This window comes from Callithrix jacchus, chromosome 12 (assembly GCF_049354715.1).
Source record: "Callithrix jacchus isolate 240 chromosome 12, calJac240_pri, whole genome shotgun sequence".
NCBI classification, from domain to species: Eukaryota; Metazoa; Chordata; class Mammalia; order Primates; family Cebidae; genus Callithrix; species Callithrix jacchus.
In genome coordinates this window covers 61,454,460-61,597,474 of record NC_133513.1, presented here as the reverse complement: position 1 = coordinate 61,597,474, position 143,015 = coordinate 61,454,460, and the positions used below count along the sequence as shown (strand labels likewise).

The 143,015-nt window shown below is 42.9% G+C and overlaps 3 protein-coding genes, 2 long non-coding RNA genes, 1 other non-coding gene and 2 pseudogenes across 13 annotated transcripts; 3 read left to right on the top strand and 5 right to left on the bottom strand.

Moving 5' to 3' along the window:
- The first annotated feature begins 2,381 nt into the window (after positions 1-2,381).
- On the top strand, positions 2,382-49,926 carry STOX1 (storkhead box 1). Of its 4 annotated transcripts, none has more exons than XM_002756301.7 (4): positions 2,382-2,781; positions 38,120-38,272; positions 41,138-43,487; positions 49,426-49,926. In XM_002756301.7, exons 1-4 carry the CDS (start codon positions 2,472-2,474, stop codon positions 49,571-49,573), a joined length of 2,961 nt encoding a protein of 986 aa, XP_002756347.3. In that variant the 5' UTR covers positions 2,382-2,471; the 3' UTR covers positions 49,574-49,926. The 4 variants fall into 4 exon arrangements, with proteins under 4 accessions (XP_002756347.3, XP_035124090.2, XP_009008068.3 ...); XM_009009820.5 differs by lacking the exon at positions 2,382-2,781 and adding an exon at positions 24,609-24,784; XM_035268199.3 differs by lacking the exon at positions 38,120-38,272.
- LOC118146557 (U7 small nuclear RNA) lies at positions 30,225-30,282 on the bottom strand (annotated as a pseudogene).
- A 3,870-nt stretch (positions 49,927-53,796) lies between the features above and the next one.
- LOC144578683 (uncharacterized) lies at positions 53,797-54,761 on the bottom strand. The gene is made up of 2 exons (XM_078345759.1): positions 54,463-54,761; positions 53,797-54,231 (listed from the first exon to the last, which is right to left on the bottom strand). The coding sequence occupies exons 1-2, from the start codon at positions 54,609-54,611 to the stop codon at positions 53,937-53,939; spliced, it is 444 nt and encodes a 147-aa protein (XP_078201885.1). The 5' UTR covers positions 54,612-54,761; the 3' UTR covers positions 53,797-53,936.
- A 2,948-nt stretch (positions 54,762-57,709) lies between these two features.
- Positions 57,710-58,588, top strand: LOC144578682 (putative coiled-coil domain-containing protein 144C; annotated as a pseudogene).
- Positions 58,589-62,750: 4,162 nt separating this feature from the next.
- Positions 62,751-106,178, top strand: DDX50 (DExD-box helicase 50). Of its 5 annotated transcripts, none has more exons than XM_078345757.1 (16): positions 62,751-62,953; positions 67,432-67,485; positions 67,853-68,149; positions 72,515-72,590; positions 73,016-73,194; positions 75,378-75,495; positions 75,607-75,792; positions 76,341-76,486; positions 77,879-78,028; positions 91,843-92,004; positions 92,539-92,658; positions 93,726-93,799; positions 94,316-94,475; positions 98,719-98,853; positions 101,065-101,109; positions 105,677-106,178. In XM_078345757.1, the coding sequence occupies exons 3-16, from the start codon at positions 67,961-67,963 to the stop codon at positions 105,953-105,955; spliced, it is 2,019 nt and encodes a 672-aa protein (XP_078201883.1). In that variant the 5' UTR covers positions 62,751-62,953; positions 67,432-67,485; positions 67,853-67,960; the 3' UTR covers positions 105,956-106,178. The 5 variants fall into 5 exon arrangements, with proteins under 5 accessions (XP_078201883.1, XP_078201882.1, XP_002756344.1 ...); XM_078345756.1 differs by having other exon boundaries at positions 67,374-67,485; XM_002756298.7 differs by lacking the exon at positions 67,432-67,485.
- Positions 73,902-74,005, bottom strand: LOC118146527 (U6 spliceosomal RNA). Its single transcript, XR_004732388.1, has one exon. It is a non-coding gene; the product is annotated as a U6 spliceosomal RNA (small nuclear RNA).
- Positions 106,179-108,697: 2,519 nt separating the features above from the next.
- Positions 108,698-111,077, bottom strand: LOC108590448 (uncharacterized). Its single transcript, XR_013524939.1, has 3 exons — positions 110,938-111,077; positions 110,112-110,229; positions 108,698-108,834 (listed from the first exon to the last, which is right to left on the bottom strand). It is a non-coding gene; the product is annotated as an uncharacterized LOC108590448 (long non-coding RNA).
- Positions 111,078-114,577: 3,500 nt separating this feature from the next.
- Positions 114,578-132,665, bottom strand: LOC144578684 (uncharacterized). Its single transcript, XR_013524938.1, has 3 exons — positions 132,533-132,665; positions 131,858-131,939; positions 114,578-114,715 (listed from the first exon to the last, which is right to left on the bottom strand). It is a non-coding gene; the product is annotated as an uncharacterized LOC144578684 (long non-coding RNA).
- Positions 132,666-143,015: the final 10,350 nt, after the last annotated feature.

The window sequence follows — 143,015 nt, the reverse complement described above, 5'->3', positions numbered from 1 at the left end:
CACCCACCTCAGCCTCCCAAATTGCTGGGGTTACAGGCATGAGCCACCGAGTCTGGCCAGGGAAACACTTCTTAATCCAACTAGCTGCAATTTCCTCAACTGTAAAAACAAAACAAAACAACCAGGGATAATAATAATAGTAAACACAGTCAGCAGGCATGGTGGCTCATGCCTGTAATTCCAGCACTTTAGGAGGCCAAGGTGGGCAGATTGTGTGAGCCCGGGAGTTAGAGACCAGCCTGGGCAACATGGTGAAACTTCATCTCTACCAAAAATACAAATATTAGCCAAGTGTGGTGGCGCGCACCTGTGGTCCCTGCTACTCAGGAGGCTGAGGTGGTAGGGTCACTTGAGCCCAGAGGACCATGCTGCAGAGAGCTTCGCCACTGTACTCCAGCGTAGGTGACACAATGAGACCTTGCCTCAAAAAAAAAAGTAGACAGAGTTGTGAAATTAATGCAGCCAACATATAGTGTTCAATAAATGTTATCTATTGTTATTATCTCTTATTTTGAGCTTACTGGGGGCAGGGTATAAATTATCTCCATTATTATGGTTGTTATTGAGGACTGATGAGCTGAGGGAGTGGGAAGCCTGGAATGACTCCTAGATTTTGAAGCATCTCTGCTCCTTCACAGTACTGTGTTCTGGTACCAAGCACAATGCTCTTCCTCCTCTTCTTCTTCTTTTCCTTTTTTCACAGACGGAGTCTTGCTCTGTCACCTAGGCTGGAGTGCAGTGGCACCATCTTGGCTCACAGCAACCTCCGTCTCCTGGGTTCAAGCAATTCTCCTGCCTCAGCCTCCTGAGTAGCTGGGGTCACAGGCGTGAGCCACCACACTTGGCTAATTTTTGTATTTTTAATAGAGATGGGATTTCACCATGTTGGTCAGGCTGGTCTCTTACTCCTGACCTCGTGATCCGCCTGTCTCAGCCTCCCAAAGTGCTGGGATTACAGGTGTGAGCCACCGCACCTGGCCCCTTTTTTTTCTTTTACCATGACGTATTTTCTTTTCTTTTCTTTCTTTTTTTTTTTTTTTTTTTTGAGATGGAGTCTCGCTCTGTCACCCAGTGCAATGCCACAGTCTCGGCTCACTACAACCTCTGCCTCCCAGGTTCAAGAGAGTATCTTGCCTCAGCGTCCAGAGTAGCTGGGACTACAGGCACCTGCCAGCATGCCCGGCTAATTTTTGTATTTTTAGTAGAGACAGGGTTTCACCATGTTAGCCAGGTTGGCCTCGAACTCCTGACCTCGTGATCCGCCTGCTTCGACCTCCCAAAGTGCTAGAGGTGTGAGCCACTGCTCCTGCTCCCAGGATGTATTTTCAAATGTGTTTTTTTTTCTCAAGGAGCCCTCCTGCTGGGCCTCAGTCTGGGTCCCTTAGCACCTGAATTGGCCCTCACTGCTTTGAGGCACCGACCACACTCTGCCGCTACAGATCACAAGATCTCCCTCTGCCCCTGGGTGCTTCTGGGGCAGGAGAGTGTCTCTTTTCAGAATGTCCACATCTAACCCAGGGCAATATTACCTGCAATATTACCAACGCGTCCCACCAATCAGGGTGGCACCTCTCTAACACTGCTTTCCTCGGCGCTTGAGAGTATGGGCTATCCCCTGGATGGGACCAGATCCTAGAACTTCATAAAGTCATGGATGAATGGGTCCTCAGTTTATTATCCTGTAAAATAGTAGCTGGGACATTTCTGAGGCTCAGGGTAGGGAAATAACTTGCACAAACAGGTTAAGAGCAGGCCAGGTGCTGTGGGGGGTACCTGTAGTCCCAACTCAGGAGGCTGAGACGAGAGGATCACTCGAGCCCAGAACGCGTTGAATAGCCACTGCACTCCAGTCTGAGCAATACAGCGAGACCCCGCCTCAAAAAGCAAAAATATTAACAAACATATAGCTTAGGCGCAGAACTGAGACTCAAACCTGGGTTTCCTGCTCGTCCCCCACACCTCCCAGGCCTCCGCTGACACCCTCAGGCTGTCTCTCGTGGCCGCTCACTTGGAACTGCCCAAAGCCAGGACGAAGACGTCTCCCAGCCCTGGGGACTTCTGGCCCTGCAGTTTGCACGGCGGATGGAGGCAGCCAGGCTCTCCAGGGAGCTGCGGGGCGTCCCGGGACTTGGAAAAGCCCCAGAGCGCGCCCCTGTGGGAAGGGGAACTCGGGACCTCGAGGCGGCTGGAAGTCGAGGGAGTCGCCAGGGTCAGGGGCCAGTTGCGGCTCGAGTGAGGAGCACAAAGCCGAACGCTGGGCGCTGGAAACCCCTCCAGTGCGCTCGGCCGGACAGAGCGGGGCCGCCCATCCCCCGGCCTGCCAGGCTCAGTCGGCCCCGCCCCCTGGAGCTCCGTTCCCCCGGCAGCCGGCGCCGCTCGCAGTCGGCCGATCCTCCCGCCTGGCGAGCGGCGTCCCTGCTGCTGCATTCGCCCAGGCTCTGGGCTGCGGGCTCCCGGCCGCCCGCGAAAGCATGGCCCGGCGTGTGCAGCTGGCGCCGGACTCGCTGGCTCTGGTGCTGTGCCGGCTGGAGGCGCAGAAGACCGCAGGGGCCGCGGAGGAGCCCGGCGGGCGTGCGGTGTTTCGCGCCTTCCGTCGTGCCAACGCGCGCTGCTTCTGGAACGCGCGACTGGCGCGCGCCGCCTCGCGGCTGGCCTTCCAGGGCTGGCTGCGGCGCGGGGTGCTGCTGGTGTGCGCGCCACCCTCCTGCCTGCAGGTGCTGCGCGACGCCTGGCGGCGCCGGGGGCTGCGGCCTCCGCGGGGCTTCAGCATCAGGGCGGTGGGTGAGTTCGGGGCCCGGAGGGGTGGGGCGTCCCGTGCCAGCTGTGGGCTCCGAGCTCCTCGCTACAGGGGCGAGCGCGGCCCCGGCTTCTGCCACAGAGGCGAGGCGCCGCTCTAAAGCGCGGGGGCTGGGATTGGGGGTTCGGTCTGGGAGCCAAGACTTCCCGGAGCCGTTCCCTCCCGCTAGGACACTGCCGCTCGAGTTCCCAAGGTGTGTCTGGCCGTTGCTAGGGCTGGCCCCGGGCTGCAACTCTTAAAGCCGGTGGAGTGCACAGAAGGAACTTTCTGCTTAGAAAAGTGATGCTCTAGATAGAGAGGCTTTGGGCTAGGGGCCACTGTGTAGGCTCCATGGGGGCGCTTAGGAAGGAAGGGTACCCCAGGGGAATGGCCAGAGTTTACCAAATCATCTGGCTGCTGTTTTGTTTTTTTTTTTAAATTACAGATCCGCAGCTGATGGCATTCAGGTTTTCACGTCCTGTAGTACTGGATGGCGTGCTGGTCTTGGGTCGGGACATAGCAGCTTTGGCTCGTTAACTTATTGGGGAAAACACATTTAAGTAGCGTCTCATCCCTTTAGCTGAATAGAGAGGATTCCACCTTCCCAGTCTTTTCAGACTCAGCCCTTTGTTAGGTTTGTTAGATAGCAGCAGCTTTTTGCCTGCATAAAATAGATTCTCATTAGAGAAACGAAACCACTGCACCCGTGAGTGGTCTCTGACTCTGGCCACTAAACCCAGGCAGGCGTGTCAGCTCCCTGTAACAGCCTGGTTCTTGTCTGCATTTATGTGAGACAACTGCAGGGCCCTTTGATGCTGTGTTGACAAGTCACCAGTTGTTCCAGCGCCTAATTTTCATACCTACCAAGGAACCCCTCTGGGTTAGTCCATAAATCATCCTCCTCTTCCATCCGAGGCGAAGGAGAAGCAAATAAAAAACATTGGTTTGGCCGGGCGCAGTGACTCACGCTTGTAATCCCAGCACTTTGAGAGTCTGAGGTGAGTGGATCACCTGAGGTCAGGAGTTAAGAGACCAGTCTGGCTAACATGGTGAAATCCCGTCTTTATTAAAAATACAAAAATTAGCTGGGCTACTTGGGAGGCTGAGGCAGGAGAATTGCTTGAACCCAGGAGGCAGAGGTTGCAGTGAGCTGAGATGGTGCCATTGTAGTCCGGCCTGGGTGAAGAGTGAAACTCAGTGTCAAAAAGGAAAAAAAAAGAAGAAGAAAGAAAAGAAAAAAGCACATGTTTAATTCCCAAGAATTAGGAAACAGGGCAGCAAGAAGCACCTGACCGGTACTGTGTATCATCTATTCACAGATGGCGTTACCACATCCCAGCAGCCAGTGCTTTAAACCTTTACCTCTCACCTCCATGCTATCTGTTCCCTAGCCTCCCACCCCACCCCGCTTTTTCTTAAAAACAAGAAAAGAGCTCATTGCAAAACCACATATATACATTTCATCTCCTTTTACTTGCAGGAGTGAAGAAAATAGGTTTCTGGCTCAGAGAGCAGTGAGCCATGTAGCCAAGCCAAAATCCTGATGAGGGAAGAGGTCTTTCAGACAGGCTCAATGAAAAACTCTTTTCAATTCTGTATCCTCAGTTTTTCTGGTTTGAATTAGTGGTTACATCTCAGGTCCCCCCTGCCTTTCAAAGGGTAAGCATAGAATATATTGCAGAGAGGGAGTGGGATGTGAGGGGTGTCTAGACCTGGGGATGAAATAAGAGAGGGCTTGTGCTAAGTCACAGGCAGCCACTAATGCCCCAGCAACCAGTGATAAATGCTGGCGTCTGTGTTGGTGCTGTTGAAATACGCAGCACACAACACCTGTTGCTCCGTATTCTCTTCTGCACAGTAAGTAATGCTGTCTCGCCTCCACCTCCTGGGTTCAAGCGCTTCTCCTGTCTCAGTCTCTGGAGTAGCTGGGATTATGGGCGCCCGCCACCACACCCAGCTAAATTTTGTATTTTTGGTAGAGACAGGGTTTCACCATGTTGGCCAGGCTGGTCTCCTAAAGTGCTGGGATTACAGGTGTGAGCCAGCGCCCCCAGCGATTTTTGTTTTTTTTATATTTTCATTCATTTTTTTAAGCCCTGACCACGGCAAGGACAGATTTTGAAGTTTTTAACAAGTCCTGATAAGTATTTGAACATTAGCTGGGATTTGGACAAAGCCACCCTTTAGGACATTTTGAGGAGCAAAATGGAGAAAGATTTTATTTGATGCTGAGTGATGGATGCACATGGGGGACAAAGGGGTTGCTTTTCCTTTGAATAGTGTTACTAATTGCTGATTTCTGGTCTAACTTGGGGTCCCTGGGTTCATATCAAAAGAGAAGAGGCAGCTCTTGGGCTACCTTGGAGTCCTGGAGGGTGGCAAAGGCGGGAGAAGCTGCTTTCCCCAAAAGGAATTGAAAATTTGAGTCTGCTTGCTCTCTTGTCTCTGGCAGCACTGGCTTCCAGGAGGGCAGGGAAAGAGCTGCTGGGGACTATAGCAGGTTCTTGTTTTATTTTCACTGTGGGAAAAAGCAACATGCTTTTGTGCAGAGGAAAGGTGAGGTAGAGAGAGTGAAGAGGGAGAGAAAAGGCACAAAACTGGGAAGAAACATAAACCTCTGCATGACTTAAGTTCAGCTCTGGACCTGGGGCTTTGGTCACTTCTGTTTGCTTAACTAGGGCACTCCCTCACTGTACCTTATGAGTTGGAGGTCCCTAAGTCCAGAAGGACCCAAGGCAGCACAGCTGGACTTACAAAGCTGACCACCATCCCTCTCCCCCTGCATTTTCTATGCTAGAAAAGGCCATAGAGTCAGTCTGGTCTCCTTGCTTTAGATTTTTTTTAAAGGCTAATTTACTGCTGCATGAAAGTGTTAGGGCATAGGAAGTATTCCTGGCCAGCTCAGGTAGAAAATGCAGGGGGAGAGGGATGGTGGTCAGCTTTGTAAGTCCAGCTGTGCTGCCTTGGGTCCTTCTGGACTTAGGGACCTCCAACTCATAAGGTACAGTGAGGGAGTGCCCTAGTTAAGCAAACAGAAGTGACCAAAGCCCCAGGTCCAGAGCTGAACTTAAGTCATGCAGAGGTTTGTTTCTTCCAAGTTTTGTGCCTTTTCTCTCCCTCTTCACACTCTCTACCTCACCTTTCCTCTGGTAAGAAAAATAGTTCCCGGGCAGAGAATATTTCTCTAAAAAGAGAGACAATGGATCTTTAGCTTGATTAACAAGGGGCTGACTGCTTTTGTGCTCCAGTCCTTAATTTTTTATTTTTTTTAGTAGAGACGAGACCTTGCTCTGATTCCCAGGCTGGTCTCTAACTGCTGGGTTCAAGGGATCCCCCCACCTCATCCTCCCAAAGTGCTGGGATTAACGGCACTGGCCCAAATGTTTTGTTTTTTGTTTTTCATTAGCCAGTGACATTAACAAATGAAAGAGTGAGTTCTGAAAGCTGGAGGGAGACCTTGCTTCACCATCTGAGCAACTGGGGAAGGAGGTACTGCAGGGAGGTGGGGCACTTGTATTTGTTTGGAAGAATCTGTTGCTACTCAGAGAATACACCTAATGGGACAGGAAAGATTAACGGTGGGAGGCCACTTGGCCAAACAAGCTTCTTCCCTTCTCCTGAAATTTATAGCTGGGTTATCTCCACCCTGTCACCCCCAGCAGGGCCTTTCATCTTTTCTCACTGAATAAAAATGCCCCAGGCTGGGCCTGGTGACTCTTGACTGTAATGCCAGCTCAGGAGTTCGAGACCAGCCTGGCCAACATGGTGAAACCCTGTCTCTATTAAAAATAGAAAAATCGGTCAGTCGTGGTGGCTCACGCCTGTAATCCAAGCACTTTGGAGGCCAAGGTGGGAGGATCACTTGAGGTTGGGAGTTCAAGACCGGCCTGACCAACATGGTGAAACCCCCGTCTTGAAAAAAAAAAAAAAAAATATATATATATATATATATAGAAAAATTAGCCAGGTGTGGTGGCATGTGCCTGTAATCCCAGCTACTTGGTAGGCTAAGGTAGGAGAACCTAGGAGGCAGAGATCGCAGTGAGTTGAGATTGTCCCACTGCATTTCAGCCTGGGCAACAGAATGAGACTATCTCAAAAAAAAAAAAAGCACCAAGTGCTTTTTTAAAATACTTGATCATGAATTCATTCATGTACCAGGTACTGTTCTAGGTGCTTCTGTGTGTTTTGTTTTGTTCTGAGACAGAGTCCTACTCTCTCACTCAGGCTAGAGTGCAGTGGTATCATCATAGGTCACTGCAGCCTCGACCTCCTGAGTGCAAATGATCATCCTACCTCAGTCTCCTGAGTAGCTGGGACCACAGATACATGCCACCATGCCTAGCTAATTAAAAAAAAATTCAGTAGAGGCAGGTCTTGTTTGCTGTGTTGCCCAGGTTGGTCTCAGAGTCCTGGGCTCAAGCAATTCTGCCTCTGTAGGCATGAGCCATTGCGCCCAGCCGCTTCTGTGTTTTAATGCATCTTTCATTCAGACTTGCTTCTGCTCAAGGGAAATAGAGTCAGCCTGTTTCCTCCCATCCAGTTCATGAGGGGATAGCCGAGTAGGAGGCCATGTTCTAGAAGCTGGCTGGTTTACACAGTCTTCTCCAGCCCACAATGACTCCTCTGGGCACTGCAGGTTCTACCTTTAGTTAGGCAAGAGTTCTTTGTGCTTTGGGAGGTACTGAAGATCAGGCACATCAGATTGACCAAAGGGAAGCGATGGGAGCATCTTCTTACCTCTCCTCGTACTCCTCCTACCTAATCCCCCAAACCCCTCTGAGCATGGCCTTCCAATCACAGAGAGATATTGAGGCAAAATTGCAAGTACTCCAGGAGTGTAGAGTGTCATGTCTGCACTAATGCTAGATGTTGGCCACTGTGGTTAGTGAAGAAAATTTGAGTTCAATTTTTTTGCACTGCCACTTATTACCTTGAGCTGGTTACTTAACCCTTCTCAGCTCCATTATCTTCATGGGTACAAATGAGGACACAATAGCTCCTTTGCAGGTTGTTTTGAAGATAAGGTACCTGGGAGCCTTCAGCATGTGCCTGGTTCAGAGTCAGCATCAGGAAAACAACAAACACAAAGCAATTTCTAGCATGGAGGGAGAAGAGAACGGGTCTCTGCATTCTTGTTCTCTAGACAAGCCTGTCACTGTTGAGGCCTGTGCGAATCATTGCTTGCCTGGCACATACTTATGTTTAAGACCTCTGTCTGTCCTTCTGTCCTGTCTTTCCTGCTTAGTGCTGGTCAGGTCCACAGCTGAGTGTTGTCCTGTGCCTCAGCCCACCCAGGTCCCAAAGGGTGCCTGGGGCTGGAGAAGCTGCCTGCACTGGGATTCCGATGCCTGAGTTCGTAACCAACCCTGCTGCTAAGTTGCTGGGAGCCCCTCAACCTATCCTCTCACTTTTCTGGGCCTCTAGTTCTATAGCTCTGAATGGCTTCCTGCTCACTTTTGCTCTGTTGACTGGCTAAGCCTTCCCAACTCCTAGCTTGATCCTAGCCTACGCTGGGTCAGCCTTCCCAGTGTCAGGAGGCCCTGGGAAGAACAGACAGAAGCTCACACTGAAGTTGCTTAAGATATTTTCCACAAACAGGGGAAGTGTACCTTCCTCTTAGCACTGCCCAGACATCTTGGTTCTCTAATATCATTTCCCCTTCACCAAGCATCTGAAGCTACACAGTTGTTGAAGCACCCACACCATGCTGGGCCTCCCTTGTGCTCACAGTCATTTGTTAGGTATGCAGTGAGGATTTACCCTGTGCCCAGCCTGATCAGTCGGTCCATACAGAAGGGCAAAGGCTCATGCCCTGACCTTAAGGAGCCCATAGTCTAGGGACCAGATGGATGAATAAGTGATACACAGTTGTAGGGAGCAATAAAAGGATAGTTGATCAAGAATCCCATGCATATGTGTGTGTGTATTCAAGGAAGACTTCCTGGAGGAAGTGATGCCTAAACTAAGATATGCAGAATAAGCAGATGTTAGTGTAGTGAGAGGCACATTTTAAGTTTAGAGGGAGGGCATGTGTCCCAGTTGTGTGACCCATATGGGGAACTGCAAGTAGCTGGAGCATGGAGTGGTAGGTGGGCATTGGCACAAAGGGCTTGCAGAGGTGCTGGCATGGAATGGGCCCTGACTGCTCTACTGATAGGTCTGGGTTTGAGCCTGAGGCCACTGAGGAGTATTATGCAACAAAGTGCATGTATGTAATTCTATTTATAATCCTGTTTATATGATATACATGGTAGATGCTACCCAGCCTTAATTATGCATTATCTTCCATCAGTGGTTGCCTGGAATGGTGGCACCTCTGAAAGATGACATAAGCCCCCATGGGCCTACCAGAGTGCCCATGGGACTTGTTCAGTGGCAGATCTGACATCTGAGAAAGACCTCAAGAGCCATGCAGGACATCTAGGATCTAATCCCTTGTCACTAAGCAGCTGAGAAACCAGCTTCTCATTCAGTCCTCTTGGGGCCATGGTTGGCTCATGTGTTGGCGAGTGTTCCACCTGCCCTTTCTACTGCACAGATTTGGCATCAGACTCCAATAAGATACCATCTATGCAAGCACTTTGAAAAGTGCACAGTACGAGTACCAGCGTGTCTTTCATCTATTTGTGCCTTCTTTAATTTCTTTCATCAGTGTTGTATATAGTTTTCAGTACGCCTGTCTTTCACCTCCTTGGTTAAGTTTATTCCTAAGTATCTTATTCCCTTTGGTGCTGTTGTCAATGGAATTTTTTTCTTTTTTTGAGATAGGGTTTGGCTCTGTCACCCACGCTGAAGTGCAATGGTGTGATCATGGCTCCCTGCAGCCTTGACCTCCCAGGCTTATGTGATCCTCCCATCTCAGCCTTTCCAATAGCTGCGACTACAGGCAGGTGCCACCACACGTGGCTAATTTTTATAGTTTTAGTAGAGATAGGGTTTCACTATGTTGCCTAGGCTAGTCTTGAACTCCTGGGCTCAAGCAATCCTTCCCCCATGGCCTCCCAAAGTGATGCGATTACAGGCGTGAACTAGGATTGTTTTCTTAATTCCTTTTTGGATAGTTTATTGTTAATGTGTAGAAATGCAATCAGTTTTATGTATGTTCAATGCCCAGTTAATTTTTGTATGTTTAGTATAAATGGTATTTCACCATATTGGCCAGGCTGGTCTTGAACTCCTGACCTCATGATCCATCTGCCTCAGCTTCCCAAAGTGCTGTGATTACAGGCGTAAGCCACCGCTCCTGACTGTTTTTGCTTTTAAAATCTGCATTACTTTTAGTATCTTTTATTTTAATTTGAGTTTCGCTTGACGGGTTGCCTAGGTGACATAGTCACATAGTATGCAAGGGTATACAGGAAAAAGTCTCTCATTTTTCTACTCCAGCCACTGATTGCCTTTCTCTGGAAATGGCTGCAGTGACCAGTATTCTAATCCTTTCATAGACAGTTTATAAATCTACAAGTAATATAGATAGACATTTCTGCCTCCATTTTTACATAAATGTTAGCATATTACATATATTATTTTTCTTGGAAACAACTTTTCTTAAAAAGTAATTTAAAAAATAAACGTATAAGTCCAAGGAAGTTATTAATAGCATTGTTTTAGGGTGCAGAAACACTAGTTCTGTAGGATGTAAGTAGGGATTACATGAAAGAGAATTTCCTAGTTGAGTGTGTTTGGAAACCACGTTTAAACAGGTTTCATAAGTGCAAAGGCTTTGGGAGACCTTGGTATGCTGACGGTCTACACCCAAGAGGCAGGAGAATAATCTTAATTTTCCAGTCTCATTCTACCACTGAAGCCCCTTTTTGCCGAGCAACTTGTGGATAGATGTTGGAGACGTTCTTGGGAAACTTTGGGTCCCTTTGGAGTATCTTCCTGTGGAAGGAGCTGATTATCTTGTCCCATGAGTCCAGGGCCCACCTTACAGAGGGCCATGTCTCAGAGCCCCTTTGTGGAGTGGACAGAGATCAAAGTAAAAACTGCCCACAACCTCTCCCCCAGGGAGGTGTGTGTGTTGGAGGATCATGGAAAGAACACTAGACATGGAGTCTGGACCATCGATAAGGGTCTGAAGAGTATTAATCATGTGACCTGGGGCAGTGCAGTCCTCCCCTTATAAATGGCAGCCACCATGCTTGCCTTGCTCTAAAGTTGTGGCATTGGGATGCAAAAATACCCTATTTGAAGATGTTATTCCCTGACCCTCAACCCCACAATGGAGGTTTCAGGAAGGAGCAGAGTTTGGACATCCCATGGGTTTCATGGATCAGAGGGCTTTTAGAGGCCGCCCTGGAGGTTTAGCTAAATTCCATGCTAGTAGAAAGTCACTTCAAGATTTTACAATGTAGAGAAATCTCTAGAACAGCTAGCTTTTTAAATAGATGAGGAGACAGAAACTGTGGGTCAAGATCATTTGCGATATTAAGCTTATTCCATGATAATGTGCATTTTTAAAATAATGGACTTTTTTTTTTAATTTTAATTTATCTTTTGAGGAAAAAGTGTGCAAAGTGATCCTTTTTTTCTTGTTGATGCAAGGTGCCGCTCCATTGCCTCTGTACCATTTATTTATTTAGAGATGGAGTCTCGCTCTGTTGCCCAGGCTAGAGTACAGTGGCGCAATCTCGGCTCACTGCAAGCTCCGTCTCCCAGGTTCAAGCAATTCTTTGCCTCAGCCTGCCAAGTAGCTAGGATTACAGGTGCCTACCACCACACACGGCTCATTTAATAGAGACAGGATTTCACCATTTTGGCCGGGCTGGTCTTGAATTCCTGACCTCATGATCCACCCGCCTCGGCCTCCCAAAGTGCTAGCATTACAGGCATGAGCCACAGTGCCTGACCAGCTCTGTACCATTTCTTTAGCAGTTAATTAAGGATCAGGATTTCCCTTGTGAAATTCTAAACTAAAGCAGGCTTTGACTCCCCAAGTCTTAAGCCATCAACTGTGGCTGTATTCATTTAATGGAAGGGAGGAATGGAGTCTGGCAACACATGGCTGACTGGTACTACATATTGGTAATTACTTATAAATTATATTTTTATATTTTATATTTTTATTTTTTCGAACAGAGTCTTGCTCTGTCACCCATGCTGCAGTGCAGTGTTGCAATCATAGCTCACTGCAGCCTCAAACTCCTGGACTCAAGCCATCCTCCCACCTCAGCCTCCTGAGAAGCTGGGACTGTAGGCATGGGCTACCATACCTGGCTATTTATTTTTGGTAGTGATGGGGTCTTACTATGTTGCTCAGGCTGGTCTCGAACTCCTGGTCTCAAGCAATCCTCCCACCTTGGCCTCCCAAAGTGCTGGGATTATAGGTGTGAGCCACTGTACCTGACTGAAATTTTGGTGATTATGAATAGAACTATAATAACATTCATTGACAGGTCCGTGGACATGTTTTCAATTCTCTTGGGTAAATACCCAGGTGTGGATTAGAGGGCTGCTTTTCGAAACGATTATACCACCTTGTATTTGTGCCATCAATGTATGAGAATTCCAGTCCAGCATTTGATATTGTCAGTATGTTATTATTTTTGTTATCGATTGATTGATTGGAGACAGTTTTGCTCTTGTTGCCCAGGCTGGAGTACAATGGCATGACCTTGGTTCACTGCAACCTCTGCCTCCGAGGTTCAAGCAGTTCTCTTCCTCAGCTTCCCAAGTAGCTGGGATTACAGGTGCCCACCACCACACCTGGCTAATTTAGTGGAGACAGAATTTCACCATGTTGGCCAGGCTGGTCTTGAACTCCTGACTTCAAGTGATCCACCCTACTCGGCCTCCAAAAATGCTGGGATTATGGGTGTGAGCTCCCAGCCTATTATTTTTGACTGGACTAATTGTTGGATAGTGGTAGTTCATTGTGACTTTAATTTGTATTTCCCTAATGACTAGTGAGTTGAGCATCATTTCATGTAAGCTTATTTGCCATTTCTGGATTTTTTTTTTTAGATGGAGTGTCACCCTTGTTGCCCAGGCTAGAGTGCAATGGTGTGATCTTGAGTCACTGCAACCACCGCCTCCTGGGTTTAAGCAGTCTTCCTGCCTCAGCCTCCTGAGTAGCTGGGATTACAGGTGCCTGCTACCACACCCAGCTAATTTTTGTATTTTTAGTAGAGACGGGGGTTCACCATGTTGGCCAGGCTGGTCTTGAACTCCTGACCATGGGTGATCCACTGGCCTCAGCTTCCCATAGCACTGGGAATATAGGCATGAGCCACCATGCCCGGCCTGTATCTAATAAGTGTTTGTCAAAATGTTTTGCCCATGAAAAAAATTTTTTGCCTTATTAAATTGTAGGAATTCTTCATATATTTTCGATATAAGTCCTTTATCAGATATGTGTTTTGCAAATGTTTTCTCCCAGACTATTGTCTTTTTATTTTTCTTTTCTTTACTTTTTTAAAAATTTTGAGATGGAGTCTTGCTTTGTCGCCAGGCTGGATTGCAGTGGTGCAGTCTCAGCTCACTGCAACCTGACTCCCTTATTCAAGCCATTCTCCTGCCTCAGCCTCCCGAGTAATTGGGATTACAGGCATGCGCCACCACGCCCAACTAGTTTTTGTATTTTTAGTAGAGACAGGGTTTCACCATGTTGACCAGGCTGGTCTGAAATTCCTGAACTTGTGATCCGCCTGCCTTGGCCTCCCAAAGTGCTGGGATTATAGGTGTGAGCCACCACACTTGGCAGGAGAATCGCCTGAACGCAGGAGGCAGAGGTTGCGAGCTGAGATTGTGCCATTGCACTCCAGCCTAGGTGACAGAGCGAGACTCCATCTCAAAAAAAAAAAAAAAAGGAAAATGCTGGTGTCTTGCTTCTCCTGGTAAGATGTGTTAAACATTGGGGGCTGAGGGAAAAGCAGCCCTTACTTTTTTTTTTCCCCCTGAGACAGGGTCTCATTCTGTCATCCAGGCTGGAGTCCAGTGACTCTATTACAGCTCAGATAATGACTCAATATAGCCTTGACCTCCTGGGCTCAGGTGATCCTCCAACCTCAGCCTGTTAAGTAGCTGGGCGTACAGGTGTATGCCACCACACCTAGCTAATTTTTGCTAATTTTTTTGTAGCAACAGAATTTCTCCACATTGCCCAGGCTGGTCTCCAACTCCTGGGCTCAAGCAGTCCTTCTGCCTCAGCCTCCCAAACTGCTGGGATTACAGGTGTGAGCTACCATGCCCAGCCTGGCCCTGACTTTCTGACCATACTCCGTATGGAGTAGAATTTCTGTTAAGCTGAGCTAGAATTGGGAGGTAAGTGAGGGAGGGAGTGAGGCATGGCTTCAGTTGCCAAAGACTCTCACTATTCTTACTGGTTTTATTAGATTTTCTTGAAAGTTTGGTATATGCCCACAGAAAAATTTCCAGAGACTTTAAATGGCTTTTTGTTTTTTGTTTTCATTTGATTTTTTTTAAAGTTATGTGTTTTTTGAGACACAGTCTTGCTCTGTCGTCCAGGCTGGAGTGTAGTGTGATCTCAGCTCACTGCAACCTCCACCTCCCAGGTTTAAGTGATTCTCCTGCATCAGCCTCCTGAGTGGCTGGGATTACAGGCTTGCGCCACTACATTCAGCTAATTTTTATATTTTTTAGTAGAGATGGGGTTTTGTCATGTTGGCCAAGCTGGTCTTCAACTCCTGGCCTCAAGTAATCCACCTCAAGTGATCTGCCCGCCTTGGCCTCCAAAAGTACTAGGATTATAGGTGTGAGCTACCGCATCTGGCTGGTAAATCTATCTTGAATTCTCTGTCTCTACAGTTACAAATTAATTTTCCAAGGCTTGTTATTTGCCGAGGATCCCACGTTTTCAGCAAAATTTATTTAGAAATATAAAACTTGGGGCCGGGTGCGGTGGCTCAATGCTGTAATCCCGGCACTTCGAGAGGCTGAGGTGGGTGGATCATGAGGTCAAGAGATCGAGATCATCCTGGTCAACATGGTGAAACCCTGTCTCTACTAAAAATATAGAAATTAGCTGGGCATGGTGGCGTGTGCCTGTAATCCCAGCTACTTGGAAGGCTGAGGCAGGAGAATTGCTTGAACCCAGGAGGTGGAGGCTGCGGTGAGCCGAGATCGTGCCATTGCACTCCAGCCTGGGTAACAAGAGTGAAACTCTGTCTCAAAAAAAAAAAAGAAATATAAAACTTGGCCAATCTGGCCAGGTGCAGTGGCTCACACCTGTAATCCTAGCACTTCGGGAGGCCAAGGTGGGTGGATCACTTGAGGTCAGGAGTTCAAGACCAGCCTGACCGATGTGGTGAAATCCTATCTCTACTTTTTCTTTTTTTTTGAGACAGAGTCTCACTCTGTCACCCAGGCTAGAGTGTAATGGCACGATCTTGGCTCACTGCAGCCTCCACCTCCTGAGTTCAAGCAATTCTCCTGCCTTAGCCTCCTGAGTAGCAGGGATTACAGGTGCCTGCCACCACACTCATCTAATCTTTTAATTTTTAGTACAGACAGGGTCTCTCCATGTTGGTCAGGCTAGTCTTGAACTCCTGACCTCAAGTGATCCACCTGCCCTCGGCCTCCCAAAGTCCTGGGATTATAGGCATGAACCACTGTGCCCAGCCATCCTGTCTTTACTAAAAATACAAAAATTAGCTGGGCTTGATGGCATGTGCCTGTAATACCAACTACTTGAGAAGCTGAGGCAGGAGAATCGCTTGAACCCAGGAGGCAGAGGTTGCAGTAAGCCGAGATAGTGTGCCACTGCACTCCAGCCTGGACAACAGAGCAAGACTCTCTGTTGAAAAACAAAAATAAAACAAAATAAATAAAAATAATAAAAATCCCCAACTATGCAGAAACATAATACTGTTTTCTCTGTACCCCACAATTCCACCCCTTCTGTTTCTCCATATTTGGCTACTGGTAAATTTTCCATAATTATGTTACTTTATGGCCATTTTTTAACTCTTGACTTCACGTGATCCAGCCGCCTCAACCTCCCACAGTTCTGGAATTACAGGCATGAGTCACCATGCCCAGCAGTCTTTTTTTTTTATTTGAGATAGAGTCTTGCTCTGTTGTCCAGGCTGGAGTGCAGTGATATGATCTCGGTTCACTGCAACCTCCATCTTCTGTGCTCAAGCAATTCTTCTGCCTTAGCCTCCTGTATAGCTGGGATTACAGACATGTGTCCACCACACTCGGCTAATTTTTATGTTTTTAGTAGGGATGGGATTTCACCATGTTGGCCAGGGTGGTCTCAAACTCTTGACCTCAGACAATCCACCTGCCTTGGCCTCCCAAAGTGCTGTGATTACAGGTGTGAGCCACCATGCCCAGCCTGGTCATTTTGTTTTAATGTGATCAGCAGGTGCTAGGACCAAGTCTGTTGGGTTCGCCTTAAGCAGCACTTATTAAGCTATTGCCTGCAGAACTCACAAGGGTAGGATGAGGTCAGTTCCACTGTGTGGTCTTAGCTCACCTTTCAAGGCTTCTGGTTTTAGTCGAACAAATCTCTTTTACCATAAAGGTTTACCTTACAAAGCCTGGTGACTTTCTCAAGTTTTTGAATTAACCTGGTTCATGTCATATAGCTGAGCATACTATTAATTTGGTCAGATTTTGTCATGGCCTATAAGGAAGAAATTGGTAGCAAATCTGTCTTCTGTATTTGAAGATGATTTGAAGTGATTTGAAGCTGACCTGAATGCCAAAACTTTTCAAGTTGAGTCAGGGTCATGAGTCACTTCAGCTAAAGTATAGAACAAATGTCATACCACCTTTCATTTCTTTTCTTTCGAAACAGAGTCTTGCTGTGTTACCCAGGCTGGAGTGCCAGTGGCATGGTCTCGGCTCACTGCAACCTCTGCCTCATGGATTCAAGCGATTCTCTTGCCTCAGCCTCCCAAGTAGCTGGGATTATAGGCGAGCACCACCACACCCAGCTAATTTTTGTATTTTTAGTAGAGATGGGGTTTCACTGTGTTGGCCAGGCTGGTCTCAAACTCCTGATCTCATGATCCTCCTGCCTCGGCCTCCCAAAGTCCTGGGATTACAGGCGTAAGCCACCATGCCCAGCCACAGAAAAGACTCTTAATGTGTCCTCTTGTCTCCCATCAGCTGATAAACCTGGGGCCCCCCCAACTTCAGCCCAAATAAATCAGGTCAGTTCTTGTTTTTGGAGGGACTGCCTGGAGGCAATTTTAAGTAGTCCTGCCTGCACCAATTCATCTGTCCTGCTGTGTGGATGACATCTGGAGGTGTTGTGTAAGATATTATGCATGGACCGTATAGGAGCTGGGACCATCCACTACTGTCTGTGACCAGAGCTATCAGTCAGAAATGGTGTACTCAGCAGTCAGTTTGAATTCAGAATGCTCACTGCAGTGAGAAGAGCAGTCAGAAAGAGGGCACAGGGTAGCAGTTTGGGAGAGCAGGGTGGAATGCTCTCCTGGTGTTGAAGGACTTCCTCAGTTCAGCTAAAGATGGGGGCCATGTGCTGATATTACAGATGTGAACCACCATACCTGGTCCTAAACTCCTCTTTTTTTCCATTCAAAGTTTTGCACAAACCCTAACAGTTAAATTCAGCATTTACAGGGATAAAATTGCAGCTGCAGGGAGAAGCTATGTCCTCTCTGCTGGAGGAAATGCAAGAAGGGAGGCACAATGCAGGCCACAATGTGGCATATAAGAACTCTCCTTCTTCTTCCTGTTTGGCTCCTGGGAGAGTCTCCAGGACTGTTTCTACTGCTCACAGAGGTTTCCCTCTACATTCCTCAGCATCTGTCTCCCATGTGGGCACGAGGGTGCTAGTACTTGACACAACTATCAACATTTGAATCTCTCCCCTAAGTTCCCCTTTCCCCTGTGTGGGGAACTAGGGCAGTACCTCCTGAGACAGGAAGATCAGCTGGGGTAGGAAGGGAACTAAGGATCAGAGGAGAACAAAAAAGTGTCTCCAAGGCAGTAAGCCAGACATCCTTCTTGCCACAACGTGGCCCTGCAGCCCTCATAGACCCGCTCTGGCTGTGGGAGCTCAAGAACCCTCTCCCTCTCGCTGCAAGGAGACAGTGACAGTAACTTCTCTCATCCCAGGTAAAGGCCATCTCTAAGAATTTCCAGATCCCTTCTCCTCCTACTTAGAGAGGGCAGCAAAATCCAAAGGTGCCATTCTGGCATCATTTTCCAAGCCTGTCTCCTGATCTTTGGCTAACACACTTCCCAGTCCTTTCAGTAGGTCTGTGCTAGTTCTCGTGGATACTGCTCCAATCCTCCTAACCAGCTACAGGCCTCTTGTCTGTCTCTTCCAGTAAACCAGGTGACAAATAGGACCCTATCATCCTTGCTGCCACAATTGTTGGGCTTTTAATAGTCATCTTTATTAATCTTAGTTTGGATGCACACATGATGTCTTCTGCATAAGAGGCATTTGTTATTTACAGAGTAAGAGAAAATAAGATTATGTAAATAATTATAACTGCATAGGCACTCCCTGCCCCAGGGCTTACCCCAGGGTGGCATGATGAAGGCCAGATGGAAAAATCTCCAGCCCTAGTGGTCAGACATTCCATAGGTGAGGGACAGAGAAAAATGGAATTTCTTGGTTTATGTGAAGGAGAAAGAGGCAACTGCTTCCCTCTTCTCCTAAACGGATGGAGGAAGCATCTTTGCTGCCTGGAGACAGAATGGGAAGGATCCTGGGTTCTCCTAACCTTCTGGAATATAAATACATCTTTCCAGGAGTCACATCAGCTCTGGTGGCTCCAATTTTTATGACCTGGGCATGTCTCCAAGGTCCTGGGCCTCATTTCCCTTTGAAATGTAAACAAACTCTCAGAGTTAGGTAAATCTTTCTGGAGTCTCTCACTATACAGTTGTAAAATAGCTGAGGATCCCAAGTTTGCAGTGACATTTATCCTGAACTCAAACCTTAAAAGACAAAGATTCTGCTTCTCTTGCTACTGACTGCTCCTTTGGGCCACATTAGAAGCAGAATGGGTGTAGAGTGGTGACCCAGCAGTCCGTGCTGCTCCAGGCTCATGAGAATTGGCTTTGCCCCCTAAGTTAGAGCTGAGGCACCGAGCACTGGGCTGCCAGGCTGGAGCCTGAGGTGGCAGTGGGAAGGGGAGGAGGCAGCCTGGGCACGAGGGTTGGTGAAGGGAGCTGCAGGTGAGAAAGCCTCCGTGGTCGGAGCAGGAGAGCTGGCTGTGAGGCACTTGGGAGAGTGGATGTTTCATGGATAAATGGAGGATGTCAGTCTTAGGTGCCTAAAAAGGAGGAAGAAGGGGCTAGAAAGCAATAAGGTGGGAAGCTAGTGTATTTAAAAGAGATATTGGAGCTCCTTTTCTAGACTGAAACTTGAGAGAGAATATGAGTGGTTGTCTAGAATGGGGTTAGGAAGTTGTCCGTGTGCAAGGCCCCAGGAGAGGCCAAATAGCCCGCGCAGATGGACCTTGCTTGCTTTGCCTGGTCATACACACTCTGAGAAAACCTCCAGGATGTCATGGGTCAATGGTGCAGTAATGGATAGCTTAGTGTGAAGAAGGTGGCTGGCTCCTAGAAGCACCAATCAGGTGACCCTCCCATGTAGAAATCAGAGCCACTGACCTACAGCCTCAGTTAAGATTTTTCAGGGATTGTGAACTTTACATTTGGTTTCTAAGGCAATGGCCTTGTGAACATATGCTGCAGTCCTGCTGAGGAGTGGTCACCTCCAGCCAGATGTAACCTGAAACCTTCCTTCTGTGCTGAAGAAAAGGGATTTCGCAGTCTTAAAGTTGAATGGTTTGTGTCTTTAAAATTTTAAGGCCGGGTGCGGTGGCTCACGCCTGTAATCCCAGCACTTTGGGAGGCCGAGGCAGGTGGATCACGAGGTCAAGAGATCGAGACCATCCTGGTCAACATGGTGAAACCCCGTCTCTACTAAAAATACAAAAAATTAGCTGGGCGTGGTGGCGCGTGCCTGTAATCCCAGCTACTCAGGATGCTGAGGCAGGAGAATTGCCTGAACCCAGGAGGCAGAGGTTGCAGTGAGCCGAGATCTTGCCATTGCCTGGGTAACAAGAACGAAACTCCGTCTCAAAATAAATAAATAAATATAAAAAAATAAAATTTCTAACAGCCTAGAAATGCTTCTTAGTAAAATTACATTTGTATGAATTGTACCCCTGAAGTGGCTTTTTTTTTTTTGAGGTGGAGTTTCGCTTTTGTTACCCAGGCTGGAGTGCAATGGCGCGATCTCGGCTCACCGCAACCTCTGCCTCCTGGGTTCAGGCAATTCTCCTGCCTCAGCCTCCTGAGTAGCTGGGGTTACTGGTACGCGCCACCGTGCCCAGCTAATTTTTTGTATTTTTAGTAGAGACAGGGTTTCACGATGTTGACCAGGATGGTCTCGATCTCTTGACCTCATGATCTACCCGCCTTGGCCTCCCAAAGTGCTGGGATTACAGTGAAGTGGCTTTTATCTTTTAAAAGGTAACATTTCAGAGGCCACAGAATCTGTAATCAACTTGAAAGCAGTTGGAGCATACAGACAGTCTGGGAGACCTGAAAGAGACCATTGATGCAGAAACTCTGCTGCTTTCCAGATTGGGGCATGGGCAGTTCAGAAGTTGGGAGACAGTGTAGGCGATGGGGCAGAGTGGCCCAGGGGGTCAGGAGAGCACCTGAGGCTGTAGACAGTCCTCCCTGGATTCTAGCCCAGGCCCTATTTATTATTCTGGGCTACCTGGGCCCCACCTCCATCAGTAGGAGAGAAGCAGGCAAGGCTACAGTTTCTATGATGCTTTTGGTAAAGAGTATGTGTATGTGTATAGTCTGGGCTAAATGGTAGCACTACACATGTTTTAGCTCATAATGCAAAGTGGAGCCCTATCCCAGCTCCTGTCACTACAAAGCCTGGGCGTCTTGGAGTGGGAGGCCTCTGCTGGGCTTTGTCACCTCCAGGCAGACCCTGCCACAGAGAACTGGACCTGGGTGGATCCAAGTTCTTTGGGGACCTATGACAACTTTCTTCAGCAAATGGAAGGGATTGCCTACTTCTGAAATATACATGTGTGAGTCACTATTTGCCCCTTTAAGTCCTGAGCTAATCCTATATTGATGTTAACAGTGATATGGGCTTATTATCTCCATTTCACAAGTCTTCCTATCAGAAGCGATTGAAAGACATCCCTTTCTCAGGGCTGTAATGTAGATACCCATTTTGAGAGCAACCTGTTCTTTGAACGGCTGTGACAGTTCTTATCTTCCCCTCTGTGATTTCTACATGCTGTAAGGAAATCCTTCCTCATCCAGAAAGAGTGCCTATCACTATCTTTTCAGTATGAATTAAAAACGGAATCCTGGTTGAAGCTTCTGCATCTCATCTCAAAGCTTCTGCATCCCAGACTTGATGTGATGCAGGTAAAGCAGCAGCAGTCTTGACACTTTTTCTGTAAATATTTATCGTGTGGCCAGCTCATGGCAGTTACTGTGCTGAAAATAACTATTTAGTGTGAAGGTTTAATCAAGCCCTTAGCAAGATAAATGTTTTGCTCACAGCAGAAAAAAAGAAGGAATAATGTCTAATGTCTTTAGCTAGGTATTTTGGTTAGAGAGGTATTTTGTTGCAGTTTGTGGAAAGTCTTCTAAAAATGACTTGAACAAATGAAGGATAGATTTGTCTCACACAACAAGAAGCTTGGAAGTAGGTAGCTTGGGGTGAGCTTGGCTCAGCAAGGCTGTCTGAGATCTGGGCTCTTGATTTCTGCTTCATCTTCCTAGTAAATGACCTTTTAACATCATGCTTGTCACCTCATGGTCACAAGATGGCTGCATCCTCTGCAAGATCCAAGTAGGAAGAAAGAATCATAGATGAAGGAAGGGCCTTTAAAAAAGTTTCACTGGGGGCCAGGCGTGGTGGCTCATGCCTATAATCCCAGCACTTCAGGAGGCTGAGGTGGGCAGGTCACGAGGTCAGGAGTTCGAGACCAGCCTAGCCAACATAGTGAAACCACTGTCTCTACTAAAAAGCAAAAATTACCCAGGCATGGTGGCAGGCGCCTGTAATCCCAGATACTTGGGAGGCTGAGGTAGGAGAATCGCTTAAACCCAGGAGGCAAAGGTTGCAGTGAGCCCAGATTGTACCACTGTACTCCAGCCTGGGCTATAGAGCAAGACTCCATCTCAAAAAAAAAAAAGGCTAATTGGGCCAGGCACGGTGGGTCACGCCTATAGTCCCAGCACTCTGGGTGGCTGAGGCAGGTGGATCACCTAAAGTCAGGAGTTTGGGACCAGTTTAACCAATATGGTGAAACCCTGTCTCTACTAAAAATATAAAAAATTAGCAGGGCATGGTGGCGGGTGCCTAGAATCCCAGCTACTCCGAAGGTTGAAGCAGGAGAATAGCTTGAACTGGGGAGGCAGAGGTTACAGTGAGCTGAGTTCATCCCGCTGCACTCCTGCCTGGGCAACAGAGTGAGACTGTCTCAAAAAAACAAAAAAATAAAAAGTCTCATTGGTCTCTCCTATGTCACGTGTCTGCTAGTTATGAGACTGGGAAATTGAGCAGGATGCTTTCCTGCCTCCATGCTAGAGGCAGGTGAGGGAAAATTTGCGCATGTGTATTGAATGGGCCAACTTGTGTTGTCTGCCACCAGGGGTCACAATAAAATATCACTGAATAGGATGGGCTGCTGAGGTGTGCCTCTCAGAAATGAAGTAGGGTTAGCAGTAGGCTTTGGCAGTGTATATTGCTTCTTTCCAGGTGAGGAGCAGGTCATGGTGACTGATGGCTGGTCAAATAAGCTATGAGAGTTGGGAAAAGAAAAGTCAGGATGTGCCAGGCATGGTGGCTCACCCCTGTAATCCCAGCACTTTGGGAGGCCGAGGTGGATGGATCACCTGAGGTCAGGAGTTCGAGACCAGCCTGACCAATAGGGAGAAAACCCATCTCTAATAAAAGCACAAAATTAGCTAGGTGTGGTGTGGGCACCTGTAATCCCAGCTATTTGGGAGGCTGAGGGAGGAGAATCACTTGAACCCGGGAAGCAGAGGTGGTGGTGAGCTGAGATCAAACCATTGCACTCCAGCCTGGGCAACAAGAGTGACACTCTGTCTCAAAAAAAAAAAAAAAAAAAAAAAAAGGGGGAAATGAAAAAAGTCAGGATTTGTTAAGAAATTCATCCATGTGCCTAACTGGTGCCCTACAGGAGAAACTTGAAGTCCTAGTAATGACATGGAACAAGGGCTGATGAAGTTAATATCCTTAATTTGGGAAGAAAATTTAAAAAGTGCTCATATCAGTAGAAGAACTGACGTGTGTCAAATCTTATTCCAGATATGTTCAGATTGTTTTCCTGCAGTAACCTCTGAGCCAGGTACTATTATTCATCTTGAACAGTTGAGGTCACTAATTAATACTCAAAGAAGGCACACTGACAGTAAGTGGAAGTAGAAAAGGTGAGCCCAGGTCTACCTGACCAATTCCACAGTTCCTTTATTTATCCTGTGATGCCTTAGTGGCCCAAGGCTCCACAAGGAATGGTCTGGCTCTTCTTCGTGATGGTCCTGGCCCAGGCAGCCCCAGACTTCTGGGAATAGCTTTGAGGCTTGAGCCCCAGGAATACTGAGTCCTAGTCCTTCCAGTTACAGCCTCATGTTAGGTTAAGATTGCCTCCAACTACAGCTCTTCCATGACAGTCAAAGCCCATTGAGGGTAAGAGCTGTGTCCTGTTTGCTGTTGTAACCTTTGTAACTGGTATATAGTAGATAAATATGTTGTACTGGCCTGAGCATAGAAAGTCAACACCAAAAGTATGCCAAATTGCAGGGTCTTTATTGCCGGCGGCCACGGAGGACTCGAGTCTCTCCAACCCGTGGCCCCGAAAGGAGGGTGTCAAGACCTTTTATACCCATAAAACCACCTTGGGAGTGAGGGGGAGGGGGAGGGGGAGGGGTGGGGATGAGGGGCTTCAGATGATCTGAGGGCTATTGGATTCTGTAAATCACCTCCTGGGCGGAGATGAGAGTGAGCGCCCCAGACATTCCAAGGGCCAGGGGACTTTTGACATTCTGATTGTTACTTAAGTGGTTCACAAAAGTCAAGATTAGCATTTCTTTACACATTGTCTGGGTAGGGTGGAAGTTGCAGTCCTTAATTACTTATTACAAGTCGCAGTGGCCAAGATGGCATGGGTTTGGATTGCTTGCCTGTCACATTAGGGTTACAGAGAGCAGTTTCAACAGAAAGCCGAGGTATGGTTGAGGTATGCAGTTTTATGGGGCTTTTACCATGTCACAGATATATGCTGGATAAGGAATAACTGAGGGACTGTGCTGTTATAATATCAATGTGCTGTGAGTGCCTAATGCTAAGCCATGGTAGCCACTAATTAAATGTTTATTAAACAGTATATATGAAGAAGGAGAATATATTTCCAGCTAATGGGATCAGAGAACTATTCATCATGATAGAGTCACTCAGCATTTGAGTCAGTCTTAAATGACAGGGAGGATTTTGAAACACTGAGGTATGGGGAAGAGTGCTGTAGGTGGAGGAGACAGGGACAGGATGTGGGGAGGTACCGACTGTAAGGTTTGAATGAGGCAACTGAGGTTCGAATGAGGCAACTGAGGCCAGTTATTGAAATAAAGAAATTTAATCGGCTCCTGGGTGAGGTTCTATGGTCCGGGGAAAGGGGGCCAGAGAAGTTTCGCTGACTTCGGGGGCATGGGGTTTTAATGGCTATGAGGAACGAGCAACAGCTGGGTGCTCTGATTGGCTCCAGGGGAGTGGGATTGGGACTGGGCGGGCCGCTATTGGTTGGCGGGCTGTTGGGCGGGTTTTCTGGTGCAAGAGCCGACCAGGGTTGCATCAGCCGGAGCCTTCCAGGGGAGCCATGCAGCAGGGCTAGGTGCCCAGTGCAGAGCCTGGTGCTGGGTGCAGAGTCAGGTGCTGAGTGCAGAGGTGGGTGTGTCCGGCCCCCTGGCGAGGCAACCGGCGTTACACCGACTATTCAGGGAGAGGCCAATCTGAATGGAGGGAAATCACAGCTGAAGGTATAGTATTTAACTGAAGGATAGTTCAGTACTTAGAGAAACGGAGTCTGTTGTCAAATATGATCAGGGAACATTGGGTTAAATAAACTAGGTAGTTGTTTGTTATAGTTTTCAGAGCCTTTAATAATACCACTCTGACTCCAAAGAGCATTTCTCAGACATTTGACATGGGGACCGTTTTTCTTGTAGAGAGCATTTCATGGAATGAATGTTCCACAGAACACTTTTTGCGAACTGCCGATCTAGTTCAGTCCCCTGTGTAAGTGCAAGGGAACTGAGACCCAAAGAAGAGAGCGACTTACTCAGGGCCACATAGCAGACTTTGGATTAGAACCCTGATACCCTGATCAGATTGCTTGGTCCCCGGTATAGGACTTGTTTGTAATGTGAGGACCATGAAAATAGAAAGGACAGCTTTAAAACAAAATATCTAGGGAAAATGTTTAATCTTTTATCCAAATAACTACCTTGGTGTTGGAATTTTAAATTTTTATTTATTTTATATTTTTCTTTCTCTCTTAATTCCCCCAACTTGTTAAGTGCCAAACTTTTTAGCCCAGTTTTGTACAGTGGTATTTTCTGTTAATCACTGTTGGCTAGACCTGTTAGTCCCTGTCATTGCCATTGTGGGCTCCAGAATTTTGGGAAGAAGATTGAATCATAATCTGTCCCAGTTTTCCTGGAGGTCAAAGGAAGCGTTCTCCTGCATGACCATTTTTAGGGACATATAGGGACTATAGCAGTTTACAACCTGTACCATTCTTGCTATTTATATAGCTAGACCTTGCCCCCAGCCCTTGTACCTGGTATGGTAAGTAGAATGGTCTACCAAAGATGCCCACGACCTAATACCTGGAAGCTGTGAATATGTTACCTTATGTAGCAAAAGGGACTTTGCAAGGTGTAATTAGGTTATGGACATTAACTTAGGGAGATTATTCTGGATTATCTGGGTGGACCTTGTCTAATCACAGGTACTCTTAAAAGCAGATAAATTTTCTCTGGCAAAAAGCAGAAGCAACGCAACAGAAGCACACGTCAGAAAAAGTGTGGGCAGATTTAATTCTGTGTTTGAATATGATGGGAACAACATGGCAGGAAATACAGGTGGCTTTAAGTTGCTGAGAGAGGCTCCCATCTGATAGTCATCAAGGAAATAGTGACCATGACCTCCATCCTCAGTCCTACAACTGTAAGGAACTGAATTCTACCAAAAACCTAAATGAGAGTGAAAACATTCTACCCCTAGAGTCTCCTGATGAAACCTAGGCTGGCCAGCACTTTGATTTTGGCTCTGACACCCAGAACTTCTGACCTATATACTGTGAGATAATAAATTTGTGTTTTAAGCCACTAAGTTTGCTGTAATTGATTTTGACAGCCATTGAAAACTAACATGACTGAGTAAAGTCATGAACATATCCAGGGTGGAAGCCTTGCAGAGAAAAAGGGTAGGAAAAGGCATCTCAGAGCCTAAGGGTTTGCGGCTGAGTGTGGATTTAATATTTTTCAAAAGCCAGCTGCTTTGAGTCATTTAGCTGATTTCAGTTGGTCATTCCTGAACAAGGCTCCTTGTATCTCTCTGCAGTGAGGGTGGTGGCCATGGGGGAAGGGAGCTAGAGGCTCAAAGGGCACTTCCAGGTGGGGCCACCTGTCTTCTCTGTGTATCAGTGTGCTATCTGGCAACCAAACTGTGGGATCTCCAGGCCCTCTGAGACTCAACTGATAGTCAATATTAGTGAATATATCACTTTTAAAGGAGGCCGATAATTTACTAAATTCTGACAGGTTGAAGTGTGATAAGTAAAGAAGACATTACTAAGGACTCCTGCTGTTGAACAGCTCATCCTTCCAAGAGAAGCCTTTAGCTTTCCAGCAGAGGGCATTTCCCAGAAGGGAGCTGTTTGTCTAGGAGTCAAAAATAAACATCACCATGCTTGAGAAAGAATTCCAGCTTCCATGGCAGATACCCAATTACCCTTAGATCTGCAGCCAGCTTCTGTCTTGGTACTCTTTTGTTTCTAAATGTGGAGGAAAGCGTTTGCATTATTTTACTTTACTAAAATAGAAGGGAAACATGGAGAGGGGCTTGGTTTTGCTGGCCTGGAACCTTTCTTTTTGTTTCCATTTCATTTGATTTTCTGAACCTATTTGAAGTTGTAAGACAATAGATCTAATTGTTTAAAGCCATCAGAGTTTTGCACCGCATCTTATCTCTGATGAGGGGCATGTTGTTACGAAATGCTTCCATTTTTTAAAGTTCAGAATTAATTTTAATGTTAAAAACATTTGGTAGAAATTCTGTACTGGATAAAAGAGCAGTTTAAAATCAAGGAAGCTTCTTTGATTACTTTGAACAAAACATCCTTTCTTTATTAAACTTGAGGGTATCTGCAGGCTGTTTTATATGCCCTCTGTTGTCATCTCTAATGCACATAGAGGATACCTTTCCCACAGTGTGATTCAATACAAGGAACCAAAAAGATGGTCTCAGATTTCATGTGTCTGGGTAATTAGCTGAGTTAGAGCAGCTCTGTTAAACCACTTGAAGGTCAATAATGCATGAATTTCTGGCAGACTGCCTAACTCTGAGTCCATAAGCACTTGTACAGGAACTAAATGTTATATTAGAGTAAAACTTGTCTTCTAAATATGAAATTAATTAATACTAGGATTCGGTTTTTCTTTTTTTTTTTGAGACAGAGTTTCACTCCTGTTACCCAGGCTGTAGTGCAATGGTGCGATCTCGGCTCACCGCAACCTCCACCTCCTGGATTCAGGCAATTCTCCTGCCTCAGCCTCCTGAGTAGCTGGGATTACAGGCACATGCCACCACGCCCAGCTAATTTTTTGTTATTTTTAGTAGAGCCGGGGTTTCACCACGTTGATCAGGATGGTCTCGATCTCTTGACCTCGTGATCCACCCGCCTCGGCCTCCCAAAGTGCTGGGATTACAGGTGTGAGCCACCGTGCCCGGCCTTGTTTTGGGTTTTTAAAAGCATAAGATTAATGTAAAATAAGCCTAATTGTTATTTTTTTTCCCTTAATGGTGCAGTTTTTATTAAAACTTTAATTTTCTCCCTGAGATTTAACTGGATTGCTCAGATACCAAAATAAACACAGTTTTTTTTTTCTTTTTCTTTTTTAGAGACAGGGTCTTGCTCTGTCACCCAGGCCTCAGTACAGTGTTGTCATAGATCACTGCAACCTTGAACTCCTAGGCTCAAGCCATCCTTCCGCCTTGACTGCCAAACGTTGGGATTGCAGGTGTAAGCCCCTGTGCCCAACTACGCTCAGATTTGATAAGGATGCTTTTACTTCTGAGACAGAGCAGGGATCCTCTTCTTAGGGGCCTGTGCCCAAACAAGAACATATATATTTTTTTTAATCCCAAGTTTCTTTAAGAAAAATACCAGAGAGCTAGCTAGTCTTTTTTTCTTAAACCCACCATGGAAAAGGTGCCATCTTGTCTTTTTTCTTTTGTGTACCTAGTCCTAAAAAGTAAATAAGTAACTTATTAAAAAAGCCATAATAGCCTAAAACAATGCCAGAAAAGTTAGAATCCAGAGGTGTTTGGTTCCCCTATAAAAACTAAAGATAACATCATAACATATGTCCCTGAGTTGTCTTTCAGAAACTTGGACCCTCCACTGAAGACCCTCACTGAAGAGATTCACTGACACATAAATTTCAGATGAGAAAAAATTAAGTACTAAACTCTGACCTGTGTTCTTTGTTCTAAATTTCTTCCTAAATGAGTTGGAGGAATAATACCCTTGAGCCAGTTAACATTTTTCTTTACTGACCCCAAATTTTTAAACAAAGCTTCTCTTCCTTAACCAATTACAAATAGAAACTATTTAAATGTACCTATGATCTGTAATTCCCTTCAAGAAATTCTTTTTCAATTGAAATAATGTGTAACCTCCATATATTAATTTATAATTTTGCCTGTAACTTCTCTCCTAAAATTTACCCCTGCCTTTAAAAACCCTTGCTTATAAGCCATTGGGAGGTCAGGATTTAAACAATGACTGCCTAGTCCTCCTTCCTTGGCACCCTACAAATAAATGCCCTCCTTTCTAAAGCTATTAAAAAAAACCCTTGATGTAGATAGATATCTGGATTTACTGCGCCAGTTGAGTGGACCAGTTCAGTTCTATAACACTTCAAGGGTGTTCTCAGTGGACAAGGCAAACACAGAATTGGGCCAAGTGGATTGTAATGATTTTGTAATGATCCTCATTGTGGTGTGATTATTCACCTCCTGAATTGGCCAGGAAATGGATTTTTTAGTCACTTGATGACCAGGGTCACAAGTTTTCTTTGTGTCTGGCTGGGTTTCCACTAAAATGCTCATGATACCAAACCTCACCTTTGACTAATTTTTAATTACCTTCAAGATGTGGAGTGAATGTGCTATCTGAAGCCTGGCATTGCTGCCCTGTGTCAGACCTCTCAGGGCACAGGCCTTGTCAAGGTCCGTATCCCTTGGCCTGTGCTCCTGACGCCCCCCAACTTGGAGGAAAATGACTTCACTGGGTAGGCCTGTGTGCTGACGCCAACTCTCCTATTTACAAGAGTGCAAAGTTTAGGCTTATTATCATTTTGTTAATGCTTCCCGGTGATCATCTGTAACTGGAACATGTTAGGAGTCCACAGGGCCCCTGGTTGAAGATTTTTCAGGTGTCACAGTTCTTGGGAGGGTTCACTGATTCCACCACAGCTACCCTGCTGGGTCTGGCGAGAAGGCAAACTTGACATGTTTCTATTCGTCATGGGTGCACCTCTTGATATTCTACATTGGGGTACAAGTATTCACACCTCTTGAATTGGCCAAGAAGTGGCTCTTTGAGCCACTTGTTTTTCTGATAGAAAACAGGCAGGATAGGGTATTCTAGAGGCCTTCTTGAGGCTTATGGAAGGGGCCTTTGTGTCCTCACATAAAGAAACCAGCTTTTTCCTCAGAACTTTGATGAGGTCTTGGGTTGCATTGGAACAATATTGTTGAGCTATTGTCACCAACTCCAGGAGCAAGTCACACTTCCCTGGGGACCTACTCCTATTGGCCAGGGGCTGTCTAGGCCACTGTCATTAGGGACCAGGGATCAGGGACTGATTGCCTGGGGTTATATGAATCCATATCCATCCCACAGGAGGCTGATTCTAGCATTGACTGCTACAAGGGCCTGCCCTGGACTTTACTGGATGAAAAGCTTTTGATAGTGAAGAGCTCAATATTTTCATTTGTGAATTGGACATCTACATGCTACATTTAATTTCCTTTGCACTTTTTCTCCCCCAAACAAATGGACTTGTAAAAGAATAACTTTTAAACTCCTCATACTTTGCTTTCATCATCACTTGGACTTTTTTTTTTTTAACTTTTTGTCTCTTTTTTTTTTTTCTTTTTCTTTTTTGTGGAGGCGGGGGGTGGGGGTTGCTTTCTAGTCTTTACCAGAATTTGCTAGACAAATTCTGAAAGAGTTGTAACACTGTAACTTGGAAATTAATAAAACAATTTTTTTTTGAGATGGAGTTTTGTTCTTGTTGCTCAGGCTGGAGTACAATGGCGCAATCTCAGCTCACCACAACTTCTGCCTCCTGGGTTCAAGCGATTCTCCTGCCTCTGCCTCCCAAGTAGCTGTGATTACAGGCATGTACTACCACGCCCAGCTAATTTTGTATTTTTAGTAGAGATGGGATTTCTCCATTTTGGTCAGGCTGGTCTCAAACTCCCGACCTCAATTGATCCACCCACCTTGGCCTCCCAAAGTGCTGGAATTACAGGCGTGAATTACAAAGTGGCTGGAATTACCACTCCTAGCCAACAAAAAAATTTTATGCAGCAACTAAATTTTTTGTAGTCAGCAAGGAATCAGCAAATTAACAACAAAAATCCTTTGCAGAAAATGTTGCAGGCACAAATAACCTCACCTCTATCGTGCTACTTTGTTGGTGTTTTTTTTGTGAAACCAGTCTTTCAGCCTAAACACTTTTTCCATTTCTGAGGCACCAAAGAGTACAAGACTGTGTAAACAGAGAGAACACCATTGTCAACTGTTTACTCTCTGGGCTCAAAGTCTCTCCTTAGCTCAAAAGGCCTGCTCAGCTCAAGGGTCAAAGACCCATAGCAGGCCTAGACTGAAGAGTGTTCTATAGTTTACTCCCTCATAGTGGAGGACAGACCCAAAGTGCTGGCCTTCTCTTACTGTGGAATCTGGTTACATCTATAAGTGGGATCTTCTGCAGAGAAAGTTTTGGTGAAAAACTGAAGAGTCATGCATTCCAAAAAGCAAAGGAGTGTAAAAGTCAGTGAAACAGACCATGGCTGAAGCTTGAAAGTGATCCCCATGTCTGTCATAAATGTTCCCATGTCAGGGTGTACTCTGCTTTCCTGCACAAAGGAAACTCGATGATTTATGCACCTGAAGGACATATCTTAGCAACAACTGTGCAGGAAATGTACTGAGAAACTTTCTCTAGGCTTTGTCTAGAGGAGCTCCACAGCAGAGGTGAATAGCAATTTAACATGTCCTCTAAAGTGAAGTTTACCTTTAGTTGTATTAATTTTAAGTGTATGAGGGGGAAGTTAACTAGTCTTCCTAGTTGATGGTAATTTATTTACTCTTTTAAAATACCCATTTCTATATCATAGTAGGAATTATGAATAAATTTTCTAAGAGTATCTTTCGATTTGGCAAACAGTGTTAGTGTTCTTTTAAAAAGTTGGGGTTTGAAAAATGTAAGAGAAAATTTCTGTCTCCTTGCTAATTAAAACTACTACTTTCTGAAAAATCAGTTTTTCACTCTTTCTGAAATAATTTCAGATTCACAGGAGGTTGCAAACAAATGTATAGGAAGCCCTATGTACCTCTCCCCCAGCCCCATGAAAATCTATTTTGACTATTAGTTTTACTATGAAAAAAGGAAACAAACCTAAGGATTGAATTAGAAAATGGGTTGCTTCAGTTCTAGCCCAAAGGCATAGTGGAGACAGCAGTACCGTTTTTTCCAGTGCACAGAAATGGGCAGCCATCTGCAGGCGGGCCCAGCAGGGAAGCCAGACAGCATGCTGATTTTCTCTCTTTCAGTGTTCTCCCCATCTCCATCTCCAAGTTCACAGTGACTGGGTTTAAGGAAAGGTGAGGTAAGGCTCAAATGGGTATTGTGTGGCTGAAGAAAGCCTTTAGGCTTTGCCCTCTATGTCTAGCCCTTGTCTTTTAAGGAAGGGAAACTTCCCCGCTCTTTTAAAATTAAGGCCCCTGGTCCTCTAGGTTTTATGGCTGGCTTTGGAGAAAGGAGGTTCTGGTTTCTATGACCTGCCTTGGGGAAGAGGGATTCTTGTTTCTAGGATGGATAGGATAGAAGGATAGGAAAAGGCCAAAGAAAATCTTTTGCTTCTGAGGCCTTCATTATGGAGTATGGCTTTCTGAGTTCCAGTGTGCAGTAGGGATGGGTAATCATGACCACAGGAAAAGATGTTTATAGGGAGGTGGGGAAAAGAGATATAAAAGATTAAAACCACTTATTTTAACTAAACATATGAAGTTATATCAAAGAAGCATAAAGATATTTAAAATTGTACTTTAATTTCACATTTTGTCTGGTTGAAAGTAGGGGGATGAAAATGAAGAAAGTAAAACTCAGATGAGGAAGGAAAAAAGAAAAAGAGGGAGTGAGGATAGAGGCTTGTTACCTTCAGTTCAGAAGTTGAGTTTCAAGGAAGATTTTGAGTTTCAGGTAAATTAATGCCCTGCTTGGACAGATTTTCAGGGCATCATCTATCGCCACTCTTTGTTTTTGTTTTTGTTCTTTTTTGAGACGGAGTTTCGCGCTTGTTACCCAGGCTGGAGTGCAATGGCGTGATCTCGGCTCACCGCAACTTCCGCCTCCTGGGTTCAGGCAATTCTCCTGCCTCAGCCTCCTGAGTAGCTGGGATTACAGGCACGCGCCACCATGCCCAGCTAATTTTTTGTATATTTTTTAGTAGAGACGGGGTTTCACCATGTTGACCAGGATGGTCTCGATCTCTTGACCTTGTGATCCACCCGCCTCGGCCTCCCAAAGTGCTGGGATTACAGGCTTGAGCCACCGTGCCTGGCCTGTCGCCACTCTTTGAAATAGCAATTGATAAGCCATTCATCCTAGCTTTTCAGCATGGTATAGGCCTCTGACCATTACCCAATGGGATATCCACAGCCACACCTAGAGGATATCCTTCCCAGGCTGCAGAAGCAGACAGCAATTCTACCTTATGATGTGACCTTCCAAGGTCAGATACAGAAGCTTAAGTAAACAAGGGAACAATGGAAAGTATAACGGCAAACTGCTTATGATTTCCTTATTGAAGTCCTTTATCTTCATGCAGATACAATAAGAATACAATATTGGCCACTTACCAGCTCTGGGCTTCAACACTTCATACCTGGCCAGTCCATTCCCTTCCTTCCTCCCTCAAGGGAGAGTTTAACTGAAGGGCATAATCAAGTTTTCTTAATTCTTTAGCTTCCTTCTGGCTACACTTGACTCCCCACTAAGCCCCAGGACCATGTTTGTCACATGGTTAGCTACTTTAACATTGCTGTCATTAACACCCTAACCTTCTACCAGTCCAAAGATTAGTACTCAGAGCTGCAGTATGAACATCCCCAGGTGGTTGTTAGAAGCACAGAATCAGGGCCTCTGAATCAGAATCTGCACATTAGCAAGATCTGCTTGTGATCCTCATATGCACATTAAAGTTTTAGAGGCATGGGTTGGCCTCCCCCAGCTCTCGCCCTTTTTTTCCGTTACAAAATGCCACCCCTCTGCCAAAAACTATGCATAAATCACCTGGAGACTCAGGGCTCCTTCACAATCTTCTTACTCATTTTTTATTTCCTAGTACTTTGAGAATAGTTCATCAAACCCCCTTTCCACCTGCCATCCTCTTATTCCCATTTTTTTCCTCCTTCCATTCCTATTTTCTTCCTAACTTGACAGGAGTCAGATGACTGTGCTGTGCTAATATTTTTATTCCCCCCTTCTCTGTCTCAACATATTTCTGGTCTTCTGCCACCCTCAATTATTTTCTCAAGTCTCAGATGGAGTAGCATCTTCCTCATTTGTAAGCCAGCCTCTCTACCTGTGTCCTCGATACACTTTCCCTTTCCCCTTCTCTGGGATCTTCTCTTACTGATCTCCGCTCTCCCAGAATCATGTCCATCATCTCCACTAAGCCATTCCCATTTGCATCCAAAGGGACACAGATCTTATTTTAAGAAAACCACAGCATACACACACATCCAGTCATATTCACTTGATCCTACTCCTTTCTGGTTTATGATCTGTTTCTCCTTGTTCACTATCAGATTTCGCATACAAATGGTCTAGAGCAGTGGTTTCCAACTGGGATGACTTTGCCATTGAGAGGACATTTAGCAGTGTCTGGAGACATTTTTGGTTGCTGCAACTGTGGGAAATGCTACTGGCATCTAGTGGGTAGGGGCCATAATGCTATTAAATATCCCACAATGCACAGGGCAGCCTCCTACCACAAAATTACCTGACTAGGGTGGCTACCTATCCCAGTTGGCTGGTAACTTTCCTGGCTATGGGCTTATAGCACTGAATATCCTGTGTCCCAGGAAACACCTCAGTCCTGGCCATACTGGGACCATTGGTTATCATATATATATCTTGCCTGAAATGTCAAAAGTGCCAAAGTTGAGAAACGCTGCTCTACAAGGAACACCCATTAACTTTACATTTTTCTCATGAACTTCCTTTTCTTCAATTGGAACTTTTAATTTATGTCTTCTTTTCTACTGAAATAGTTTTCTTTTTTTTTTTTTTTTTTTTTTTTTTTCGAGACAGGGTCTCACTCTTACAGAGGCTGGAGTGCAATGGTGCAGTCACAGCTCTTTTCAGCCTCTAACTCCTGGGCTCAAGTAATCCTCCCACCTTTAGCCCCCTAGCAGCTAGAACAGGCACATCACCACCCTGGCTAATTTTTTAAATGTTTATCTTTGTAGAGATGGGATCTCAGTATATTGCTCAGGCCAGTCTCTAATTCCTGGCCTCAAGTGATCTCCCCAAAGTGTTGGGATTACAGGCGTAAGCCACCATGCCCAGGCTGAAATTGTTTTCTTAAAAGTCACCACTGGCACCTTCCAATGGAGAAATCCAATGGTTTTTCTCCTTCCTCTACCCTTTAGATTTCTGCCTAAGCATTTGACACGGTTGACCATTATTTATTTTAAGTCTCTTTTTTAAAATTTTTTTTTTTTTTACTTTTTAAATTTTTTTCTATTTTCTCCCCCAAAATTGGATGTCATGAAGTTCTTTTTTCTCATACTCTTGTTATGTGCCTTCTCTTTTTTGTTATTCCTACTGTGTCTTTTTTTTTTTTTTTGTGAGACAGAGTCTTGCTTTGTCACCCAGGCTGGAGTACAGTGGCGCCATCTCAGCTCACTGCAACCTCCGCCTCCTGGATTTTTTTTTCTGAGACGGAGTCTTGCCCTGTCACCCAGACTAGAGTCCAGTGATGCAATCTCAGCTCAACAACCTCCGCCTCCCAGGTTCAAGCAATTCTCCTCACTCAGCCTTCTGTGTAGCTGGGATTACAGGCGCCTGCCACCCACCCAGCTAATTTTTGTATTTTTTTTTTTAAGACATTTATTCAGCATCATGATCAGACTATTACATTTAGCAATCAACAGCATAGGTGCAAAAAAGAAAAAGAAAAAGAAAAAAAATCTACATTAAAACCCTTTGTTGGAATGCAAACTTTCCACAGAACAGAAACTAAAATAACCTGTTATACAATTAGTCACAAATACAGTCCTCGAGTTTTTTGCCCATATACATGAGTATTTGTTCAAATCATGTCTTCTTTGTAGCAGCTAGGCCCTGCCACCACTGTGCTTGGCTGAGTTCACAAATCTGTTGTAACCTGTAGCTTCCCTGTCACTTCTCTGGCTCTCCTCTCCTGCTAAGCTTTGTTTCCTAATTAAAATCTTCTGCCACTGCCATAGCTACTGCTGCTACTGGAACCGCCATAGCCCCCTTGGTTTCGTGGTTTGGCAAAGTATTGGCCACCACCACCATAGGGGCCAGAGGTTCTGCCTCCAAAGTTTCCTCCCTTCATGGGTCCAAAATTTGAAGACTGGTTGTTGTAACTGCCAAAATCATTGTAGCTTCCACAACCTCCAAAATTGCCTCCATCATTACCAAACCCATTATAGCCATCCCCACTGCCACCATATCTACCACCACCATGGCTGCCACCAAAGCCACCATGACCACTGAAGTTTCCTCCACGACCAAAGTTGTCATTCCCACTGAAACCACCTCCACGACCACCACCAAAGTTTCCAGAACCACTTTGACCTCTTTGGCTGGATGAAGCTCTTGCTTTGACAGGACTTCACAGTTGTGGCCATTCACAGTATGGGATTTCTGAATGACAATCTTATCCACAGAGTCATGGTCGTCCAAGGTTACAAAGGCAAAGCCCCTTTTCTTGCCACTGCCTCTGTCCGTCATGATTTCAGTCACTTCAATTTTTCCATACTGTTCAAAATAATCTCTTAGGTGATGTTCTTCAGTGTCTTCTTTAATGCCACCAACGAATATTTTTTTCACAGTTAAGTGGGCACCTGGTCTTTGAGAATCTTCTCTTGAGACAGCTCTCTTTGGTTCCACAACTCTTCCATCCACTTTGTGTGGCCTTGCATTCATGGCTGCATCCACCTCCTCCACAGTTGCATACCTGATGAACCCAAAGCCCCTGGAGCGCTTGGTGTTTAGATCTCTCATTACCTCAGTCTGTGAGCGTTCCCCATTGCTCAAAATGGCTCCTAAGGCTCTCATCAGTTGTTTCAAAGCTCAACCCTCCAATGAAGAGCTTCCTCAGCTGTTCCGGCTCTTTAGGAGACTCTGACTTAGACATGATCACAGGGAGAAGAGAGACTTTAACGATGCTGCTTTGGCGGTGACCACGGGCAGAAAGGAGCAAACTCTAATTTTTGTATTTTTTAGTAGAGATGGGGTTTCACCATCTTGGCCAGGCTGATCTCAACTCTTGACCTTGTGATCCACCTGCCTTGGCCTCCCAAAGTGCTGGGATTACAGGCGTGAGCCACCGCTCCTAGCCCCATCTCCTGTATTTAAGCAATTCTCCTGCCTCCGCCTCCTGAGTAGTTGGGATTACAGGTGTCTGCCACCACTCCCGGCTAATTTTTGTGCTTTTTTAGTAGAGATGGAGTTTCACCATGTTGGCCAGAGTGGTCTCAAACTCCCGACCTCAGGTGATCCGCCTGCCTCGGCCTCCCAAAGTTCTGGGATTACAGGCTTGAGCTACCGCCCCCAGCCCCTACTATGTCTTAAATACAGATTGTTTCTGAGGTGTTTCTTGGTGCTTTTCTTTATTCTCCTATTAAATAATTTATTCCACTCTTTAACTTCACATCTCATCTCTATTAATTGATTCCTAAATCTCTTTCCTGAGTCTTACTTAGTCTTTCATTTACAGTTGATTGAGTGGTTCCCATGAATATCCAGCAGAATCCAATACTCAAGTAATAACAGGTTATTCCAATACTGAATAATCCAATCCAATACTGAGTAATAACAGGTTAGGAAGAACATTTAGTACACTGGTTAGGAGGAAAGATACAATCTAGCTTACATTTCCAGCCTTGTGTTCCACTTTGGTCCTGTGTAAGCCTTAAGTTCTATTGAACCAGAATAGCTCTATCCATGCTCTTACATATGCTTTCCATGGTTTAGGTTCATGTCTTCTTACTAATTGGAAAACACTTCTGCCTTTCTTCACATCTTCCCGTTCATCCCAATGAGGAAAGTGTAGAATGGTGAAAATACTGAATCAGGAGTCAGAGGACCTGTTTCTGTCACTTTACTTGCTTTTAGACTTGGGACAATTACTTGAGCTTTCTATAACTTTATATATTTTAAGTAAAGAAATAATAATCCCATGTCTGCCTTTCACAAGATAGGTAATATGGAAAAATATTTTGAAAGATGGTAAACTACTGGTGTGTAAGCATTGTGTGACCTTCTGAACTCTGATAATACTTTGATTCTGATGGAATCTTGCCATCTCTTGTAGAGACAGTTAAAACACATTTCTTAAAAGTAGAGACCATAAGGTAAATCTTTTTCTTTCATTCATTCATTTCTTTCATTTCTATCATTGTACATGTCATGTTAACAGATTCTGAGTAAAGACTGATGAAAGAATTGCAATTCCACCTGTTTTTATTCTTGTTTCACTAATTCCAAACACTTTATCAAATTTATCACCCCCCTTTTTTTGAATCTCCAATTTAGGTGATGTCTTTCCAGTGCAGATGAATCCAATAACTCAATCTCAGTTTGTACCTTTGGGTGAAGTTCTTTGCTGTGCTATATCTGATATGAATACAGCTCAGATTGTAGTAACACAGGAATCACTTTTGGAGCATTTGATGAAACATTACCCAGGTAGAGTAATAAGTTTTTCTCCATTTGTACTTCACTGCATGTGTTTGGTTTCTATAATTAGTCTTAAACACATAAGTAAACTGGGTGATATTCGTTTTTTCCCTTCTTCTGTAGAACTTTATATCAGAACCCTGCCAGAAGAAGTCCTGCATCAACAAATTTGATAAGGGTATTTCTTTTACTTCCCAGATAACCTTTTCCAAAAATAATTGCTTATGGCAATAAATAAATCACACTCTGTGAAAAGGAGTACAAAATGAGAAAGAAAAGTTTATTTCCCCCACTTTCCATTTTTCCATTCTCACTTCCCAGAGATAACTATTATCATTTCTTATATATGATAATATAACAAATTTTGTATAACATAAATTGGATCATTCTATACATTCCCTCAACACGTTCCCTTATTAACTTAAAAACATATCTTGGAGATCTTTCCATGTTAACATATATTGACATGTCTCATTCTTTCACTTATTTATTTTGAGACAAGGCCTCACTCTGTTGCCCAGGTTAAAGTGCAGAGGTACCTTCATAGTTGCTGCAGCCTCAAACCCATATGTTGAAGCAATCCTCCTGCCTTAGCCTCCTGAGTACCTGGGACCACAGTCACGCACCACTTGTTCTTTTATTTTCTTCCTTTTCAAGAATGGCATCTGAGCCAGGTACAATGGCTTACCCCTGTAATCCCAGCACTTTGGGAGACCAAGGTGGGTGGATCACGAGGTCAGAAGATCAAGACTATCCTAGCCCACTTCGTGAAACCCCATCTCTACTAAAAATAGAAAAGTTAGCTGGGCGTGGTGGTGGGCACCAATAGTCCCAGCTACTCAGGAGGCTGAGGCAAGAGAATTGCTTGTACCCGGGAGGCGGATATTGCAGTGAGCTGAGATTGCACCACTGCACTCCAGCCTGGTGACAGAGTGAGACTTCATCTCAAACAACAACAACAATGACAAAGAATGGCATCTAGCTTCAGCAAACTTAGATATTTTATTCTTTTAATAGCGGTATGATATCCAATGCATCATTGTAAAAGGATTTTTTTTTTAATTTTTCCCATTATACAAATAATATAGGAAAATTCAGAAAATGCAAAAAAGTGACCACTCACAGTACTACCACTCAAAGGAAACCAATGTTAACACACTGATATATTTTCTTATATTATTTTTCTTATACAAACATTCTTATCATTACTTTCATGACATAATTTCAAACCCTGCTATTTAGTAAACGGAATTTCTTTTAAAATTATTTTGTCCCTTTGATAGCTCAGCTAGTAGAGCAGAGGACTGTAGCTACTTCCTCAGCAGGAGACATCCTTAGGTTGATGGTTTGATTCCGGCTCGAAGGAGACAAGCTTAGGTTATGCCGGGCGCAGTGGTGCATGCCTGTAGTCCCAGCTACTTGGGAGGCTGAGGTGGAAAGATTGCTTGAGCCCAGGAGTTCTGGGGTATAGTGTGCTATGCCAATCAGGTGTCCGCACTAAGTTCGGCATCAATATGGTGATGTCCCGGGAGCAGGGGACCACCAGGTTGCCTAAGGAGGGGTGAACCGGCCCAGGTCGGAAATGGAGCAGGTCAAAACTCCTATGCTGATCAGTAGTGGGATCGCGCCTGTGAATAGCCACTGCACTCCAGCCTGGGCAACATAGTGAGACCCCATCTCTTAAAAAATAATAAATAAATAAATAAAATTGTTACCTTTTGCTTTGAAAAACTATTAATACCATATCCTGAACCTAAGTAGTTTGCCCTCATCCAAGAACCAGACTAGTTTTCATTTTCTCTTATAAATATTTAAGCCATGAGACTGTGGTTTTTAAAAACTCCCATTTTCTTATCAAGAATGCCTTCTACAGCCTAATGGGGTGACCCACACCTCTAGTCCCAGCTACTTAGGAGGCTGAAGCTAGAGCATCACATGAGGCCAGGAGTTCAAGGCTAGCCTGAGCAACATAGGGACACCTCATCTCTAAAAAATATAAGTAAAAATAAAAAAAGAATACTTTCCTCAGTTTAAAATTGTAATAGGTTTGTATTTGGGTGAATTCAGATTTTTTTAAATTTACTCATTAACCTACGCAGATGACTTTGTGTGGACCAAATTATTTTCCTGTTATTTTTATTTTTATTTTTGAGACAAGGTCTCACTCTGTTGCCCAGGTTGAAGTGCAGTGGTGCGATTATGGCTCATTGTAACCTTTGCCTCTGGGCTCAAGCGATCCTCTCACCTCAGCCTCCAGAACATCTGGGATTACAGGCACCTGTCACCATGCCCTGCTAATTGTTGTACTTGTAGTAGAGGCATGATGTCACCATGTTACCCAGCCTGGTCTTGAACTCCTGAGCTCAAGTAATCTGCCTGCCTTGGCCTCTCAACATGCTGGGATTACAGGCATGAGCCACCGTGCCCAGCCTATTCCTATTAAGTTATAAATATTATTTATGCTTCTTTACCTTTTTTTTTTTTTTGAAACAGGGTCTTTGTCTGTTGCCCAGGCTGGAGTACAGTGGCACAATCATAGCTCACTGCATCCTTGAACTCCTGGACTCAAATGATCCTCCCATACCTGGCTAATGTTTAAAAAACGTTTTGTAGAGACAAAGTCTTGCAGTGCTGCCCAGCCTGGTCTTGAACTCTGAGCTCAAGTGATTCTCCTGCCTTAGCTTCCCAAAGCTCTGGGATTACAGGCATGAGCCGTCACACCCAGCCCTGGCATTTTAATCACATGTATTAATCATGTTACAATCAGCTCTGGATTTATCAAGCCAATGTGTAGTTATTTCAGAGTTACTGATTTCACTTATTAAAATTTTTAATATTCAGAATCTATCAGTTTAAAATGCTTGTCTGTTTTAGGTATTGCAATTCCATCTCAAGATACTCTCTATACCACTCTGGGAATGCTGATTAAAGAAAGGAAGATTTATCACACTGGAGAAGGATACTTCATAGTTACTCCTCAGACTTACTTCATTACAAATACAACCACCCAGGAAAATAAGAAAGTCCTGCCATCAGGTGAAAGTTGCCCAATGCCAGCTTCCATGATGTATCTGGTGAGCATTGAGAGCTGTGCAGAGTCAACCCAAGAGAATGCTGCCCCCATATCCCACTGTCAGTCTTGCCAGTGTTTCCGGGACGTGCACACTCAGGATGTTCAGGAACCACCAGTTGCTGCAGAAGTGACTAGGAATAGTCACAGAGGTCTTGGGGAATCCGTACCTTGTGTACAGAATGGGGCAGTTTCAGTGTCCGAGGAGCACATGTGTGAGAGCACCAAACCTTTACAATACACAAGAGATAAAGAAAAAGGCAAGAAGTTTGGTTTTAGTCTCTTATGGCGCAGCATATCTAGAAAGGAGAAGCCCAAAACAGAACACAGAAGTTTCTCTGCTCAGTTCCCACCTGAAGAATGGCCTGTCCGAGATGAAGATGACTTGGACAATATCCCTCGAGGTGTTGAACATGAGATAATCAAACAAATTAATCCTATTTTGACTGTTGACAATTTAATCAAACACACTGTCCTAATGCAAAAATATGAATTACAGAAAAAATATAATAGCCAGGGCACTTCCACTGACGTGCTGACAATTGGGCATAAATATCCTTCAAAAGAGAGGGTTAAGAAAAGGCAGGATCTGTCTGCAAAACCTCAAGGGTGGGGCCATTCTCGTAGGGATAGACACAAAGCCAGGAGTCTGGGAAGTGAGCTTCAGCCAGAAAGCATTAGACTGGAGAAACACCTCAAGCTCTCTGCTACACAGCCCACCCCCAGAATTAAAAGCCCAGATAAAATGGTAGGTCAGAAACCATTTAGTGAGATTACAACAGTGCTAGGTTCCCATTTGATTTACAAAAAGCAAATCAGTAATCCTTTTCAGGGTTTGTCTCACCGAGGAAGCACAATATGCAAAGGGTACAAAATTCAGAAGACCAGTGATCTGAAACCCAGCCAGAATGGACCAAAGGAAAAGTCTTTCCAAAGGCCTAGGTCCTTGGATTCCTCAAGAATCTTTCATGGTAAAGCCAAACAGCCATATGCTGAATGGCCTAATAAACTGGAAGCAGAATCCATTTACATAAATGACCCTACTGTCAAACTCATCAATCATGACTTCAGAGGTCACCTCTTAGATCACCCTCAACATACCATCTTGCAAAATGATGGTAAATGCTGTCCCTTTACAGAAAGCATGTTGAGATATGATGGGTACGGTGGAGAAAATGAGGTAAATCCTGAAGTCTTGAGGGAAAGTCATTCCCACTTTGACAAATTAGGGGAAACCAAAGAGACTCTGCTTAGCCAGCCATCACAAGGTGCCTTCTCTTCAGACCGAACACCCTCTGCTTGTAGATTAGTGGATAACACAATACACCAGTTTCAAAATCTTGGCCTTTTGGATTACCCAGTTGGTGTGAACCCTTTAAGACAATCTGAGAGAAATGACAGAGACTCAGAAGAATTCTTGAGAAAAGTATTTGTCCAGGATGCAGAGACTATGAGTCTAGAAAATGAAGGGCTTTCTGATGATGACCAGGCTGTGTATCAGAATGAGGTGGAAGATGGTGATGGTGCCTGTAGTTCATTATATTTAGAGGAGGATGACATTTCTGAGAATGATGACTTATGCCAAATGCTGCCTGGCCACATTCAGTATTCTTTCACAGGTGGAAGCCAGGGAAATTTAGGAAAACAAAAAGTGACTGAGGGATCTCTGACCGAGTACAACAGCGCAATGGAGAGGGTAGAGCCTCAGGTGCTTAAAAGAAATGAATGCTACAGACCCACTGGGCTGCATGCTACCACAGATGAAAGCCAAAAAGCTAACTTCTCTGCTGAAAGTTGTGGCCTAAATTCAGAGGCCCAGTTTGGTTTTAACTACAACGAAGAATCCAGTGTTACTAAATATGTACAGGCCTCAGCACCTGCTGATGAAAGAATCTTTGATAACTATAGCACAAGAAAAGCCAGTTCTGAAGCTGAAGTCAAGCAAGACTCTATTGGTGACACAGGAAAGAAGCCAGCTAGCTGGAGTCAGAGTCCTCAGAATCAGGAAATGAGAAAACATTTCCCACAAAAGTTCCAACTTTTCAACACTTCATATATGCCAGTGTTGGCTCAGGATAGCCAACATGAACACAATCGCTTGGAAGGGACGGAAAATCACAGCATGGCAGGAGACAGTGGAATAGATTCTCCACGGTGAGTCCACACAAAAGTGTCTGATTAGCCACTGTCCTACAGGAATTATAAAAATCAAGGGCATATTGAGTTACCTAGTCAGATACTCCTGAATATCACACTTTTATAATGATAAAATTCTCCCAGCTTTTATATCTTTACTGAATAAATTGTATAAAGTTACAATGAAATCTCTTATATAGTAGGATGCAGTTTATTTTTAATGTGAATGAAATTTGTTCCACTATTCATAAAAATCTTCAATTATTTTTTCCTTTTTTTGAGATGGAGTTGCACTCTGTCACCAAGGTTGGAGTGCAGTGGCACGATCTCGGCCCAGTGAAACCTCCACCTCCTGGGTTCAAGTAATTCTCCTGCCTCAGCCTACTGAATAGCTGGGATTACAGGCACGTGCCACTATGCCCAGCTAATTTTTGTAATTTTAGTAGAGATGGGGGTTTCACCATGTTGGTCAGGCTGGTCTCGAACTTCTGACCTCATGATCCATCCTCCTTGGCCTTTCATAGTGCTGGGATTACAGGCATGAGCCACTGCGCCTGGCAAAAATCTGCAGTTATTTCAAAAAATAGAAATAAATTTATATAAACCAAGCACTTTCTGAACTAAGGTTTGGAAGTTTTCTCTTATATTCTTGGCTCTGCATAGGTTCTCTGCATAGAGAAAGGGATATGGCTACTATCCGCTCATCTTTTCTTTTTTTTTTTTTTTTTTTTTGATACAGAGTTTTGTTCTGTTGCCCAGGCTAGAGTGCAGTGGCACGATCTCCACTGTATTTTCTTCTTTCTTTTTTTTTGAGACAGTGTTTTGCTCTGTTGCCCAGGCTGGAGTACAGTGGCATGATCTCTGCTTACTGCAACCTCTGCCTCCTGGGTTCAAGCGATTCTCCCACCTCAGCCTCCTGAGTAGCTGGGATCACAGGCATGCACCACCATGCCCAGCTAATTTTTGTATTTTTTAGTAGATACAGGGTTTTGCCATGTTGGCCAGGCTGTTCTTGAACTCCTGACCTCAAGTGGTCCACCCACATCAACCTCCCAAGGTGCTGCGATTACAGGCATGAGCTACCATGCCTGGCCTCCACTAATATTTTCCATGCCAATTTGTTTAAACACATTTTGGATTATAAAAGTAGTATAGCCATGAACACTTAAGAAGTACTGAAAAGTATTTTTTTCTTATAAAATAACTAACAATCTTTCTGGGTGAAAAATATTTTTTAAAACACCTATACTTATTTTGACATCTATGTGGTGTGTGTGTGTGTGTGTGTGTGTGTGTACTTTTCTTTTTTGAGACACAGTTTTGCTCTTGTTGCCCAGGCTGGAGTGCAATGGTATGGCCTTGGCTCACTGCAACCTCTACCTCCTGGATTCAAGCAATTCTCCTACCTCAGCCTCCTAAGTAGCTGGAATTACAGGCACCCGCCACCATGCCTGGCTAATTTTTGTATTTTCAATAGAGATGGGGTTTCACCATGTTGGCCAAGTTGGTCTCAAACTCCTGACCTCTGGTGATCAGCCCACCTCACTCTCCTAAACTGTTAGGATTACAGGCGTGAGCCACCACACCTAGCCTAACATCTAGATATTTTTTAAGAATCATTTTATATTTGGTGTATTTCTCTATAACACTTCAGTCTGAATGTTTAGATCCATAGATTTTGTCTACTGGGCTCATACTGAGTTACTGTTTTGCATGTTGCTTTTTTAAAATTAATAGTCTATCATGAACATTTTCTTTATGTTATTTAATAGTTTCTCAAAGGTCATTCTAAAAATTTGGTGCATATTTTTGCTAGTTTTTTGTTTTGTTTTGTTTTGTTTTTGCTTTGAGACAGTGATTCACTCTGTTGCCCAGGCTGGAGTGCAGTGGTACAATCACAGTTCACTGCAGCTTCAACCTCCCTGGGCTCAAGTGATCCTCCTACCTCAGTCTCCCGAGTACCTGGAACTACAGGCACACACCACCATGCCCAGCTAATTTTTTTTTTTTTTGTAGAGATGGGGTTTCATCACGTTGCTCAGCTGGTTGGTTTCAAACACCTGGGCTTAAGTGATCCATCCTCTTCGGCCCCCCAAAGGCTGGGATTACAGGTGTGAGCCACTGAGCCTGGCTGGCCCTATACTTTTTTCTATGTATTTGTAAGCTGTTGGTTTTTTTTCTTTGAGATAGCGTTGCACTTTGTCACCTAGGCTGGAGTGCAATGACACAATCATAGCTCACTGCAGCCTAGACTTCCTGGGCTCAAGCCATTCCCCCACCTCAGCCTCTGGAGCAGCTTGGACTATAGGTACCTGCTACTATGCCCAGCTAATTTTTTGGTAGAGATGAGGTTTTACAATGTTACCCAGAGTAGTCTTGAACTTCTGGGCTCAAGGGATTCTCCCAAAGTGCTGGGATTTAAGGCATGACCCACTGCACCAGGCATCAGGCTAATTAGAAAAGTTTTTTTTTTTTTTTTTTTTTTTTGAGACGGAGTTTCGCTCTTGTTACCCAGGCTGGAGTACAATGGCGCGATCTCGGCTCACCGCAACCTCCGCCTCCTGGGTTCAGGCAATTCTCCTGCCTCAGCCTCCTGAGTAGCTGGGATTACAGGCACGCACCACCGTGCCCAGCTAATTTTTTGTAATTTTTAGTAGAGACGGGGTTTCACCATGTTGACCAGGATGGTCTCGATCTGTTGACCTCGTGATCCACCCGCCTCGGCCTCCCAAAGTGCTGGGATTACAGGCTTGAGCCACCGCGCCCGGCCTAGAAAAGTTTTTTTAAGAGACAATATATTGCTGTGTTGCTGAGGCTGGCCTCGAACCCCTGGACTCAAGCAATCCTCTTGCCTTGGCCTCCCAATTTTGCGATTATAGGCATGAACCACTGCACCAGGGCTTAAAGTATTTTTAACAACAAATCATACACAGCCATGGCTTTCTTTTTTCATGTAACTTACATATATCCTGTGATCGATACATGTAGCTCAAGCTTTTTCTTTTTTTTGAGACGTAGTCTTCCTCTGTCACCCAGGCTAGAGTGCAGTGGCGTGATCTCAGCTCACTGCAATCTCTGCCTCCCAGGTTCAAGTGATTCTCCTGCCTTAGCCTCCCGAGTAGCTAGGATTACAGGCACAAAACACCATGCCCAGCTAATTTTTGCATTTTTCTTAGAGACAGGGTTTCATCATATTGTCCAGGCTGGTCTCGAACTCCTGACCTCAGGTGATCCACCACCTTAGCCTCTAAAGTGCTGGGATTACAGGCATGAGCCACTGCACCTGGCCTCAAGCTGCTTTTTTTTATTCTTGCCTCAGCCTCCTGAGCAGCTGGACTACCGGCGTGAGCCAGCACGCCAAGCCGTGTGTGTGTGTGTGTGTGTGTGTGTGTGTGTGTGTTTAGTAGAGATGGGGTTTCACCATGTTAGCCAGGCTGGTCTCAAACTCCTGGCCTCAAGTGTTTCACCTTCCTTGTGTAGGGATTACAGGTGTGAGCCACAATGTGTAGGGATTACAGGTGTGAGCCACAAGGTTGTTTTTAATGGTGGTTTAGCATTCCATCATGTGGACCCCTATTTATATATATAGCTATTATTTTCCTTGTTTTTTTTTCTCTTTTTTTAGAGGCAGGGATTACAGGTGTGCGCCACAAGGTTGTTTTTAATGGTGGTTTAGCATTCCATCATGTGGACCCCTATTTTTATATATAGCTATTATTTTCCTTTTTTTTTTCTCTTTTTTTAGAGGCAGGGTCTCATACTGTTGCGCGGGATAGAGTACAGTGGTTCAATCAGGGCTCACTATAGCCTTCACCTCCTGGTCTCAAGCAATCTTCTCCAATCAGCCCCCTGAGTAGCTGAGACCACAGGCATGCACCACCACACCCAGCTACTGCTGCTCCTTATTATTTTTTAAGAATGAGGTCTCACTATGTTTTCCAGGCTGGTCTCAAACTCCTGGGTTCAAGCAATTCTCCCGTCTTGGCCTCTCAAAGTGCTAGGGTTATAGGCATGAGCCCCTGTGCCCAGCAGCCTATTTTCCTTTCTTTGACATTTAGATCATTCCCAATTTTCTACTACTAATAAATCAACCTGCAGTGAGTTATTTTTGCATAAAAATGTTTGTGGGTATTTCTGAGTATTTTCTTAGGATATATTCCTAAAAATCTACATTTTAAAAACATATCATTACTTCTTTATTGGGGAACAAGATCTTTTCTGCTTGAAACTATAGTTTGTTTCAATTAAACAAAGATTATTATTAAGTCTTTTTTTTGTGATGGAGTCCCACTCTGTCTTTCAGGCTAGTGTGCAGTGGCATGATCTTGGCTCACTGCAACCTCTACCTCCCGGGTTCAAGTGATTCCCCTGCCTCAGCCTCTCTAGCAGCTGAGATTATAGGCTTCTGCCACCATGCCCAGCTAATTTTTGTATTTTTAGTAGAGATGGGGTTTCACCATGTTGGCCAGGCTGGTCTTGAACCCCTGACCTCAAGTGATCACCCACCTTGGCCTCCCAAAGTGCTGGGATTACAGGCATGAGCCACTGCACCAGCTATTAAGTCTTTTAAGAGAATCAAAACATATCTTCAAACATCAGCAATGGTGATGTAAACCAACAAGCCATGGGTTCTTTTTCTTTGTCTGTGGCAAAACCAAAATCATACAAAAGCAGATGAAAGACATTACTCCTTGATAGGTGACTGGGAATTTTGATTTGAAAAATTTTGAGAAATTTAATTTCTTAAGAATTACCTATTTTTAAGCAACATGCTTTTCTTAAAAGGCTTATAACTAAAATTGACAGACATTTATAGGAAAGGGAAGTGAAATTTGAACATCAACTGTGTGCCATAATGGTTATAAGGATTAGGAGGATAGAGATGAACTCGACATTGTTTCTACTTACAGGAAGCATTCAATTTAGTTGAGGAGACAAACAATAAACAGACCAGTTGAACTTAAGAACAAAGCATAAAGTCATGACAGAATTATAGAACTGAGTAAACTGAGTGATAGGCTGTTTAGAAGAAGACTTATTGGAGGACACATTTTTGAGATATATTTTAATGTAATGGACAGTTGATGGAAAGTAACAAAGTGGGAAAGTGAAAAGCAAAAATAACCAAATAGTTTTTAGGTTTTTGTTTGTTTTGTTGTTTTTGAGACAGTCTCACTCTGTTGCCCAGGCTGGAGTGTAGTTGTGTGATCTTGGCTCCCTGCAACCTCTGCCTCATGAGTTCAAGGAATTCTCATGCCTCAGTCTCATGAGTAGCTGAGATTACAGGTGTGTACCACCATGCTTGGCTAATTTTTGTATTGAAACCCATGGTGAGAAAGGATTTCACCATGTTGGCTGGACTGGCCTCAAACTCCTGGCCTCAAGTTGATATCCACCCGCCTTGGCCTCCCAAAGTCCTGGGATTACAGGGGTGAGCCACTGTGTCCAGGCTACCAAACAGTATTGTGAGTTGGCTGAAGCAAGGCATCTGTGTTAGATTAGGGACTAATATAGCTTATACCTCCTGGAAAAGGGCATTGTAATGTTAAAAATACAATAGTTTGCTTTTCTCTTCCGTATGATTTCTCATAAAAGTAATAAATTTCACAGGAAGATATTGGCCACTTAAGATGTATAGAAGTTGTTCAGGAAACTTACTGTTTCTGACTAGAATATACTTGATATTGGATCTGAGAACAGATGTTGTTCAGAAAACATAAACAGCACAGTAGCACCTCAATTATTTGACAGCGAACTGTCAAATAATTGAGGTGCTATTGTGAAGCCGTTAAAATGTAAAGAGCACTTCATATTTTTAAAGGTTAACTTAATTGATAAGTGTACCTTAGTATTAGTAAACATACTACTTCAAAGTAACAAATGAAAGTATAATGCCTTGGTTAGAAATCCAAGTTCCCTTTGAAGCCAATAATTCTGTTATTTTTAATACCTTTAGGACACAGAGTCTGGCATCTAATAATTCAGTCATTTTGGATGGACTAAAAAGAAGACAGAATTTTCTGCAAAACTTTGAAGGCACAAAGAGTAGTCAACCACTCACATCTAATTCCTTACTACACCTAACTCCAGTCATAAATGTTTGATTTTCTTTTGGAAATTTTTTTTTTTTTGTAAAAAGGTACAGCATTACTACAGAATCTTTTTTTTTTTTTTTTTCCAGAATCTTTCAATCATATAAGAATTGAGTATATAAGCATTGTCTAAAGGCAAGCATATCTATGCTATTAACTACCTTATGTATTTTGTATTAATTACTGGATTTTTTTCCTTTTTTTGGCATCTTAAGTCTTTTTGAAGCTTATTTTACTGTGAATTTATTGGGAGTATGTAGACTATTTTCAATTAAAAAGTGGAATTATTGGTCCCCTTCCAAGTAAATTGTAATTAACTTGCAATTTTATACATTAGTTTCTCAAATACATAGAGTGCCAATTTACTTCCTGTAGTGAGTTGTTTCTTGTAACCTACACTAGTATTGAGTTTTCAGGTATGTGGATCTCGCCAGATTTCAACACAAAATTCAGAAATAGTGTGTGCTTCAAGTAAGCAGTGTCTGTTGCAAGAAAACAGTTTCTGCTGCATGGTATCTATGCAACCCTAAGTCTTTGTCATTATCAAGAAAGAATTCACATAAATGTGTTGGCTACTTTGCAGTAAGAATTCATTTAATCTAATCATTGCTGCCCAGGTCTTCTCTTTGACCAGCTTGGACATGAACAAATTGTTCCAAATGTGACTGACAATGTCTAAAATTCCCGTGGCTGTACTACTGGTTCTTCCCTACATTTCAGGCCTTCTTTATAGATGGCAGGGAGAAGTCAGAGTTGGAGATGGAAGGGAAGCAGAATGGTTACCAAATGACTTGGGAGTAAAAGGGAGGTTCTGAATGAGAGGTTTAGAGAAAGATGGAAGGAGTCTGGTAGACATTTAGCAATTCATTCTACATTTTGGTCCATTCCCACTCATGGTAAGACCTAGACTTTTTTCTGGCAAGCCTTTTCAGACCAAGTAGTGGAATGGTCAGTTCTTGGGTTTGGGGAACATGGAGCAGTCAAGACTGGTTTCAGCCTATCGAGTAGATGATGGTGCTGATTTATGGTTGAGGGAATGTTTTTTTGTTTTTTGAGATGGGAGTCTTATACTGTTCCTGGGCTGGAGTGTAATGGTGCAATCTCAGCTCACTGCAACCTCTGCCTCCCAAGTTCAAGCGATTTTCTTGCCTTAGCCTCCAGAGTAGCTGGGATTACAGGTGTGCACCACCATGCCGGCTTTTTTTTTTTTTTTTGTATTTTTAGTAGAGATGGGGTTTCACTGTGTTGGACAGGCTGGTCTCGGACTTCTGACCTCATGATCCACCTGCCCTAGCCTCCGAAAGTGCTGGGATTACAGGGGTGAGCCAGCACACCTGGCCAGAGGGAATGTTTTTTTCTAAGAGGTTTCTAAGGATTGTCAAGGCCCTAGATCTCAAAAATGATTGAATAATTGGAGAGTTCTGACTCTCACCATACTGACAGCAATAAAGTCCAGAGAGAAGCCCAACACTGGAGACTTCATGCAGTCTCTGCGGAAGTGCAAATCACATTCACTGCTCCAATTGCAGTGGTCAGAACACTCACTCTTGACTGTTTTCAGTGGATCCCAACTGACGTACCACTGCATTCTGAGAAGATTGTTGTCACAAAGACAGTGTAAACCCTGCTCCAAGTACCAAGAAAGGTGGGTCATCTGGTACAGAAAAGACTTGTAGTTTTAGGTGGTCTTACAGCATGGAATCAGCACCATTGAATGGAAATTAAGGGAAAGATTTTAACAATGAAAAAAAAATTTTTTTTTTGAGATGGGGTCTCTCCAGGCTGGAATGCAGTGTGGTGATCACAGCATACTGCAGCCTCGACCTCCTGGACTCAAGTGATCCTCCCACCTTAGCCTCCTGAGTAGCTGGGACTATAGGTGTAAGCCACCAGGCTTGGCTAATTTTATTTTTTGTAGAGACAGGATCTCATTCTGTTGCCCAGGCTGATCTTGAACTCCTGTCCTCAAGCAATCATCTTGCCTGGGCCTCCCAAGGTGCTGGGATTACAGATGTGAGCCACTGTGCCTGGCAGAATTTTCTTTTTTTTGAGACACTCTCGCTGTTGCCAGGCTGGAGTGCAGTGGCGTGATCTCAGTTTACTGCAACCTCCGCACCCACCCCCCCCGCCCCGGGTTCAAGAGATTCTCCTGCCTCAGCCTCCCAAGTAGCTGGGACTACAGGCGCACACCACCATGCCCGGCTAATTTTTGTATTTTTAGTAGAGATAGGGTTTTGTCATGTTGACCAGGCTGGTCTCAAACTCCTGACCTCAGGTGATCCACTGCCTTGGCCTCCCAAAGTGCTGGGATTACAGGCATTGCCACCATGCCCAGCCCATCTTTGATTTTTGGATGGAACAAGTTTCTTAGTAGAGTCAGGAATCCAAAGTCTTTTTTGGCTTTAGCCACATCTAGACACTAATGAAATCCATCTGATTTTGCCACTGGATGCATTAGGACACTCTCCATGTATTAAATAAATCAAGCTCATTATGAAACCAGTAAACTTTTCTCCTATGAAACTCATGATATAACAGACATTAAAGATGGGAATATATGTGATTAAATTGTTGTTTGGAAGATAATTCTTTAAAATAGGTGACCTGCATTTTTATCCCCAATAATAACTGCTTTTTGTGGCAACTTTAGTTCTTGATTTCTCTTTCCTAATGCAGTCTATTCTCTAATGAGAAAACTGTTTTCTTGAGGCAGCTTAATGACTTGAGCTTAGGATTCAGACACAAGTTTGAATTCCAAATACTTGGTAGCTGTGTGATGGAGCAAGTCACCAAATCCTCTGAATTGGTTTTTCTCATTTGCAAAAGGGAGATAGGAATGATGTTTCCCTTACAAGATTGTTGTGAGGCTTGGAGATAATCTATCAAAAGTGCCCAATGTAGGCCTGAGCAACTCCACTTGCAGGCGTGGCTGTGGAATGGCTTCAGGTCTTTTTTTTTTTTTTTTGAGACGAAGTCTTGCTCTGTTGTCTAGGCTAGAGTGCAGTGGCATGATCTCAGCTCACTGCAACCTCTGCCTCCTGGGTTCAAGTGATTCTTCTGTCTCAGCCTCCCGAGTGGTGGGATTACAGGCACCTGCTACTGTGCCTGGCTAATTTTTGGGGATTTAAAAAAAATTTTTAGTAGAGATGGTGTTTCACTATCTTGGCCAGGCTGGTCTCAAACTCCTGACCTCGTGATCTACCTGCCTTGGCCTCCCAAAGTGCTGGGATTACAGGCATGAGCCACCATGCTCAGCCTTGGCTTCAGGTTTTTAAAAAAATATGTCCAACGTAGGAGGTACCTAATGTTATTATACATATATATGTATGTATTTTAATATATTTTATAGTCACAAAACTTGCCTGATAAGTTTTTCTCAGGTTGTCTCAATTTCTCCATTACAGATTTAGTCCTTTGGGTAGGTTATAGAATGTATCTGCCATCAATATCCAGGTGTGTCCTGGGGAGGTATTTCGCCTTTAAGAAGTTTTCAGTTGCTAGCTTATTTTATAAGTAGGAATAATATATGCAAAGTATGGGCTTATTGTAGACATTCATATAACATTCATCCTTCCTCACATGAGTTTTCAGATTCCTAGGAATCCCTGGAGTAGCTAGGTTTTTTGCAAACTATTTTCATTATTTCAGAAATCCTAATCAAAATTGTACTCATTTCCTTTGCCTTACTCTATCTCTTTGCTAGCTAAAAGATCGTTTCTTTGCACATAGTTGAAATTACACCCCCTCAGTAATGCAAAATTATCCCATGCTGGTGTGGCCCTGTTAAACTGCATTTGTATCTTATTTATAAATTAGAATAATGACCATAGATCACTTATCCCTAGATATAATTTATCAGACAAAATGTTACAAAATTTCAAATCCTTTTTTTTTTTTTTTTTTTTGAGATGGAGTCTCACTGTGTTGCCCAGGCTGGAGTACAATGGCAAAATCTCAGCTCACTGTAACCTCCACCTCCAAGGTTCAAGTGATTCCCCTGCCTCAGCCTCCTGAATAGCTGGGATTATAGGCGCCTGCCACCATGCCTGACTAATTTTTGTACTTTTAATAGAGATGGGGTTTTGCCATGTTGGCCAGGCTGGTCTTGAACTCCTGACCTCAGGTGATCCGCCAACCTCGGCCTCCCAAAGTGCTCACAGGTGTGAGCCACTGCGCCTGGCCCCAAATATTTTTTCATGTAGTGATGCACATGCAAACACATACACACACATACACACACACACCCTAAACCAAAATGTCAAGTCTATGAGGAAGAGCAATGGAAGAGCCTGTAAAAGTGAAAAGATTGGGAACCATGGCATTTTGAGAACGTATCTACAGCTGCCTAAAGCTTTTTGGGTGTTGGGAAAACAGGCTATTGCTTAACAGGGGTGGAGAAGAGAGACAAGAGAGTCATGAAATAAGAATGGGGACATCGATTTAGAGGTGGGATCCTGGAGGACCATTGGCCCTCGGGCTCCCTCACCAGCTGGCGGCACGACAGCTCGGGCAGCAGAAGCGAGCATGAAGAGGACGCCTTTGCCCGCCTTGGTACTGCATCCTCCCCCTGCCTCAGTACTGTGTCCACCTGGAAGATCTTGACGAGCTCCACAGAGCTGCCTGGCGGGGCAACTTCCCCGGGGTGGAGCGCGTCCTGGTTCCTGGAGGCTCTGGCGTGGATGAGAGGGACAATAAGAATAACATTCAGCAGATAATTTCCAAATATAAGGAAAAACAGACACCTGAAAATCTTCCTCAAAATAACAATCCAGAATAAGACTTGGAGCTGCCATCGGAGGAAGAGGAAGAAAGACTTAAAGGATGTGAAAATAAGCAGCCACAGGTAGAAGAAGAAATGAAGCAGCACACAAGTAATAACATGGAATTATCTGGAAGCCTACCTGATGGTGCTGCTGCTGGCAGTGATGATGATGGACTTAATCAGCAGTTTCCTGGGAAGGGCAATGAAGTGCATGACAGGGCTGAAAATAAAACATCTATTGAAAAGAACAAGGTCGGGGAATGATCCAAGATGGCTGATCGCTAACATCTCGGGACTGCAGCTCCCAGTGAAAGCGCAGAGAATGAGAGGACACCACACTTTCAGACAAATTTTTGTCACTCACGGAGCAGAAGATTCCCAGTGGAGGAGCCACACGGGTCGCCAGCGTGACTCTTATGGCCGGTGCAGCGGTTTTGCCAGCACCTCGGTGCGGCAGCTTTTGGTGCAGAATAAGCGGGACTGGGTCCCCTTCTGACTGAGGTTTGGAGCTCCGGGAAGGCAGAGTCGCCTATTACAGAGTCAAGAAGGAAGCCAGACTGGAGATTCCCGGGCAGAAAAGCACCATCAGTCTTAACACCACTGTTTTGGCCGGTGCAGTGGGTTGCTCATATTTCGGCCCTGGGAATTAACAACTTGGATGTCCACTCAGAGACCTAATTTGAAAGTTGGTAATTACAAAGACGACAGGTGGATAAATTTACAATGATGGGAAGAAACCAGCGTAAAAAGGCTGAGAATACTCAAAATCAGAATGCCTCTCCCTCTAAAGAGGATCACAGTTCCTCATTAACAAGGGAACAAGGCTTGATAGAGAACGAGTGCATCCCAATAACAGAATCAGGCTTCAGAAGATGGATAATAAGAAACTTCTGTGAGTTAAAAGAACATGCTGTAGCCCAATGTAAAGAAACTAAGAACTTTGAAAAAAGGTTTGACGAAATCCTAATGAGAATAGACAATTTAGAGAGGAATATAAGCGAATTAATGGAACTGAAGAATACAATACAGGAACTCCGAGAAGTATGCGCAGGTTTAAACACTTGAATTGATCAAGCAGAAGAAAGGTTATCAGAGGTCAAATTTCAACTTAATGAAATAAAACGAGAAGACAATATTAGAGAAAAAAGGATAAAAAGGAATGAGCAAAGTCTCCAAGAAATGTGGGACTATGTGAAAAGACTAAATTTACGTTTGATAGGTATACCTGAATGTGACGGAGAGAATGAATCCAAACTGGAAAATATTATTCAGGAAAATTTTCCTAAACTAGCAAAGCAGGACAATATTCAACCCCAGGTAATACAGAGAACACCACAAAGATATTCCTCAAGAAGAGCAACCCCAAGGCACATAATTGTTGGATTCACCAGGGTTGAAATGAAAGAGAAAATAGTAAGGGCAGCCAGAGAGAAAGGTCAGGTTACCCACAAAGGGAAGCCTATCAGACTTACAGCAGATCTCTCAGCAGAAACTCTACAAGCCAGAAGAGAGTGGAGGCCAATATTCAACATCCTTAAAGAACAGAACTTTCAGCCCAGAATTTTATATCCAGCCAAACTAAGCTTCACAACTGAAGGAAAAATAAAATCTTTTATGAACAAGCAAGTACTCAGAGATTTTATTACCAGCAGGCCTACTTTACAAGAGCTTCTGAAAGAAGCATTACACACAGAAAGAAACAACCAGTATTAGCCTTTCTAAAAATATACCAAAAAGTAAAGAGCATCAACATAAAGAAGAATTGACATCGACGAATGGATAAAACAGCCAGTTAACATCAAGTGGCAGTAATTCTAAATTTAAATCGACTAAATCCCCCAATCAAAAGATACAGCCAAAAGCCTGTATGGATGTATGCTACATCCAGACCCATTTCACATGCAAGGATACACAAAGACTCAAAACAAAGGGATGGAGAAAGATTTACCAACCAAATGGAGAACAAAAATAAATAAATAAAAAGCAGGAATTGCAATTCTCGTATCTGATAAAATAGATTTTAAAGCAACAAAAATATAGTGGTAAAAGGATCAATGCAACAATAAGAGCTAACGATCCTAACACCCACATACATAGAGACTTAGACTCAATGAGACAGAAAATTAATAAGCATATCCAGGACTCAAACTCAGATCTGGAACAAGTAAACTTAATAAATATTTACAGAGTTCTCCACTTTAAATATACAAAATATACATTCTTGTCAATACCACATCACACCTACTCATAGGTTTAAATGAAATATTGATGGGCCATTATTAATACCCATTTTTTTAGAATAAAGCAACATTTCCATTCTCCCTCTTTTTCTTCCTCTTTCTTCCTCTCCTTCACTCCTTTTTTGTTTCTTTCCTTCTCTCAAAAAAAAAAAAAAAATCAACTTGTAGACCTCTAGATCCAGGTCGGCAATGTCTCTCTCACTGCCTGATTTCCTTCCTTCCCTTCTCCCCCTCCCTCCCTTCCTTCCTCCCTCCCTCCCTTCCTTCCTCCCTCCCTCCCTTCCTCCTTTCCTCCCTTCCTGCCTTCCTCCCTTCCTGCCTTCCTCCATTCCTGCCTTCCTAAAAAAAAAAGAAAAGAAAAGAACAAGGTCAAAAACCAAATACATTCTGGGGCTGACTTTGCTGACTCAATGCAACCATCTGAAACAGACTCAGGATGCGAGTTGTCTCACTTATGAGAATATTTTGTTGCTGATTGAACTTAAAATGTGTAAAGATTCTGTTAGCCTATCAAGAATTGAGGATGCATTTCATTTATATGAACACTTACTGGAATTTAAGAATAATGACTGTGGCCGGGCGCGGTTGCTCAAGCCTATAATCCCAGCACTTTGGGAGGCCGAGGTGGGTGGATCACGAGGTCAGGAGAACGAGACCATTCTGGTCAACATGGTGAAACCCCGTCTCTACTAAAAATACAAAAAAAATTAGCTGGGCATGGTGGCGCGTGCCTGTAGTCCCAGCTACTCAGGAGGCTGAGGCAGGAGAATTGCCTGAACCCAGGAGGCAGAGGTTGCGGTGAACCAAGATCACACCATTGCACTCCAACCTGGGGAACAAGAGCAAAACTCTGTCTCAAAAAAAAAAGAATAATGACTTCGAATGACTTACAGCAGAAATTAAACAAATGGGAAATATGGTTAGTGTACTACAAAAAAAGCTATCTGAAACAAAAGAGACAAAATTACAGTTAGAGCATCAGAAGATCGATGCTAGAGCTAGAACTGTCTAGCTCTAACTAGAGCTGCACAGTTTGAGACTTGCCTTAATACAAGAAAAAGAGAAGAAAATGCCGAAATGTTGTGTAATAAATATAGTGAATAGTTAAGAATAAAAGAAGAGGAATGTAGGGAAAAGGCTGACATGACACAACTACTTAAATGGACTCTGAGAAAACTCATTATGGAATTGAGATTGGTCAAGCAGCAGTGAAAGGATGCCCAGCAGCAACTTTCCGAAGAACAAAATGCCAGAATATTACAAGATCAGATTCTGACTAAAGAAAAGGAGCTAGAAATGGCTCAAAAGAAAATGAATTCTGAGGACAAAATGAAGGCTATGTCTGACCTACAAACTAGGAATGAGATTCTTTCTGAAAAAGTTTCTAACGCTGAAAATGAAATCAACAGCCTACAAATTCAGCTCCATAATGCAAGAGATGCTGTTGGAGAACAGATTTTGATTTTGGAATGTGTGCAAAGAGACCTCGGCCAAACACAGTGTCAGAAGAAAGAAATTGAATAAATGCACCAAACTCAACAAAGAAAACTGAAGAAATACATAGCAAAGCAGGAATCTGTAGAAGAGAAATTATTTCAATTACAAAATGAAAATACGTTGCTTCGACAGCAACTGGATGATGCTCACAGGAAAGTGAACAGACAAGACAATCAGTTCTCTCCATAACCAGTTTCAGGCTCTTGCCAGTGATACTCAATCTGAGAAGAAAAGCAGAGTCTTCTGCTACAAGAGAATGAGGAATTGCTGATGAATGTAATTATTTTTGAAAAAGAATGGATTAATGTGAGAAAGAGAAAGCAGGAAGAAAAGTAACTATTAAGAAAGATAAATATTTTTCAACCTTCCTAAAAGAAAATGTAAAGTAATATTTGATTATGGCTAAATGTTTTATCTAGTTGAATATAAAAATATATAGATCATAAATGTATTTGTTGTTAAAACTGAAAGATACTTTGAGTAAAGAAATTGTGTCACTTATGAAATTTTAAGTTCAGTTACAGTGTTAATAGGTTAACTTTAATAGGTTAATAAATTAATACTTATAATGTTGTCTTATGCTGCTGAAATGATCATTGCAATGCCTTTATATGGCTATGTTTGAAGACCATGGTGAAGCAGATAAACAGAAATGCTTATACTCGACATGAGTATTTTGAAGTTAAGATTCAGTTAGGAAGGTTACTTTGACCATTAATTCTAGATTTTCCAGGTGAACTGAAGTATACTGCTGTACTTCAGTATACATTTCCACAATACTTTTCCTTCAGTAGTTTTGCAATGTATTTAAGTTGGTATAATTTTATTTTTATTTATATCAATTTGACTTAAATCTGAGATGATTTCAGTCTCAAATTACTTGTTATGACCTCTCAATTCTTTAAAGGCATTTACTTTTTAATCATAATTTGGGGCAGATGTGAATTTCAGCAAAGCTATGTTAGATGTAATCGTACCACTGGTATTTATAATTTCTTTGAATGTTTTTACAAACAGTTTGCTCATAATTTTCATTTCAAGGCTCACTGCCTATCATTCGGATATAACTTTGACCAGTACAAAGTAACTGTGTTTATCTGTGATTTATTTGTTTGGCATTGAGTCCCCATTTTTAAACTAATGAGAGGTGGCAGGATTCATGTATAGCGAGAATGGACTGAGTAGGGGAGACACTTGTAGAAGCTGAGGTCAGGAGGGAGGTAGAGGCCAGGTTACCCAGGCCTCTACTCAAGGCCATTGGAATTTTACTTGTATTCTGAGATAGGAATCTTTTGGAAGGATCTGAGCAGGCAACTGAATATGCAAGGGACTCTGAAGTTGATTGGAGCTTCTAATAAAAAAAGAGGGAAAAACATTTCACAGTGTGGGATGTACCACCAGCAGCCCCACCCGATTTCTTTTTGAGACTTCAGTAGGTTGTTAAGCATTGCAGATGTTTCAGGGATGAGTGAATAATGGGCTGAATCTATTGTTTAAGTTAACAGAAAACTGATTTGGCAGAAAGCACCTTCTGTGTCCTTAACTGAATTCAGTAATAAACAAGAATGTGTGCATACGAGGAAAAAAAAAAAAAAAAAGAATGGGGACATCAAAAACAAAGTCATGATTACTTTGCTGGTGTCTTACAGAACTTCTCCCCTTTGAAACCTTAGTAACATTTTTTTCCTCTTTAAGCAGAAGCAGTTTCCAAATATTACTTGGATAATGGTGCCCTCTTCTGGGGTAACTGATGTGACTCTGAAACCCTCTCCTACCACTTGGTTCAAAACATCTAGAAAGTAACTGACTAAAGAAACAATGGGACCAAAGGTTAAGCACTGAAAACATCATTTAAAGGTTTGAATTAGGAACTAGATACTTGCATAAATATACATAAATGTGCTCAAAGATGTCTCCTTTCCAATGCTGTCAAAACCTCAAGCTAATGTAGGCACCTCTGTACCTCATTTCCATGGTGCTGTTATGTCAGTGGATCCAATTTTGTGTGCTGTCAGCATTACTCTCCTCACTTTACTAGCCCGATTTTAAAATTGACTTGGTTTAGGTCCCATGGCAATAGGAAGAATACCCTCCTCTTTCCCTCCTATTCTCCTTGCCTTTACTTTCTGCTTTTCCTTTTCCACATTCATTATGTGCCCCCACTGTGTCCTAAATCAGTTAACTACCCCTTAAACTATTTCCATGTCACAGCATTTAAAAATGATGGTTCATGACAAAGTTGCTGGAGATAAAGAAAAACGGTTCAATTCCTCTTGTAACCTAAGATTGATGTGCAGATGCAAAAAGGTTATTTGATGGCTTTTAACTTCAACTGTCTAACTTCGGAGTAAAAATAATGTAGCCCTGTAGTTCTAAAAAGATTAGAGAGAGGCAAGTCTGGAAATAGTCATCTTTTTTTTTATATTAATGGTCAGTTTAAATAAGCTAACGCTAAGGGCAAGGGAAATCTTTATAGGACCTTGTAACAAGGTATAGCAGATGAAGCATCCAACTCTTAAAGTTTTGTAAAAGAAATTGTATCAGTGACTCTGGCAAAATGTTTGGAAAATAAAGATGTTCTACAAAGATTATATATTGAATTATTGTGCATTTTAATTATTCATGCACAGTATGCTTCCCCCAACCCCAAATCTCATCATCAGACACAATCTCTTGAGATTTACAGAGCGAACTATGAAGAAAGTTCTCCATTCCTGCATCCCATTCCCAAGTTTTCTAGTTGAGGCAAAATGATATCTCCAGAGAACACACGTGTAATGTTGTACACATATTTTTTTCAGCTAAGTCACTCCTTGGTCAAATTACTGACATCAGTTTATACTTGTCCTTTCCACCTGACACTGACACAGACAGCAGCCAGAGATTTGGTTCAGCAAATTTAGGGCTCAGAAAGGCAGAGTTTGTAGCGCTGGGAGTCATAGGCCATTCTAAAACACTAGTATACTTGTTAGTCACTTGAATAGGGAGATTTAAACGGTCTACTCCTTCGTTTTTTCAGACCTGTTCTTAGGACCTCTGACATACAAATGAACGCCAAAGAGTGTCCAGGAGCTCAACTTTTACTTCATCTGTTATTAACCTTCAATCGCAATAACATCTGTTCCTTTTATCCCAATTTTACGTGCGACATTTTTAGCCATATCTACACTGTTTTTATGCACATCGTCATACCCTGTTGTAGGGATATAAAGACCTTACTGTGGTAGAATTGGGAGTGGACTGAGGGATTAGGACAAAAGGATGTAGAAAACTGCAGATCTAGAGATGCATAGGTATTCTCATAACCTAGGAAGAGAGGTGCATTTCTGTCATCAATAGATGAACACTCCTTGTGTTTGTAAGTATTGAATCCATAAAGTTATATAAAAACATATAGCCCTTGCCTTCAGGCCAAGCCATACTGATGCAGAAGGCTTGAAGTAATCACAGATTTAATTTGTGGTTCCAGCTGTTCAGGACCAATGCCCAAACTCCACGACCTGCAATAATTTGTAATTTTGCTAAGACAGTTTGCTAAGACTGGTGTGCCAGACATTATCAAGTGGTTTGTGAGAATAGCCCTGTGTCTCCATCGCGTAAAGTAGCTGGATCGAAAGGATCATGAAGAGATAAAGAAATGGCTCTGAGAAGCCAACTAGCGACGGTGATAGTAAGCAAAGGTATACAAACACCAAGGAAGAAGTTCCCCTTTGTATTGTCAAAGGTTTCAGTTTTGTGTAAGGTTGTGATTCACGGGCAGCTAATCCCCATCGGTAAAATTAAATCCTTTTTTATTCACTGCAAATAGATAATCTGTCGAAGACACTTTGGCTTTTCTCGCTAGCAGAAAATGTGAGGCTTCTTCAGGTTTTTCCTATTCCTTGTTTCATGGGCGCATCTTCCCCCAAACACTGCAAAACTCAAAAGTTTTCAGATTGATGTAGCAGAGAAAGCAGTGATCTCGGCTTTAGGAGCTAAATTCTCTAGTTCTGATAGTGCCACTAACAGACTGTGTGACTTCAGACAAGTACATTCCTTTCTCCCGTTTCGTTTCCTCTAGGTCAACAGAGCCATGAGAAGGATCACAATGAACCACGGAGCAACTTCATGATTAAAACCTAAGACTTCAGGGACGGACGTTTGTCCGCTCCCGGCGACACCTCTGGCCCATATGGCCCACCCCACACCGCGCAAAGCCCCCTCCACCGACGCCAGGCCTGTGGCGTCGCGCTAAGCCGTTGGTCTTTAACGCCTCCCCCGCAATGGGCGGGGCGCAGGGCTTCAGCTTCCGGCGGCAAATGGTGAGGCGGCGCGTGGCGTTGCCCCCTGGCCTCAGTACTGGTCTGCTTAAGCACCCATCCGCCCGCCGCTCGAGGGGCCCTGTCCACCGCCGTTGAAGGGCTTCCCAGCCCTAGCAGTGCATACTGGGAGGCTCCCAAGAGGCTCCGCGGGGCCGAGGAGACCAATTAGGTGTGGGGGAGGGGAAGAGAACCGAACTATTTATGCTAATTAGCGCGTGCTTCCTTTGTGGAGATTGGCCAGGATTTTACTCTAGTAACCAATCACTTAAGAACAAGGGTGGGCCAGTCGAGATCTCTCGCATTCATTGGTTGAGAGGCTTAGGCGCAATGGAAGGACTTAAAGCAAGAGTATCTGGGATTATTTTTCCCCGCCGTGAGGTGCGTGTCCCGGAAATGACGCACGGCCAAGGCCGGGCGGCCGCCCTGCCCCCGCTTCCTTTCACGTTGTTGCTGCCCGTAGGTGGTTGTGGTCACTGTGCCCGGAGGGAGGCGGCGGTGGCCAGTAATGCCTGGGAAACTCCTCTGGGGGGACATTATGGAGCTGGAAGCACCCTTGGAGGAGTCCGAGAGCCAGAAGAAGGAGAGGCAAAAGGTGCGCTGAGCATGGGCCGCGCCTCCTTTTGGGCTGCGCCGGCTTGGGCGGGGAGGGGAACTGTCTGTCCCTGATGATGGCCTGTCAGAACCGGTCCGGAGCATCCGAGGGCCTCCCTTCGCGCCGCCCTCGGCCCTCTGAGGTCGCTCAGGGACCGTTTCCACCTCCACACTCCCGACCTGGAGAAAGATGGCCCTGGGCTTTGGGCCACCCCCAGCATGGCCCCTCAGCCCTTCCCGTTGGCGCCTGAATCTCAGAGATGGGCTGACTCAAGCTCCCATCACCGTGGAATCTGTTCTCTCCTTCCTTAAGCAGCGACGCCTGTCATTTTGTTCTCATTGTCCCTCTTAGAAGATGATTAAGAAAAAAATGATTGCCTTGAATATGTGTTGCTTCTCTGTCACCCTGTCCTCTGTGCAGGAATCCTGGGGAAAGCGATCTTAGGTTTACAAATCTCAATAGTCTATAGAGGGTTAAGGAAAAGTGTCACAGTGAGCCTTGCCAGATTTGTCAGTGATGGAGATCGTGTGGGTTGCATTATTAATAGCCTTTACTGTCAGTATTTTCATTCAATCCGCAGGTATTTATTGAACCTAATTTGTACCATACTCTTTGCTGAGCACCAAGAAGCTTAAACTAAATAAGTAAAGAAATGGTCCCTGCCCTCAAGGAGCCTGTAGAGGAGGAGTTATAGAGTCTTTACTCCTCCCACCCCCTTGCCCTCAAAAAAAAAAAAAAAAAAAAAAAGGAAAAGGAAAAAAACATCCTGAAACACTCAGGGGAGCGTTTTCAACACAAGGTGCTGAAAAATGCACAGGTAAAATTTTTACTGTAGACATTTGACCTGGAAAAAAGAAATCAGCTGAAGAGGCTAAGGTGGCAGTATTCGAAGGCTGACATTCAACAAAAGAATGAGATTTACTTTGTATAGCCTTAGAAAGCAAAATCTACCCCTCTGACCTTATCACTAAGGTAAACTTGCCATTCCAGCTAATCACTTTTCTTTTATTGTGGTAAAATATACATAACGTTTATCATTTTAACCGTTTTTAAGTACATCGTTCTGTGATATTAAGTATATTTACATCATTTTGCAGCTGTCACCACCATCCATCTCCAGAACTTTTCATTTTCCCAGACTCAAACTCTGTGCCCATTGAACACTCCTCATTCTTGCCTCCTTCCACTCCCAGCAACCACCATTTTACTCTTTGTGCATTTGGCTACTGAATGTACCTAGAGTGTAAGCAGAAGACCAAGCAGTTATTTTTAAAAAGGCTCCTTTTGAAATTCTTGTCTTTTGTATCCAAATCCTATCCACCTGTCAAGGTCTAGTTTATGTCTTTTCTAACAACTCCAGTGTGTAGTGGTCTTATTGCTCTTTGAAATCTTGGTTCAGTGGCTGTCTTTATTATTCGATTGACATTCATTATTCACTTCTTTGTAAAATTAGTTCATTTTTTCTGTATGTATCCCATGTATTTCCCAAAAGTTTTTGAGGAAAATGTCCACATTTTTGTCCATCCTTATTTTTCACTATATTCTTGTAAATTGATGACTTTCACATTGTAAATTCTCCAGAAATACTTGTTGACTGTCATTTAACTATGAAAGATAACCAGAGATTTGGAAATAGATTGGAATACCAACTAAAAGAAATAGAGCATTAGAATACTGGTCTGGTGGCTAGCCGCAGTGGTTCATGCCTGTAATCTCAGCACTTTGGGGCGATTGCTTGAGCCCAGGAGTCTGAGTAGAGTTTTGTAGAGACTTTCTCTCTACAAAAAAATGAAAAAATTAGCTGGGCCTGTGGCTCACACCTGTAATCCCAGCACTTTGGGAGGCTGAGGCAGGCGGATCACCTGAGGTCAGGAGTTCAAGACCAGCCTGGCCAACATGGTGAAATGCTGTCTCTACTAAAAATACAAAAATTAGCTGGGCATGGTGGCAGGCACCTGTAATCCCAGCTACCTGGGGTCCTAAGGCAGAATAATTGCTTGAGCCTGGGAGGTGGAAGTTGCAGTGAGCTGAAATCATGCCATTGCACTCCAGCCTGGGAGACAAGAGTTTCACTCTTGTCTCGAAAAAAAAACCAAAAAACAAACTAAAAAATTAGCCAGGCCTGGTAGTGAGGCTACAGTGAACTGTGACTGAGCCATTGCACTCCAGCCTGGGAGATGGAGTAAGACCCTGTCTCAAAAAAAACAAAATAAAATGAATAGTGGTCTGGTATTGAGACGAAGATAACTTTGCTTTGGATGTGCTGAGATATGGAGCTTGTCCTTAGATTCTTAGAATTGGAATGTAGGCGAGGAAGAGAGTCTAGAAGTACGTGTTGAGCCCTTAGTACTTATAGTAATAAGTGAACATAGAGAACAGATACTCAAGGAGCATCTACTGGAGGAGGAAGGAGAGAAACCATTGAAGAAGATAGGTAGTAGAGGTAAGAAGAATAGAAGTAAGAAGGGAATAAAAAGTGTAACTGAAACCAAGGAAATGGAGAGTGTCAAGCATTGTGGGTCCAAAGTCGAATAACGTATTAATTATCGTGAGATGTTACTGGGCTTGGACCGAGAAGCCTCACTTTGCCTTGCTTCAACTTCTCCCTGAAGTGCAGGACCCAGGAGCAATTCAACCCCCAAGGCTGACTCTATAAATAATCATGTTTTTCTGTAGAACCTATTGGTTTGGAAAGATGTGGGCTAGTGCAGTCAACTGCAGATCAGGTGATGTAATGTGTAACTGCAAAGCATTTTCACACATTGTTCAATTCTTACAGCAATTCCAATTTTATGGATGAGGAAATTGTATGTGAAAGAACTCTAAAAGTTGTGTAAGTTATGGTGAACCTTTTGGTGGTGGTAGTTTTTACTGTCACTAATCACTCTCTATTTTGAACATTTGATCAAGTAATTATTTTTTTGAGAGTGGTTGGGATTACAGGCGTGTGCCACCATGTCTGCCTAATTTTTGTGTTTTTAGTAGAGACAGGGTTTCTCCCTGTTGGTTGGGTTGGCCTCATACTCCTGACCTCAGGTCATCTCCCTGCCTCGGCCTCCCAAAGTGCTGGGATTATAGGTGTGAGCCACTGCGGCTAGCCACCAGACTGAAGTTCTAAATTCCCAAATCATTTCTTATGTTCTGTAAATATCACAACACTGGCCACTAGTTTGACATTTTAAAACTGATGTTGCAGACTAGTGCTTTTTAATTTTTAAAAATTCTATTAACTAAATTTAAAAAGTAAAACAAAACAAAAAACTCCAGGGTTACTGTCCTTCCATGGAAGTATAACAATTGGATTTTTATATTAATTATATGGTTTTGTTTTGTTTTCCTTTAACCTGTGAATTATCAAAGCGCAGGGAGGAAGCATAATGTGAAAAGAGAATGGGCAGGCAGTGTTAGATTCAATTTCTAGTACTTACAGTTGCAGGAAATCCCACATGTAGATCTTTGGCAATTTCCTTAATCTATTAGAACTTGTTTCCGGCTGGGCGTGGTGGCTCATGCCTATAATCCCAGCAGTTTGGGAGGCCTAGGCGGGTGGATCACGAGGTCAAGAGATTGAGACCATCCTGGTCAACAAGGTGAAACCCCCGTCTCTACTAAAAATACAAAAATTAGCTGGGCATGGTGGTGCACACCTGTAGTCCCAGCTGCTCGGGAGGCTGAGGCAGGAGAATTGCTTGAACCCAGAAGGCAGAGGTTGCGGTGAGCCAAGATCGTGCCATTGCAGTCCAGTCTGGGTAACAACAGCGAAACTCCGTCTCAAGAAAAAAAAAAAAAAGAACTTCTGTTTCCTTGTGTATAAAATGGCAAAGGTGGCCGGGCACGGTGGCTCATGCCTGTAATCCCAGCACTTTGGGAGGCCAAGGCAGGTGGATCACCTCAGGTCAATAATTTGAGACCAGTCTGGCCAACAGGGTGAAACCTTGTTTCTACTAAAAATACAAAAGTTAGCTGGGCGTGGTGTTGTATGCCTGTAGTCCCAGCTCCTGGGGAGGCTGAGGCAGGAGAATCGCTTGAACCTGGGAGGTGCAAGTTGCTGTGAGCCAAGATTGCACCCCTGTACTCCAGCCTGGGTGACAGAGCAAGACTCCATCTCAAAAGTAAATAAATAAATAAAATGGCAAAGGTAATACAGGTTCACTATCCCTTATCCAAAATCCTTGGAACTAGTTGTGTTTTAGAATTGAGAATTCGGGGATTTTTAGAAGAGTAACATCCCAGTAGGGTTTGGGGCCCAAAACCTGTAATCAAACACCTTAATATTAAATATATTAAGTTGAATAGTTATACTAGTGGGATAAATAAAGACTAAAGAGCCTCACAGTAGTTAAAGTTGAATTTTGCCATCAAATGAGTTCAGGTAAGGTTTTGCCTCCAAATAAGTTACAAAAAAACTTTCGGTTTTCAGAGCTTTATGGATATCGCAATTTCGGATAAGGGATTATGGACCTGTACTTCCCTTATAGGGTTGTTATGAAGATTTAAACAAGATAAGCTGAAAACACATTACACAATGCTGGGTAGGTATTCAACAAGTATTAATTTTTTTCTCTTGGAAATGTTGGAAGTTTTTGTTTGTTTAGTAATTTATAATTCTGGGGTTGTCTTTTCCTGAGAAGAAAATGTTTTAATTTTCCTTAAATCTTATGTTGGGATTAGAGAGGGGATAGAGGCCGAGTCTTGAGAATGCTAGGAATGGGATGAGAAAGATAGCAACAGGTGACGCTTAGAGCTTGGCACCAGTAACCAGTATGGATTTCTACCTGGTAGGTTTTCAAAATAACTGTAGGTTGAGATGAACTGGTGGGAGAGTCATGCTCTAACTTCTCTAGAGTCTTAAAAGGAAACCTCTGACTGTCTTGTCCCTGCTTCTTTGTTTGTTCACAGAGTGACAGAAGGAAGTCAAGACACCATTATGATTCAGATGAGAAATCAGAAACAAGAGAAAATGGTGTTACAGATGACCTGGATGCTCCCAAGGCTAAAAAAACTAAAATGAAAGAGAAGCTAAATGGAGACACTGAAGAAGGATTTAACAGACTTTCAGATGAATTCTCTAAATCTCATAAGTCAAGAAGAAAAGATCTACCAAATGGAGATATTGATGAATATGAAAAAAAGTCAAAGCGAGTATCATCCTTAGATAGTTCTACTCATAAATCAAGTGATAATAAACTAGAGGAGGTATGGATGCTTTTTATTTTACATTTGACACTATCCTTGAAATACAGGTAGATTTGATTTTTTTAAGGCTAATTAGAATTGATTCTATAACATTTCTTGCTTACTGTATAGTATTCTCAGTTGGACTAGAGAGTCTGACCAGGTGAGCCTTTTTTCCTTTGGCCCTTGTTTATTTCATTGTATGGCCTTTCTCTTGGGACAAGGTGGGATCAATGGTCAAATTTAAACCTTTCCTGTGCATTTGGGTTCCTAAAATTATTCTGAATTGCTCAATGGTCACCTATTTGCATTTCTTTCTTTCTTTTTTTTTTTTTGAGTCAGAGTCTTGCTCTGTCACCCAGGCTAGAGTGCAGTGGCACAATTTTGGCTCATGGCAATCTCCTCCTCCTGGGTTCAATTCAAGTGATTCTCCTGCCTCAGCCTCCTAAGTAGCTGGAATTACAGGCACTCGCCACCACACCTGACTAATTTCTATGTTTTTAGTAGAGACAGGGTTTCACCATGTTGGCCAGGCTGGTCTGAAACTCCTGACCAAAGATGATCTGCCTACCTCGGCCTCCCAAAGTGCTGTGATTACAGACGTGAGCTACTGCACCTGGCTGATAATAATTCTTTATATTCTTTAAATGTAATAATTGCTAATATTCATATACATTTGAGCTTAATGCATAATCTTTGGGGAGCATTGGGAGAAGATGTTGAATCCTTATGAGTATTTTTTTCTTATTTGTGAATTTGCTGTTTGGCAAGAAGCACAAATGTTTGTTGATCTAAATAAGGTCCTATAAATCTGTATTGCTAGCAGTGGAATTTATGGGTTGCTTCTTGCTCCGTTGAGATTTTGCCTGGTAAAATCTGTATTATAATAGGTTTGTTTATTATTTTGTTTAGATCACATGAGAGTTTAGGAATTCTGCTTAAAGGAATTTATCCTAAGGAGATGACCAAGAGGTGTGCAAAGCTATATGAATAAGTACTTTTATCACAGCAATATTGTTGATAATAGCAAAATATTTAAACATCCCAAATGTCCGATAGTAGACAGCTGGTTTACATAAAACATACTATAACTGTGTAATAGAATACCGCTATCCCAAAGGGTAAACAATAGAAAAGGTAGTCATTTATCTTGTTAAAAGAAAAAAATAGGCCAGGTGTGGTGGCTCATGCCTGTAATCCCAGCACTTAGGGTGGCTGAGGTGGGTGGATCATTTGTGGTCAGGAGTTCAAGACCAGCCTGACCAACATGATGAAACCCCATCTCTACTAAATACAAAAAATTAGCTGGACGTGATGGTGCATGCCTGTAGTCCCAGCAACTTGGAAGGCTGAGGCAAGAGAATCGCTTGAACCTGGGAAGCGGAGGCTGCAGTGAGCCGAGATCGCAGTTTGCACTCCAGCCTGGGCAACAAGAGCAAAAGTCTGTCTCAAAAAAAGGAAAAAAAAAAAGATTATAAAATGGTATATATAATGCGATTTTATTTCTGTTCTAAAATTTTTATGTGCATAGATTGAGGATTGGAGGAGTATGTTTCAAGTGTTGCTTTAGCTGAGTGAATTTTAAATTTTTTAATTTGTTTGGTTTTTTTTTTTGTAGTTTCTTTCTTTTTTTTTTTTTTTTTTTGAGACAGCGTCTTGCTCTGTTGCTGGGCTGGAGTGCAGTAGTGCAATCTCGGCTCACTGCAACCTCTGCCTCCCTGATTCAAGTGATTCTCCTGCTTCAGCCTCCCAAGTAGCTGGGACTACAGGCACGTGCCACCATGCCGTTAGTTTTTATATTTTCAGTAGAGCCGATATTTCACCGTGTTGGCCAGGATGGTCTTGATCTCTTGACCTTGTGTTCTGCCCTACTCAGCCTCCCAAAGTGCTGGGATTACAGGTGTGAGTCACCACGCCGGGTTTCTTTCTTTTCTTTTCTTTTTGAGAAAGGGTCTCACTCTGTTGCCTAGAATGGAGTGCAATGGTATGATCATGGCTCACTGCAGCCTCATCCTCCCTGGGCTCAGGTGATCCTCTCACCTCAGCCTCCCAAGTAGGTGGGACTATAGGTACATACCACCACAGCCAGCTAATTTGTGTATTTTTAGGAGAGATGGTGTTTCACTATGTTGCCCAGACTGGTCTTGAACTCCTGGGCTCAAGTGATCTACTAGCCTTGGCTTCCCAGAGTTCTGGGATTACAGACATAAGCTACTGGGCTCGACCTGTTTCAAAAGTTTCTACAGTGACAATATATTATATTATTTATTTAGTTTGTTTTTTATAGAGCTAGGGTCTCACTGTGTTGCCCAGGCTAGTCTTGAACTCCTGGGCTTAAGTGATCCTACCACCTTGGCCTCCCAAAGTGCTGAGATTACGGGCATGAGCCATTGCATCTGGCCAACAGTGTATTATTTTTGTAATTTTTTTTTCAGACAGAGTCTTGCTGTCACCCATGCTAGAGTGCAGTGGTACGATCTCCACTCACTACAACCTCCACCTTCTGAGTTCATATAATTCTCCTGCCTCAGCCTCCCAAGTAGCTGAGATTACAGCCACCCACCATGACTCCCAGCTACTTTTTGTATTTTACATTTCTCATCGTGTAATTTCTTTTAGCTTAGTTTATAGGCTTATGTTAATCTTTATAATTTTGTCTACATCTGTAAGTATGATTTAGATTAACAAATAGCCTTTTTGGCTGGGCATGGTGGCTAATGCTTATAATCCCAGCAGTTTTGGAGGCCAAGGCAGGAGGATTGCTCTCTCTCTCTCTTTTTTTTTTTGAGACAGAGTTTTGCTCTTGTTACCCAGGCTGGAATGCAATGGCGCAATCTCTGCTCACTGCAACCTCCGCCTCCTGGGTTCAAGCAATTCTCCCGCCTCAGCCTCCCGAGTAGCTGGGACTACAGGCGCATGCCACCACGCCCAGCTAATTTTTGTATTTTTAGTAGAGACGGTATTTCACCTTGTTGACCAGGATGGTCTCGATCTCTTGACCTCATGATCCACCAGTCTCAGCCTCCCAAAGTGCTGGGATTATAGGTGTGAGCCACCACGCCCGGCCTCTCTCTTTTTTTTTTTTTAAATGAGATGGAATTTCACTCTTGTTGCCCAGGCTGGAGTGCAATAGTGTGATCTTGGCTTACCACAACCTCCGCCTCCCAGGTTCAAGCGATTCTCCTGCCTCAGCCTTCTGAGTAGCTGGGATTACAGGCATGTGCCACCCTGCTCAGCTAATTTGTTGTATTTTTAGTAGGTTTCTCCATGTTGGTCAGGCTGGTCTCCAACTCCTGACCTCAGGTAATGCGCCTGCCTTGGTCTCCCAAAGTGCTGGGGTTATAGGTGTGAACCACTGTGCCCGGCCAGGAGGTTCTCTTAAGGCCAGGAGTTTGAGACCAGCCTGGGTAACGTAGTGAGACCAGTCTGGGTAACATATCTTGTCTCTACAAAAGATTTAAAACACTAGGTGAGCATGGTGGCATGCACCTGTGGTCCCACCTGCTTGGGAGGCTGAGGTGGAAAGGATTTCAGCCCAGAGGTTGAGGTGACAGTAAGCTATCACTGAGGTGACAGTAAGCTATGGTGTCACTGCACTCCAGCCTGGGCAACAGAGTGGGACCCTGTCTGAAAAAAAAAGGCCTGGTGCGGTAGCTCATGCCTGTAATCCTAGCACTTTAGAGGCCAAGACTGAGGCCAGTGGATCACCTGAGGTCAGGAGTTCACGACCAGTCTGTCCAACATGGTAAAACCTCATCTCTACTAAAATACAAAAATTAGTTGGGCATGATGGTGGGTGCCTGTAATCCTAGCTACTTGGAAGACTGAGATAGGAGAATCGCTTGAACCTAGGAGACAGTGGTTGCAGTGAGCCGAGATCATGCCACTGCCCTTCAGCCTGGGTGACAGAGCAAGATTCCGTCTAAAAGAGTGTGCCATTATTACTATTTTTTGATACAGAGTCTTACTCTGTCGCCAGGCTGGAGTACAGTGGCACGATCTTGGCTCACTGCAACCTCTGCTTCCCAGGTTCAAGGCATTCTCCTGTCTCAACCTCCTGAGTAGCTAATGCGCACCACCACACCCAGCTAATTTTTGTATTTTTAGTAGAGACAAGGTTTTACCATGTTGGCCAGGCTGGTCTCAAACTCCTGACCTTGTGATCTGCCCACCTCAGTCTCCCAAAGTGCTGAGATTATAGGCTTGAGCCACTGCGCCCGGCCAGTGTCCCACTAATTTTCCTTGTAAGTTAATTTAAGTTAATCTGTACAGTTTTTGCAAGTACTAACTAAAGTTGATTTGTTTGTTTAGCAAAATTAAAAATGGTAAATGAGGAAGAGTTGAATATAAATTATATTATTTAGGACATTGATTTCATTTTTACAGACCTTAACACGTGAACAGAAAGAAGGAGCCTTCTCCAATTTCCCTATTTCTGAAGAGACTATAAAGCTTCTGAAAGGTATGCAGTTTTGTTTGTTTGTTGGTCTGTTTTTGCTTTTTTGTTTGTTTGTTTGAGACGGAGTCTCGCTCTGTCACCCAAGCTGGAGTACAGTGGCACAATCTTGGCTCACTGCAACCTCTGCCTCCCAGGTTCAAGGAATTCTGCTGCCTCAGCCTCCTGAGTAGCTGGATTATAGGCACATTATAGGCACGTGTCACCACGCCCAGCTAATTTTTGTATTTTTAGTAGAGACAGGGTTTCACCATATTGGCCAGGTTAGTCTTAAACTCCTGACCTTGTGATGATCCACCTGCCTCGGCCTCCCAAAGTGCTGGGATTACAGGCATGAGCCACTGTGCTCAGCCTATTGTCATTTTCACTCAAATGAATGTATTTCTTCCTAATGCTAGTCTTAAATGTTTTAATGGAATCTCATTTTACAGGTCGAGGGGTAACATACCTCTTTCCTATTCAAGTTAAGACCTTTGGTCCTGTATATGAAGGAAAAGATTTAATAGCTCAAGCACGGACAGGAACAGGAAAGACATTCTCTTTTGCCATTCCCTTGATTGAAAGACTACAAAGAAATCAAGAAACAATTAAAAAAAGCCGATCACCAAAGGTAATCATTATAGGGAGTAAGAGCTTTAAATGTTAACGTAACAGAAAGAGTTATACTAGTCTTAAGTTACTAGTACTGCCAAGATAGAAAAGTAGAGCTGTGGCATAAAGCAAAAATATGTTATTTTTCACAAAAAGAAATCTCAAGAGAAGTTAAAAGTGAAGTACTTATTCCATATGAATGTGATGTGCATGGATCCATAGATGTCTTTGATAATTTTATGTATTATAAAGCTAGTAAATCTTATTTACAGTTTATATATTTAGTTGACCCTTTTCTTTTTTTTTTTTGAGACAGGGTTTCACTCCTGTTGACCAGGCTGGAGTGCAGTGGTGCAATCTTGGCTCACTGCAACCTCCGCCTCCGGGTTCAAGTGAATCTCCTGGCTCAGCTTCCCAACTAGCTGGGTTTACAGCTATTATACCCACTATCATGCCCAGCTAATTTTTGTATTTTCAGTAGAGACAGCGTTTCACTATGTTGGCCAAGCTGGTCTTGAACTCCTGACCTCAGGTGATCCACCTGCCTTGGCCTCCCAAAGTGCTGGGATTACAGGCATGAGCCACCCCACCCAGCCTAGTTGACCCTTCTCTTTTTTCTGTCCTGACCTTTGCTTTTAAACAAATGAATGTTCTAAAGAGGCGTTCATTTATTTGTTATTTGGTAAATGTTCAATATCATTTATTTCAGTGTTGACTTTTTTTCCCTTTAGTATAGAAAGCTACATGAATTTTCATGTCATCCTTGTGCAGGGGTCATGCTAATCTCTTTGACATTCCAATTTTAGTGTATGTGCTGCTGAAGTGAGCATACACAGATGGACTTTTTAATAAGAGTATTATAGAAATTATATTGCTAGTTTATATATTATTGGAGTACTAGACATCTGTCTTATTTTATAAATGTAAAATCAACCAACAGAGGAGACTAGTAAAATGTAAACCTAAAATTTGACCTAAAAAGCAAAGCTGTGTACACTTAAGGTGTATAAAAATGAAGAAAAATATCATCATAAGATGAACAGCTGTATGACTAAAAGTAATTTGTTCTTTGTAAGCCTTCTGAGTGGTATTATAAGAGCAAATTAACATACATAAATATAATTAAATCGTAATCGTCTTAGATCAGCTATGCTGACTTACAGGATAAATGGATAAATCTTTTTGGAGGGTTACATTTTTGGGGTGAAATTAGGAAAAGATTGAAATAGGACATAATCTCAACACTGCTTTTTTTATTTTTATTTTTTAAGAGACAGGGTCTTACCCTTTTGCCCAGCATGGAGTACAGCAGGGTGACCATGGCTCACTGTAACCACGAACTCCTGGGCTCAAGCAATTCTCTCTTCCTCTCAGTCTCTCCAGTAGGTAGGACCACAGGCAGGTGCCACCATATTTGGTTAATTTTTAAATTTTTTGTAGAGTTGGGGTCACACTATGTTGCCCAGGCTGGTTTTAAATTTCTGGCCTCAAGCAATCCTTCCACCTGGCCTTCCAGGGTGTTGGGATTATAGGTATTAACCATCATGCCTGGCCACAAAGCTGTCTTAAAAATCTTTTGTATGAGACAGATATTAACTGGGATTCCAGCTCTGCCATTTCTAGCTGTTTGATTTTGGGCAAGACTTTACTTCTCTGAGGCACAAGTCTCTCATCTATGAAAATGGTGTAATAATGCCACCCAGGGGGTTTTACAAAAATCAAATTAGATAATTCCTGTAAAGCATTAGTTCCTAGCACATAGTGAACATTCATTCATTTAACAAATATTTTTGAGTTCCTTGTACTGTACCAGGCACTGTTTGAAGTGTTAGGAATATAGTAACCCAAACTGACATAAATCCCTGCCTTCGTGGAGCTTACATTTTATTGGGTGAGATAGACAATCAGCAAATAAGTAAAATATCATTATCTTAGGTGATATCAGGGCGGAGAAGAAATGATAAGGGCAGGGAGATATGAAAGGAGGCTTGAGAACCTCACTGAAGACACCTGAAGGAAGGGAGGAGGATATAATAAATATATGCCAGTGTTCTTATTTGCTATTTGTGCTGTGTCTTTAAGTATTTACGACATTCATGTTGAGATTCCTGGTTTTAAATGCACCTAAAAAAAGTCTTCTCGATTTTAACTTACGTAAGACTTTAGAAAAGTATCTTTTTGTTTTTTAAACCTCTTGTTCAGGTACTCGTTTTGGCTCCAACAAGGGAACTGGCAAATCAAGTAGCCAAAGACTTCAAAGATATAACTAGGAAACTCAGTGTGGCGTGTTTTTATGGTGGAACATCATATCAAAGCCAAAGTGAGTAAATATGTATGAAAGAACTGCAAAGATATATTTGATACTTAAATTTAAAGAAATAATGTGAAAGTGTGATTTTCACATATTGGTGGCATTTCTCTCTTCTCACAGTTAATCATATTCGAAATGGTATTGACATCTTGGTTGGAACCCCTGGTCGTATCAAAGATCATCTGCAGAGTGGCCGGTTGGATCTTTCTAAACTGCGCCATGTTGTACTCGATGAAGTGGATCAAATGTTAGATTTAGGTTTTGCTGAACAAGTTGAAGATATTATTCATGAATCCTACAAAACGGGTATATCCTAATTCAAAATAAGCACATTAGCAATTACTCTTCCATCTTAAACAAGTTTTTATTTAATAATTTTTATTTCAGTCTCCCCAGTGTTCTAACAAAGTTCTAACTGTCTTCTAGTGTCCCCCTGCGATTCATATTGACTAGAAAAGAATAGTGCTGAGATAATTTGTTCTAACAAAACTAAAATAATTTGGTATCTGTTCTGTCTCTGAAAAAACTATGATAGCGTCCTTTTAACTATTTTCTTAGCTTCTTATGCTTTTTTCTATTTTTTTTTTATAGTCAGTAGTTTTACTAACTCATTGATTTCTTTGTTCATTGTTCCTTCTTAAATTCTCCCCTTCTTTCTGGGTTCAGTTCTCTTCATAATTGTCCCCCATTTTTGCAAGTTGAAATTTTTAATAATTGCAATTAATTCTGTGTGTTAAAAATTCACCCCAAGTTTTGAATTTTTTATTATTTTTTGAAGCTCGGGGAGGATTTTTAAGAGCTGACTACATCGTGGGAAATTAAGAAAACATTTGAATTCTTTTTGTTTATTTAAGATTCTGAAGACAATCCTCAGACTTTACTTTTTTCTGCAACTTGCCCACAGTGGGTATACAAAGTTGCAAAAAAATACATGAAATCCAGATATGAACAGGTTGACCTTGTTGGAAAAATGACTCAAAAGGCTGCAACCACTGTGGAAGTAAGTAGCTTTCTAGCATGATAGATTTTAGCTTTTAGTTGGTATTTACTTTTGACGTCTGTTGAAGCTAAACCTAAGTTTTGGATTCTTATTCAGGCCTAATCTCGGTTTTCTGCTCTTAGTCAATAAGATACCTACATATTTTTGCAGCCTGAGACTGAGTAGCAGAATAGAATAAATAGGGCTGGGGGTAGGGGAGCACATGAATAGGAAAGTTCTAATAGGAAACATGCAAGCAGGCATAGAGATAGATTTGAAATATTTCTTTCTTTCTCTCTAAAGCAGCTCAAAAAAAAAAAAAACCCCAAAACAGCAAAGTATTTACAACGTGACAAGGAGATTCATATTGACTAGAAAAGAATAGTGCTGAGATAATTTGTGAAAGCTGAGGTGAAAAATGTATGATCCTCATCCCATTTCCCTATACCAAAAAAATTTCTGAAAGATTTAAAAAATTAAGCTGTAAAATAACTTAAAGCAGGTGTAGGTGAATGAAGAGTTTTTTGATTTCAGGAAAGGGAATGCTTTTCTATTTTTTATTTTTTTAGAGATGGGGTTTACCATGTTGATCAGGCTGGTCTCAAACTCCTGACCTTGTGATCCGCTTGCCTTGGCCTCCCAAAGTACTGGGATTAGAGGCGTGAGCTACCACGCTCTGCCTGGGAATGCTTTTCTAACACACAAGTTGGGCTGGGCATGGTGGCTCACGCCTGTAATTCCAGCACTTTGAGAGGCAAAGGTGGGCAGATCACTTGAGGTTAGGAGTTTGAGACCAGCCTGGCCAACATAATGAAACCCTGTCTCTACTAAAAATAGAAAAATTAGCCAGCCATCAGGCCGGTTCCCTGTAGTCCCAGCTATTTGGAAGGCTGAGGCATGAGAATTCCTTGAACCTGAGAGGTGGAGGTTGCAGTAAGCTGAAGTTACGCCACTTGCACTCCAGCCTGGGTGACAGAGGGAGACCCTCTGTCATGTCCCTTCCCAATCAGTATCCTCAGTTCAGAGACAACCACTGTTCTGATTTTCTTCCACAATAGATTGGTATTGCCTATTCTAGAACTTCATATAAATGGAATGGTACTATATGTGATCATTTTCTGTCTTTATTTACTCAGTATATTTTTTAAGGTTCATATTGTTCCTTGTATACCAGTAACTGGTTTCTTTTAATTGCTGAATGGTGTTCTGTTTGAATATACTGCAGTTTGTTTATTCTTTCATCAAATTGTTTATTGATGGCCCTTTGTCTATATTGTTCGTAAGTGTGGCTGAGGAGAGTCTTTGTCTTACAGTCTCCCAGGAAGGCTAATTCTTGACCAGATAGAAAAAATATAAAGAGAAATATTTTTAAATAATTTTAATGAAACAATATGATATTTTCTTTCTTCAAAGCATTTGGCCATCCAGTGTCATTGGTCTCAGAGGCCCGCAGTTATTGGAGATGTCCTTCAAGTCTACAGTGGGTCTGAAGGGAGGGCTATTATTTTCTGTGAGACCAAGAAGAATGTAACTGAAATGGCCATGAATCCACACATAAAGCAGGTACGTCTTTTTTTCATGCTTTCTCTAATTGAAATTATGAGGATGAATCACTGAACAAAAATCATATTGTCCTTTGTGGACCAGATTTGGTAAGTCATTCTCAAAATTGAGTTGTAAAGCTGGGTGCAGTGTCTCACACCTGTAATCCTGTGACCTGATAAGTCAGGATAGAATTTTATCAGTTTTGTTTGTTTGTCTTGAGACAGGGTCTCCTTTTTATGTCCAGGCTGGAGTGCAGTGGCACAATCATGGTTCACTGCATTCTTGACTTCTGGGCTCAGGTGATTCTCCCATCTCAGCCTCCTAAGTAGCTGGGACTACAGGTGCATGCCACAATGCCCAGCTAATTTTGTGCATATTTTATAGAGATGAAATTTCACCATGTAGCCCAGGCTGGGCTTGAATTCTTGGGCTCAAGCAATCTGCTCCCCCTCAGCCCTTCCTTGGCCTGCTGAAGTACTGGGATTACAGATGTGAGCCACCACACCTGACCTCTATCAAGTTTTATCAGTTTTTTTAAGTCTTTGAAAATGTGATCTGGAGATCATAAAGGTTGAAACAAAATGAATTTCTGAGTAAAAGAGGGTAATATTTTAGTGTTGTGTTATAAAACTACAAATTTTTATTAAATTAATGAATCAGAATACTAAATCTATGTGTCTTTTTCTTTCTTAAAAAAATACCTTTTGGTTGGGTGTAGTGGCTCACACCTGTAGTCCCAGCACTTTGGGAGGCCAAGGCCGGTGGATCACCTGAGGTCAGGAGTTCAATACCAGCCAGGCCAACATGATGAAACCCCACCTCTACTAAAATTACAAACATTAGACGGGGGTGGTGGTGGGTACGTGTAATCCCAGCTACTCAGGGGACTGAGGCAGGAGAATTGCTTAACCCAGGAGGCAGAGGTTGCAATGAGCAGAGATGGTGCCACTACTGTCCAGTCTGGGCGACACACTGCGACTCCATCTCAAAAAACAAACAAACAAACAAAAAACCTTTTATAGAAAATTTCAAACATGTACAAAAGTTGATAGAATCGTGTAATGAACCCCTATGTATTCATCCTCCAGTTTCAATAATTATTTTATCTATATGCTAACCTACCTCCTCTTTCAGAATTATTTTGATGCAAACCCTAGATACCATATTATTATATCCATAAATGTTTGGGTATGTATCTCTAAAAGAAAAAAATTTTCAAAAAAAAAAACAACAAACAATATCATTATCACATCTAAAAAATTAACTAATAATTAGAAATATTAATTCATTTCACATTATCAGTTGTCTTACAAATGCATATTTTCTTTTATTGTTGGTTTTCCTGAATCTGGGTCCAAATAAGATTCTTACATTAGGCCGGGCGCAGTGTCTCACGCCTATAATCCCAGCACTTTGGGAGGCCGAGGCGGGTGGATCACGAGGGTAAGAGATTGAGACCATCCTGGTCAACAAGGTGAAACCCCGTCTCTACTAAAAATACAAAAATTAGCTGGGCATGGTGGTGCATGCCTGTAGTCCCAGCTACTTGGGAGGCTGAGGCCGGAGAATCGCTTGAACTCAGAAGGTGGAGGTTGCGGTGAGCCGAGATCGTGCCATTGCACTCCAGCCTGGGTAACAACAGCGAAACTCCGTCTCAAAAAAAAAAAAAAGATTCTTACATTGTGTGATTTTATTAAGTAGCTTTTAATATGTGGATTACTCCTTTATCTGTTTTTTTTTTTTGCAGCTTTTTTTAAGAAACTCAGTTGTCATAAATCTAGAGTATTGCTTCCCCATGATGTCATTTAACATGTTCCTCTCTTCTATATTTTCTGAATATTCAGGTTTGTTTGTTTAGGTGAACTACTTCATAGGTGGTGTACTTCCAGCAGGAGGTATATATGTCTAGTTCTTTTTGTGATGTTAACGTCCACCGATAATCAGTCCTTATGTCAGTGTCTCTCCAGTCATTTTTGTTGTTTATGACTTGTTATTGAGTAGATTCCTGAGAAAAGGGCTTATGGAAACAATATTGCCTATTGATAATACCTGGTTTGTGACATTACACCTGAAAATTATTTTAGCTGTATATGAAATTCTTGGTTCACATTTTCTTTCCTTCATTGTCTTAAATGTGTTACTTTACTGTTTTTGGAATAAAGCATCGCTATAAAAAGATGCCAGTCTGATCTTTTTTCCGTATATATTATTACAAAATCTTTTTTGTAAGTGATTTTCTTTCAAAATCAGTAGTTTTACTAAAATATATTTTGGTGGTGTTCTTTGTCAGTTTTTCTGGGTACACAGTGTGCACTTTCAGTTTGTGGTTTCATATGCATTTTTTTAAAATTTCAGCAAAATTTTCTTGAATGACAATTTTTTAGCATTTGGTTTTCCAATTGCTTTGGTTTTCTTCTTTAAGAAGTCTTGTACATATTTTGGCTCTCCTTTTTGACTCTCCCTGGTCACTTTATATCAAATCTTTTTTTTTTTAATTTCTTTCACTTATTATACATTAAGCCTTTTTCATCTTTTTCTTTATTCAGTTTCAAAATTTCTCTCTTTTTAAGAGACAGGGTCTTGCTGTGTTGCCCACATGGGAGCACAGTGGCTGTTCACACATGTAATCATGGCACTTTATAGCTTTGAACTCATGTAGCTGGGACTGTAGGCATGCACTACTACTACACATGCCTCAAAATTTCCCATTTTTAAGAAATATGTTGGTTTAGTCTTTTGCTCTTTCTAATATAGTCTTCATTTGTGAAAAGTTATCTTTTATTTCTGCTTCTTTCATGAGTCATTTTATCTCATTGAAAGACTGAAAAGTTTTTCTTAATTTGATTTTTGTTCTTTAACATAGCATTAAATTTTTTTCTTCTAGCAGGCATGGTGGCTCACACCTGTAATCTTAGTACTCTGGGAGGCCAAGTCTGGAAGATTGCTTGAGCCCAGAGTTCAAGACAAGCCTGGGCGGCAACAAAGCGAAACTTCATTTCTGTATATATATATAAAAAATAAAATAGCCAGATGTGGTGGTATGTGCCTGTAGTCCCAGCTACTTAGGAGGCTGAGGTGGGAGAACTTCATAAGTCCAGGAGTTAGAGGTTACAGTGAACTATGATCGTGACACTGTACTCCATCCTGGGTGACAGAGTATGACTCTCTCTTTCTTTTTTGAGATGGAGTCTCTATTGCCCAGGCTGGAGTGCAGTGGTGCAATTTCAGCTCACTGCAACCTCCACTTCCTGGGTTCAAGCAATTCTCTTGCCTCAGCCTCCTGAGTAGCTGAGACTACAGGTGTGTGCCAACACACCCTGCTAGTTTTTGTATTTTTAGTAGAGATGGTGTTTCACCATATTGGCCAGGCTGGTCTCGAACTCCTGACCTTGTGATCCACCTGCCTCGGCCTCCCAAAGTGCTGGGATTACAGGTATGAGCCACCACACCCGGCGGAGTATGAACTTTTCTCTTAAAAATCTGTGTGTGTGTGTGTGTGTGTGTGTGTGTGTGTGTGTAATTTAAAAAACTTTTATATATTATTTATATATTTGATATGTATAATATACTTTAAATTTTTTTTTTCTGAGATGGGGTCTCTGGCGGGAATGCAGTGGCATGATCTTGGCTCACTGCAACCATCACCTCCAGGTTCAAGTGATCCTCTCAGCCTTGAAGTACCTGAGACCACAGGTGCGTGCTACCATGCCTGGCTAAGTTTTTATTTTTGTAGAGATGAGATCTCTAAGTTGCCCAGGCTGCTTTCAATCCTGATCTCAAGTGATCTGCTTGCCTCTGCCTCCCAAAGTGCTGGGATTATAGATGAGAGCCACTGTGCCCAGCCAATATATGATATATATGTATATTTCATTTTATTTTTTTTTTTTTGAGACACAGTTTCACTCTGTCACCCAGGCTGGAGTGCAGTGGTATGATCTTGGCTCACTGCAGCCTCCTCATCTTAGGTTCAAGCGATTATCATGTCTCAGCCTCTAGAGTAGCTGGGATTACAGGTGTGTACCACTGTACCTGGCTAAGTTTTATATTTTTAGTAGAGATGGGGTTTCGCCATGTTGGCCAGGCTGGTCTCCAGCTGCTGACCTCAAGTGATCCACTTGCCTTGGCTTCCCTAATTGTGGGGATTATAGGTGTGAGCCACTGTACCCAGCCGTAGTTTTATATCTTAATAAGCTTCTTTGAGCTCATTCAAAATGCTGTACTTTTATTTGTTTTGTGGATAAGCATTTCTAGATCACTTTATTTGTGGAGATATCCTGCCTTTTTTTTTTTTTTGAAACAGTCTCGCTCTGTGGCCCAGGCTGGAGTGCAGTGGTGCAATGTCAGCTCACTTCAACCTCTGCCCCCAGGTTCAAGCAGTTCTCCTGTGTCAGCCTCCAGAGTAGCTGGGATTATAGGCAGGCAACACCATGCTCGGCTAATTTTCATATTTTTAGTAGAGATGGGGTTTCACCATGTTGGCCAGGCTGGTCTTGAACTCCTGACCTCAAGTGATCTGCCTGCCTACGCCTCCCAAAGTGCTGGGATTACAGGCATGAGCCACCACACCTGCAATATATATATTTTTTTTTAAGAGACAGGTCCTGTCATGTTGCCAGCATTGGAGTGCCTTGGCTATTCACAGATATGGTAATAGCACACTGCAGCCTCTAACTTCTGGCCTTAAGAGATCCTCTCTCATTAGCCTCATGAGTAACTGGGACTACAGGCATGTGACACTGCATCCAGCTTATTTTGCTTATTCTTTTTCCTTCTTAATTACTTTCTGTGAGATTTGACTGTGATCTTTTCCGTTGCTCAATTTTAGATTTAAGTTAAGCTTTTTGAATTTTAGATGGGAAGGCATTAGTGAGAATACTTCTCTGTTGTCACAGCTCTAGAGCTGCTGCTTCTGTTTTTTTTGTTAGTGTTTAAAAATATAGTCTGTAAATTATATCTGAGTAAAGCTGTTAAAAAAAAAAAGGTCTTCTGAGTTCTAGCTGTGTCTTTCCTCACTTTTCACTGGATCTTTTTTTTCTTTGATCCTGTTATTCTTGGCATCCTTGGTTTAGAGCCTCTGCCCAGCAGTTTCTCCTCAGCATGGGGCTTTGTCCTAGAAAGTGACCATTGGCTGTTAGTTTTGAAAGTTATATAGGGCCCAGCTTGCTCCAGTCCCTGCAGACCTTAACTTGGGCTCCTCACAATCACCCTCAAGTATATAAAACTCCTCCCAGTTTCAGCTGCTGTTGTCAACAATTTGTTTGAGAATATGCTTTCCAGGGAGCTTTTCATTATGCTTTCAAGATGGCAGACCTGAAAGATGGGGTCCCTGAATCACCTGTTCTTAGGAATAGCAAATTCCCCCACATAGATAAAAGATTTATCCTTCTCTGCTTATGTTTTGGAACTCATGAGACCACCTTGTCACTTATTTGTTATATGTGTTGTGTGTGAATTTTTAGTTTTGTTATCCTAGTTGATGTGTGTTATGTGGGAACTAGAGATTCAAAGTCACTGTCTTCCTCAGTGTCATTTTAACTAATTGTATAGCATTAGCCTTGATGTTTAAATGTCCAGTATATGCTAGGCATGCATATAATTTTAGCATTTTGGGAGGCTAATGTTGGTGGATCACTGGAGGCCAGGAGTTCGAGACCAGCCTGGGCAGCCTAATGAGACACAATCTTTACAAGAAAGTTAAAAATTAGCCAGGGCTGGCCGCAGTGGCTTACGCCTGTAATCCTAGCATTTTGGGAGGCCAAGGCAGGTAGATTGCCTGAACTCAGGAGTTCAAGACCACCTTTTTCAACATGGTGAAACCCAGTCTCCGTTAAAGTACAAAAAAATTATCCAGGCATGGTGGTGCACACCTGTAGTCCCAGCTTGGCAGGCTGAGTCACAAGAATCAATTTAACCTAGGAGGCAGAGGTTACAGTAAGCCGAGATCACTCTACTGCACTCCAGCCTAGGGAACAGAGCGAGACTCACTCTCCAAAAAAAAAAAAAAAATTAGCCAGGTGTGGTGGCATGTTCCTGTATTCTTGTCTAACTGGGAGGCTGAGGCAAAAGGATTGCTTAAGCCGAGGAGTTCAAGGTTGCAGTGAGCTATGATCATAGTTCCAGGTATGATCACCCAGGCTGGAATGACACTGCATTCCAGCCTGGGTGAAAAAGCTATCTCTTAAAAAAATAAAAAAAGTGTTGTATAAACATATAGATGCTAAATAGTGAAAGAGTGGTAGAGGGTAACCGAGTTACCTTTCTTTTCGTTGCTTTAAAATACTCAGTAGCAGTTGTCTTGCAGAAGCTATTTTTTTTATCTTGAAGAAATCGCCTTGCTACAGAGGCTGGGGGAGAATTCCTCTTTCAGTGGACAATAAACTGTTTCTAAAAAAAAAGAAAAAGTCTGTTTCTGTGGTTTGGAGAATGGAATTTATCTTCTGCTGGGTGACTTTGCTATTTAGGTAGAAAGTACTAGTAGTATCTCAGGAGTTATATGGGATTTTATGGATTAACCAGAGAACCTGAATAGTTTCTTTTTTTTAAATTTTTAAATTCTAATTTAGTTTTTTTCCCTTAAAGTCAAGTTTTACTCGGTTTCCTCTGAAAAAAAAATGCCTTCTAAACTCTCAACAGCTGGGTTTAGTGGTACACCTGTAATCACAGCTACTCAAGAGGTTGAAGCGGGAGGATGGATTGAGCCCCAACCAACACAGCAAGAACCTTCTCTCTGAATGAATGAATAATTAGACAGTCTCTCTCTCTCTCTCTCTCTCTCTCTCTCTCTCTCTCTCTCTCTCTCTCTCTCTCTCTCCTCTCTCTTTTGGAGAAAAAAATTATTTAAAGTTGGAGATCTGGAAATCTGGTATCATGAATGTAGTATGTTCCTCTTAGGACAAATATCAAGTAAAGAAAAAATCCTGTGTTCTCTCTTTCTTTTTTTTTTTTTTGAGACAGGTCTTACTCTGTCACCCAGGCTGAAGTGCACTGGTGTGATCACAGCTCACTGCAGCCTCAATCGCCCAGGCTCAAGTGGTTCTCCCATATCAGCTTCCCAAGTAGCTGGGACTACAGGTGTGTGCCACCACACCTGGCTAATTTTTTATATTTTTGTAGAGATACGATCTCCTTGTTACCCAGGCTAGTCTAGAACTCTTAGCCTCAAGCAGCCCTCCCACCTCGGCCTCCCAAAGTACTGGGATTACCAAAAACCTGTGTTGCAATTGAAAAATCCACTATGAAAAACCGTTCAACTTATTTAAAATATATTTGTTCATAACTTTTTTTCAAAAATTAGATGTTTATTCTCTTGAAATATTTTCTTAACTTGGATTATATGATAACCACACAGGGTTTTTTTGCTTCTTTGGCTAAACTTTCCCAGTTTCTACTGAGGTCTTTTTATATTCTTGTCTGTACTTTAAATATTGGCATTCCTCACAAATCTAATTCTTTACATGTTTTTCATGGAGGAAAAAAGAATAGTGATTAATAGCACAGACTTGGGAGTCAGATTGGGGTTTAAATCTCAGTTGTGGTACTTAGCATAATTTTGTACCTACCTACATATGTACACATACATGTACATATATTGTCCTGCTTTTAAGAAGTGGTATTTCAAGCATCTGCTTTTGGTGAAGAAAAAGTAAATTTAAAAAAAACAAGTATAAGCCAGGTGTGGTGGCTCATGCCTTGTTATCCCAGCACTTTGGGAAGCCAGGGCAGGAATGTTGCTTGAGCCTAGGAATTTGAGACCAGCCTGGGCATTTCATTTATATAGTAGATAAATTTTTAAAGGGAGAAATATGCATGAATTAAACATTTTAAAATGTATTATAAAAATTGTATTTATTAAGCTTCCTATTTAAAGGGATACTTTTGAGCCGGGCACGTGGTTCAGGCCTGCAATTCCAGCTACTCAGGAGACTGAGGTGGGAGGATCTCTTAGCCCAGGATTTTGAGGTTGTAATGAGCTATGATTTTGCCATTTTACTGTAGCTTGGGCAACAGAGCAAGATTCTCTCTCTTAAAAATAAATGAATAGGTCAGGCCTGGTGGCTCACGCCTATAACCCCAGCAATTTGGGAGGCCAGGGCGGGTGGATCACAGGGTCAGGGGTGTGAGACCAGCCTGGCTAGCATGGAGGAACCCCATCTCTACTGAAAATATTAAAAAAAAAAAAAAAATTAGCTGGGTGGTGGCATATGCCTGCAATCCCAGCTACTAGGCAGGCTGAGGCAGGAGAATCACTTGAACCTTGAAGGCAGAGGTTATGGTGAGCTGAGATTCTGCCATTGCACATCAGCCTGGGCAACAAGAGCGAAACTCCGTCACAAAAAATAAATAAATAAAATAAATAATAAGCTTGGTTCGGTGGCTCATGCCTATAATCCCAGCACTTAGGGAGGCCGAGGTGGGCAGATCACAAGGTCAGGAGATGGAGACCATCCCGGCTAACACAGTGAAACCCCGTCTCTACTAAAAATACAAAAAATTAGCCAGGCATGGTGGCATGCACCTGTAGTCCCAGCTACTGAGGCAGGAGAATTGCTTGATCCCAGGAGGCGGAGGTTGCAGTGAGCCGAGAGTGTACCACTGCACTCCAGCCTGGGCGACAGTGAGACTCGGTCTCAAAAAAAAAAAAAATAATAATAAAAGGATATTTTTGAAATTAAAAGAATTTCTCTGGGAAGCCAAGACAGGTAAATTGCTTGAGGCCTGGCATTCAAAAGCAGCCTGGGCAACATAGCGAGAGTCTGTCTCTACAAAAAATTTAAAAATTGCCTGGGTGTGGTGGGACACACCTGTGGTCCAAGCTTCTGAGGAGGCTGAAGAGGGAAGCATTTCTTGAGCCCAGCAGGTTGAGGCTGTAGTAAGCAATGATCATGCCATTGCACTCAACCCTGGGTGACAGAGTGAGACCCTATCTCCAAAATAAACGAAAAATAAAATTTAAAAGGTGGTATTAAAAATTACTTTTTTTTTTTTTTTTTACCATTTTAAGATTTAGATGGGCCAGACATGGTGGTTCACATCTGTAATCCCAGCACTTTGGGAGGCCAAGGCAGGAGGCTCACTTCAACTCAGGAGTTTAAAACCAGCCTGGACAACACAGTGAGACCTCGTCTCTATTTTATTTTTTAAAAAATTGTTTATTTAGGCCAAGTGTAGTGGCTCACACCTGTAATCCCAGCACTTTGTGGGGCTGAGGCGGGCGGATCACGAGGTCAGGAATTCAAGAGCAGCCTGGCCAACATAATGAAACCCCATCTCTACTAAAAATACAAAAATTACCTTGGCATGGTGGTGTGCGCCTGTAATCCCAGCTACTCAGGAGGCTGAGGCAGGAGAATTGCTTGAACAGAGACCCAGGAGGCAGAGTTTGCAGTGAGCTGAGATCATGCCACTGTACTCCAGCCTGGGCTATGGAATGAGACTCTGTCTCAAAAAAAAATTGTTTATTTAAAACACTTTGTATAGCAATTTTCTTTTCTTGAAGCAAGCAGTCAATTAGTATAGGAATGTAGAAGTACAGATATGTATAAATAGATCTAATAAACTCCTATGGCTTGAGTTATCTAGTATGTGCTAATGATACGCAAATCTTTATCTCACTGGGATCTGCCTCAAGAATACTAGACCTACTGGCTACAGACACACCAACCCATTATGTTCCTAAACCTAAATTACTTTCTACACTCTAAATAATACTTTCTACATTCTAAATAATACGTCTACCCATTGTTTAAACCAGAAATTTATGTATCACTTTTGAATTTATTCCTCACTCTTGGCCATCTGGTAAACTACATAGTATTTTTGGATTCTATCTCCTATGGTTTAAAGTGGCTCATTTATTTCTTTTTTCTTTTCTTTTTTTTGAGACAGAGTCTCATTGTGTCGCCCAGGCTGGAGTGCAGTGGTGCGATCTCGGCTCACTACAACCTCTGCCCCGCTGGGTTCAAGTGATTCTCCTGCCTCAGCCTACCAAGTAGCTGGAATTACAGGTGCCTGCCACCATGCCCAGCTATTTTTTGTATTTTTAGTAGAGACGGGGTTTCACCATATTGTCCAGGCTTGTCTTGAACTCCTAACCTCAGGTGATTCACCTGCCTTGGCCTCCAAAAATGTTGGGATTACAGGCATGAGCCAGTGTGCTTAGCCTCCATTTATTTCTTACATCATTTATTTCTTTTTGCAGTTGCAGAGGCTAAAAATCTGAGAATCATGTATAATATTATCTCCTTCCTTTATACATCATTTCTACTCTCTTAACTATGTCCTTGCAATTTCATCAGCTAATAGTTATTGAATTCAGTTATGGTCTAACCCTTACTTACCTTTCCAGCCTCATCTTATCATAATTCCCTCTCATTGTTTTCCTTTTTTGCACATGCTCCAGACATGCCATGGTTTTTTTTGCGAGGGGGAATGCAATGGAGGGGGAAACGGGGTCTCACTCTGTCTCCCAGGCTGGAGTACAGTGGCATGATGGCTTATTGCAACCTCAACTGCTTGGGCCCAAATTATCCTCCCATCTCAGCCTCCCAAGTAGCTGGGATGACAAGTGTGTGCCCCTATGCCTGGCTAATTTTTTATTTTTTATAGAGATGGGCTATCCTTGCGTAACCCAGGCTAGTCTTGAACACCTGGGCTCCAGCAGTCCTTCTGCTTTGGCCTCGCAAAGTGCTGGGATTACAGGCATGAGCCACCATGCTGGTCCGCTCTTGAATTTGTAGTCTACCTTGCCTAGCAACTTCTACTCATCCTTCAGATCTCAGTCCAAAACATCACTTTTTAGAGAATCCTTTCTTGCCCCAGGCTAGGTCAAGTTGTCCTCTTATAACGCTCGTTGCCTGTTAAACTCATTCATCATCTATTACATTCATTGTCTAAATTTATTTGCATGCCTAAGTATTTGAATAATGTCCATCTTTCTGACCAGTATATAAAGACTGAGGACAGAAGTAGTCTTATTTTTGTTCACCTTTTTATGCCTAGTGCCCAACTTGTTTTAGGTCATTATGTGTTTGTGGAGCAAATAGATGATCATTGCCACCATATTAGTGACCTCTTATTTCTTTTTTTAGAAACAGGTCTTCCTCTGTCATCCAGGCTGCTGGGTGGGTGGCAGAGCATATACAAAATATATAAAAATATATATATTTTTAATATACTTTTTTGAGATGGAGTTTTACTTTGTCACCCAGGCTGGAGTACAGTGGTGCAATCTCAGCTCACTGTAACCTCTGCCTCCTGGTTTCCAGTGATTCTCCTGCCTCAGCCTCCCAAGTAGCTGGGATTACAGGTGCCCATCACCACACACGGCTACTTTTTTTGTTTTTAGTAGAGTCAGGGTTTCACCATGTTGGCCAGGCTGGTCTTGAACTCCTGACCTCAGGTGATCACCTATGTTGGCCTCCCAAAGTTCTAGGATTACAGGAGTGAGCCACTGGGCCCGGCTGTATAATTTAAATGTGTTCATATTTTTCTGCTTGTAATCATTCAATTGTTTCATATTGTCCTCAGGATAAAGTTCATATTCTATTCCAATCTCATCTATCACTCCCTATCTTCTCACCTCCCCACTCCCTTTTCACTATGTTTCAGCAATGCTCAAATATTTGTAGGTTCCACTCCCCACTCTATATATGAGATTTCTTCTACCACGAACTCCCTAGCCTTCTGCTCCTTTTTTTACCTACTAGTTCCCTATGATGTCAGGTCTCAGCTTCAGTGCTGCCTTCCTCTTGAACAAAATTGAGTTGGATTTTCCTCTTAAATATTCCTGTAACCCTCTGAACCTATACCTGTGATAGCATACATCATACTGGATTGAAAAAGCCTGTCAGCTGGTTGCCCCAGAGCCATTTCTTTATTAATGTTCTAGAACCAGGTATAATCCAGGCAGATAGCAAATGCTCACTGAATTCATTCATGTGTGCATTAAGCAATTTAGATACCAAGGCTGAGATACTGTTGGTTTTAAATTATTGTTAAAAACTTTATTTTTGAGGTAGAGTCTTGCTCTGCTGGCCAGGCTGGAGTGCAGTGGAGTGATTTCAGCTCACTGCAACCTTCTTCTCTCAGGTTCAAGTGATTCTCCTGCCTCAGTCTCTCAAGTAGCTGGGATTACAGGCATGCACCACCATACCTGGCTAATCTTTGCATTTTTAGGAGAGACAAGGTTTCACCATGTTGGCCATGCTGGTCTTGAACTCCTGACTTCCAAGTGATCCACCCACCTCAACCTCCCAAAATTCTGGGATTACAGGCATGAGCCACTATGCCCGGCCTGATCATTGTTAATGAACTTTTTGACTTTAATATAGTGATCAAGAATACTAAGAAGTGTATTTTGGAAGGAATACTGGGAAGGAAAGATAATATTAGGAAGGAAATTTGCAACCCAGATGAAGATGAACCCAATATAAATAGATTCATCGTCACTAAAAATTAGATATGTAAATTAAAACATCATTGGGAAATTATTTTTGCCTATTAAATTCACAAAGATTACAATGATTTATAATATACAAGGTGAGTGGGATGTGATGAAATAAATACTCATAGAGTATTGAAGAATAAAAGGTACCCGACTTTTTTTATAATATAGTTTCTATTAAAGTGCTATGTGTTCATAATTTTGACCCAGAATTCAACTTCTAGATATGTATCCTGCTGAAATACACAGATACTGAGGCATCCAGAGATATAAGTACAAAGTTGTTCATTGCAGCATCGTTTCTAAAGGTGAAAATTTGAAAACAGCCTAAATGTTCATCAGTAGGATTTTGCTAAAATAGATGCTGCTGCATCCATATGAATACATTATATACAGTTTTTAAAAATTAAGTAGTATTTTACTTATAAATATGGATAGCTAAGATACAGGAAATTTATAAAGTAGATTACAAAACCCTATCTACATAATTTGATCCCATTTTATAAATAAATACATAAAGTCATAATATACGCTAGTGTAATGTGAGTAGTGTGAGTGTGTGTGTATGTGTATATTTAAAAAAAGTGGCCAGATGTGGTGGCACACACCTGTAATCCCAGCACTCAGGGAGGCCGAGGCCGGGGCTCACCTGAGGTCCGGAGTTCAAGACAAGCCTGGTCAACATGGCGAAACACTGTTTCTACTAAAAATACAAAAATTAGCTGGTCATGGTGGTGGATGCATGTAATCCCAGCTACTCGGGAGGCTGAGGCAGGAGAATTGCTTGAACCTGAGAGGTGGAGGGTGTAGTGAGCTGAGATTGCGCCATTGCACTCCAGCCTGGGCAATAAGAATGAAACTCTGCCTCAAAAAAACAAAACCAAAAAAAAAGTCTGGGATCAGTGTGGTGGCTCATGACTGTAATCCTAGCACTTTGGGAGGCCAAGGTGGGCAGATCACCTGAGGTCAGGAGTTTGAGACTAGCCTGACTAACATGGAGAAACCCCATCTCTCCTAAAAATACAAAATTAGCTGGGCGTGGTAGGCACATGCCTGTAATCCCAGATACTTGGGATGCTGAGGCAGGATAATTGCCTGAACCCAGGAGGCAGAGGTTGTGGTGAGCCAAGATCGAGCCATTGTACTCCAGCCTGGGCAACAAGAGTGAAACTCCATCTCAAAAAAAAATCTGACAGAATTTTACCACACTCTTAGCAGTAAATTATTTCCAAGTGGCTAGTATTAGGGAAGCTTTTACATTTTATGTTAAATATTTTCAGAAAGTAAGATTTAAAAACATGCAAAAGGAGCACAGACCTAGATGGTGTTGCAGTGCTATCAGTTGCAAGTATGAGCTGTACACTTAATTTTCTCCCTCTTTCTCAAATAGAATGCCCAGTGTTTACATGGGGACATTGCACAGTCACAAAGAGAAATTACACTAAAAGGCTTCAGAGAAGGTAGTTTTAAAGTTTTGGTGGCAACCAATGTGGCTGCCCGTGGTTTGGACATTCCTGAAGTTGACCTGGTTATTCAAAGTTCTCCTCCTCAGGTAGGAAATGGGATTTGATTTGGGGAAGATAAGAACAATTTTATAAATTCCCATTTAATTTACAATTTATTGCTTGGGATGTGAAAAATATGTCATCTCTTCTTGCTCTTAGCCATTTTTTGTTAGTGTGGTATTAAATTGATCAGATTCTGATACCTTTGCAGATGATTAATTTTATTGTTTGGATTTGAAGCATGGAGCAACAAAATCAGGCAGAGAATTATAAAAAGTTGACATTTAAAGAAACCTGGGATAAAGTAGATTATATTATTATTATTATTATTTTAAATTTCCTTCTTATAGGGAACTGATTTTTATTTTTTTAAAAAGATGAAGTAGATTAAAAGGTTTTAAATCTTACTGCCTTTACCTCAAAATCCACACATATAAATTGTTTGGAATGTTGAAAAGAGCAATAGGATTGAAAAAAATTTATTATTATTATTATTATTATTATTAACATTATTATTTAGATTCTGGAATGACTGGAACTTGCCAGTTTTTTTAAAAAGTATTACCTCTTACAATCTTTAGGATGTTGAGTCCTATATCCATCGCTCTGGACGCACAGGTAGAGCTGGACGGACAGGGATTTGTATATGTTTTTATCAACCAAGAGAAAGAGGTCAACTAAGATACGTGGAGCAAAAAGCAGTAAGTAGAGTTAAATTATTTCAGGCTTATTGTCTAAATGGTGCCTTAGAAGAGAGCTCCTTTTATATTTATTCTCACAAGTAGGTCTTTATAACTTTTCTCATTTTAAGCTGCATTTGGATGTGAAGCCTGCAGAGATCTAAATTTATATTAGCTTCAAGACTTCAGTACAGCTTTTATTGTGAAGACAGTAGAGCTGACTTTCTCATCTTTTCCTTGAATTTCTCTTGTCATACTAAAATCAGAAGTGCATTGTGATTTCAGTACTTCTTAGTCCAGCATTGTAAATGGGTGGCTATAAGATTGTTTTGGTATAATAGTTAACATTCTTTTAAGTAATGATACAATGGACAGTTTCTAAAGAAACTACATTTTCTGTGGTCTGGATTTTTTGTGGTATTTCACATTTTTCCTATTTTTATATGTGTCTTTATATGCTATTTCATATACTTTGTAAAATGAGATAGTGTAATAAGGAGGAAAAAAGCTGATAGATTTAAACATCTTTTTTTTTTTTTTTTTTTTTTTAATCAAACTTGTTTTGCAAGTGAAGTTCCATGATTGCAACTAAGGGGCATTTCAAAAAATTATTTTTCTGAAATTTGTAATTGATTTATTAGAAAAAACAGATCTTGGCTGGGTGCAGTGGCTGACGCCTGTAATCCCAGCACTTTGGGAGGCTGAGGCAGGCGGATACTTGAGGTCAGGAGTTTGAATCTAGCCTGCCCAACATGGTGAAACCCTGTCTCTACTAAAAATACAAAAACTAGCTGGGCATGGTGGCAGGCACCTGTAATCCCAGTTACTAGGGTGGCTGAGGCAGGAGAATTGCTTGAGCCCAGGAGGTGGAGGTTGCAGTGAGCCAGGATTGCTTCATTGCACTCCAGCCTGGGTGACAGAGTAAGAATCTGTCTCAAAAAAAATGGATAAAACAGATCTTTTAATCTGCTAGCGCTATGAAATCTTTAAGTCTAAGAAATAGAAATTCAATAGACTATTAATATATTAATTTAGGAATTAATTTTAAAGACTTCCATTTTTGTTTAATGTAACTCTTTCATTTTCAGGGAATTACTTTTAAACGTGTAGGTGTTCCTTCTACAATGGATTTAGTTAAATCTAAAAGCATGGATGCCATCAGGTATGCTTTCTGAACTTTCTGATAATTGTTTCTTTTGTATTAGGCTATTCATCTATAAGCTCTCCTAGTCAAATAGCAGAATCACCAGTTTTACCAGCAGACATTTAGTTATATTAAAATATAAAAATGTTTTAGCTGGGCACTGTGGTGCATGCCTGTAATTCCAGCACTTTGGAAGGCTGAGGTGGGCAGATTGCTTGAGTTTAGGAGTTTGAGACTAGCTTGGCTAACATGGTGAAACCTTGTCTGTAAAAAAAATACAAAGATTAGCCAGGCGTGGTGGTGCATGCACCTGTAGTTCCAGCTACTTGGAAGGCTGAGGCGGGAGGATCGCTTGAGTCCGGGAGGTTGAGGCTGCAGTGAGCCAAGATTGTGCCAGTGCACTCCAGACTGGGTCACAGAGCAAGGCTCTGTCTCAAAAAGAAAGGAAAAGAAAAAGTTACTTTCTTTTTCCCATTTATCTTCCTTTATTTTTTTCCCTGCATCCTGACCAAGAATACCGTTTTTAAACCATAGGTCTCTGGCTTCCGTTTCTTATGCTGCTGTTGATTTTTTCCGACCGTCAGCTCAGAGACTGATAGAAGAGAAAGGGGCAGTGGATGCATTGGCTGCAGCCTTAGCCCACATTTCTGGTGCATCAAGCTTTGAACCACGATCTTTGATCACCTCTGATAAGGTAGAAATCTGTGAGAAAGTTGTCCGTGCGTGGGAAAAGGTTAACGTTGAACCATAGTAAATATTGCATAGTGAATTACCTGTGTTTCTTGTGCAAAAAAACCTATTCTGGTATATGAGAAACTGGTCTCCCTATTCTCCTCTACTCCCTAATAAATCATTTTTTAACAATCACCTCTTCCAAAGATTTTTCAAACCCACAGAAAAACTGAAAGAATAAGGCAGTAACCACATACCATCCACCTAGATTCAGCTGTCAAAATTGTGTCCATTATTTGCTTTATATCCTTTTTTAGCTCTTAATTTCTAATTAAAAAAAAAAATTTGATGTGTACTGCTGGGCACGGTGGCTCAAACCTGTAATCTCAGGACTTTGGGAGGCCAAGGCAGGTGGATCATTTGAGGTCAGGAGTTCAAGACCAGCCTGGCCAACATGGCGAATCCCCGACTCTACTAAAATTACAAAAATAAGCCAGGTGTGGTGGCTCATGCCTGTAATCCCAGCTACTCGGGAGGCTGAGGCAGGAGAATTGCTTGGACCTGGGAGGTGGAGTTTGCAGTGAGCCGAGATCGTGCCATTGCACTACATCCTGGGCAACAGCGAAATTCCATCTCAAAAAAAAAAAAAAAAGACATGTAATAACCATACATATTTATAAGGAACATAGTGATGTTTCAATACATACCATGTATAGGGATCAGATCAGGATCATTAGCATATTCATTGTCTTAAAACATTTATCATTTCTTTGTTTTAGAAGCCGTTAATATCTTCTTTCTTGCTTTATAACTTAATGTTTTTTGTTTGAGACAGAGTTTGTGATCGCCCAGGCTGGAGTGCAGTGGTGTGATCTTGGGTCACTGCCACCTCTGCCTCTAGGATTCGAGCAATTCTCCTGTCTTAGCCTCCTGAGTACCTGGGACGATAGGCACATGCCACCACACCTAGCTAGTTATTGTATTTTTGGTAGAGATGGGGTTTCACCTTATTGGTCAGGCTGGTCTCAAACTCCTGACCTCAGGTATTCCTCCCTCCTCAGCTCCCAAAGTGCTGGGATTACAGGTGTAAGCCACCTTGCCTGGCCTGTATTTTTTTTTTCTAAACCATTTGAAAGTCAGTTGAAACACTGTGATATCATCCCTAAATATTTCAGCATGCATCCTCTGAGAATAAGGATATTCCCCTACGTAATCACAATACAATAATCTCATCTGTTAAAATTAATGATAGTTCTGTATCATCATCTAATATTTGGTTCATATCTGTATTTTTCTCATTATCCCGAAAATGTCTGTCTGTCTGTCTTTCGGGTATTTGGAGAGAAATATAGGAAATGCTTACTTTGTACACACCTTTGTTAACTGAAACTTGTATACCAGAACTTATGTTTCATTTTGTAAGTTTCCATGGAATCCTGCAAAGTAAAAAATAGCCTCTGCAAAATTAACACAGTAGCATGCAAAGTAAGAAATGCCTGTGTGTGTGGAGGGTTTGTGTAAGTGTAACATCATCTGAACTGGCCTGCTTCCAGGTTAGTATCACATGTCAAAATATACCACACCAGAACCATTGGTGCAGGTAGCTCAGTGATTTTTTTACTTACTCAAGTATAAGTGAGGGGAGTTTCTTGGTGAAGAGAATTTTTAAAAAGAGCTCTGTTATGTCTGAGTGGAGAGAGAGAATGAGCCAGCTTCGTCCTGGAGACATCTATAAGACTAGAGCCTGCTGGCAGGATTTTCAAATAATAACAGAACAGACTAATTTTGGACAGCACATCCCTGTGATGGGGAGGAGGGACCAAAAAGGCAGGGCAGGTTAACTTGGAGGTGACTTATTTGCAGAAATAAATGCAGCTGGAGTATCTGATGTTTTCTGCCTGATATGTGTTAATAGTTTAGCTGAATCTCGTTTTGCTGCAAGTGACTTATTTGACTCCATTCTGTTTATCCATATGTATACATAAACCTATTTGTGTGTATCTTTTTAAAAATTCAGGATCTAGTTAAGTTTTCTATGTTACATTTGGTATTATGTCTCTTTAGTCTCTTTTAGTCTGAAACTATTTTCTCATTTTAAATTTTTTTCTGATTGATTTGGTGAAGAGTCTAGGTCAGTTGTTTGGTAGAATATCTCAGTGGCTGGATTTGTCTGAACTTCTATTCAAGCATCATTTAACTTTTACCTTTATCCTCTTTTAAACTGGAAGTAATGCCAAAGCTTGATTTTTATATTTAGGTTAAATGTTTTTGGCAAGAGTACTTTATAGCTAATATGTACCTCATACTGCATCATGTCAACAGGCATAAAATGTTAGTATAAGTATTAGTAATGCTTAGTTTGAGCATTTAAGACGGAAACTGCCATATTATAAAGGTATCTTTTACTCTCTGTAATTAGAAACTTGTGGGGTTACTAATAGCACTGAGCAAATATCCCTAATAACCCACCAAACGCTTCTTAAGACATTATTTAAAACATATTTCTTTAGAAAATATTGAGATTTAGAGCTAAGAAGTACCTAAGAAGTCATTTAGTCTCAACCCTTATCCAATAAAGAATCCCTCTTCAGCAAATGGGTCATTTAATCTCTGATTAAACATATTAGAAACAGGGTGTTAGTGGCTTGAAATTTCTTTCATGGGTTAAATGAAAACCCAAAGTCTTTATCATGAATATCCTAGGCTTTTCCTCTTGCTGCCTCCTTGACATCATCTCTTATCCGTATCCCGCTCCCTTTGCTTATTTCAGCCAACCTAACCTATTTGGTTTTCCCCAGACATTAACTTAACTATTGCACAGGGCCTTAGCACCTACTTTCATTGTCGTGAATGTTCTCCTCTAATAACCATGTTGCTTCCTCCTTTATTTCATTCTGGCCTCTGCTCAAATATCATGCCAGAGAGGTCTTTCCTGATCGCTCTAAAATAGCATACTCCTCCCTGTCCTCTTTATTCCCTAAGCCCTGCTTTATTCCTGTTTGTGATGCTTATTACTATATGACATTCCATATATTTGCTTATTTGTTTACTGTGTATCCCCCACCTCCCCACATACAGGCATATGTACATGCACATGCACTAGAATCTACTTTCCATGAAAGAAAGCACTACTTATTGCTGAATCTCTAGCACCTAGTACAGTCTGTGTCACATACATAGCGAGCACTTAATAAATACTTGTTTGATGAATGTATCCCCATATCTTCTTAATGTTGATTCTTTTGCTATTAGTGAAGTGTTACAGAACAAGTAAATTTTTGCTTCTGCAACAGTCCTTCAAAAGTTTAAAGAAATTAGTCAGGCATGGTGGCTCATGCCTGTAATCCTAGCACTTTGGGAGGCTGGGGCAGGCAGATCACTTGAGTCCAGAAATTCAAGACCAACCTGGGCAACCCTGTCTCTACTAAAAATGCAAAAATTAGCCTGGCATGGTGGCGCACACCTGTAGTTCTAGATGCTCATGGGGCTGAGGTGAGAGAATTATTCGAGTCCAGGAAGTTGAAGGTGCCACTCTGGGTCACAGAGCAAGACTCTGTCTCAAAAAAAAAAAAAAAAAAAGGTTAAAGAAATTTGTGTTGTATTTTTTTTTTCCTTTTATTTTTTTTTTTCTGAGACAAGGTCTGGTTCTGTTACCCAGCTGGAATGCAGTGGCATGATCTCAGCTCACTGCAACCTCTGCCTCCTGGGCTCAAGCAATTCTCTCACCATAGCCTCTTGAGTAGCTGGGACTATAGGCACGTGGTGATGCCCGGCTAGTTTTTGTTTTTTTATTTTTTTGTAGAGATGGTGTTTCGCTATGTTGCCCAGGCTGGTCTTGAACTCCTGAGCTCAAGTGACCCATACGCCTTGGTTTCCCAAAGTGCTAGGATTATAGGTATGAGCCACTGAGCCCAGCCACAGCTTTCATTCCAAGCTGACTTTGACTCCTTCAGCATTTCCTTAATTCTTCACTACCTTGTTGTCTTTCTTGGCTCTGGTTTGCTTAATTCCTAATTCTCTCTTAAAGCATAATGGTTAGAATTAAATATAGTTTTATAGCAATACATAGAATAGTACTTTCAATTATCTATAAACACTATTCTTCTAATAATGTAGTTTCAAAAAAGTTTTTTAGCTGCTGCAGTGTTATACTTTTGGCTCATAAGAAATGCACAATTAAGTCTTGAAGGACTATAGAGTTAGAATTTCGTTGTACTGCTGCTGCTGATGTATTTCCAAACATAATGTGATTTTTATTCCTTAAGGGATTTGTGACCATGACTCTGGAAAGCCTAGAGGAAATACAGGATGTCAGCTGTGCTTGGAAAGAACTTAACAGAAAGCTGAGTAGTAATGCAGTGTCTCAGATTACCAGAATGTGCCTCCTGAAAGGAAATATGGTAGGCTTTTCTAGACAATTAAATAGCTTTTAAATTAACTACCCCAAATGTTTATAAACACTATCAAATTTTGTTCTTTCTCTTTTTGAAGGCTAATGGCATGAATAATACTGCTTTCTCTGTGTAGTTTGTTTCCAGTTATTAATTTGGGGCATTATTTACATAACCCATTCCTCCAGAGCTGTAAGTCATTCTGTTCAGTTTCACTATCTAATACCCAAGTTATCTAAGTTTCTGCCACATAGCGTATGTGGTTGTATACATGTGTTTATTCTCTTTATTTTTTACATTTTATTTATTTACTACTTTATGGGATGGTGTCTTTTTACCCAGGCTCAAGTGATCCTCCTGCCTTGGACTCCCGAAGTGCTCAAATTATAGGAGTGAGCCACTGCACCTGCCCTTTTTGTATTATTATTATTATCATCATTATTATTTTTGAAATGGAGTCTCACAGTGTCGCCCAAGCTGGAGTACAATGGTGCAATCTTGGCTCATTACAACTTCCGCCTTCCAGGTTCAAGTGATTCTCCTGCTTCAGCCTCCTGAGTATCTGGGATTACAGGCACGTGCCACCATGCCTGGCTAATTTTTTGTATTTTTAGTAGAGATGGGGTTTCACTATGTTGGCCAGGCTGGTCTCAAACTCCTGACCTCGTGATCCACCCGCCTCGGCCTCCCAAAGTGCTGGGATTACAGGCATGAGCCACTGCATCCAGCCTATTGTTATTATTTTGAAATGGAGTTTCACTCTTGTCACCCAGGCTGGAGTACAGTGTCACGATCTCGGTTCACTGCAACCTCTTGCTTGCCAGGTTCAAACAGTTCTCCTGCCTCAGTCTACTGAGTAGCTGAGATTACAGGTGCTTGCCACCTTTTTTTTTTTTTGAAGTAGGGGAATAGGGTTTCACCATGTTGGCCAGGCTGGTCTTGAACTCCTAGCCTCAGGTGATCCTCCCGCCTCGGCCTCCCAGAGTGCTTGGATTACAGGCATGAGCCACTGCACCCAGCCCGTATTATTATATTTTGGTAAAGACAGGATTTTGCCATGTTACCCAGGCTGGTCTTGAACTCCTGAGCTCAAGGGATTCACCTGCCTCAGTCTCCCAAAGTGCTAGCGTGTGTTCATTCTCTAAGACTAAGTAACTTATTATTGTAGTAAACAGCTCTATAATTTTGAGAACATGCAGTTTGGCTTTTAAGTGGCCTGCTCTTGGTTGTTAATGAGTTAATGATATGAATTAAATAAATATTTTAATACATTTATATTGCAAAATTAAAACTGTAATCTTGTGACTGATTTCATCTAATGGTTTTGAAAAACAACATTATGTTATTAACTTTACTGCATAGGTTCATTCTAGCTTGGAATTTATTAACTAGATTGTATATTGCAAATAATCATCTCTCTCAAAGTTTAGTATTAACTTTAAAAAAAGATGTGCGGCAAGTATGAGACAAATACACACTTTCAAGAAAGAAAAAATGTAGAGGGGAGGGAAAAAATAGCAAGATCCATAGGCCAAACTAGTTGCTGTACTTGAGTATTAAATTAATTTTCAGCTTATTGACAACCAAGGCCATAGAGGAAACATCTTGGGTTATATCATTCTTATTATTTAATAAACATGGCAGTTTTTTTTTTTTTTGAAATAGGGTCTTGCCTTGTCACCCAGGCTGGCATGACCTCAGCTCACTGCCATCTCCACCATCAACCATCAAGTGATCCTCCCACTTCAACCTCCTAAGTAGCTGGGACTATAGTCATGTACCACCACACTTGGCTGAATTTTGCTTTTTTTTTTTCTAATAGAGACAGGGTTTCTCCATGTTGCCCAGGCTGGTCTTGGTCAAATTCCTGGACTCAAAACAATCTGTCTGCATTGGCCTCCCAAAGTGCTGGGATTATAGGCATGAGCTACCTTGCCTGGCCTGCTGCAGCTCTTTGTAAATGAAACTTTGTCATTAAATTTTAAAATAAATTTATTGGAGAGATCATTTTACAAGGGATGTGGAACAACATATACTGTCTACACAAACTCTTCTAGAGAATACTCTAGATTCTTAGTAGTAGTTGTAAATTCTTATGAGATACAATGTTTACTTTTTAAATTTAGAAAATACATTAAGCAGCCACTGTATCATGCATTATTAGTAAAACCAAAAAAACACATATGTGTCTAATTTAAAATGTTTTTATTTTGCTTTTAGGGTGTTTGCTTTGATGTTCCTACAACTGAGTCAGAAAGGTTACAGGTATTTTAAAAATTTTATCTCTTAAATATTTGAGTACATTCTGTAAATTTAGATTGGGATATTTTGGAAAACATAGTCACAGTGTCAGTATCATGCCTAAGTCAATGAAGAATTCCTTAATATAAAATATCCAGTCTGTCTCAAAATTAAAATCAATTAATTGGTTGAGACGGCATCTTGCTCTGTTGCCGTCTAGAGTGTTGTAAGCTAGAGTGCAGTGGCATAATCTTGGCTTGCTGCAACCTTCGCCTCCCAGGTTCAAGCTATTCCCCTGCCTCAGCCTCCTGAGTAGCTGTGACTATAGGCACACGCTACCACTCCTGGTTAATTTTATGTGTTTTTAGTAGAGATGGGGTTTCACCATGTTGGCCAGGATGGTATTGATCTCCTGACCTTGTGATCTGTCCACCTCGGCCTTCCAAAGTGCTGGGATTACAGGCATGAGCCACTACGTCTGGCCTTTAAAATTAAATTTATTTTTATTATTTTTTTTTTCTTTTTATTTATTTATTTATTTATTTAGAGAATAAGGTCTTGCTGTATTGCCCAGGCAGGTCTTGAACTCCCACCTTTGCCTCCCTAAGAGCTGGGATTACAGGCGTGAGCCACAGTACCCAGCCAGAATTAAATTTATTTTTAGAGATGGACACTCTCTCAGGCTGGAGTGCAGTGACACAATCATAGCTCATTGCAACCTTGAATTCTTGGGCTCAAGTGATCCTCCCACCTCAACCTCCCAAGTAGCTAGGGCTACAAGGCATGTGCCACTATGCCTGGCTGATTTTTTTTAAAATGTTGTAGGGAGACTCTGTAGCACAGGATGGTCTTGAACTCCTGGCCTCAAATGATCCTCCCACTTTGACCTCCCAAAGTGTTGAGAATATCAGTGTGAGCCACCATAGCTGGCCAAAATTTTTTTTTTTTAGATGGAGTCTTGCTCTGTTGCCCAGGCTGGAGTGCAGTGGTGCGATCTTGGCTCACTATAACCTCCGCCTCCCGGGTTCAAGCGATTCTCCTGCCTCAGCCTCCTGCATAGCTTTAACTATAGGCCAGGAGTGTCATTTGAGGCCAGGAGTGTCACCATGCCTGGCTAACTTTTTGTATTTTTTTAGTAAAGACAGGGTTTCAGTATGTTAGCCAGGATGGTCTTGATCTCCTGACCTTGTGATCTGCCTGTCTTGGCCTCCCAAAGTTCTGGGATTACAGGCATGAGCCACCGTGCCCAGCCAAAAAATTTTTTATTATAAATCATTTCAATTTTTTTATTTTTTTTTTTTGAGACGGAGTCTTGCTCTATCCCCAGGCTGGAGTGCAGTGGCGCAATTTCAGCTCACTGCAACTTCTGCCTCCTGGGTTCAAGTGATTCTTCCACCTCAGCCTCCTGAGTAGCTGGGACCACAGGCACGTGCCACCATGCCCGGCTATTTTTTATATTTTTAGTAGAGATGGGGTTTCACCATGTTGGCCAGGATGGTCTCGATCTCTTGACCTTGTGATCTGCCCACCTCGGCCTCCTAAAGTGCTGGAATTACAGGCTTGAGCCACCGCGCCCAGCCTCAAGTACTTTTTAGATGATAGACTTGTATAATGAATCCCCATGTACCCAACACTTAGTTTCAACAATTATCAATTCATAGCCAGTTTTGTTTCATTTCTGTGTCCATCTACTTAGCTAGTTTCCTGTGTTCTTTTGAAATAAAGTCTAGGTATTTTAGCATTTCAACCATAAATATTTTCATATTTCTAAATATTAACGACTTTAAAAAAGACATTATCATAATACCATAATTAAACTCTCCTAAAATAATAATTCCTTAGTATCATCTAATTTTGTTTAAACTTTTCCATTTTTTCCCCTAAATTTTTAAAATATAAAGTCCATAAAGCTCATACATTGGAATTTGATGTTTACCTTTCTTTTAATCTATAGATTCTTCCTCCTCCCTCCCTCTCTTTTAAAAAAAATTCTTGTATTTTATCTGTTGAAAAAAGAAGTTGTCTACTGGATTCCCATAATAAAGAATTTGTCTATTATATCTTTACATACTTATATACATGCTTTGAAACAAGAAAGAGTATTCTGCTTTTGAAGTCTTTTTAAAAATTCAGAATATATTAAAGACACTTTTTTGGGTCAGTAACAGTTCTTTTTTTCTTTTCTTTTTAATATTTTTAAATAGAGATGAGGTCTTGCTATGTTGCCCAGGCTGATCTTAAACTCTTGGCCTCAAGTGATCCTCCCACTTCAGCCTCCCAAAGTACTGGGTTCATAGGTATGAGCCATTGCATCCAGCCCCAGTTACTTATTTATTTTTTGAGATGGCATTTTGCTCTTGTTGCCCAAGCTGGAGTGCAATGATGTGATCTCAGCCCACATCAACTTCCACTTCCTGGGTTCAAGTGATTCTCTTGCCTCAGCCTCCCAAGTAGTGGGGATTACAGGCATGTACCACCATGCCTGGCTAATTTTGTATTTTTTAGTAGGGATGGGGTTTTACCGTGTTGGTCAGGCTGGTCTCAAACTCCTAGCCTCAGGTGATCCCCCAGCCTTGGCCTCCCAAAGTGCTGGGATTACAGGTGTGAGCCATCAAACCCGGCCCAGTTACTTATTTTTTACCTGGCTCCCTGCCTTAGAGCCCTTGTTTTTGGTTTTTTTTTTTTAGTTCAATGGGTGACTCTGTCTCCCAAGTGTTCCAGTTGCCTGTTGAAAAGGCGCCAGGATCTGTGTGGTTTCCTGTGTAGTATACCCACTGTGCCAGCTGTAACTGTGCTGAGATTCGGTTGCTTTATTGCCCGGGAATCTCCTGGCCTGGCTCCCTGTTTCAGTCCCCCTTTTTATCAGTTAAATGGACGACTCTGTCTCCTAGGAGCTCCAATCGCCAGGTAAAATGGCGCCCAGACCCGTGTATTTTGTGCAGAGAACCACAGCACTGGCCAAAACAGCCGTGCTGGGGACCCGTGGGGCTCCTCCGCCTGGGAATCTCCTGGTCTGTGGGCAATAAAAATCTGTCTGGAAATGCAGCATCCACTCACCCTCCACGCTTTCGCTGGGAGCTGCAATCCTGAGCTGCTCCTAATCGGCCATCTTGGATCCGTCACCCCAGTTACTTATTTTTAATGACTCCCTGGCATTTGGCCATTTGGGTGGCTGGTTTTCTTAACCAATCTCCCGTTTTCTGAAATTAAATTATTTCTATTGTTAGTTCTTCGCTAAGCATTGGCATAGCAAATTCTTTATGCATTGCCATATTTATCTCTTTAAGATGAGTTTTTAAATGAGATTGCTTGGCCAAAAGGTTTATGCATTTTTTTGACTTTGTTATATATTGCCAAACCCCCACTAGTGGTATGTTCATTTGTCTTTTCCCAAAAAGTACTGGTATTGGAAAGAAAGATAACCTGAGCAACAGGGTATCTTTTTATTTTTATTTTTTGAGATGGAGTTTTGCTCTCATTACCCAGGCTGGAGTGCAATGGTGCAATCTCGGCTCATCGCAACCTCTGTGCCTCCTGGGTTCAGGCAATTCTCCTGCCTCAGCCTCCTGAGTAGCTGGGATTACAGGCACGTGCCACCATACCCAGCCAATTTTTTGTATTTTTTAGTAGAGATGGGGTTTCACCATGTTGACCAGGATGGTCTCGATCTCTTGACCTCGTGATCCACCTGCCTCAGCCTCCCAAAGTGCTGGGATTACAGGCTTGAGCCACCGCGCCCGGCTGCAACAGGGTATCTTAATAACAACATTTTTTTCTTGAGACAGTCTCATTCTGTCACCCAGACTGGAGTGCAGTGACATGATATCAGCTCACTGCAACCTCCACCTTTCAGGCTCAAGCAATTCTCCTTCCTTAGCCTACCAAGTAGTTGGGATTATAGGCGCCCACTACCATGTCCAGTTAATTTTTGTATTTCTAGTAGAGCTGGAGTTTCACCACGTTGGCCAGGCAGGTCTCGAACTCCTGACCTCAAGTGATCTGCCCACCTTGGCCTCCCAAAGTGCTGAGATTATAAGCGTGAGCCATTGTGTCTAGCCAATAACAACTTTCCTTGGCCACTCATGATCACAATAAGGAATAGTTAGTGTAGCAAGATATAAAATAGTGATGCTCTTATGGGTTACTGATTTGTATATCTTCATTTATTTAGTCAATACCAAAGTGTTTCCAGTGGCCACATTTTTTAGTCCTTGGCTGGTGTTGACTTATGTTCAGTCTCCATCATGGGCTTTTTTACTTTTTGCTTGTCAGTGTACCTGCTGAAAACAATGCACTCTACTTATTTTATTTTTATTTTTTACTTATTTTTTTGCACTCTACTTATTAATAGTGTATCTGCTTTGTCCTGAGATACCAAATAGTACTGTTTTAGAATGTATAAACTGGGTATGAATTTATGATCTCGAAAATTGAACGTATTTTCGCTTATTTTTTGGTTTCCATTTTTGTTCCACTTTAACAGATAGATGACCTTTAGCTAATAGATATGAAAAAAGTGTCTACTGTACCTGTGTGTTTGCTTATGGTTTCTATTTTGCATATATATTAATCCTGTAAATTCCCCTAACAGGCAGAGTGGCATGATTCCGACTGGATACTTTCAGTGCCAGCCAAATTACCTGAAATTGAAGAATATTATGATGGAAACACATCTTCTAATTCCAGACAGAGGAGTGGCTGGTCAAGTGGCCGGTCGGGCCGGTCAGGCCGGTCAGGTGGTCGATCTGGCGGCCGATCAGGTAGACAGAGTCGACAAGGGAGTCGATCAGGAAGTCGACAAGATGGTAGAAGACGAAGTGGGAATAGAAATCGATCAAGAAGTGGGGGCCACAAACGGAGTTTTGACTGAGTATTTGATAGTTAATCTACCAGTGTGAGCTTGCCTATTTCTGCCTAATCATGTATATTATCCACCAAAAATTAGGTCATCATAGTTGAGGTATGTGTCTGCTATTTGCAAAGAAGTTGGTCGTATTTTTTTAAAAAGTATTTCACAAGAATGGTTGTAAACAAATCTACTTATCCAGTTATACCTTTGAATAAAAAAAACCTCCTTTTATTGTCTCTTTTTACTTATGTGTTAAGAATTTTCTCAATGTAATCTTAGAAATTTTTTTAAAAACTTGGCAGTCAGGCCAGGTGTGGTTGTAATCCCAGCACTTTGGGAGGCTGCAGTGGGCGGATCACTAGAGGTTGGGAGTTTGAAACCAGCCTGGCCAACGTGGTGAAACCCCAGCTCTACTAAAATACAAAAATTAGCCTGATGTGGTGGCACACGCCTATAATCCCAGCTACTCAGGAGGTTGAGGCAGAATTGCTTGAACCTAGGAGGTGGAGGTTTCAGGGAGCCGAGATCATGCCACTGTACTCAAGCCTGTGCGATGGAGTGAAACTCTGTCTCAAAACAAATAAACAAAACAAAACTTGGCAGTCAAGCTGATCTTACATAAGATTACTTGCATTTTACAAAATGTAATGTATTTGTATTCAGATTGTTAATTCTATAGGTTATGTGATAAAAATAAATTCCCTTCTACATAAAAGGGCTGTGTAGACTGTTGACATGTTAGTTAGGTATATCATTTTCAAGTCCATTTGTTTTTTTTCCTTTGGCATCAATAGCCTATATTATTAGAAAGAAAATGCAAAAGAATTCAATTTGCAGGTTCATCAGCAAGTCTAGAAATGACAATATAGTCAATGAAAATACAAAGAAATAGAAAATGTCAAAGAATTGTTTAGGATGACATAGCAGAGGTAAAAAATGATCTGATAAACATTGGAAGAGTTAATAGGCAAACTCAGGCATGGTTCCCTAATACAACACTTCAAAAAATATAGAGAGAGAATAAATGAATAACCCTTTAAAAAGATTAATCTAATTTTAGAAAACAATTGCTCAAAAAGGAAGTTAGTGTTTCGTAGATCTTTTGGAAACCTCATCAATTTCTAAGCTAAAAACACATAATCCTTAAGAGAAAGGCTAATTCCAGCCCCAAAGTAAAAAGAAGATAAAATGAGCCTGGAACCTCTTGTTCTGTCAGAAAGTAAGAAATGCTCAAAGACTAACATAGACAGGTGAAAGGACATAGGCTCCCGCAGCCGAATCTGAGACAGCATAGGCATCAGAAAGAATAATGATAGTGATAGAAAATAACCCATGGAATAAAACACAAGTGCATTAGTCACCAGTGATATTGAAATAAAGAGGAGGAGTGAAAGTTCTTTGTTAAAAATGCCAGCTAACAAATGTAGAAGGACTGACAGAGGAAGAACATTCATTTTAAGTCACCACTGCCATAACTGGTAACAAAGAATCATCAGGAGGCTAAAATCACAGGATGAAACACAACTGCATCAAGCTGTTTAACATAGCACAATACATAAAATTATAAAAACATAAATTAGGAACAACTAAAAATCATACCATAAGAGATGGGTAAGTTAGAATACAGCAATAACAGGCAAGGCTAATCCAGTGATTTTCGGAGGCCAACGCGGGAGGATTCCTTGGGCCCAGGAGTTCTAGACCAGCCTGGGCTACATAGTGATACCTTATCTCTAGAAAATAGTTAAAAAAAAATTTAGCCAGGAGTGGTTGAAAGGACACAGGAGACAGGCTGAAAGCTCCCACACTCCTGCAGTCCCAGCTACTTGTGGGGCTGAAGTGAGAGGATCACTTCAGCCTGGGAGTTCAATGTTATGGTGAGCCAAGATCATGCCACTGCACTCCAGCCTGGGAGACAAAGTGAGACCTTGTTTCAAAAACAAAGAAAAAGAATACACCAATAATAACAAAATAATGATGACCTAAAGACTGTATAGAAAAAGGAAATGCTCAGAATATAGAAATAAAATTATGTATTTAAACTGTAACTATATTAGAAGGCAGTATTCTTGTAGCCAAGGATGACTAGAAGGATATGCAAAAATGAAAACAGCTCATAACACTCATTATAAAAGAGTGATCTTTCAGTGAACACTTCATATCTGTCAGGTACTGTGCTAGGTAGTTTATGCACAGTGTAACAAATTACATACTAGATAATCTCAAAATTTTCAGATACATTTTACTGGGAGTAACAAATCAATACAACAAAACCAAGGTTTTGCCAACATCCTCTGTGTATAACAAATTTCCAACCCAGACTGAAAAAGAATTCACATAAGCCACACATCAGTGGAAACCTACCCACGGGAGACAGTACAACATAATCTAAATAAAACTTTCAGAGCCAAGACATGTGACTTCTGGACAGCCACAAACTCTCTGGGTCTGCTCTAGTGTTTTGGCCACCAAAAAAAAAGCCAAGTGGCCTCAAGTCCCTTAAAAAAACAAAAAGCAACCTATGGAAAATGGCATGGAATTTAAAGAATATTTGAGGACTGTCCAAAAATGCATCCTGTATTTTATTTCAAGTAAATACTTTCTTGTAATGTCAGGTAAGTGAAGAGCCCTCAGACACATGCACACACAAAGAAAAACAAATCAACCTAGAATGAATCCCACCAAAATGTGTTCTGATCGCAGAATTACACATCTTCTGTAATATACCTTTTTATTAAAAATAAAAAAAAAAAGCAGACTTACCTTTGATTATCTATATCCTCTGACCCAAGTGGCTTGGAATCAGAAAACAGCATCACTCAACTTGAAGCCATCTTGGTATCGATGGAGTGAGTGGAGACGAGACTCTGGACCAGCTCATGAGTGGACCCCACCTCATCCTGTCAAGACCACCAAAAAAGGGTATGTGAGGAAAGCACAAAGATCCTGGAGAGACACTGGTTTCACTCAGTTTCTCAAAATTATCTTAGACACATTTCCTGAGAACCTTTCTTAATATCTTGAAAAGCAGAGAAGAAAATCTTCACAGCAAAGCTTGAAATGGATCCCCATCTCCATTAAACTTTTCCAATGTTCTGGGAGTATATAACCTGATACTCTAAACACCTAGCTAGAAAAACCTCAGTTCCAATGGTACAACAATGCTAGCTTTTCTAACATTTTAAAGTAACCCTGGTTTTAACCCAATACAATTCAACTTCAGAACTGACAAAGATTTGAAACCCACTTTAAAATACAGAGAAGGAGACCACTGTGAATGAGAAAAAGAAAAAGACCAAAGAGATCTGGAAAGCACACTGATTTTGTAGAAATGGCAAAGGGGCCATGCAGGAGCCACACTGACAGCAGTGCTCATAGTGGGGCCATGGATCGAGGAGGCATGGAGGATAGGACTCTTCTTGGTACGATGCAAAAAAAAAGTATTCTTTTAATTCTATAGATTTACAATATGCATTTGGGCCTTTATTATAAGTACAAGAGAAAAGTCTTCAACATATAAAAACCGAGTACGTTACTTTTTGTGATTAAAAAATAGATTCAGAAGGAAGAATGAGAGTTCAGAGCAATGAATCCTGTCTCACTGATGCCGGAAAACTGTGGCTGCCACCGAGGTCAACATAGATGGTGTCTTTGTCATACAGCACACCCCCAACTCCAGAAAGAGATGCATAAACCAGTTTCTCCTTCTCATTTAAACAGAACTTCTTCTGTTGTTCAGGAAAACACAAGGGTCTGGGAGGAAACTGACATCACTCACGGCGAAGTCTCCTACCCCTAGAAGACAGGCCCCTTTTAAAAAGCCAGCTTCCACTGACAAGAAGTCAGGAAGTATCTACTGTTGACTGTGGGGGTAAAAATGATCCACAGTCCAAGGGCTTAAAACATTTTGCTAAAGAAGGGCACTGCACCAAACCGGAACAGTGCCCCTCTAGCTACAGGAGAAGATGGATTTGATAACATGGTTGCAGGCCTCCACATCGCTGGGTTACTTTTAAAAACTCCAGCAAGGCCATCTTCCCTTGTTTGGTCATATTTCAGATAACCTCAAAATTTTCAGATTTCCATAGGTTGCTTTTTGTCTATTTCTTCCTGAGAAATCAAGCCATCCCAAGAATCCTATGTGTAATTCTAACATGTTCTAATAACAAGACAATACCTGGCATATGAATCTGGCTTTTATTTCTTAAGTGCGCTCTTCTTTACCATAAAGTGACACCTTCTGATCACATTTGATGTTTGTTTGTATATCCTCTTGGTTTGTCAAATCTTCCACCCTAGAAAAATAAATTCAGTCATACAGCAGAAATGAATGTCAAAAGTTCCTATACCTCCTTTCATGTGTCGATGACTCACCACACTCTTGTCCGCTAAGCATGTCGCTCAGAAAACTAGAAAATACAGAAATAAGGAAGCACCATTCACCATCCACCAGAGGAAAAGGGGCAGAAATACCACTGTAGGCTAAAAGTGACATTCATTCCATAAGACACCAGACAGGGACATGATATTCACCTGGGGTCAGGGAAGAGTGAAAAACATATTCAGAAAATCCCTTTCTGGAAGAGGGCAAGCCTGTACTCTGGGATTTTTACTGTGATGTGGATTCTGGCAGGTGGAAACAGGTATTCCAGGCTGAGAAAACCACATGAGGAAGAGCACAAAGGAAGGAATCTGAAGGCACACACAAAGAACTCAAGCACATGGACACAAGGCAGCATCACTGAAAACTGACGCTGAATATAGGATGGGGCCACATCCTGTAGCCTTAAGTGCTTCCAAGTCCTCTTATTTTCCTAAATACTTCATAATTAATTTACTCCCAAAGGCACAGCATCTTGGAGCAATAGACATTTTTCATCAACTACACTTCTACCCCCACTATTCAAATAGGCAAACAATAAATTCTAGCACTGTTCTTTTTCTAGCCTTTTTAGCTTTGAAATATATGACCGATGAAGAAAAAGTTTACAATCACTATTTACCTGTCTGCAAGGACATAAGGGTGAGAAGTTTGCCATGTGAGAGGCCTAAACTTCATAACTGTAATAAAATGGCCCAGATCGTCAATTTCCTCATTTTGATATTCTCCATGCACCACTCCAGAAAGGTAGAACAGCTTGGCACCCTAGAAATTAAGGGAAAACTAAAAATTATATTTCAATTAAATTCTTGTCAATACTGCAGCAAAATAAAAGCTCTAAACAAGAAGCAATCCTAAGAAGGAAGACTTCCAGCAAAGTCCTGAGGCTTCCAGAGCCTCGCTGGCTTCTTTCAGGACTTAGAACCCCACAGAGGCAGACTGGTCTGCAGCTGAGCAGAGGTATCCATCTAAGAATGGTGAGGAGACAGAGGTGAGGCTTCTGAGCACAGAAATGGTTCTGGACCAGCTCAAAGGACAGGTGGAATATCTTCACACCACATCTGACGACAGAGTGCCAAGGGGCAAGCAGCTGTTTGTAGGGTCAGGAAGAACGGGGAGCAAACTCCCTCAGCTGCCAATCTTTGTCATCTAAGCCAGTGTTACACCCCTAATCCACACACGCACCTACACACCTAAATCCACATATTTTGTGTGCCTCTGCATTCTCAGGAGGCTTTGACAACCCAGAGCAGAGCAATCAACATAAGCTAGGCTAAATAAATTATGGTGCATCCATAGGATGGATTAAAAAGGAGGCAGAACTACAGTACTTACTGATTATATACCTCCAAGTTGTATTACATGAAAAAAGAAAAGCACAAAACTGTATAAAATAAGCTTCCATTTGTGTTTCTAAAGGGTGGCAAGTTTATATGCATCTAGAAGGACACTGCTCTGCAGGGATCTGAGAGACCAGCAGTTAGAGTAGGAAAAAAGAAGATGTGCATTGTGTGTATCCTGCATTACAGTTACAATACTTTACCAAATGTGTGTCTTCCTTTTGAAAATCTTAAAATGATTTACATAATAGGTATCTCTCTCTATGATGGCTAAGAGTCTGGGAAGGGCAGCAGGGAGGGAGGGACAAAGAGGGACAGGTTAACAGGTACAAAAATACAGTTAAACAGAATAAATTCTCATGTCCAAGAGCACAATAGGGTGACTATAATTTATTATATAATTCAGAATAACTAAAAGAATGAAATTGAAGTGTTCCTTATGTACAACTATTACGTATCCATAATAATTAAAAATTTTAAATGTAACGGCATCTATTAAAATGTACATCTTCAAAATTAGAAACTTGCTATGTTTTAAATAAAAAAGACAAATTACTTCTATAAACTGTTTAAATCATTTCAAGTACACGAGATTTAGTAAGCTTATACCACATTAATAATAACACTTATTTGTATTCACAGTAGTATTACATGTTCAAAATTTAAATGTTATTTAGCTTCCTTACAATAGCACGACTTTAAAATCTGTATTACTTTTTACTTTATATTTTAGGAGTCTTCCTGGGCCAAATTTGTAGCTCTTTGTCGCAAAATGGCTCTCTAGTAAAAACTAAATAAAAATGAAACTCCCAAGGCATTTGTCACCCCACACTTCCTAATCAATATGGCTTTTTTCCTAATGTATACTTTATTCTTGCCAATTTAAAAGATAGTTAATAGAGTAACAGAAACAGTGAACATTACCATTTCCATAATCAAAAGTGCGTGTACATTTTACATACACTCAGTACTGTCTAGATTTTCTATTGATAAACTCTGATCACTTCTTCAGGGCAATTCATGTACTTACTTTTGAAGTTCATTTTGCATTAAGGATGAAGGTTCTGGAACCATTAGGAACAAGGATCTCACCTTCACACAAGTTACTTAATTGCTGGGAGGCTCTATTTCATCTTATGTAAATTACAGATAATACCGAACTCACCTCAAGGGTTCATGTAAGCTAAATTTGTAGAAAGCAGTTAGCACAGTGCCAGGAAGGGTCCAAGAAGAAATGATACTTACTATGATATATTTTGTACATATATACATATGCATGTTAATGACTTTTTATTAGCTGTGTTCGTTAAAGGTTTTCTCCATCCTGTGATTTCCTTTTAGATTTTGGAATATATTTTATTGTGTACATCCCATTCTTATTATTAATGTAACAACATTTACTATTATTATTATCATCAATTCAATCACACGTACTGTATCCCTGATGATGACCATGATTCCTTTAATAATCATAAAATACTCTTCCCTTTATCACGGGGTAAATAACCTATCACATCCATCAGCACCTCAGGCTGCCCCTGCTAAGTTACCAGATCTGCTACTTTAGCCAGATCAATCATCATGTTAATGTCACACCCACATTCAATAACGGCGAGTCTGCGCTTTTCACCTATAAGTGAAAAGATGAAAATTTTACTTTAAAAAGACTCTGGAGAAACCCTAACCATCAGATCTCATTTTCATTTTTTTTAATTGCATCCACTAAACACCATATATGTTTACAGGAGTGTACCAGAAGTTCATTTTTATAGGCAAAAACTAGTAACATAAAATAAATTCCATCCTGTTTTTCTTGCTGTGTTCTAAATTGAAATAATATAAAAAGTCTACCCAGGTGAATAAAAGTGCTCATACAGAGAAAATCCTGACTGGACAGACTCCATGATAACCACGATCCTGCCGTTCGGCTGCAGGCCAATGTCTTTGCCTCTGACAAAACTTCCTGTATTCCTACTATAGCCAAAAATATCCTCAAACATGATACAACAGAATACTCATAACAATAATTATTCCTAAATTAAGGTAAAAGGAAAACAGTCAAAAAAAATATGGGTTGGGCACAATGGCTCATCCCTGTAGTCCCAGAACTTTGGGAGGCCAATGCAGGCGGATCCCTTGAGCCCAGGAGTTTTGAGACCAGCCTGGGACACATGGGGAAACCCCATCTCTACCGGGTGACGGGGAAAGGAAGAAAAGCTAGCCAGGTGTGGTGACATACACTACTCAGGAGGCAGGACTGCCTGAGCCTAGGCGGTTGAGGCTGCAGTGGGCTATAATCACACCACTGCACTCCAGCCTGTGCCATAGAGTAGGACTCTGTCTCAAAAAAAGGAAAAGAAAATATGGATGCTCCAAAGATAAAGAAAAGCCCAATCCTACTATATTATTGCAATAACAAGAGATTTCAGATTGTACACTGCCATTCTACCACTGGAAGCTTGTTTCATTTTCCCTCAAACGTGGAAAGGTCACCATCTTCCAACGCAAATTCTCACAGGAAAAAGAGAAAACTCTCACATCCACCAGAATGTGGTTTCATCACAGCAAGCGTGGCACATAGGAGGTGCGTGCTATCTATTAAACGATGTCTTCATGGTGACCAGGCCTGCTAGGCCCTTCCAAGGAACATACTTGGCAAAGCCATAGGGCAGTTAGGATAAGATATTTATCACATCCTTATCTCTGGGAACTTACCCGGTTTTGAAGCCATATCCAACTTAGTAAAAGCAAAAGAGAGGCAGCATGATATGACAATATTTAACATATTCCACTCAAGAAAACAACAAATACATGCATGTCCCTCAGATGACAACAGCCATGCCAACTGTGTCTGTGGCAGCATCTCCTACCTGACAAGACCGTCACAGGGCCTCAGATCTCGGTCAACTTCTGCCAGGTGAACTTCCGATGAGGCACTGTATCAAAATGCTCTTTCCAACTTTTGGAGGCCCCATCACCATCACCACTATTGGTGGGGGCTCTAGTGGAGTTTGATCAACCACTGGAATATGATGCTTCTTTGTCTTCAAATCCTGAGTCCTATTCATGAAAAAAAAAAAAATAGTAAACTTACTTTCCAAAATAGAATAAAAGGTATCAACCATATAAGTAGACTTTTTAAGTATACTTATAGAGAGTACAACAGACATTAAATAAATATATTAACTTGTCAATTATTAGCTTGATAACTTCCGGTCCCCATCTAAATAATTGCTGTTCAATAAGATGTAACAAGATGACTTCAATAGTACAGAGAATTGAAAATTAAATACTCCTTAAATCTGACTGTTTTATAAGTGATTTTAATAGTTTTTTTAAAAAACCAAAAGGTAACTACCAAGGCAGTGCATCATAACGGACAAGACCAGAAGCTGTAGAGTAAATCTGACTCTCCTACTTACTGGTTATATGATTGGAGGTAACTTGTTTTCTTGACCTCAGTTTTCTTATCCATAAAATGAGGGCAAGAATGATTCCTACTCTGGTAAGGCTGCTGGAAGCATTTAGTTGAAAAACGTTTGAAGTACACTGTGAGGCATATCACAAGGACTCACTAAATAAAGCTATGTTTGTATTAAATATTGTAATTTTTGTATTTTATGTTACAACTATGTAAAACATATCTAGAGGGAAAAAGCACACTTACCACCATAGAAACAGTTTAAAGCTTAGGAATAAACAGATTCTATGAATTCTTTTATCTTGAGCAAGAAACACCAACCAGTGTGCAGATGCTGAAGGCAAGGCAGCTTCTACGGGGAAGGTTTCCCACGTTTTAGTGAAAGCCACACAGCATACATCTCTATGTCCTTTGGAGCTGGACTAGACTCATGAATCAAAATGTCACCTGTGATAGGCTCCTTCTATTTAAAAAGAATCAGTGGAAGAACCACCAGACTGCAGCTAAACATACCAGTGAAAGGATCAAGCCATCCGCACAGCAGACTGAACTGCAAAAGCTTTGGGATTTCTCTTCCGGGCATCTTGTTCTTCTCCTAGCTGGAGATCCCGCAGACGCCGCTTCTTTTTCTTTTCAGCTTTGGGCCCACTGCTTTTCTTTCTGTGTTTCTTTTTTTTTTTTTTTGAGACAGAGTCTTGCTCTGTCATCCAGGCTGGAGTGCAATGGCACAGTCTCAGCTCACTGCAATCTCCACCTCCCGGTGGAGGTGATTTTAATAGTTTTTTTAAAAAACCAAAAGGTAACTACCAAGGCAGTGCATCATAACGGACAAGACCAGAAGCTGTAGAGTAAATCTGACTCTCCTACTTACTGGTTATACGATTGGAGGTAACTTGTTTTCTTGACCTTCAGAGTAGCTGGGATTACAGGCATACGCCACCATACCCAGCTAATTTTTGTATTTTTAGTAGAGACGAGATTTCATGAGGTTGGCCAGGCTGGTCTCGAACCCCTGACCTTGTGATCTGCCCATCTTGGCCTCTCAAAGTGCTGGGATTACAGGCGTGAGCCACAACACCCAGCCAGCTGAGGAGATTTCTAAGCAAAGTCTGGAAAGAATGGCTTGGTTCCTCCTCAGCACTTACAGTAAAGTGTGAGAAGAGAGAGATTAATTGAAGAAGGAATTAATTGAAAAAGCAAAAAGGAACCAGAACTTGCTAGGCACGGTGGCTTGTGCCTGTAATTCCAGCACTTTGGGAGGCCGAGGCAGGCAGATCACGAGATCAGGAGTTCAAGAGCAGCCTAACCAACATGGAGAAAACCCATCTCTATCAAAAATACAAAAAAAAAAAAATAGCCAGGCGTGGTGGCGCATGCCTGTAATCCCAGCTTTGTGGGTGGCTGAGGCAGGAGAATTGCTTGAACCCAGGAGGCGGAGGTTGTGGTGAGCCGAGATCTCATCATTGCACTCCAGCCTGGGTAACGAACAAAACTCTGCCTCAAAAAAAAAAAAAGAACCAGAACTTGAAGATTTGGATAATCCTCACTCAGTCTACCAGTATTGCAAAAAATGAGAAAGCTTGTTCTAAAGGGAACACTGAGGGTGTGCTTGGACTATTGCTTTGTGAAGGGTTTCTGGGATTATATAAGCAGGCACATTGCCAGTTTGAACAAAAGATAGGGGATGGATATGGGATGAAATGAAGAAAAAGACAGATACAAGATGACATGAAGAAAAACTGTAGGACTTCTTAGATTCTACAAGACAGGACAATGGAGCTATTTGGCTGCAAAATCTGTGTTCTTCTTCAAAACTATGGAAAAATGACCTTGAGAACCCCAGTGATGATTCAGAGACCTGCCTCAACTTCAGCTGGCCAGATGGCCACCACTTGAAGCCTTGGGGGTGGAACCATCGTGCAGAACCTTCAGACTAGACTCCCAGAAACTGGTAGGTCACACCCTGCCTGGCAGAGCTGCAGAGGCAGGACCACTGTCCCAGTGAGCCCTGAAGGTGGACCATCACCCCAGTGGGTCCACACAGCAGAGCATATAACCAAAGAGGATTATTCTCAAGCCTTTAGATCAAAGAGAACACACCTTGCTAAGTTTTGATTTGCTTGGGCCACATCACCCTGTCCTTTTTTTTCCCCCTTTTTTTCTTTTCTGTCTTTAACGTTTTCAGCAGAATCACGCTGTCCTTCTTTTTTATTTATTTATTTCTTTCTTTTTTTTTTAAGACGGAGTTTTGTTCTTGTTGCCGAGATTGGAGCTCACTGCAACCTCCACCTCCTGGGTTCAAGTGATTCTCCTACTTCAGCCTCCAGAGTAGCTAGGATTACATGTGCCAGCCCTCACACCAGGCTAATTTTTGTATTTTTAGTAGAGATGGGGTTTTGCCATTTTGGCCAGACTGGTCTTGAACTCCTGACCTCAGGTGAGCCACCCGCCTCAGCCTCCCAAAGCACTGGGATTACAGGCATGAGCCACTGTGCCTGGCCTATTTCTTCCTTCCGGAAATCATAATGTTTATCCTATGCCTTTCCCATCATTGTAGTTGTCTGGTTTCACAGGTTGAGCACTGGAGAGGAATTTGCCTCAGGATGAACACCTCAAGTCTCACCCATAGTAGTCTCGATGAAACTTTGGACTTTAGACTTTAGAGTTGGTGCTGGATCAAATTAAGACTTTTGGGACTGGCAGGATGGAATGAATGAATGAAGATTACAGTTTGGGCTACTGTAAACTTCAGTGTGCTTTTAAGAGGTCAGGGGTATAATACTATGGACTGAATGTGTTCTCCCCAAAATTCATATGTTGAAACCCAAACCCCCAGTTTGATAATATTTAGAGATGGGGCCTTTGGAAAGTAATTAGGGTTAGATTAGGTCATAAGGATGGGGCCCTCATGATGGGATTATTGGCCTTTAAGAAGAGGAAGAGAAGGAGATCTCTCTTTTCACATACATGCACCAAGGCCACGTGAGGATATAACAAGAAGGCAGCCATCTACAAGCCAGAAAGAGAGAGATATACAGCCCATTACATTTCTACAGAATCAGGTATAACTAAAAACTCTAAGTCTGGCAAACAGAGGTTTGACTGAATCCATCATGATAAAAAAAATAGTTCTTGTTCCAATTTCCAAGCCCAAGTCAGCTCTCAGGTCCAGAGTCCCTTGAATAAATGCACACTGAAGGAAAGAGCCTACCATAACTTTCTGAGTATACAGTGTAGCACTTCCTCCAAGCCTTCTTTAGGAGGCCTCCTGTTAATCAACTTGGGCTGCTAAAACAAAATATGATAGATTGGGTGGCTTAAACAACAGAAATTTAACTCTCACAGTTCTGGAGGCTGGGAAGTCCAAGATCAAGGTTCTGGCTAATTCAGTTCCTGGTGAGGTGATGGCTTTTTTAAATTGAAATCATTTTTTTTTCTATTCTGTCAATCACATGAGGAACCCTGGTTGAGAAAGGTTGCACTAAAGGATTAGGGGATAATCACATCAGCAACTTACTCTCAGATGGTTCTTGGTTGGGAGGGGAGAGGAAATCCGAGACTATGTCAAGTTTAAAAAGAAAGAAAGACAAAGAAAGAATATGCTATAAATTCTCAATCTAAAGCATGGTCCAGTGACTAGAGATTGTGTTAAAAGAATCTCTATCCTCTTATTGCCACAGGGCTGAAGCAGCCAAAAATTAGACCTGACATTTGAGCAATAGTTTGATAAATGACAGTATCAGTTGAATTCATAGCCTCACCAAGTTTCTTAGGCTGAAGTGAAGGCAATGATAAATAAACAGGAAGATTCTCAAAAGCGCACTGAGGCTTACAGTACTGCACTGAGCCTCGGTTGTCTGCGGAGTCATCTTGCCTGAAGAGCTCTTAGAGACCTCACTAGAGGAGTAACCTGCCACAGGAGTTGAATTCTGCACATCCCCACCCAGTGCTAATCCAGACCTATTACTAGAACTGTGGTTCTCAATCTCAGCTGCACATTGAAATCACCTGGGAGCCTTAAAAAACACTGGATCCCATCCCCCCAAACTTCAATTTAATTGGTCTGGGTTCTAATGTATTTATTTATTTATTTATTGCTTTTTTATTTTTTCTTCCTTTTTTTTTTTTTTTTTTTGAGACAGAGTTTCACTGTTGTTACCCAGACTGGAGTGCAATGGGATGATCTCGGCTCACCGCAACCTCTGCCTTCTGGGTTCAAGCAATTCTCCTGCCTCACCCTCCCAAGTAGCTGGGATTACAGGCACGCGCCACCATGCCCAGCTAATTTTTGTATTTTTAGTAGAGACGGGGTTTCACCTTGCTGACCAGGATGATCTCGATCTCTTGACCTCGTGATTCACCCGCCTCAGCCTCCCAAAGTGCTGGGATTATAGGCGTGAGCCACGGCGCCTGGCCTATTTTTATTTTACTTTTTCTAATGTATTTGTTTATTCATTTTTATTTTCATTTCTTTTGAGACAGAGTCTCACTCTGTCACCCAGGCTGGAGTGCAGTGGCATGATCTCAGCTCTCCAACCTCTGCCTCCTGGGTTCAAGTGATTCTCATGCCTCAGCCTCCCAAGTAGCTGGGATTATAGGCACAAACCACCACGCCTGGCTAGTTTTTATATTTTCAGTAGAGACAGGGTTTCTCCATGTTGGCCAGGCTGATCTCGAACTCCTGACCCCAGGAGATCTGCCCGCCTTGGCCTCCCCAAAGTGCTGGGGTTATAGGCATGAGCCAACGTGACCGACTAGCTCATAGTTTTTGTACCTTCTTAATCTCCCTCGCTCTGAAACAGTTCTTCAAGTCCTTCTTGAAGAACTTTCATATCCTTGATATTTTTGGTGATTGCAATCCAATTATTTGGCGATAGCCCCAATGTTGGTTTGTCTGCTGTTTCGTCATGTCTAGAGTCATGTTTCCACAGAAGTGATGCTGAGCTCCCTCCTTGCATTCAGTCAGGTGGTGCATGACTTTAATTTGTCACATTAGGAATGATGTTTGCCCTGCTCACTTAATTAAGGTGACGTCTGCAAGGCTTCTCTGGTGTAAAATCATTCATTTCCCCCTTGTAATTAGTACATATTTTGTGGATACTCTGAAACTCTATAAATAGCCGGTGCCTCATCAATGTTCTCACTTATTTATATATATGAGTATGGACTCATGCTTTCCTATTTTATTCAAAATAGGGCTATACTTTCTTAATTTGATTGGTTCACATTGTACCAGATTTGGCCAGCAGAAGCCCTTGATGATGGCTCATGGGTCCTTTTTATATGCCCCTAACATTCTTTTTTTTTTTTTAAGACAGGATTTCACCGTGTTGGTCAGGCTGGCGTTGAACTCCCGACCTCAGGTGATCCGCCCACCTTGGCTTCCAAAGTGCTTGGATTACAGGCGTGAGCCACCATGCCCAGCCGCCCCTAACATTCTTTAAGCAAATCCTTGCTTTTGGTACAAAAAGATGTTTGGGGCTCATCTTGCATATTCCCTGCTCCAAGCCCAGGATCCACCATTTCTCTCATTCCTTTTAGGGAAAATGATATTTCTGGGTCCGAAGTGTACTCAAGCCAAGATCTGAGTGCCAGATATGCCCATTGCTGTTAGGATTCTGCTCCTCCCAGGCCCTCTCCTGTACAGCAATAGGACAAATAGGACACGGACACACACACACACACACACACACACACACACACACGTTTATATCTATGTATCTCTATCTATCTTGCAAACTGTGAGTTCACACTGTTACTTCCAGTTCTCAATCCCAAACCACAGAATTTATGTTAGATTTCTCCCTTTCCATATTTGTAATTCACTCTTCTGATAGGGAGAGAACTGGCTTCAATTTTTCTTTTTTTTTTTTTCAATACTAAGTTTTGCTCTTGTTGCCCAGGCAGGAGTGCAATGGTGCAATCTTGGCTCACTGCAACCTCTGCCTCCTGGGTTCAAGCAATTCTTCTGTGTCAGCCTCCTGAGTAGCTAGGATTACAGGAGCCTGCCACTAAGCCCGGCTAATTTTTGGAATTTTTAGTAGAGGTGGGGTTTCACCATATTGGCCAGGCTGGTCTCAATCTCCTGACCTCAGGTGATCCGCCTGCCTCAGCCTACCAAAGTACTGGGATTACAGGTGTGAGCCATCATGCCTGCCCTTTTTAAATTTTCTTTGAGACAGTATCTTGCTCTGTCACCCAGGCTAGAGTACAGCTCACTGCAGTCTCTGCCTCCTGGGTTCAAGTGATTCTCTTGCCTCAGCCACCTGAGTAGCTGGAATTACAGACATGCACCATCATGCCTGGCTAGTTTTTGTATTTTTAGTAGAGACGAGTTTTGCCATGTCGGCCAGACTGGTCTTAAACTCCTAGCCTCAGGTGATCTGCCCACCTTGACCTCCCAAAGTTCTGGGATTCTGGGATTCAGACGTAAGCCACCATGTCTGGTCCAATTATTCTTTTTTTTTTTTTCCTTTTTGAGAGGGAGTTTCACCCTTGTTGTCCAGGCTGGAGTGCAATGGTGTGATCTCAGCTCACTGCAACCTCTGCCTTCCGGGTTCAAGTGATGCTTCTGCCTCAGCCTCCCAAGAAGCTGGGATTACAGGCATGAACCACCATACCTGACTAACTTTGTATTTTTAGTAGAGATGGGGTTTCTTCATGTTGGTCAAGCTGTTCTTGAACTCCTGACCTCAGGTGATCTACCCATCTTGGCCTCCCAAAGTGTTGAGATTACAGGCATAAGCCACTTTGCCCAGCCCCAGTGATTCTTAATACATTTATGTATATGATCAATCCCCTGTATGTCACCCATCTTCCAATACTGCTGCCCAGATGCCCTCCTGAGACACACTTGGGCTTCAGCTCCTCAAACCCGCCAGTCTCTCCCACATGGATGCCTTCTTTATCCTGTTCAGTCTCTGAACAGCTATGCCTGGTTGCCCAGCTCTGTGTATGTCCTCCTTACTCTGCTCAGGTTTTGAGACCACACACAAGACTGAACCTCCACATGAATGCCCTCTATAGTGGTCTTAAAATTCTTTGATACATTACTTTTTAAAATAGAAAATTTAAAAAGGCCGGGCATGATGACTCACACCTGTAATCCCAGTACTTTGGTAGGCTGAGGCAGGCGGATCACCTGAGGTCAGGAGATTGAGACCAGCCTGGCCAATATGGTGAAACCCCACCTCTACTAAAAATTCCAAAAATTAGCCGGGCTTAGTGGCAGGCTCCTGTAATCCTAGCTACTCAGGAGGCTGACACAGAAGAATTGCTTGAACCCAGGAGGCAGAGGTTGCAGTGAGCCAAGATTGCACCATTGTACTCCTGCCTGGGCAACAAGAGCAAAACTTAGTATTGAAAAAAAAAAAAAAAAAATTGAAGCCAGTTCTCTCCCTATCAGAAGAGTGAATTACAAATATGGAAAGGGAGAAATCTAACATAAATTCTGTGGTTTGGGATTGAGAACTGGAAGTAACAGTGTGAACTCACAGTTTGCAAGATAGATAGAGATACATAGATATAAACGTGTGTGTGTGTGTGTGTGTGTGTGTGTGTGTGTGTGTCCGTGTCCTATTTGTCCTATTGCTGTACAGGAGAGGGCCTGGGAGGAGCAGAATCCTAACAGCAATGGGCATATCTGGCACTCAGATCTTGGCTTGAGTACACTTCGGACCCAGAAATATCATTTTCCCTAAAAGGAATGAGAGAAATGGTGGATCCTGGGCTTGGAGCAGGGAATATGCAAGATGAGCCCCAAACATCTTTTTGTACCAAAAGCAAGGATTTGCTTAAAGAATGTTAGGGGCGGCTGGGCATGGTGGCTCACGCCTGTAATCCAAGCACTTTGGAAGCCAAGGTGGGCGGATCACCTGAGGTCGGGAGTTCAACGCCAGCCTGACCAACACGGTGAAATCCTGTCTTAAAAAAAAAAAAAGAATGTTAGGGGCATATAAAAAGGACCCATGAGCCATCATCAAGGGCTTCTGCTGGCCAAATCTGGTACAATGTGAACCAATCAAATTAAGAAAGTATAGCCCTATTTTGAATAAAATAGGAAAGCATGAGTCCATACTCATATATATAAATAAGTGAGAACATTGATGAGGCACCGGCTATTTATAGAGTTTCAGAGTATCCACAAAATATGTACTAATTACAAGGGGGAAATGAATGATTTTACACCAGAGAAGCCTTGCAGACGTCACCTTAATTAAGTGAGCAGGGCAAACATCATTCCTAATGTGACAAATTAAAGTCATGCACCACCTGACTGAATGCAAGGAGGGAGCTCAGCATCACTTCTGTGGAAACATGACTCTAGACATGACGAAACAGCAGACAAACCAACATTGGGGCTATCGCCAAATAATTGGATTGCAATCACCAAAAATATCAAGGATATGAAAGTTCTTCAAGAAGGACTTGAAGAACTGTTTCAGAGCGAGGGAGATTAAGAAGGTACAAAAACTATGAGCTAGTCGGTCACGTTGGCTCATGCCTATAACCCCAGCACTTTGGGGAGGCCAAGGCGGGCAGATCTCCTGGGGTCAGGAGTTCGAGATCAGCCTGGCCAACATGGAGAAACCCTGTCTCTACTGAAAATATAAAAACTAGCCAGGCGTGGTGGTTTGTGCCTATAATCCCAGCTACTTGGGAGGCTGAGGCATGAGAATCACTTGAACCCAGGAGGCAGAGGTTGGAGAGCTGAGATCATGCCACTGCACTCCAGCCTGGGTGACAGAGTGAGACTCTGTCTCAAAAGAAATGAAAATAAAAATGAATAAACAAATACATTAGAAAAAGTAAAATAAAAATAGGCCAGGCGCCGTGGCTCACGCCTATAATCCCAGCACTTTGGGAGGCTGAGGCGGGTGAATCACGAGGTCAAGAGATCGAGATCATCCTGGTCAGCAAGGTGAAACCCCGTCTCTACTAAAAATACAAAAATTAGCTGGGCATGGTGGCGCGTGCCTGTAATCCCAGCTACTCGGGAGGGTGAGGCAGGAGAATTGCTTGAACCCAGAAGGCAGAGGTTGCGGTGAGCCGAGATCATCCCATTGCACTCCAGTCTGGGTAACAACAGCGAAACGCTGTCTCAAAAAAAAAAAAAAGGAAGAAAAAATAAAAAAGCAATAAATAAATAAATAAATACATTAGAACCCAGACCAATTAAATTGAAGTTTGGGGGGATGGGATCCAGTGTTTTTTAAGGCTCCCAGGTGATTTCAATGTGCAGCTGAGATTGAGAACCACAGTTCTAGTAATAGGTCTGGATTAGCACTGGGTGGGGATGTGCAGAATTCAACTCCTGTGGCAGGTTACTCCTCTAGTGACGTCTCTAAGAGCTCTTCAGGCAAGATGACTCCCCTCCTGTTCACTGTGGGCTGGATTTAGCAACTGACTTTTTTTTTAGACAGAGTCTCACTCTATCACCAGAGTGCAATGGCATGATCTCAGCTCTCTACAACCTTTGCCTCCCAGGTTCAAGCAATTCTCCTGCCTCAGCCTCCCAAATAGCTGAGACTACAGGCACGCACCACCATGCCCAGTTAATTTTTGAATTTTTAGTAGAGATGGGGTTTCACCATGTTGGCCAGGATGGTCTTGATCTCTCGACCTCGTGATCTGCCTGCCTCAGCCTCCCAAAATGCTGGATTGCAGGTGTGAGACCGGGCTACAGCTGACTTTTAATAAATACAATATGATGGAGAGGATACTATATGACCCTCTAGGCTAGATTGTAAAAGGGATAAAGTGATAACTTCCTGTCTCACTCTCTAGAAGTACTCACTCTAGCAGAAACTAGTTACCATGTTGTGAAGACACTCAACCTTCCTGTGGAGGGGGCCACGTGTAGAAAGACCATATATGGAAAGAATTTGACTTGCTAGTAGCAATTTTTCAGGTATGTGTGAAATAAGCCACCCTGAAAGCAGATCCTCCAGCCTCTTAGTCAAGACTTAAGAGGATTTCAGTTCCAATGCAAGACACCTGACAAAAGAAAAAATTTAATTTAAAAAAAAAAAAAAGAGGATTTCAGGCCAGGTGCAGTGGCTCACGTCTGTAATCCCAGCACTTTGAAAGGCTGAGGTGGGCGGGTCATGAGGTCAGGAGTTTGAGACCAGCCTGGCCAACATGGTGAAACCCCGTCTCTACTAAGAATACAAAAATTAGCTAGGCGTGGTGGCACATGCCTGTAGTCCCAACTACTCAGGATGCTGAGGCAGGGGAATTGCTTGAACACGGGAGGTGGAGGCTGCAGTGAGCAGAGATCATGCCATTACACTCTAGCCTGGGTGACAAGAGTGAAACTCGATATCAAAAAATATATATATTAATTGTCAATATATGTATGTCTGATTTTCCTATTATCTTGTTCATTATTCCATATATATTTTGGAGTACCAATTACACATCAGGTGCCGTGGTAGGTCCTGAGGGGCACAGAAAGAATAAAACCAGATGAACCCATCCTTGAGAAATGCAACCTATGTAGGGCTTGACCGGATGTGGCCCATACATGCGTATTGTATAGTGACCTGGATGTATATTGTTTATACAGTGAGCAGTGTTTAAATAAAATTAGAATTAGTTGGCAACATTCAAAAATCAGGAGAATTCTTGTCTGTGAGGGAAAAAAAAAGAAAAAATATCAGAAGACTTCACAAGAAAAGCTAGATTAATCATGTCTTTTGAAATATGGAAAGATCTGGCAGTTCTGGGTCCTCTCTCTCCCATGGCTATTGTCGGTTGGAGGGGAGCATCTGCCATCCCTTTTGGCAGGGCCTGAGTTTGCCTAGTTCCCTGTAGGCCCCACTACCCCCTCCACCACTGAGAGAGAAGGCACAGCTTGGCACAGGACCAATTCCTGTCCTTCCAAACCACATGGGTGGCTTTGCCCTCACATGGTTGCTGCAAACTAAGCAAACAGTTCTAACTCCCAGTCACTTAAAAAGGAATAGTGTTCCTCACAGCATTATCAGGTGGGCATGGTGGTGGGCACCCGTAATGCCAGCTACTCGGGAAGCTGAGGCATAAGAATCGCTTGAACTCAGGAGGCAGAACAGAGGTTGCAGTGAGTCAAGATCGCGCCACTGCACTGTAGCCTGGGCGACAGAGCGAGACCCTATCTGAAAAAAAAAAAGGATAATATCCCTTTTTCCAAAATGAACTTTCTATGGCAGGAATACTGGATGCATCAACAGAAGTGGATGCTCTGAGGCTTCAGCCTGCAGGACCTCCCCTCAGCCCATCTTCTTGCTTGGTACTAGGTAGTTCATAATAAAGCACATGTTGTTTTTAGGCCAGATGTGGTTGCTCATGCCTGTAGTCCCAACATTTTGGGAGGCTGAGGGGGCCAATGGCTTGAGTCTAGGAGTTTGAGACCAGCCTGGGCAACATAGTGAGACCCCTGTCTCTACAGAAAATAGAAAAAAATAGCCAGCCAGCCTAGGCAACACAGTGAGACCCATCTCTACAAAAAAAAAAAAAAAAAAAAATTAGCTGGGCATGGTGATGAATGCCTGTAGTCTCTATTACTTGGGAGGCTGAGGCCAGAGGATTGATTGAGTCCAGGTAGTGCAGTGAGCCATGATTGTGCAACTGCACTGCAGCCTAGGTGACAGAGCAAGATTCTATCTCAAAAAAACAAACCAAAACAAGCAGACAGATATAATTTTTAAAATAATAGACTTTATTTTTAGAACAGTTTTAGATTTACAGAAAAATTGGTCAGGCACGGTGGCTCATGCCTGCAATCCCAGCACTTTGGGAAGCCAAGGCAGGTGGATTACTTGAGGTCAGGAGTTCGAGACCAGCCTGGCCAACATGGTGAAACCTTGTCTCTACTAAAAATATTATTAAAATTAGCCGGGCATGGTGGTGGGTGCCTATAACCCCAGCTACTCAGGAGGCTGAGGCAAGAGAATTGTTTGAACCCAGGAGGCAGAGGTTGCAGTGAGCTAGGAGCTAAGACTGCACCACTGCTCTCCAGCTGGGCAACAGAGCAAGATTCCATTTAAAAAAAAAAAAAGATTTCCAGAAAAATTGACAAAATAGTACAGAAAATTTCTATATGCCTTGCATCCAATATTCCCTATTATTAATATCTTACATTAGTATGGTATACTTGTTAAAATTAATGAACAAATATTGATAAAGCATCACTAACTAAAGTCCATAGAAGTGCATGCTTTATTCACCTTTTCTTTTTTCTTTCTTTTTTTTTTTTTTTTTTTTGTCATCCAGGCTGGAGTGCAGTGGTGAGAACTTGGCTCATTGAAACCTCCACCTCTCAGGTTCAAGTGATTCTCCTGCCTCAGTCTCCTGAGTAGCCGAGACTACAGGCCTGTGCCACCCTGCTCAGCTAATTTTTGTATTTTTAGTAGAGAAGGGGTTTCACCATATTGGCCAGGCTGGTCTCGAATTCCTGACCTTGCGTCCGCCCGCCTTGGCCTCCCAAACTGCTGGGATTACAGGCATGAGCCACCGAGCTCAGCTATTCAGCTTTTCTTAATTTTTTTTTTTTTTTTTTGAGACGGCGCTTTGCCCTTGTTGTCCAGGCTATATGCAATGGCGTGATCCTGGCTCATTGCAACCTGCGCCTCCCCAGTTCAAGCGATTCTCCTGCCTCAGCCTCTCCAGTAGCTGGGACTACAGGTGCGTGTCACTATGTCCAGATAATTTTTTTGTATTTTTAGTAAGGAAGGGGTTTCTCCATGTTGGTCAGGCTGGTCTCAAACTCCGGACTTCAGGTGATACACCCAGCTCAGCCTTCCAAAGTGCTGGGATTACAGGTGTGAGCCACCGCTCGCAGCTGCTTATTTTTTACCTAATAGCCTTCTCATGCTGCAGGAGCCCATCCATTTATATTACATTTACTTGTCACATCCCCTTAAGCTGCTCTTAGCTGGGACAGTTTCTCTGACTTTCCTTCTTTTTTTTTTTTTTTTGAGTTTTGCTCTTGTTTCCCAGGCTGGAGTGGAGTGGCATGATCTCAGCTCACTGCAACCTCCGCCTTCCAGTTTCAAGCAATTCTCCTGCCTCAGCATCCTGAGTAGCCGAGACTACAGGCATGTGCCGCCATGCCCAGCTAATTTTTGTATTTTTAGTAGAGACGGGGTTTCACCCTGTTGGCCAGGCTGGTCTCGAACTCCTGACCTCATGATCCGCCCTACTTGGCCTCCCAAAGTGCTGAAATTACAGGCGTGAGCGACCATGCCTGATGACTTTCCTTATTTTAATGACCATGACAATTTTTTCTTTGTTTGTTTGAGACAGGGTCTGGCTCTGTCACCCAGACTGGCATACAGTGATCCGATCTTGGCCCATTGCAACCTCTGCCTCCCAGGTTCAAGCCATCCTCCCACCTCAGCCTCCTAAGTAGCTGGGACAACAGGTGTGCACCACCACACCTGGCTAAGTTTTTGTATTTTTTGTAGAGATGGGGTTTCACCATGTTGCTCAGGTTCATTTTGAACTTCTGAGCTCAAACTATCCACCTGCCTCAGCCTCCCACCAGTGCCGGAATTACAGGCATCACCCACTGCATCTGGCCGACCATGACAACTTTAAGAGGTACTTTAAGTTCAGTGGGTTTTTTTTTTTTTTTTGAGGTGAAGTTTTGTTCTTGTTGCCCAGGCTGGAGTACATACAGTGGCTTGATCTCAGCTCACAACCTCTGCCTCCTGGTTCAAGCAATTCTCCTGCCTCAGCCTCCTGAGTAGCTGGGATCATAGGCATCTGCTACCATGCATGGCTAATTTTTTTGTATTTTTAGTAGAGACAGGGTTTTACCATGTTGGTCAGGCTGGTTTTGAACTCCTGACCTCAAGTGATTCACCCATTTCGGCCTCCCAAAGTGCTAGGATTATAGGCGTGAGCCACTGTGCCTGGCCAAGTTCAGTGCTTTGCAGGATATCCCTCTAATATAATATCTTTGGTGTTTTTCACATGGTTGAACTAGGAGTGTGGAATTTTTTTTGTTTGTTTTTTGAAGTGGAGTCTTGCTCTGTCACCCAGGCTGGAGTGCTATGGCGCTATCTCCGGTCACTACAACCTCTGCCTCCCAGGTTCAAGCTGTTCTCCTGCCTCAGCCTCCTGAGTACTACTCAGCTGGGACTACAGGTGCGTGCCACCATGGCCGGCTAAGATTTAGTAGAGACACGGTTTTACCATGTTGGCCAGGATGGTCTCGATCTCCTGACCTCAGGTAATCCACCCGCCTTGGCCTCCCAAGTTGCTGGGATTACACGTGTTAGCCAGTGCGCCCAACCAGGTGTGGATTTTCAGGAGTGGGACTACAGGGTAAAGTCCCATGTTCATCATATCATATCAAGGGTACATACTTCCTCTCTCTATTTTTTTTTTTTTTTTTTGAGATGGAGTCTACCTCTGTCACCCAGGCTGCAGTACAGTGGTGTGATCTCAGCTTACTGTAACTTCTGCCTCCCAGGTTTAAGCGATTCTCCTGCCTCAGCCTCCATAGTAGCTGGCATTACAAATGCCCACCACCATGCCTAGCTAATTTTTATAATTTACTCTCAAGTGACTTATCAACATGACATATCAATGACTTGATCGCTTGATTGAGGAAGTATTTGTCAGGTTTCTCCATGTAGTCTTTTTTTTCTCTTTTTCTATATGAACTCTTAGGAAGGAAGTCACTAAGCACAACCTACACTGAAGGAGCGTGGAGTAATGTTCCCTCCCTGAGGGCACAGTAGCCATATAAATTACTTGGGATTCTCCTGCATGGGAGATTTATCTACAATTCTCCTTTTATCTATTCAATCATTTATTTATATTAGTACAGACTCATGGATATTTATTTTACAGTTTGGGTCATAATCCAGTATTTTATTGATTCTGTTACTTAAATTGTTCCTGCTTTGGCCACTGGATGCTCTTTTCCATTTGTCTTTGTTGTTTTTGAGACAGGGTCTCATTCGGTGGGATGGCTTGAGTGCAGTCGTATGATCTTGGCTCATTGCAGCTTCAACCTCCTGGACTCAAGCGATCCTTCTACTTCAGCCTCCTGAGTAACAGAGACTACAGACATGCACCACAGATATGTGCCACCATGCCCAGCTAATTTTTGTTTTCGTTTTTTTTGTAGAGATGAGGTTTCACCATGTTGCCCAGGTTGGTCTTGAAATCCTGAGTTCAAGCAATCCACCCGCCTCTGCCTCCCAAACTGCTCGGATTACAGGCGTGTGCTACTGCGCCTGGCTCATTTGTTTTTTTGATATAGCCTCAGCATTGGGTTTTTAGGTTTTTGTTTTTTAATACTTTCTTGCTTTCTGACACTACAAGATACCATACTGCAGGCTCATCTTGTATTTTTCCTACCCCTAGTCTTAGAATCAGCCGTTTCTCTAATTATGGGCCCTAGTCCTAGAATCAGCTGTTTCTCTAATTACGGGCCCTAAAAAGAATTATGGGCCCTAATTCTTTTTATTAGAGGATGGTATTAAAACCAAGATCTGAGCGCTATGTATAATTTTTATTCTTTATATTTTGCTACACTAAAAAGTAAAACTGATCGTTAAAAAATGGTAAGTTTTTAAATGAATTTAAAAACCGTTGAAGGCCGAGTGTGGTGGCTCAGGCCTGTAATTCCAGCACTTTGGGAGGTCGAGGAAGGCAGATCATTTGAGGCAAGGAGTTCTAGACCAGCCTGACCAATATGATGAAACCCCATCTCTACCACAAATACAAAAAAATTAGCCAGGCGTGGTGGCACACACCTGTCATCTCATTTACTTGTGAGGCTGAGACAGAATCACTTGAACCCAGAGGTGGGGGTTGCAGTGAGCCAAGATGGTGCCATTGCACTCTAGCCTGTGTGACAGAGCAAGACTCTGTCTCGAAACAAACAAACAAACAAAGCTGTTGATTCCTCAGGGCCAAGCACCTCCGACTGGCATGTGTCCAACCTCAGAATCCCTTTCCTGCCTTTCCTTTCGCAGTCAGGCTTAGAGAATGTTTGGCGGCCTTTCTTTAGGTAGGTACCCGCCTGGCTCGGGTGGGCACTGATGAAACAACTGCTCAAAGAAAGGAAACTACCGGTGCACAAAGGAAGGAGATGCTAATGTCATGGGGAGGGACAGAAATAATAAAATAATTTTTATTTTATTATTATTTTTTTAAGATGGGATTTCACCATGTTGGTCAGGCTGGTCTTGAACTCCCGACCTCAGGTGATCCACCCGCCTTGGCCTCCAAAGTACTTGGATTACAGGCATAAGCCATCACGCCCGGCCTCAGAAATAAGTTTTAAACCTTGAGAGCAGCTCAGGAAGAGCAGGAAGTGCTCCTGAAAAGCAGACACTATAGCTGTCATCTGTTTTAGACTTCCTTTTTTTTTTAAAAGATGGGGTTTCATCATTTTGGTCAGGCTGGTCTCAAACTCCTGACCTCAGGTGATCCGCCCACCTCAGCCTCCCAAAGTGCTGGGATTACAGGCATGAGACACCGCGCCCAGATGTTTTAGACTTCCTAACCCCAACTTGCTCTGGGGACCTTCAGCCCCCAAAACTGCTGCCTGGTACATGAAAGGCCTCTATGAGCATCTGGTGATCGTCTCAATCCACTGCTGTGGAGCAGCCCACGGGATAAACAGAGTCCTCAATGTGGGAAGCCCCAAAGTACTTCTCCACTCATTTTATGTGGAAGAATCCTGCAAGGTTTTTGAGTCTTAGGATTTATTATGCATGCCTTCCAAGGTCTGGAGATTTCTTGGTGGCATCCAGTCAAAAGAACATTTAGGGGATTACCTTGGCAGTGAAGTCATCACAGGTGTCCTGGAGCACTGCCCAGTCAGCAAGATAATTCTATGAATTCTGAGAATCCTCTGGCCTAATGGGGCAGGGAAAAGGACAGAAAGTGAAGTCAAGGTCCTGCCTCAGGAACGTGTCAGCCACCAGGACTGATACCCTAAGAAGTGGGCGCCAAATCAGAAGGCTCACCAAGCTATTGGTAAGGCTGGGAGGTGAGGACCCCTGGCTGCCGCAGAGAAGGATGAAAGGAAAGAATTTAGGTGGGCCAGGCCTAGTGGCTCATGCCTGTAATCCAAGCATTTTGGAGGCCAAGGCAGGTGGATCACCTGAGGTCGGAAATTCAAAACCAGCCTGACCAACATGGTGAAACCCATCTTTATTTAAAAAAAATTAAAAAAAAGAATTTGGGTGGGGGTGGGTGTAGAGGAAGTGGGTACTCCCATAGCCAAGCTCGCTGCTGGTAAGAAATAAGTTGGACAGCCCAAGCCTACTGCTGCGGGAACAGCAAGTAGGCCAGCAAGAGGCATAAGCAGGGAAGTGGGTATCGGGAAGGTGAACAAGATTCCTAAACCTGGGCTTGGGCAAACTTCATAGGGGAGCCTGAAACAGGGTGCACACAAAATCAGAAGGACATGTGCATCCTTCAGGACACGGAGACTTAACAAAACATACCTGTTTCTCAAAGGTTGAGACTGTTAGCCCCAGGGAATGTGGGCACCAAAGGCTGTAACTGGTGGCAAATCCATAAGGGGCTGCAGCGACCTCAATTCTTCCCTCCTCAGAAGAAAGAACACCACCAAGGGGCCTAAGACAGGGGAAGAGAGAGGGGCAAGTTTTAGAGCAGAAGTGAAAGTTTTATTAAAAACTTTTAGAGCAGGAATGAAAGTAAAAATACATGGTCGGCCGAGGTGGCTCACACCTATAATCCCAGCACTTTGGGAGGTTGAGGCAGGTGGATCACCTGAGGTCAGGAGTTCAAGACCAGCCTGGCCAACATAGTGAAATCCTGTCTCTACTAAAAAATACAAAAATTAGTTGGGCGTGGTGGTACACACCTGTAATCCCAACTTCTTGGGAGGCCGAGGCATGGAAATCTCTTGAACCTGGGAGGTGGAGGTTACAATGAGCTGAATTGCACCACTACACTCCAGCTTGGGCAAAAGAGAAAGACTCTGTCTCAAAATAATAATAATAATAATAATAATAAATAGGCCAGTTGCGGCAGCTCATGCCTGTAATCCCAGAACTTTGGGAGGCTGAGGCGGGCGGATCACCTGAGGTCAGCAGTTCAAGAGCAGCCTGACCAACATGGAGAAATCCTGTCTCTACTAAAAATACAAAAAATTAGCCAGGCATGGTGGTGCATGCCTGTAATCCCAGCTACTCTGGAGGCTGAGGCAGGAGAATCACTTTAACCCAGGAGGCGGAGGTTGCAGTGAGCCGAGATCGTGCCATTGCACTCCATCCTGGGCAACAAGAGCGAAACTCTGTCTCAAAAAAACAAAACAAAACAAAATAAAAATAAAATAATAAAATACAAAGTTTGAGAGCAGGAAAAAATGTAAAAGTACACTTGGAAGAGGGCCAACTGGGTGGGTGACTCGAGAGATTCAACTGCACGGTTTGACCTTTGACTTAGAATCTTATAAGTTCTGATCCTTGGTGGGTGTGGGGTAGTTGCGTCCCTTCTCCCTTGATCTTCCCTTGGGGTTAGTTGTGTCCCTTCTCCCCTGATTCTTCCCTTGGGGTGGCTGCCAGCACTTGGGAGGGGCCTCTGGCACAGCGTTTACTGAAGTGGTGCGCATGCTCACGAGTTGTTTTGCTCTTACCAGTTGGATGTTCCCAGAGCTCATATACCAGTTAAGCTCTGCCATTTTGCCTTAGTTCACATGCTTGAGCCTACTCGCTCAGCTCCTGAGATCTAATTCGGAAGCTAATCACCAGTTTTGGGTTTTTCTGTCTGTTGGGAGACTGCCTTTCTCTGGCGCTGGGTGTAACCAATTGTCATTTTAGAGAGACAGCTTAACAACTGCCCGACCATCACCTGATGGTCTCCTGATATTCCTGTGGTTGGGAGGGGCTCTCCTGCCCTTCTCATGTCTGCGGCTACCCACTGTAACAACACTGCCACGCAGGCTCTGCATCAGGACACCCACTGCGGCTTCTGGCACGAGACAAGATCCAGGTTGCCTGGGACACTCTGCTTATCAATCAGCCTGCAGGCGTGTGGCTACCTCACTTGTGCCTCCTAAATCCCTTTTCTGGGAAGGGGAGGGGGAGGGGGCTGGTATAATTGTTCACGCCTAGTTCCCTTTCCACCATCCCTGGGCCTTCCAGAAGAATCTGTGTGCTTGGAGAAAGGAGTACACAGCCTGAGGTTGGGTACCGGATGCAAACATCCATTCGTAACTATTTCTTGGGAACTGGGGCTGCCAGAGACAGGGAGACCCCGGGACAGTGTCCTAACGGAAGCCAAGATCTGGGGAAGCCAAGACTTGGGGAAGCCGAAGTCGGACGCAGTTAATTATAACTGCAATTGTAACTTCGTACTTGAGTGCTTTCAAGGGTCGCGGAGGAGGCGAGGAGGGAAAGAAGGGGACACAGGTCGGTGGCTGTCGGGTTTGCTGTGTCGATCAGCTTCAGCAGGACAGAGGGCGCGAGCGCGGGAGAAAGGGCGCAGCGAGGATGGCAGGAACCTTGCAGCCCTCGGGCCTCGCCCCCCTACCGCGGGTTTGCGCCCACCCCTTTTCCCCGGGCTGCGCAAGCCTGGCCTCATAGGTACTTCGCAGGGGGAAGCTCGGAGGTGCGGGTGTCCACGTCGTTAGGGCTGCCACGGCTGCGGTCGCTGCTAAGCCTCAGATAAGGAGATCAAAGCCCAGGTGGTGGCCGGCGGCCTAATTGGCCGCGGCTCCCGGTCCCCGGCGGCCCCAGCACTGCGCGGACAGCTGCTGACGGCGGAGCCGGGGCGATCTCGGGCCGGCGGTGGCTCAGCGCCCTGCGCCAGCTCCCGGAACCAGAACAGCCCGGCAGAGAAGCGGGGCCACCGACCCGGCCGGGAAGGTCACCTGTTCAATGAAGGCGGCCCAGGCGGCGACTTCTGTCTTGTAAATGCCCTGGGTGACCCCAGTGCAAAGGGGGGTCCTGGCGGGGAGCAATCGGAGGCACCCCGCTCCCAACTCCCGGGGCATTTATTTGAAATGTTAATGTTTTGAAGTTTCCCCTTCAAAATGGCCCAGATCAGTCTCCTAGAAGGCAGGCAGAAGCCTCTGTGGGATTAATAAACAAACCGCCTCTGACTCAGGTGCGAACCGGGTAAAACATGCGTTGGTATAAGCGAGAGAGGCCGGTGTACGCCGACGAACCGGGTAAATGATTACACAGCCCCGACCCCTCGCCTTAGCATATCTTTGGTGCACCGATTCCGGGAGTTGAAGTTTCCCCGGTCCATAGACATGTCCTTGACACCCTCCGCCCCCGCGCAGGCACCGCGGAATCCAGGTCACAGGTGGGGGCGGGGAAGCCTGGGCGGGGCAGCGGCGGCTCAGCTCCCGCAGAGCCCAACCCCGGCCCCCTCCCCGCCCCCCCGGCCGCAGTCTTCACGCAGGTCCTGCTGGGCGGTAGCCCGGCCTGCACTCCGCCGCCAAGTCGCCCCCACGCCTTGGGACGTCCGTGGGTAGCCCTGACCACGCGGGGTCGGGTGTCCCTGGCCGGGAGGCCGCCGCGCCCAGGGAGGACACAGAGGGTGTCACAGCGGGAGCTTTTTAAAAACCCTGGCATGTGTTTCCCTGTTCAAATTGGATAGTTTGTCGAGTTATTGCCAAAATTATCTAGTCAGATCCCTTGCCCAGCTCAGCCGCTGGCGATGGTAATCATACCCGCACACACTTTGGGAGCGCTGACACTCTGCCGGGAGCTGTTCCAAGCTCTTCTCATGGATTAGCCTGTGATAAGGTGACCAAAGTCAGTCATCTGGCTTCTCTCGAGAACTGGCAGGTCACCTGACCTCCACTCCCCTGGTGGGGTGAGAGTAAATTGGTGCACGCTCCCCTGTTGGATATGGGGTCCAAGCTGCAGAGACATGATTGCCAAGGGCCCAGGGCTCCTGTGTGCTGGAGAGGGGCTGGGTAGGGCATCAGGCGCCGTCCTGATTCTGGAACGTTTTTAGGCCCCACTGCAGTTCTCCAACTTCAATGTTCTCTAATCCCCGAAATCTTCCAAGCTGCCTGAGCTTCCAAAAGCTTTCGCCTCAAGCTGGGCGAATCCAATAGAGAAGTGATCATTTTTCAATCAGGGGAGCCAATACTCATACATAATGAAGCGAGTTACACAAAGGACAGAATTCTTTCGCACTCTCCTAGGAGAGGCCCCTCTGCTCAGGGAATCTGCAGGGCTGCCCAAATGACCCAAACTATGGGCCAGGCTAGGGGCAAATCAGAGGAATGGGGACAAGCTGAGGAGCTTCTCTGCCTACTCAGTGCCTGGAGTTCCTCACACAAGGAGATCCCCTCCCAGGTTATTCCTGAGCACTTCTCAGAAAGCACAGTTCCTCCCTTTTATTTTTATTTATTTATTTATTTTAAGACTGAGTCTCACTCTGTCGCCCAGGCTGGAGTGCAGTGACACAATCTTGACTTACTGCAACCTCCACCTCCCAGGTTCAAGTGATTCCTCTGCCTCAGCCTCCCAGGTAATTGGGACTACAGGCACGCGCCACCATGCCTGGGGAATTTTTGTATTTTTAGTAGAGATGGGGTTTCATCATATTGGCCAGGTCGGTCTTGAACTCCTGGCCTGGTGATCCGCTCGCCTCTGCCTCCCAAAGTGCTGGGATTACAGGCATGAGCTCCTGCCCCTGGGCCAGTTCCTCCCTTTGCCCAGGGGCCAGTTGCAGAGCCCATGGCCTAGCCGTGGGACATTGCTGTGAAGGAAGAGCCGCTTATGGTAGAGGAGCTCCCTCCAGGCCCCAGCAATGCATCTGGATGCTGTCAAGAACCAAGTGGGCAGGGCAAGAAGAAACATGGCCTGGTTAAGACAAGGCACTGTGACCTTGACTTCGACAACCTGGCCTTGTGGATGTCTGTCTGCCCTACGTTTGCTGCTTATAAATACCTGATCTCCCCCAGGCCAAAGGCTCTCCACCTACCATTCCTCACTCCTCCTTGAACTTGGCTTCTTCCTCCAAACAGCTTTGAGTTCTCAGCCTTGATTCTCACTCCTCCGGGCTTGTGCCTCTGGCTTGAAAGGACAACAGAAGGATGTGGTTTCTCTACCTGGCTTGATATTCTGGGATCTGAATCAGAGAAGTGGTAGGATAATGCAGCCCTGATAAGGAGATGAGGCATCAATGACAATGTAAATTACAATGCAGGGAAATCTGCACTGTGGCTGGCAAAGACTAGGGCTCAGGAAATGGTAGCTTTCTCCCTAGGTAAGAATAGAGCAACTCAGCACCTAGGGGGCTGCTTGCCTTTGTTCTTTTATTTAAAAAATTTTTTTAGAGACAGGACCTTGCTCTGTCACTCATGTGGTGGTGCAGTGGCATGATCATAGCTCATTGCAACCTTGAACTTGTGGGCCCAGGAGATCCTCCTGCCTCAGCCTCCTGAGTAGCTGGAGCTTGCCTCTGTTCTCACACACTCTCCTGAGGCTCCACAGTATGGAGGTAGAGACCATGACATCAGTAATGTTGCTACTACCTCTACCTCCACTCAGTCATGCCCTGGAAGTTAAATACCTGAAACTGTATGGCCATGGCATCCTCACTTGGGCAAGCAGCATTCAGAGGCAGATTGGCTTTCAGAGCAGGTGACACCCCAGAGGCCTTCTCCTGACATCATTGTGGGCAAGCAGTCAGCGAGCAGGGCCTCACTCCTGGGATTCTGCTCCTAGCTGGGTGTCCTGCTGCCTCTCACCTAGGAGGTGAGCCCAAGCAGATCTTCCCTGACATTCAATAGCCTTGTTCCGCTTCTACTACTTCCATCGCAAGGTTATTAATTCCTTACCCACCAACAGCTACCAGATTCTTTTTCAAAATTTCCAAGATTAATATATAGACCCATCATATCCATCTTGGTTTTTTTTGTTCGTTTGTTTTTTGTTTTTGAGACAGAGTTTCACTCTTGTCACCCAGGCTGGAATGCAATGGCGCTATCTTGGCTCACTGCAACTCTGCCTCTCAGGTTCAAGCAATTTTCCTGCCTCAGCCTCCTGAGTATCTGGGATTACAGGTGCCAGCCACCATGACCAGCTAATTTTTGTTTTTTTAGTACAGACAGGGTTTTGCCATATTGGCCAGGCTGGTCTCAAACTCCTGTCCTCAGGTGATCATAGCTCACCGTAACCTTGAACTCCTGGGCTCAAGTGATCTCCCACTTCAGTGTCCCAAGTAGCTGGTGTTAACAGAACTCTGTTAATGGTGGAGGGTGTCCAGGTTCTTGTTGTCTTGAACAAAGAATTGGACAAAATGCACAAACAAAGCAAGGAAAGAATGAAGGGATTTATTGAAAATGAAAGTACACTCCTACACTCCACAGTGTGGGAATCAGCCCAAGCATGAGGCTCAAAGACCCCATTACAGAATTTTTGGGAGTTTAATTACCCCCTAGATGATTTCATTGGTTACTTCAGGTACTGCCCTGTATAAATGGAGAGGATGAAGTAAAGTCACAAAGTCATTTACGGTGTATGCCCTGTGGAAAATGTATTTCCTGTTATAGATGAAGTGTGAATTGGCCTTATGTTCCCTGCCTCCAAACCCTATTTTCCTGCCTCACTGGGACTACAGAAACATGCCACACCACACCTGGCTACCTTTTTTTTGAGACAGAGTAGCTGGGACTACAGGCATGCACTTCTACACCTAGGTAATTTTTTTTGTATTTTTAGCAGAGATAGGGTTTCACAACGTTGGTGAGTCTGGTCTCCAACTCCTGACCTCAAATGATCCACCCAGATCAGCCTCCTAAAGTGTGGGATTACAGGCATCAGCCATGGCACCTGGCCTGTATTTTCTTTTAACATAGAACCGGTGGAACCAAAGACTAGAGGATGATTAATTCATATATGAGAGAGTGTATGATGCCATCAGTGTGAGGCTCCACAAGTGCAGAGGGAGAAGGAAGTTCTAGATAGAGGGGACTGCATGAGTTGGGCATGGAGTCGAGTAGTCTGGTCCAGCTAGTCAGGAGAGGAGGGAGAGAGGCACGGCAGGGTGGAACACAACAATAAATGCCAATGCAAATTACTTATGCCTATGGGATATGAACTTAATTCCCATAGATGGTGGGGAGCAAAAGGTTTGTTTTTTCAGGAGCGGGGAGTGATTTCTCAAATGTATGTTTTAGAAATATTCTGGGAGCTGTGCAAGAAGAGTACATTCGTTTTTAAAAAATAGACTCTTTTTATTATTTATTTATTTATTTTTTGAGATGGAGTTTCGCTGTTGTTACCCAGACTGGAGTGCAATGGCGCGATCTCGGCTCACTGCAACCTCAGCCTCCTGTTGTTCAAGCAATTCTCCTGCCTCAGTCTCCTGAGTAGCTGGGACTACAGGCACACGCCACCACCATGCCCAGCTAATTTTTGTATTTTTAGTAGAGACGGGGTTTCACCTTGTTGACCAGGATGGTCTCAATCTCTTGACCTCATGATCCACCTGCCTCGGCCTCCCAAAGTGCTGGGATTATAGGCATGAGCCACCGCACCCGGCCATAGACTGTTTTAAAACAACTTTAGGTTCACAGAAAAACTGAGCACATAGTACAGAGTTCCCATATACCTCCCTCTCCAACCCCCTTCCCCAGTTTCTTCTATTATTCTATTTATTTATTTAGAGACGGAGTCTGCTCTGTCACCCAGGATGGAGTGCAGTGGTGTGACCTCAGCTTACTGCAACCTCTGCCTCCCAGGTTCAAGGAGTCTCCTGCCTCAACCTCCCAAGTAGCTGGGACTACAGGTGCACCCCACCACATCTGGATAATTTTTGTATTTTTTGTAGAGACAGGGTCTCACCATGTTGCCCAGGCTGGTCTTAAACTCATTGGCTCAAGTCATTCACCCTGTCTTGGGCTCCCAAAGTGCTGGGATTACAAGCATAAGTCACTGCATGCAGCTACTGAGGTTCTATATCAGTGCTTCCAATATAAATATAATGCAAGCCACAACGGTAAGTTAATTTTTTCTAGTACCCACATTAAATAAAGGTAAAAACAGGTGAAATTAACTTTAACATATTCTATATAGGCCGGGAGCAGTGGCCTATCCTAGCACTTTGGGAGGCTGAGGTGGGTGGATCACCTGAGGTCAGGAGTTCAAGATCAGCCTGGCCATCATGGTGAAACTCCATCTTTAAACAAACAAACAAACAAACAAACAAACAAACAAACAAACAAAAAACATATTCTATATAACTCGATAAAAAAAAATCATTTCAACATTCAATCAGTGGCTGGGCATAGTGGCTCACACCTGTAATCCAAGCACTTTGGAGACCAAGGCGGGTGGATCACCTGAGGTTGGGAGTTCAAGGCCAGCCTGACCACTATGGTGAAACCCCGTCTTTATTAAAAAAGCAATGTAAGAAGAAGAAAAAAAAATCATTTAATCAATGTAAAAAATATTGAGATACTTAATTTTCTTTTTTTGTAGGAAGCCTTTGAAATCCACTGTGTGAGACTGGGAGCTGTGGCTCACGCCTGTATAATCTCAGCACTTTGGGAGGCCAAGGTGGGCGGATCACAAGGTCAAGATATCGAGACCATCCCAGCCAACTTGGTGAAACCCTGTCTTTACTAAAAATACAAAAATTAGCCGGGAATGGTGGCGGGTGCCTGTAATGCCAGCCACTCGGGAGGCTGAGGCAGGAGAATTGCTTGAGCCTAGGAGGCGGAGGTTGCAGTGAGCTGAGATTGCGCCACTGTACTCCAGCCTGGGCAACAGAGTAAGACTCCATCTCAAAAAAAAGAAAAAAGAAAAGAAAAGAAATCCAGTGTGTGTTCTGCATTGTCAGTACTTCTCAGCTTGGACTAGCTATATTTCAAATGCTCGGTAGACACAGAGCTCATGGCTACCACACTGGACTATGCAGGCCGTGCTGGGTGCTGAGCATACAGCAGGGAGCAAAGTATCTGCCTTTACCCAGTTGACATTCTAATGTGGGAGACAGATAATAAAGTAGGCCCAGTGTAGTGGTTCTTGCCTGCAATCCCAGCACTTTGGGAGGCTGAGACGGGTAGATCATTTGAAGTCAGGAGATTGAGACCATCCTGGTCAACACAGTGAACCCCTGTCTCTACTAAAAATAGAAAAATTAGCCAGGTGGTAGTGGCACATGCCTATAATCCCAGCTACTTGGGAGACTGAGGCAGGAGAATTGCTTGAGCCTGGAAGACAGAGGTTGCAGTGAGCCGAAATTGCACCACTGCACCCCAGTCTGGGTGAGAGAGTGAGAAAAAAAAAAAGTCTCAGAAAAAAAAAAAAAAAAAAAAAACGAAGCAAGCAGGCTGGGTGTGGGGTGTGGTGGCTCACACCTGCAATCGCAGCACTTTGGGAAGCCCAGGTGAGAGGACTGCTTGAGGCCAGGAGTTCAAGACCAGCCCGGGCAATGTAGTGAGACCCCCCCCATCTCTACCAAAAATGAAAAATTCATTTTTTGAATTTTTCCCTGGGCATCCCTGCCTGTAGTCCCAGTTCCTCAGGAGGCTGAACCTGGGAGGTCAAGGCTGCAGTGAGCTGTGTATGTCTGTACCACTATACGCGAGCGCAGGTGACAGAGGCAGACCCTATCTGAAAGAAAAAAAAAATTTTTGAGAGTGATATGTGTTAATAATACACCAGTGTTATGATAGAGACTGGGAAGCTGCTTCAGATTGCCTGCGTAGTCAGGAAAGCCTTTGGGTGGTTGAGACCCCAAAAAGGAGGCATTACCTATGGGAAAATCACTACTTGTTATCAATTATCTATTGTCACAATGCTGTATAACAAAACACTCTAAAATTCAGAGGCTTAACATAATAACTGGCTATTATTATTCATGAGTCTACAGGTCATCAGGACAGTTCTACCAGGTGAGCTCACATATTCATCTTTGGGTGGCTGCAGGTCAGGTGGGTGGCCATGCTGCTCCTGGCTGGGCTTACATGTTTGGGATCTGCTGGCTGTTCAGGGTCAGGGAAGACTTCAACTCTTTTCCATGTGGCTTCTCATCTTCCATCAAACTAGCCCAGGCCTGTTCTCATGGCAGAGGCAGGGATCCCAAAGAGAATGTGGAAGCATTCAAGATGTCTTAAGGCTCAGGTCAGGACTTTATCACTTCTGTTATTTTCTTTTGGCCAAGGTGAGTTAAAATCCAGCTGAGATTCTGGGAGAAGCTATCAAATCACATTGCAAACGGTGCAGCTACAAGGAGTGGAAAATTTAGGCAATTTTTGCAATTATTCTCCCATATTACTTTAAAAGCTTTCAATTCTATCAGGAAGCGATAGCAATTCTAAACTTGTACCGTATGTACCCAATAAAATAGCCTCAAAATGCAAAAATAAAAATAGAACTACAGGGGTAAATGAATAAGAATACTTTTTTTTGGCTGGTCGTGGTGGCTCATGCCTGTAATCCAAGCACTTTGGAGGCCAAGGCAGGCAGATCACCTGAGGTCGGGAGTTCAAGACCAGCCCGACCAACAGGGTAAAACCCTGTCTTTAAAAAAAAAGAATACATTTTTTTTCTTTGAGATGGAGTTTTGCTCTTGTTGCCCAGGCTGGAGTGCAATAGTGTGGTCTCAGCTCACTGCAACCTCCACCTCCCAGATACAAGTGATCCTCCTGCTTCAGCCTCCCAAGCAGCTGGAATTACAGGTGCCTCCCACCCACCTAGCTAATTTTTTTATTTTGAGTAGAAACGGGGTTACACCATGTTGACCAGGATGTTCTCAAACTCCTGACCTAAGGTGATCCACCTGCTTTAGCCTCCCAAAGTGCTGGGATTACAGGTGTGAGCTGAACACAATTTAAAGCTTGAATTTATTCAGGTGTTCAGTCAACAAATATTTATAGCACACTTTCTGTATGTGAGGCACTACTCTAGGTGTGCTGGGCATATAAAGTGAACAAAAGTCAACCATCGTCATCCTTATGGAGTTGATATTCTTCTGAAAGGAAAG

Bases quoted from the DNA above. Each gene is read 5' to 3' on its own strand.
- LOC144578683 (XM_078345759.1), bottom strand. From the start codon at position 54,611: ATGTTAGCGATCAGCCATCTTGGATCATTCCCCGACCTTGTTCTTTTC. The intron at 54,232-54,462 runs GTAGGCTTCCAG...CATCCACGCCAG, and splicing joins GCCAGCAGCAGCACCATCAG to AGCCTCCAGGAACCAGGACG.
- STOX1 (XM_002756301.7), top strand. From the start codon at position 2,472: ATGGCCCGGCGTGTGCAGCTGGCGCCGGACTCGCTGGCTCTGGTGCTG. The intron at 2,782-38,119 runs GTGAGTTCGGGG...TCTCCAATTTAG, and splicing joins CTTCAGCATCAGGGCGGTGG to GTGATGTCTTTCCAGTGCAG. The intron at 38,273-41,137 runs GTAGAGTAATAA...TGTCTGTTTTAG, and splicing joins TTTGATGAAACATTACCCAG to GTATTGCAATTCCATCTCAA.
- DDX50 (XM_002756298.7), top strand. From the start codon at position 62,867: ATGCCTGGGAAACTCCTCTGGGGGGACATTATGGAGCTGGAAGCACCC. The intron at 75,496-75,606 runs GTGAGTAAATAT...CTCTTCTCACAG, and splicing joins AACATCATATCAAAGCCAAA to TTAATCATATTCGAAATGGT. The intron at 75,793-76,340 runs GTATATCCTAAT...TGTTTATTTAAG, and splicing joins TCATGAATCCTACAAAACGG to ATTCTGAAGACAATCCTCAG.